General features: G+C 32.8%; 10 protein-coding genes across 12 annotated transcripts; 6 read left to right on the top strand and 4 right to left on the bottom strand.

The window, feature by feature from the left end:
- Positions 1-2,708: 2,708 nt before the first annotated feature.
- On the bottom strand, positions 2,709-3,665 carry LOC123922094 (zinc finger MYM-type protein 1-like). The gene is made up of 3 exons (XM_045974839.1): positions 3,569-3,665; positions 3,145-3,505; positions 2,709-3,102 (listed from the first exon to the last, which is right to left on the bottom strand). Exons 1-3 carry the CDS (start codon positions 3,663-3,665, stop codon positions 2,709-2,711), a joined length of 852 nt encoding a protein of 283 aa, XP_045830795.1.
- Positions 3,666-13,203: 9,538 nt separating this feature from the next.
- On the top strand, positions 13,204-15,476 carry LOC123922093 (peroxidase 17-like). The gene is made up of 3 exons (XM_045974838.1): positions 13,204-13,416; positions 14,070-14,261; positions 14,874-15,476. Exons 1-3 carry the CDS (start codon positions 13,204-13,206, stop codon positions 15,474-15,476), a joined length of 1,008 nt encoding a protein of 335 aa, XP_045830794.1.
- A 1,501-nt stretch (positions 15,477-16,977) lies between these two features.
- Positions 16,978-18,668, top strand: LOC123923788 (peroxidase 17-like). The gene is made up of 3 exons (XM_045976522.1): positions 16,978-17,255; positions 17,618-17,809; positions 17,908-18,668. Exons 1-3 carry the CDS (start codon positions 17,043-17,045, stop codon positions 18,496-18,498), a joined length of 996 nt encoding a protein of 331 aa, XP_045832478.1. The 5' UTR covers positions 16,978-17,042; the 3' UTR covers positions 18,499-18,668.
- A 3,710-nt stretch (positions 18,669-22,378) lies between these two features.
- On the top strand, positions 22,379-25,139 carry LOC123924084 (peroxidase 17-like). Its single transcript, XM_045976847.1, has 3 exons — positions 22,379-22,779; positions 23,266-23,457; positions 24,290-25,139. The coding sequence occupies exons 1-3, from the start codon at positions 22,540-22,542 to the stop codon at positions 24,908-24,910; spliced, it is 1,053 nt and encodes a 350-aa protein (XP_045832803.1). The 5' UTR covers positions 22,379-22,539; the 3' UTR covers positions 24,911-25,139.
- Positions 25,140-26,782: 1,643 nt separating this feature from the next.
- LOC123924083 (probable anion transporter 5) lies at positions 26,783-28,701 on the bottom strand. The gene has a single exon (XM_045976845.1). It carries the CDS (start codon positions 28,440-28,442, stop codon positions 27,093-27,095), a length of 1,350 nt encoding a protein of 449 aa, XP_045832801.1. The 5' UTR covers positions 28,443-28,701; the 3' UTR covers positions 26,783-27,092.
- Positions 28,702-32,509: 3,808 nt separating this feature from the next.
- LOC123924082 (SCY1-like protein 2) lies at positions 32,510-44,397 on the bottom strand. Its single transcript, XM_045976844.1, has 14 exons — positions 43,655-44,397; positions 42,666-42,770; positions 42,267-42,377; positions 39,956-40,138; positions 39,224-39,350; positions 37,609-37,670; positions 37,425-37,511; positions 36,494-36,580; positions 35,989-36,102; positions 35,763-35,891; positions 34,704-34,766; positions 34,220-34,381; positions 33,988-34,106; positions 32,510-33,872 (listed from the first exon to the last, which is right to left on the bottom strand). Exons 1-14 carry the CDS (start codon positions 44,144-44,146, stop codon positions 32,900-32,902), a joined length of 2,814 nt encoding a protein of 937 aa, XP_045832800.1. The 5' UTR covers positions 44,147-44,397; the 3' UTR covers positions 32,510-32,899.
- Positions 44,398-48,534: 4,137 nt separating this feature from the next.
- On the top strand, positions 48,535-57,823 carry LOC123921137 (molybdenum cofactor sulfurase). Of its 3 annotated transcripts, XM_045973551.1 has the most exons (22): positions 48,541-48,749; positions 48,851-48,949; positions 49,302-49,360; positions 49,717-49,877; positions 50,476-50,624; positions 50,702-50,825; positions 51,462-51,567; positions 51,649-51,694; positions 52,337-52,375; positions 52,448-52,604; positions 52,731-52,833; positions 53,038-53,154; positions 53,246-53,323; positions 53,428-53,529; positions 53,747-53,819; positions 53,974-54,081; positions 54,604-54,671; positions 55,559-55,710; positions 56,089-56,321; positions 56,726-56,862; positions 57,139-57,249; positions 57,364-57,823. In XM_045973551.1, exons 1-22 carry the CDS (start codon positions 48,638-48,640, stop codon positions 57,466-57,468), a joined length of 2,439 nt encoding a protein of 812 aa, XP_045829507.1. In that variant the 5' UTR covers positions 48,541-48,637; the 3' UTR covers positions 57,469-57,823. The 3 variants fall into 3 exon arrangements, 2 of the variants coding, with proteins under 2 accessions (XP_045829506.1, XP_045829507.1); XR_006813966.1 differs by lacking the exon at positions 57,364-57,823 and having other exon boundaries at positions 48,535-48,749; positions 56,710-56,862; positions 57,139-57,250; XM_045973550.1 differs by having other exon boundaries at positions 48,539-48,749; positions 52,337-52,604; positions 57,364-57,807.
- A 10,332-nt stretch (positions 57,824-68,155) lies between these two features.
- Positions 68,156-71,847, top strand: LOC123921044 (SUN domain-containing protein 4-like). The gene is made up of 5 exons (XM_045973443.1): positions 68,156-68,350; positions 68,485-68,662; positions 69,922-71,243; positions 71,354-71,439; positions 71,585-71,847. Exons 2-5 carry the CDS (start codon positions 68,500-68,502, stop codon positions 71,829-71,831), a joined length of 1,818 nt encoding a protein of 605 aa, XP_045829399.1. The 5' UTR covers positions 68,156-68,350; positions 68,485-68,499; the 3' UTR covers positions 71,832-71,847.
- A 3,054-nt stretch (positions 71,848-74,901) lies between these two features.
- Positions 74,902-89,203, bottom strand: LOC123921043 (dynamin-2A-like). The gene is made up of 22 exons (XM_045973441.1): positions 88,644-89,203; positions 88,470-88,520; positions 88,246-88,366; positions 88,033-88,125; positions 87,439-87,500; positions 87,207-87,324; positions 86,721-87,063; positions 86,059-86,206; positions 83,573-83,674; positions 83,353-83,472; positions 82,055-82,138; positions 81,756-81,883; positions 79,979-80,063; positions 79,681-79,831; positions 79,041-79,117; positions 78,646-78,702; positions 78,136-78,280; positions 77,871-78,025; positions 76,806-76,919; positions 76,641-76,708; positions 75,760-75,929; positions 74,902-75,586 (listed from the first exon to the last, which is right to left on the bottom strand). The coding sequence occupies exons 1-22, from the start codon at positions 88,782-88,784 to the stop codon at positions 75,348-75,350; spliced, it is 2,772 nt and encodes a 923-aa protein (XP_045829397.1). The 5' UTR covers positions 88,785-89,203; the 3' UTR covers positions 74,902-75,347.
- A 4,576-nt stretch (positions 89,204-93,779) lies between these two features.
- On the top strand, positions 93,780-98,366 carry LOC123881761 (50S ribosomal protein L9). The gene is made up of 6 exons (XM_045930496.1): positions 93,780-93,907; positions 94,143-94,334; positions 95,103-95,237; positions 95,765-95,881; positions 96,516-96,620; positions 97,973-98,366. Exons 2-6 carry the CDS (start codon positions 94,188-94,190, stop codon positions 98,135-98,137), a joined length of 669 nt encoding a protein of 222 aa, XP_045786452.1. The 5' UTR covers positions 93,780-93,907; positions 94,143-94,187; the 3' UTR covers positions 98,138-98,366.
- Positions 98,367-105,377: the final 7,011 nt, after the last annotated feature.

Genomic DNA, 105,377 nt, shown 5'->3' with positions numbered 1-105,377 from the left:
TATCAGAAAAGGATTATTAAGTTGCTACCAATTCTACCGATAAGAACCAAAGAAATAAATTGACCAAATTGAAATGTAAAACACTTAAGAATTTAAATGTCGACAATGTAACAGTTCAACATCAACTAGTTAGATTAACTATGACTTAAGAAACGTAATTCATATGAAATGAATGTTAAGTCTCAACTAATTTTCTCAATTGTGACATAGGGAATCAATTCATCTCAGTTAATCTATTCAACTTGACCTAATTGAAATGATAAACACTTAAAAAGTTGAATTTCAACATTCTAGCTAACAGTTCAATCTCATATTGTTGGACGAACTATTACACCAAAAACCTAGTTATTATGAAAGGATTGTTAAGTCACAACCAATTAGACTGAAAGAAACTAAGGAGATCAAACATTCTCAATCTCTATTCAACTTGACCAAGTGGGAATGAGAAACACTTAAAAATTCAAATTCTAAAATCAAACAATTCAACCTCAACTAGTTAGATTAACTATGACTTAAAAAAACATAGTTCAAATGAAATGACTATTAAGTCTCGACTAATAATGTCAATTGTGTCAACAGAAATCAAAAATTTTAGATCAAACCCTTCAACTTGAAACATAGTTCATATGCCAACTTAACTAATTATATTTACTTTATTAAGGAATTCAATTTTTCTCAGTCAAGTCGTTCAATATCACTTAATTGACTAACAATAACTTATGAATTTAAATTTCGACAAATAAGCATGTCTAGAACAATATCAAAAGTTCATTTACAAAACTTTAGTATTTTTTAATATGAGACGAATTAAATATGAATTTTGTAAATCAAAATATCAAGATAAAAGTAACGAATATTTTGACCTAGAAATCAAATTTTGTGCTCCTTACTTTTAGACAAACTTTTTATAATGCGCTATACATGTTTGCAAAATCATCAAAAATATACATCAACTTTACAACATGACCAAAATTGCATGCATAAACATTTTGTGGGGATCAAAACATGACATTTTCTTATAAAGATGAAAAATTAAATTTAGTAATTTTGTATCGATAACAAACTTATTTAACCCTGTAAAATATAACGAATCACTAAAATTAACAATATTATAATAAATATATAAACATATTAAAAAAATTAAGTTTTTTTTACTAAAAAATAAATATTTTTTAATAATTATATGCACTAATGATTAGGTGGTAAATGAATATTAATCTTTATAAACTAATAATATTAAAAAAAATTGAAAGGTAATAATATTGAAATATTAAAATCGTAGTTGGATAAATCATATTAATAACTTTAAAAGTTTTTTTTTGTTTGAATAATTAAAAAAGTTATTAAAATCATATTTTAATTTTTAAGAAAATACAAAATACTAAAATAATATTATTTATAAGATATTAGAATAATATTAAAATATTTGAATTTGTTGAAAATCATATATAAGTTGAAAGATATGATGTATTGTTTGATTTATTGTGGAATGATACATTTGCCAATATTAAAAAGTAGTGTTTAATATAAAAAAACTTAATAAAGAAACAAAATCTGCATTAATATATTTTTTTTGACAAATCTGCATTAATTACTATATTACTTGTTAACCACATCAGCGGTGTACCGGTACACATCCACATAATATGTGTACCGAAGAATTCACCTTTTTATATTCACATATATTTGCAAGAGCGAGCTTATTACGAAGGGTCATGCTAAACAGTGTCCGGGACACTTGTTAAACATACCTAAAAATGAAATAAATTATAATTACACTAAATTATGTGATTTTTCCAAATTTTTATCGGTGTCGACGTGTCAGTATCCGTGTCGTATCCGGTATCCGATATCCGTGTATGTGTCCGTGCTTCATAGTTTATGCATAAGTTTACAAAAACTTTATAATTTTACAGCATTAGATAAAACTAAATTAATTTTATATATTCTATTTATTTTGATAAACTAATTTTAGAGAATTTATAAAAATAAATTCAAAAAAAGCTATAAAAAAATATCATAATTTTTTTTTATAAATTCTATCATTGAGTCTCAGAAAACTTATCTAATGAAGTGCATTTTTAGTGGTAAGAAAGTAAAGAATCAAAGTGATAGCAACTAAAGAGTTCCACCAAACCTAAGCAAGGACATCCATTCAATCTTTTATATCGACATTCATTGTTTGGGGGGCATAGCATAGCATAGCACGACTTGACGCAAAGCCAAAATAAGACAAAGCAATTATACTTTTCTGAAAAGCCCCAATCTTCCTACTATTATCGCTTCTCAGCTTGTACTTTGCTGACAGTAACCATCGTTGCAAAATGCATATTGTAAATGATCGGACTACATGATTAAACTAGATAAAATCGGATAACTCGGTTGAAAATAATTGCATTGTCTAATAAATTTAATTTCAAGGAGGGAGACTCTGTTATGGTAAAAAATTGCTGATCACTAATAAGCTAGTTTATAGTGGATGCGTTTATAGCGAATAGCTTTTAAGCTATGCTTTTAGTTTATAGCGAATAACAGGACCGTCTCCGAGTATTTAGAGGTCCAGGGCAAAAAATAAAAATGGACCCCTTATAAAAATATAATATATCTAAATTATAAACAATTTCAATAACATCAAAAATAATCATTCATTGTTATGACTAATAAAAAAAAAGTCATATTGTAATCAATATTATCAAAATACATTTTAGCTACTTAAAAAAAGCCCCCCTTCTAGCATTTTTTGAAGCAAATTCATCAACCAAATCTTCATATTGTATATTCTCCAACAAGTCATTCTCAATTGCTATCAATGCTAACCCATTAAGCCTTTCTTGTAACATGGTAGACCGCAAGTATGACTTCAACAACTTCAATTTTGAGAAACTTCTTTCTGCAGAGGCAACTGTCACAGGAATTGTCAATAAAATTCGATATGCAATAGTTGTATTAGGAAAACAATTCATGCCTTTCAAAAACTTTAATATACCAATAGGTCCGATTTCTTCCGCAGGCAACATCTCTCTTAGTAACCTTAACTCCATACATAACTCTTTCCCATCAATATCACATTGCTCATTATGTTTCAATGCTTCTTCAAAATGACTTCAACAAGACGCTAAAGTTGGATTGTCCAATGATTGAAACCTTCGAGAACTAAACAAGAAACCAAAAACACTTTCATATTGTTGGTATTGCTCAAATCTCTTATTAAGAGATACAATAGCTTGATCAACAAGGTTAAGAAAATAATTAACTCTAAAAGATTCCTCTTCAGATAGTTGAACTGTCGGAGTATTCAAATTCTCATCAAACTGTCTTTTTCTTTGAATTATACGCTTTTGAGGAAATACCGGGTCTATATTCAATTCAATAGCAATTTCCGTAGCACAATTCAAGGCATTTTTAAAACCAATTTCTCTATATTCCTTAAAATATGAAATCAACCCTGTTATTTGTTTCATAGCAACATCAATAACCATATCTCTTGATTGTAGGAACTTGCTAACTGCATTCATTGCAAATAATATTTCAAATCAAATAATTATCGACTTTAAAAACTTAAAATCACCAAGCTCATTTGTTGCTAAGGATTTAGCTTCACTACTTATTTTAGAATCACTATCATTTTCTGACACTTCAAGTAAAGCTTCTGTAAACTCTGACATTTGAGTTTTAATAGCTTTGACACTTTCTACATGACTCTCCCAACGAGTGGATGATAATGATTTTGGAGTCAAGCATTTTACATTATCTTTCAAAATTTGCCATCTCTTAGTAGAATTGGCAAAAATAGTATAGTAGAATAAAAACTCAAATGCTAGATCCCGGGATTTGTGAATAATAAAAATAAGGTTTAACTACACATTTGGTCCCTTACGTTTATTTTAGGTTTCAATTTGGTCCCTTACGTTTAAAAAGTATCAATTTGGTCCCTTACGTTTATTTTAAGTTTCAAGTTAGTCCTTTCCGTTAGTTTTGTCACTAACACCGTTTGAATAGTACACGTGTCAGCGTGTCCAAGTGCCACGTGTCAGTCCACGTATGCAAATTGACTGCCACATGTGACAAAATTGACGGAAAGGACCAACTTGAAACCTAAAATAAACGTAAGGGACCAAATTGATACTTTTTAAACGTAAGGGACCAAATTGAAACCTAAAATAAACGTAAGGGACCAAATGTATAGTTAAGCCTAAAAATAAATGCAGAACCTGAAATTTCTCACTGTTCCTTCTTGATCAAGTCAGTAGCGTTGAAATTGAACCTAGTAGACCTGAAATTTTCAACAAGTAACAACATCCTTATTTAGTAATAGACTATTAGCACAAAAAAACTTCATGTTCAACAACAATAACATCATCATCAACAACAACTATGATATGAACTATCCTTTCCTAATAATGAACAAAGAAGAAATTAACAATTTAAAAACAAAAACAATTGATCAATTAAATACTAACCTTGAATTTTGATTTTTTTCTTAGGGTTATGATTTTCCCCTTTAGTTTCACTGAGAGAGATCGAGAAAGAGAGGAGAAGGGAGGACGAAAAATTTCCCTTTAGTTTCACGGTGCGGTGACGAAATTGGTGATTCGGTGAAGGGAGGAATCGGAGGATGAGGAAGTGAAATCGCTGAAGTTGATCAAGGGAGAAGAAGGGGTGAAAGAGAAAGTGTTTAGACGCAATATACCACTTTTCTAATTATGTTTTTTTTTTTAAAATATATATATATATATATTTTTTATCTAATTATGAAATATATTTTTGTTTTTTTTTTTATCTAATTATGATTTTTTTTTGTCTAATTATGTTTTGTTGGGCCATAAATGTTGCTGGGCCACTATTGTTGCTATTTAAACCCCCCAATATTACTACCTATTACCTTTTTTTTTTGTGGGCCCCTTTTTTTGTGGCAATGGGCTGGAGGCCTGGAAGCCCAGGCCCAAAACCGGCCCTGGCGAATAAGCTAGTTGATTGAAATTGCAAATACCTCGTGAAATTTTAGAATTCATTAAAAACCCCTTTGAAATTTAAAAATTGTGAAATACACCGTTGAATTTGCAAGACGTCTATCAAATAACCTCTGCTTCTCGGTCTGTTTTATCAAAATACCTACCATTCCATGATTGACCTGTCGCAACCATAATCAAGTTCTTAATTGACACAAAACTTTCCTCCAAAGATACTGTAGCGCAGCTAAACCCTTCCTCAGTTTTTTTTTTGCTGAATATTGTGTTTAGGTTTTAGTTCTCATGAGTGGCGGCTGAGCATATAAGAAAAGAGTATTTTTTTTTAGTGTAGCCATCGATTAAATTTTTTTTTGTTATTACTGTTAAGAATATAGATAGTTAGTTAATCAACTAGAGTTAGTTGATAGGTTACCAAGTTAGTTAGGAGGTTAGAAAGTTAGTTAGTGAGTTAGTTACTCCAAATAGTCCTATAAATAAGCTACTCCATTGTACATTTTAATCATTCTTTTATCAATCTATATTCATTCAATATGAATTTCTATGAGTAACTTCCTCATGAATACTCTTATGCACTCTATCTTGCCGACATCTATGATCTTTATCCCTTCGATTCCATGATTCATAACATGGTATCAGAGCGATACCCAAGGAATGAAGACGAAGATTCCGCTGCCGATTTCGATTCAGCCATTGAGAAAGACGAAGATCTTTCTCGTGATGCAGCTATGGAGGTTTCTGCATCAGAAATTCAACCTTCAACCCTCTGCAATCACATCATTTTCGGCAATTTCGGGAATTCTGATTTTACTACCATTCAATCTCCTTTGATCACTCCAATCAAGCCAACAATTGATGGATTTTCCATCAAGATTGGCAAGATAACATGTATTCTTGCGGATTCATGTTGCAGCATTGTCGAGGAATCTGCGTTCCAAGAATCTGAGTTTTCCGCTTCGGAAGACGACGAGAAATCGAAGAATCTTGATTCTGAAGTTGTGGCTTCTGAAGCAATCAAGGGATTGAACCACAACGAATCTGAATTTCGCGTTTCTGCAGAAATCAAGCAATCAGAGAATCAGGTCAAAGGTAGAGTTCCGTTACGATCTGTTTACGGCGTTGCCGCCATAAGGCTTTTCGCTTCTTGGTTCTATGTCGGAAAACAGAAACAACAAATCAGTAGCACCGTAATCAATAACCAGGTTTGGCTTTTCGAACTCCATGATGAGTGCATCGTCGATTTTGATCCCGGTGGAATTATGTTAGTGATTTCCAGTTCTGCTACTATGCTCTCTATTATGTCAATTTTCGATTCAATTTCACTCTTTCCCTTCGATCCCGGTGGAACTTTCCTATGTCAAATTGGTCTTTGTTTTCTGTTTGGTTTCTGTTTTCCAAACTCATACTAAGTATTCCCTTACTATGAGTTTGAGGGAGGCTATCACAATATAGGGGTCAGCTCTGTAAGATGGTTCAAGTTTTGGTTATGCAACATTGTTCAAGATTGATTGATGGTAGTTATGCTTCAATACCTTTGGAAGCATACTTGTGTGTTTGTGATGATTAGTTGTTATTTGCCTCAATTGTGAAATTGAATGAATTCTTAGAATCAATGAATAAGTGTAGACTTTGTTGTAAATGAAGTAAAGTCACAATTTCTTGTGGATTTCTTTTACCTAGTTCTGTTATGTGCAAGACTGGTTTATGGGTTCAAGTCTTATGTGATTTATTCTCTCAATTCGATTAGAATGTTGTGAGTATGGATATAACCTCTTGAGTAGCAGATTGGTTATAATGCTCATGGTTTTTGTTGCTTACTAGTAATTTGTTTGTGTCACTGCTACTATAATTTTGGCTGCTCAATTTGGTAAAGACTTTTTGGAAGTCAACATGTTACCTTCTCCTGATTTGCCTGTGTTGATATCCTGGTTTGGTTTCACACTGTTAGATGTCTATAATTGGGTTATTTGAATCAAGCTATGGATTGAGTCTGAGATTGGAATGTCATCTATGCAATTTTATGATTCTTGCTTGCTCAAAGTAAATGTGGAGATGGTTAAAGTGGATTGTTGCTTAAAGTGGAATGTCATCTATGGAAGCTTTGGATGTAGTAATTGGTTCTCTGGATGTTCATATGTGGGAGTTCCTTTTGCTGTTTTGGAGTTGGTAATCTATCATCATGATTAGTTTACTGCTACAGTTTGGATTTGGTTTGGTGGAGCATTGCTTAAACCTATACTATATGGAGGAATTACTTGGATTTTAGTAGCACAAGGCACTGTCAGTGTTGTTGGCCTTTGTAGTTTATGAGTGGTTTATTGGAGTTGCATACCATTGATAATTCCCTGTTTTGGAATGGTTGCTGATACTATCCTTCTGCAAGTTTGATTTGCTCACATCAGAATTTGTGAAGGTTTGACTTTTGAGGCTATTGGTGCAAATTCAAACAAAACACTTTCATTGGAGATTATCATAACATAATGTTTTTTTGTTACACGAAAGTTTGAGAACTACATGTAATTCAAACTCAAATTGGAAAACTTTCCAATGTTGAGTTTGAGGGAGGCTGTTAAGAATATAGATAGTTAGTTAATCAACTAGAGTTAGTTGATAGGTTACCAAGTTAGTTAGGAGGTTAGAAAGTTAGTTAGTGAGTTAGTTACTCCAAATAGTCCTATAAATAAGCTACTCCATTGTACATTTTAATCATTCTTTTATCAATCTATATTCATTCAATATGAATTTCTATGAGTATCTTTCTCATGAATACTCTTATGCACTCTATCTTGCCGACATCTATGATCTTTATCCCTTCGATTCCATGATTCATAACAATTACTAACAAACAACAATTTTATTCATTCAAATCACAAGTACATGGATCAAAAAATCAGTACAAGTTCGCTAAAAACTAAATAGTTTGAATCTGCGAACAAACTCATGAGTTAATAGTATAAAACGGCCTAATACTAAATAGTTTGAATCTGCGAACAAACTCACGAGTTAATAGCATAAAGCGGCCTAATGTACAAAGCCTACAATTGATATGATAAGATTCAAGTGTCCGGAATAGTCATGTCTCTGGATTTGCAACGTTGACGACGCTAAAATTATTGAACCTGCAACACCGTACCAAGACGGGACTCAAACAAACAAATTTGCACTAAAACGATATATATTAGAACAACACCTGACAAAAAAATCACAACAAAGAAAACTCAAACAAAATATAAATGTGTAAAATCACTTATTTAAATAAAAAAATATAAAATGATCAAAAGGGTGTGATTTTGGATCAAAAACGACCCTAAATCACTCCTCTTTAGGGTTATTCTCCCATAAACTTAACGGTTACAAATTGATGGAAAATAAATCACAATAAATTAGATAAATAAAGAAAGTGTACAATCTTATCGATGTGGAACTTAATTTATTTATGCTTTGCTTGGGCCTTGTATAGTTTCTTTTGGTTTTGTTTTTGACTCTGGTTGTAACCTTCTTTAATCTCTCTTGGCACGTCTTGTGCTGAAAAGACTTATTGTTATTATATATATATATATATATATATATATATATATATATATATATATATATATATATATATATATATATTCGATTATGGTGTAATTTCAACTTTTGATATTTAATTTGAGATTGCCTATCATCTCTACCGGTTATTTGATTGAATTAAGACATGTTTAAATTTTGTGTTAATGTTAGTCTTATTTCGCCACATTTCGTCATTAAAGGGTCTTTTACATTGGATTCAACGTCTCTATGTAACTATGTTTTAATAACACGATATATCTATTATATGCTTCTTTTGGTACTGTCAAGAAAAAAATGTCTTCTTTTAGATTTACTTTTATCAGCAAACTTACATAATTCATGTTGTATGATTTTTTTTTCTTCAACGTTACTTTACCTATGGTGCGGACTAATACACGTATATTACAATTTTTATTTTGAGGGAACCTGAAAATGCACAAATTAGTTTAAATAAAAATCAAACTTATAATAAACCATTGTTTACAATTTATTTACATTAATAGAATAGAAAACGCGAATCACACAAACAGGCGCGTTCAGCGCCTGTTTGGCCGCTAGTTATTATAATTTATTTAGATTTAGAATTTGGTTTCCAGTTTTGGTTAAAAAAATAAAAAATATTTTGGTTTCCAGTGAACGTTTTGAATATATATGGTCAACAATTGATATATATATATATATATATATATATATATATATATATATATATATATATATATATATATATATATATATATATATATAATATATATATATATATATATATTTAGTTATGTGTTTTAATTTTGTATTTTAATTTTGTAAATTTATTTATTTCCTATTCATTCTAAAGAAATATTCATGCCATGGAAGATTGCAAAAGAGATTGTTATTATATCATAAATACTTAGTTCCTGAAGAACTAATAAATATCTATGAATTCTCAAAGAATGAATAATCTTAGTTACTCAAGAACTTAGAAATTTAATTTATGAATTCTCTTAGAATTCAACAAATTTAGTTCCCGAAGAACTTATAAATTTCATCATGAATTCCAGAATAATTCACTATTTTAGTTCCTGAAGAACTTACGAAGTCTCGCCATTTATTATGATCTTAGTTCCTGAAGAACTTAGAAAATTCAATTTTTATTCTCAATGAATTCCAGAAGAATTCAATAGACTAGTTCTGAAAGAACTTAAAAATCTCAATTTAATTATGAATTCCGAAAGAATTCAATATACATGTATCCCTGAAGGATAACCTTGTATTTTTAGAGTTTTGAATATTTTGAATAATGAATAAAATAAATGTAATGAAAAAGTTATAAACCAGAAGTTTATACTACAAAAGTTTATACTACACTTATATATTAATGCAATCGAAGAATAAATTATTGTAAACCAGAAGTTTACACATCATATAAAATTTATTGTTGGTAATACCGGTTGGGTATCCCGGATGTATTATGATGCGAAAAAAATAAAAAATTTATAGATATGTATTGAAGGGCCTGAAGTTCCTTCATTCCAATAATTTTTATGTGTTACTAGCTCCCAAAAGAAATTGATAATATGAGAATATGGATCATTTAGACAATTTGTGACTTGAATTGATGCATCAACTAAATTAGTCACATGCATATTTACTCAAAACCAGAAGTTTGTGAGATTATTTTCTCAAATAGTTTTGCTAAGATCTCATTTTCTAAATTCTTAGGAAATATTTGATAAGTATCGTATGTCAGTTGAAATTGATATCAAATAGAATATGGTCATACAAAAAAAAAATGGACTTGAAGATCCATTCTTTAGACGTCTAAAGTTAATTACATGACTGATACTTATGAGATCATAACTTCTAATTTATATTTTGGGAACATTCAAACATGTATACTGAGATACTAATTCGCATCAAGCCAACTAGTTATTATAAGTTCTCCCCTAATTTACAATTTGAACTTTGTTTATAAACATGATTCCCATATAAGCATTTTTGGATGTGTTGTGTATGTGCAATTGCTCCAATAGAATGCATTTAAACGGTTCTTAAAGAATATTGGGAAAATGTATTTGATATGAATCTCCATCTATTATAAATCATCTTGAGCCAAAAATTGGAGAATTATTTACAGCCCTGTAGGCTGATTTTCAAGTGATGAATTAATTTTCCCAATATTAGGGGGGAGAATAAGCAGCTGAAAAATATGAACTAGAAGTTCAAATGAATCACTTGAAATAAATTAATGTTATTATCTCACATTGATCCTCATAGTTTGAATCAAATGTTCAAAAGATAAATCATTTGCAAAATTTATGAAATCAACTATTAGCTGCTAATGCTCCAAACAAAATGGATGTCCCTGTTGGACAATCTTATATTGCAAATCAGTATTAACCACCCTGAAGTGTGGTAGATCAGTCGGTTCTAACGATAAAAATCCTCAAATAAGAAAAGGAGCTAAAAAGAAAGATGACCCAAGTGAGGATATGAAAACTTCAAAAGAGTATTTGACATAATTGAGTTTTAAGTTCCAGAAGAACTTCTCAGGTACCTGAAATTTATGATAATAAAGAGATCTTGACGAATTATGTCATGAATGAAAATTATGTCATTAATGGAATATGATGGAACCGAAAAGAAGTCAACGTTGATGATATTTTTATATATAATATAGCGCTATATGTGAAAAGAGTTAATGAGGATCATGAACTAAATTCTATTGAGAATTATAGACAATGATTGTCTAAATGAAAACACAATTGCTATGTAACTTTGCAAAGTGAAGATTTTTGGATCAGCAGTCCATACATCTGAAGATGTAAAACATGATGAGATACGAATTAATTTTCTTGTGAATAGAAAATGTTGAAATACAAACATTAAAAGCTTGATTTTTTTATTCAAGCATATTGGTAAATGTTTGCCATTGATTGTGAAGAGAAATATTCACATGAAGTGAAATCAAAATCCTTCTCTTACTTGATTAAGTTTGTTAACACATGGAAGATTCAATTTATTTGAAAAATGTGTTACGCTATATTTATATGTCACTTGTTAGCATGGATTATATAAAACTCCATGAAGGATTTAATTTCCACGAGACATACATTTCAAACTATCGAAGAGATGACTTAATGAAATGAATAAGTCACTTTGGAAATGAATTTGTTATATGATGACATAAACTCCTGAAGAGTTCTTGAAATCTATTGATTAAAGAAAAGTTTGAAATGAAATATATTTGATATTAACAAATATAATTTATTGTCACTTGAAGTGAACAAAAATCATTTCATGTCTCAAGAAAATGATCACTTACTTGAATTGATCTTGAAGGACCACATTTTAGTTCAATTGAGAACACTATTGCATTTTGCTAATTATGTATGTGATGGTATCAATAAACTCAAAGATATTGGAACAAAGTCAAGTATATAATTTGTATCTTAGAGATACAACAATATCATCCGATTATGTGGAAGTTTTAACACTACATTCAGAAAGTTCAGAGTGTGGTTTTGTTGAAGTTTGTGATTCTACACATACAAGAAATTTGAAGAAGATAATACTGCATCAACAGCTAATTCAGAGAAGATTATATTAAAGAAGAAGAATCAAATCTTTCTACAAAGTCATCATCAAGTAAAGCTTCTGATCAACTATATTGAAGATTAATTGCTCTTATTCGTCTCAGATATAATTGTCTTCATGAGGGGGAGATATAATTGTGTTCTGAACTCTTTTTCCCTTAACCATGGTTTTGTCCCATTGGGTTTTCCTGGTAAGGTTTTTAATGAGGCAGTTCAAACACAAAGGATGTTGTACTCTTTTTCCTTCACTAGAATTTTTTTCCACCGGGTTTTTTCTAGTAAAAGTTTTAATGAGGCATATCCTCGATGGACATCCAAGGGAGAGTGTTATGAATATTATTAGTGGATGTCCTGCCCCATGTAATTGGCCCATTATATTTACCTATATATAGATACTATGTATCACTATATTGTAACCCTAATTCTATTGGTGAATATCATACACTATTTTTTCTCTCTTCTCCATCTATACTATTGTTCTTATTTACATTAGTTTATAACGGTTACAAATTTGTTACTATTGTCTAAACATCTTTTGTTTGCTTATTTGCAGGAAAATTAATAAAAAGCTTTTGTTTCTAAAGATGAGTGATAGTAACACCGTAACACTCTTTTTGTTTCTTACTTCAAAAAGAATCCAGCCAAAACTTCTTCTACAAAAACGTTATATTCTACTCAGTAATAAACAAAATTATTGCATACAAGTTTTCTCAAAATGGATGTTCTAATATTCTATCCAAAACTAAACAATTTTATGCAACAAGTCAAAAAGAAATTATAAGTCACATGCATCATATCCTTATCTCATTAATAAATTACATAAATACTAATCTCCTTATACAAAAAAAAAAGACATGCTCTCGTTCAAAAAATTGACATACTAATTTCCTACAGGCAGGTATAGTTCTCAAATTTTCAAATTGTTTAATTCATTTACCTTTGAGAAAACGTTAAATTAGTCACACAATATAGATAACACATACAACGTAAAACATTATTAATTACTCATTCTCTGTTTCTTCTTCTACCATTAATCAAAGTGAAAGTCACAACAAAACCTACATATATACATACACCTTCCACACACACAAACATAGTTCAAAACAAAAGCTACCATGTTTTTCAAACATATCACAATGTTTATGTTTCTGATCTTTATCATAAACACAGTCTTAGTAACATCAGCGGATCTAAAACCTGAATATTACTCAAAAACATGTCCACAAGCTGAAGCCATTGTCCGAAATATTATGAAAAAATCTTTTTTGAAAGAACCAAGAAGCGTTGCCTCTATTATGCGCTTTCAATTTCATGATTGCTTTGTTAATGTATGTTATCTTAATTACTATTTCTTACCATCAAAAAGTTTTTTTTACCAGCCAAATTTAAAATTTTTATTTTTAATTTCGATATCTATTTTTTTTCGTTCTTACAAATTTCAAAACTGCTTACTTTTAGTTCTTATTAAAAGATTAAAATCATTCAGTTTTAAAATTTGTAGAGGCCGAAAAAGTGGATATGAGATTAAAAATAAAATTAAGATAATTATAGGATTGAAAATGTATTTAATTTTGTTCAAACAAATTATATATATTTAATTACTCTCTTCATTTCAAATTACTTGACCTTTTAGAAAAAAAATTAGAAATTAAGAAACTGTATTTTTGCACCTTATTTTTCTATTATACCCTTATTTTAGTTCACCAATATTTTTTTTTTTTGCACACACTTTCTCTTCTCAATAAATTTAATATGTTATGTATCAATTTTTTTTTTAAATTATACAAAGAAGATTAGTAAAAAAAAAGATGCAATAAAAAGATTTAAAATAAGAATGGTATGATAGACAAAATATAACATAAATTATCAAAAAGGCAAGTAATTTGAAAAAAATAAAATTTTCTAAAAAGTCAAGTAATTTGGGAGTACTTTTCTATTTTTTAAAAATAGCTTGTTTGAATAAGTTGTTTAATTTGTGAAGGGGTGTGATGGTTCTTTGTTGCTTGATGATACACCAACAATGCTTGGAGAGAAATTGTCCCTTTCAAATATAAATTCAGTTAGATCATTTGAAGTTGTTGATGAGATTAAAGAAGCTTTAGAGAAAGCTTGCCCTGGAATTGTTTCTTGTGCTGATATCATAATCATGGCTTCTAGAGATGCTATAGCACTGGTTTGTATTTTTCTTTTATCTTTCATTTTTTTTGTCAAGTAGTTTAAAGGCTAGAAATTTCACCCTTAAAGTAGATAAATGAAATGATTGCGGTTCGAACCACAGCCCCCTCCCTGCCTACATATATAATGCAATGTCCCTGCCACTGATTTAAGCTCACGGGACACTTTTTTACTTATAATGAATTTGACTTTTTTATTGTTAATTTATTTTACTGAGTATAAAAAATGAATATGACTCTTATACAAAATCAATAATTGGGTATTTTAATTTGTTAGTATTATATGTGCACGTAAAATTAACAATTGAGATTAATTTAAGTTATTATTTAATTTGAATTGATTTGTGAAAAGCTAAGTAATTAACTTGTATATGCAGCTTTCAATCTCAACCAAATATTTTAAATTCAACCGTCTAATCACAAATCAACAGTTGAGATCGTTTTGAATTAATTTTATTATTATGTAATTAGAGTCATTTAATTAATATGAGATTAACGGTCTATAATTGTTTACTTCATATAAAAATGTGCTCTTTTGACGACAGAGAATCCATATCAGAATTAGGACCGCATATGAAAATGTAATGATAAATTTCACTTTGTTTTTGCAGACAGGAGGACCAGATTGGCAGGTGAAGCTAGGAAGATTAGACAGTTTATCAGCAAGTCAAGATAACTCAAGCGATATCATGCCAAGTCCAACATCCAATGCAACAACTCTTATCGATCTATTTCAAAAATACAACCTCAATGTGAAGGACCTTGTAGCACTCTCAGGATCACACTCTATCGGAAAAGCTCGTTGTTTTTCGATCATGACTAGGCTATACAATCAATCGGGCAGCGGAAAGGCCGACCCTGCATTCAATCCTAGTTTTAGAGCAGAGCTTTTCAAGCAATGTCCATTAGATGTTGATCAAAATAAGACATTGAACCTTGATGCAACTCCAGTGATTTTCGATAATCAATATTTCAAGGATTTGGTTGATGGAAGAGGATTCCTTAACTCTGATCAAACACTTTTCACATTCCCTCAAACTCAAGGGTTGGTGAGGTTATTTAGTATTGATCAAAATGAGTTTTTCAAAGCATTTGTTGAAGGAATGTTGAAATTAGGTGATTTGCAGTCCGATCAACCTGGCGAGATTAGGAAGAATTGCAGAGTCGTCAATTCTCACCCTGCACCACATGTTATGTATGAACACATGACGTGAAATAATGACCGATCTGTATTTGTCCACAAATAGTGATAAATGGATTGGTAAAATTGAAAATAATAAAATTGTATATCAAAAATTGTATTTGTCCACAAATCTCATCTCAACTTATACAGAAATATCGAAATTACTAGGTCGGATGCCATGACCGGAGTTCGAACCCCTACCACTTCAGTTTGTTGTGAGTTTCCAATATCTTTACCATTTCGTCTATCTACCAAAAAAAAAATTTATTATTTTAATTTGTCTGCTGAGGTGAGAAAACTTTAAAATATAACCGCTCTTTTTCCACATATATAGTTCAATATGGAATGAGACACCAAATTTCTTTTAAGAAGGCTCACGATCGAGTTCAATCATTGCTCCTAACAATTTTCTCCACACCTTAATATATTGACCACTAATATTTCTCTATATATAAAAGATCTTATAAACAAAAATTGGAAAATTTACATTAAAACCAGTGATATTTAGATTTTTAAAATAATTAAATGTACGATATTTTATGGAAATATTTTTATATTAAGTTTTTTAATATGTATCCTAAGGATACACGGTGTAGCTTTCTCCTATAAAAAAAATAAAGTCATTAGTTTTTTTATTTTTTTTCTCTATCTCTTCCCTCCTTATTTTCCCTTCACCATCTTTAGATGAGATTATGTAATCTTTTACAAATAGTCAAGAGTTGATGGGACCAATGTCTATTTTAGGTCTTGATATTTATAAGCTAGTTCAATGTCCTTTTTTCCAATTTTATTCCTATCATTTTATTGAGAAAAAAATTAAATATTAATTAAACATATTTTTTTATGTCATTTCATACTTATAAGCTAGTTCAACCGCTAATTTGACCAAGTCCAACATCCAATCAGTTAGCTTATTCGCTATAAGTTAAAAACTATCTTATAAGTTATCCGCTATAAGCTACCTAACTTATCAGTTATCCGCTATTTTTTACTTCCTCGAGTTCTCTATATAAGAATAAAGTTGTTTTTTAGATTCATTAAAAAATTGATGTATTTAGACTCTATTTTGATAATGTTTTTTGTTAATGTGTATTTAGAATATAATATATCAACTTCGTGCATCTTAGTTGGACAATGAGATAGCTCGATCTTCCTTTTCCTCACTTGATCTCTCATAGGAAATGAAATATTATCTCTATGTGTCTTTAGTTCCTACCATTAAAATACATACATTGTCTTGACAAAAAAAAAAACATACATTGTACTTGTGATCTATATTTATCGATCTTTTAAAACTTGCATGTATTAATTAATAACACAATAGTTTTTTTTTTTTTTGGTTACAACCACAATAGTTAAATGACAACGTATATGAATAAAAAATTTGATGTAAAATATTCATCTATCTTTGACCAAATATTAAATTAGTCAAACATTTTTTTAGGTTTAAAATGTTTAGTCAAAGTAAAACATAATTGCTATATGCTACACTCATTCTCTGTATATAAATATCCATAGAATCAAAGAAAGTTACAACAAAAACCTACATACCTTTCCTCACACACAAACACAAACATAGTTCAAAACAAAAGGTACCATGTTGTTCAAACCTATCACCATGTTTATGTTTCTCATTTTCATCATAAACATAGTCTTAGTAACCTCAGCAGATCTAAAACCTGGGTATTACTCAAAAACATGTCCACAAGCTGAAACCATTGTCAGAGATGTTATGAAAAAATCTCTTGCAAGAGAACCAAGAAGTGTTGCCTCTATTATGCGCTTTCAATTTCATGATTGCTTTGTTAATGTATGTTATCTTTACTCTTTCTTACCATCAAAAAGTATTTTTTATTTTTAAATATATTTTCATTGTTATAATTTTTATTCGATGCATAAACGCAACTAAATTTTATTTTTAATCTCTATAGCTTTTTTTTCGTTCTTACAACTTATAAAACTGCGTACTTTTGGTTCTTATCAAGAGACTAAAATAATTCAATTTTAAAATTTAGAGACAATGAAAAATCGATGAGATTAAAAATAAAATTAAGATAATTATAGGATTAAAAATGTATTTAATTTTTTGTCAAACAAATTATATATATTTAATTACTTTTATATTTAAAAAAATAACTTTTTTGAATGAGTTATTTAATTTAATTTGTGAAGGGGTGTGATGGTTCTTTGTTGCTTGATGATACACCAACCATGCTTGGAGAGAAATTGGCCCTTTCAAATATAAATTCACTTAGATCATTTGAAGTTGTTGATGAGATTAAGGAGGCATTAGAGAAAGCTTGCCCTGGAATTGTTTCTTGTGCTGATATCATAATCATGGCTTCAAGAGATGCTGTAGCACTGGTTGGTATCATAATCATTTATTTTACGGCAGAAAATTCATATTCGAATTAGGATCGCATATGCAAATGTACTCATAAATTTCCCTTGATGTTTTGCAGACAGGAGGACCAGATTGGCAGGTGAAGCTAGGAAGATTGGACAGCTTATCAGCAAGTCAAGATAACTCAAGCGATATCATGCCAAGTCCAAGATCCAATGCAACCACTCTCATCAATCTCTTCCAAAAATACAACCTCAATGTGAAGGACCTTGTAGCGCTCTCAGGATCACACTCTATCGGAAAAGCTCGTTGTTTTTCGATTATGTTTAGGCTATACAATCAATCCGGAAGCGGAAAGCCTGACCCTGCAATCGATCCCGGTTTTAGAGCAGAGCTTGACAAGCTATGTCCACTAGATGTTGATCAAAATAAGACAGGGAACCTTGATGCAACTCCTGTGGTTTTTGATAATCAATATTTCAAGGATTTGGTTGGTGGAAGAGGATTTCTCAATTCTGATCAAACACTTTTCACATTCCCTCAAACACAAGGGTTTGTGAGGTCATTTAGTATTGATCAAAATGAGTTTTTCAAAGCATTTGTTGAAGGAATGTTGAAATTGGGTGATTTGCAATCCGATCAGCCTGGCGAGATTAGGAAAAATTGCAGAGTTGTCAATCCTCGCCCTGCGCCACACGTCCTGTATTAACACATGACACATATTCTCATATAACTTTTGTCATTCTCATAATATACACCATATATATATATAACCGAGTGTCATTCATGACAATCATATACTTCTTAAATAGTAGAATAAAAACCAACCAGCATGTGTGTCCATATTTCCATTTCTTCACATAGTTGTAACAGAATTTGCATCCACATCTAGAAAGATAAATTAATTGAATGTTAAACTTTCTATTAACAACAACAACTTTCTACTTTCGCTTCCTTAACATGTGTCTTTAGTGCACATGTTAACATTTTCCTAAAACATATGCTACAACGATTAAGGATTAGAGGACAGAATATAAATAAGTCATAATTAATTCGAGTTATGCATAAAGCACTTTGGACATCTTTGAGTTTTCATTATCTACCTTTTTATAATTGGTTTTTTTTTTTTGGTAAGCACCTTTTTATAATTGGTTTAACTCGAGTTATTGTTCTAAATGAATTTAATCAACACTTTTTACAGTGGCATTTATCATGCTTAGTTTGAATGTGACAACAAAATGGGAGACAAGAAAATGAGTTGAAAGAAAGATAATATTGTTTTCGATCTGTTGTTTATTTGGTTGAAGTAAAAAGTAGGAAGAAAGAAAATGATTATGTGATTTTTTTTTTGGACCCTTGGTAAAATAAGATTTATTGACAGGTTGGCGGACCAGCCCGCCAAATACCTTTTTTTTTTTACAATTTAATTTACTACAAAATTAATAATCATTATCCAAGAGACCAATAAAGATATTTTTTAATAATGTATAATAGAACTTCAACAAATGTACGTTAATGTCATATTCTTCAACAACATAAACAAAACAACTTTAACTATAACAAAAAAATTGATTACAGCTTGTCAAAAAAAAAACTGAATACAAACCCACATTAAAACACCAAAATAATTCACTTAGTTCAAAAGCAAGAAAACATCATCCTTAGAAGTAGATGAAATAGTACATTTATATAAGAAAGAGGGAAATTTCAGTTTTTTAACAATAAAGAGAAGAAAAAAATAATGGATTGGACTCCTCAAGCCCATGGGCAAAATCCGTCCCGCCCTACCAATGTCCGTTTTTTAAGCGGGCTAGGTGGAACAGACTAACTTAAGGTATCGAGCTGAAAACCTCAGTCTAGCCTGTAAAAAATGGTGGGTCGGCTCGACCCGTTTTGCCACCCGTAGGATTGGTAAAATTGAAAAGAGTAAAATTGTATTTTGTCTCCGGTTGATGTGAGAAAACTTTGAGATAGCCGTGTTCTTCCAACATTGCAATTGAGATATCAGAGGTATTTTAAGAAAGTTTACAGGTTTAACCACCGTTAATAATTTTTCTCTCTTCTGAATAAACTAACCACTATCATTTAACTATAAATTTTTTTTTTTCAGCCAACTCTCCTCCTTATTTCCTCTTGACTATCTTTATCTTTAGATTATGTAATTTTTTCCTAATAGTCAGGAATTGATGAAATCAATATTCATTTTAACCTATAGCCCAATGCCATTCATGACAATCATATACTACTCTTCTTAAACAGTAGAATAAAAACTAGTACCATGTATGTCCATATTTCCTTTCCTTCCCACAGTTGTAACTTGTAACAGAATTATTATAATAAATTACATAAATAGATTGAATGTTAAGACATGTGTTAAAATTATTAAGGATTAGCAATAGATGACAGAATACACAATAAACATGCATTTCATTTTATGATAACTTCCATAACTTCTCTTGAGATGATATACATATACATATAGTACTTTTGACATCTTTGCCACTTTTCTCTTTTGACTAACTCCAAAAATAAGGTATCCTTTGTTGAATTGTTGGAATTCCGAGAATCCATAAGTGAGAGTTAAGGGCACTTAGAATTTGTTTAAAGTCTCACATCAAAAGACATATTTACATATATGAGTTTATAAGTGAGAGTTAAGGTGACAATTTTTTTCATATATATATATATATGATCTAACCTGTTGATCAGAAAGGTTGAGGCCGGTCCGTTGAGCAAGCTTCCACACCAAAGGGGGGGTTTGTACCTGCAGGTGCTCCGATGCCTAAGTCAGCAAAGAGAACAAGAGAGATACCATAGAAGAGAGAGAAAGTATAGTGAGAATGATTCAGAATACCTGGCTCTCCTGTCTAGGAGAGCTTATATAGTGCCCCCAGCGCTGGGCCAAAGGTTGGTCTATTGGGCCGGGATAACCGGCCCAATAGACTCAACTGCCAAGATAGTCCCCGTATCGTAGGGGAGGGCCGTTATTGGCCTCTATCTTGGTTGGAGCCGCTCCGCTATTCGCGGGTAAGGGATAGGCTCCGTGACAGCTGTGGCTGGATAGAGGAGCACGTGCTAAACGTGCTGCTTAGTTGTTAAGCTAAGGCGGAATGAGTCAACATGCATGGATAGACGAGCACGTGTTTAACGTGCTGCTTACCCATTATGTCGAGCATGACACGTCATTGGCTGACGTGTCGGGCAAGTCTCCCCTTATTGGGTTGTGCCCCAAATGTCGGGCAGAAGGGATTGGGCCAGCTCTTGGCCCAGTCCAGAACAATATATATATATATATATATATATATACGAAATGGTAAAGTTACCATAAACTAACACACAAATAAGGGAATTGGTGTTCAAATTCCGGTCACAGCCTAATTTCGAACAATTTTAACAATTTTTTGACAATTGAGCTAGAATTTGTGGACTAAAGTGGAAAAAAAAATTGGGTCAAATAGTTTAGTGGCTAGAAATTCCATATTAAATTAAATGTGAATAAGTGGTATGTACCCCTATATATATAATGTGATGTCCGTATCAGTTGAGTTAAGTAAGATAACAAATTTTATTACCTTATTTTTGGAGCATTTAAATGTGCGAAAAGTGTATTTGAAACAAAAGGCACTTATTTTTTTGACAAAAGAAACAAAAGGCACTTAGAATTTGATTTTACAAATATTTTTTAAAAAATTGACTTTGGCAAATCTTACTCATATTAGTCAGTCTGAATATGTTAAGAATTAAATTGATAGTAAATGGATAGTTTATATACTAAATTGATATTGTTATGAATAATTAAGTTAGTGTCTCGGTAAATGATCATCGTTAATCTTTCACAAAATCACCAAATGAAGTTCGGTAATCCAGAATTTAGCCGCGAAGTAAATAAAGTCTAGCGAAAAATTATTCACACTAGGAATCAAACTCAAATTCTCTAAAACGATTCGTCTTAGAGAAACTTATTAACCACTTTAACTTATTACAACGAAATTAAACGAACAAAGAGAATCCCCAAAACATCTCTAGGCCACAAAGTGACTAGTAGCACTCGTACACGCTTCAAAGAACAAACAACTAGACACCATCGAACCATCCGAGTTTAACCCACCCACCCCATAGGAGGAGGTTTCATATGCAACATTAATTGCTCTTTCTTTAATTATACCCTTAATTTCAATTTATTATTTTTCATGACAATTAAAATACACTAATAATAAGATAAATAATAATTGAATAAAATCACCATTCTTTTTTATGGGTCTTGTTAACATGTGCCCTTAGGGCACATGTTAAGATATACCAAAATAGAAATTCAACATTTAATGATACAAGAAATTTAATGCTTCAAAAGTCAAAATGCACAAATTAGCATTTAATAATTTCTATTTTTGCTTTCTTAACATATACCTTAATGGCACAAGTTAACATTCTCCCTTTTTTATATTTTTATCATATTTTTTAATTCGTGTAAAATAATCAAATAAGACGATTATCATCAAACTTCCCAGAAGTATAAGATATAGCTTTTTGGAAAAGGTGGTAAAAAAAAAAAATCTAAACAAATAATTGTATGCCACACATAGTAACATAGTCAACCAATGAGTCTCTACTTCTTCTTCTACCATTAAATATCCATTCAATCTTTAAGGAAAGTTACAAAACCTACATACTCTCACCCTTGTACTAATTTATTAATTCTGTCTCCTCTTTTCACACACAAAACACACTTCAAAACAAACAACATAGGACCATGTTGTTTAAGATACCAAACAACCGACCCATAATCACCATGTTTCTGTTTCTAATCTTCATCATAAACATAATCTTAGTAACATCATCATCATCATCTGATCTAAAACCTGGGTATTACTCAAAAACATGTCCACAAGCTGAAATCATTGTCAGAGATGCTATGAAAAAAGCTCTTGCAAGAGAACCAAGAAGTGTTGCCTCTGTTATGCGCTTTCAATTTCATGATTGCTTTGTTAATGTATTGTTCTCTTTACTCTTTCTTACTATCAAAATTCAATCTTTTTCATTCAACTTTTTGGGTTAATTATCTTTTTAATTGCTATAAAATTTACATTTTTTTTCTTTGTTTTTAATTCATATAACCACTTTTTGTTACACCTAGTTTCAAAATTGCATCTTTTGCAAATTTCAATGTTTTCATTAGTACTAAAAGCTTACAATTTTATAATTTGTAAACACAAAAATTTGAAATAATTAGTTTTTTCTTTTTGGTTTTTAATCCTCTGATCCCGACTAAGAGGCTCTGATAATCTGAAATTCGATCGAAGGTAAGTTAAGTTTAGCCAAAGATTGTTTGAGGATTTAAATTTGAGTTCCTTAACTTAGTTCACTTACCATTTGAGTCTAATGTTTCGATCAGTGCGGTAGCACGGGTCTATTACTAGGGAACTAAAAATATATATATATTTTTTATTTGTTTGAATGTGTTGTTCAATTTGTGAAGGGGTGTGATGCTTCTATGTTGCTTGATGATACACCAACTATGCTTGGAGAAAAATTGGCCCTTTCAAATATAAATTCACTTAGATCATTTGAAGTTGTTGATGAGGTGAAAGAAGCTGTAGAGAAGGCTTGCCCTGGAATTGTTTCTTGTGCTGATATCATAATCATGGCTTCTAGAGATGCTGTAGCACTGGTTTGTATTTTTCTTTTATCTTTTCATTTTCAATTATTTTAATGATTTATGAATATATGACTTTTGTAGAAGTGAAAAAATTTATTAATTAAAATGACACTAACGGTCTCTAACGGTCATTTTACGACTGATTTTGAGAGAATTTGAACTCTGTACCTTAAGGTTACAATGTTAAGCTCTTAGCATAAGATAACAATTCAAGTGTTACTTATTGACTATTGAGAATATTTACTTTAATTTACAATTTAAAGTGAATTGATTTTTCAGAAGCTATCTGATTTATGCAGCTTCATAAGGGTGAATTGTTATGTATATTTATTTGCATTCAAAATTTGTTGATATTTTAGAGCTGAGCCAGCTGTAAGAACTTAGAGACAGTGATTTCTGTCTTTGTTCATGTCATGAGTTATGGCATAAACTTTACTCACATCATAATATATTTGTGAATTTGTCTTTGTTCACATTGTAAATGAATGTGGTTGTTAAGAAATAGTATATCTATTTTATAACTTCAAAAGTATCAACAACCTTTTCTGAGTTTCTCTAATGACAGTTGGTGATTAAGGAAGAAAATCTATGACATGTAACTATACCATTAGATGACTTAAATGGATTTGATGGAGTAATTGTGCCACACGGTTTTCAATCTCAACCGTCTGATCTAAAATTAACGGCCATGATCATTTTAAACCAATTTTGTTATTGTGTAAAGTGTAAACTGAGTAGTCGAATCTCAGATTAACGGCTGAGATCATTTACTATATGGCGGGAATCCGGATCCTTATTGAGACTGCATATGCAAACATACTAATTTTTTTCAGTTTTATTGCAGACAGGAGGACCTGATTGGGAGGTGAAGTTAGGAAGATTGGACAGCTTGACAGCTAGTCAAGAAGACTCTGATAACATCATGCCAAGTCCAAGAGCCAATGCGAGCTCTCTCATCGATCTCTTTCAACGATTCAACCTCACTGTCAAAGACCTTGTAGCACTCTCAGGATCACACTCTATCGGCAAAGGTCGATGTTTTTCGATCATGTTTAGGCTATACAATCAATCCGGTAGTGGAAAACCGGACCCTGCGATTGATCCCAGTTTTAGACTAGAGCTTGACAAGCTATGTCCACTAGATGTTGATCAAAATAAGACAGGGAACCTTGATTCAACTCCTGTGATTTTCGATAACCAATATTTCAAGGACTTGGTTGGTGGAAGAGGATTTCTCAACTCTGATCAAACACTTTTCACTTACCCTCGAACAAAAGGGTTTGTTAGGTTCTATAGCAGAGATCAAAATGAATTTTTCAAAGCATTTGTTGAAGGAATGTTGAAAATGGGTGATTTACAGTCCGGTCGGCCTGGCGAGGTTAGGAGCAATTGCAGAGTTGCCAATGCTCGCCCTGCTAATATCCTGGTTCAACACAAGATGCAGAAAAATGTTAAATCAATATGAATTACATGTACCAGAAGACTCGTAGATTAATAAGACGATATATTAACTTTCAAGTAAACTGTATAACATCATGACTGGTTTTAGTATATGAAGCATCTCATTCTCATCCCAATTCACAAGATATGCAAGTCTCACAAAACATGTTATGTTGTCATGTTTCACAATAGCAGTTGTAATGTCTCCACATTTGGAATTGGTTTGGGTTACACTAGTCAATATTACAGAAAAATCCACTCTCATTAATCTTGTGTTTGAATGTTCTCTGCAATAGGTATGATATTTAAGGGGAAACTTTCTTACCTCTCCAAATGACTATGAATGTGCACGTCTGGAGGAAAAAAACGGAAATTTTTTGTCTTCGAAAGTACACTTACAGACAAATTATGCCATTCGAAAGTATACTTCCAAAATTATGTTTTGTTTTTCAGAAACGGGATGGGAGGGCTTCGAAAGTATAGCTCCAAAACTAACCAATTTCAAGGCTAAATGTTACCTGTACATATAATCTCTTAATCACAGGACAGTAACACCAAACTTGTTTCAAAAGACTGAATAAAGCAAAATGCAAACCATGGAAGGTTATGTTGATAGTAAACAAACCCAAACTTCTGAAAATCAACTGACAAAAAGTAAAACCAAGTAACCATAAACTTTGTCTATAGAAAGAAAGTGAAAAGGGTGAGTTTTGTATATTGTTTGGATGGAAAAAAATTGTTCTCTTTGCCTGTTTGCTTGAATTAAAAAGTAGGAAGAAAGAAAAATGAATGATTATGTGATATTTCTTTCACCTTTAGTAAAATAAGATTAATTGAAAACCCTCCACTAGTAGAGATGAATGAATGGATTGGTAAAATTGAAGAGTACAATTGTATCTCAAAATATGTATTTTCTCTCCTATTGATGTTAGAAAACTGTCTGACATAGCCCCCCTCTCTCCCCACCAGTGATGTATATTCGGACACAGGAGGAGTTTTAAGAAGATTCCGGTTTGATCCATGTAACGGTCGTGGTTGTGTTGCCTAATTAAAGATAAAAGGCAATAATAAATGTGTTCATCCACAAGAGAAACTCTGTTAGCTGAATTTCTTGTACTCATTGCTCCCAGAATCAGTATAGCTTAGTATTAGCATAGTTTGTTCTCTTAGATTCACTTGGTTGCTGATTTTAGGTTTCCTTTTGCTATGGTCTTGATTATAATGTCTAGGTATAGGATTCTTAAAAATGAAGTACTAATTTCCAAAGATCTGAAATTTTGACTGTAAACTAAAAATATGATGGGAAGCAGCACAAATGCATTCTAAAAATTCTGAAACAATAGTTAGATAACGTTAACAATATATATTTAAATTTATAAAGCAGTGGTTAAAAGTCAGAAGAATAAAACAGCACAAATAAAATGAAGACAAATGCATTGAAGTTGTCATCATCATCATCATCATCATATTTCAAGGATAAGAGAAATAATCATTATTCTAACTTTTCAGATCTTGTACATCAACAAATAAAGAGTTAGGACAATGGAGTTGAGGAAAAAGAAAAAACAGTACCATTTCTACATACAGTTTGAAGATAAGAACAGAGAAACCATAGTTAAACATAGAAATCTGATAATTGCTCATTCTGGGTTTGCATTACACTTTAACTATAATATTTCTTTCTTGGTGATCATTTTGTCTCGCCTAGTGTGTTCCATAGAATAGCCCCGATCAATATCATTATTTTATGAATGAATGAAAAGTGCTGGCAACACTCACTGTAACACTCACTAGAAAAAGAAAAGCAAATGCAGAAAAGCAAATGCTTGAAACATCACCTTACCAATTTATTCCACTAATAACAAAGTACATGGGTCAAAATGTGAAATGCACAATATTTTAATCATACTAAAGTATGAGTTTCATCCAAGGCATAGATTAACACCTAAGAATCATTGTTTGATACAACAGTATTGTAACCTTTACTAACTAGAAATCGTACATGTTGGAAAAATCATAATGTATAACAATAGCAAATTCATATCCGTTGGTGATACAATCTGGCCGTCGAGCTTTGTACATCACCTCTCTCCTATCCAAGAATGAATAACATAACATGGAGATATAATAAAAATTAAAATCTCCACAATATAAGAGCACGTGATCAAATCAATGATTTAACAATCAAAGAATGTTACAAGGCTAACTCAATCAAAAATCCTCTCCCCGGTAGAAAACAACAAGAATACCACAGAACTAAAAACACACAAAAGTCCCGGGATGAAAAATACCATCCTCCAACTTTCCGGGCTCGAAAGATCCAAATCAGAGGACTTAGCAGCTTCAAGTAGTTTCCCAGTAAGGTCAACACCAACAATACCAGCCAAAGTACCGGCGGTATTTGAAACCCCCATCACAATTCCAGCATACCTCGGAGCAATATCCATATGATTCACCGCAAACCCAGCTCTACCAAGGGCCAAAAAACCAAGAGCAACCGAAGAACAAAACACAGCACCACCAGAAGTTCTAAAACTCGGAATCACAATCAAAGCAAACGAAGCAACTAAAAACCCAATTGTATTCAAAAACTTCCTTGTCATAGTCACCGACAGTATCCTCCTCGTAATCAAATAATCAGCAACAACACCACCAATATTCGAAAACACAAACATATTAAGATAAGGCAACATCTTCGACGAACCCATTTCATGAAGACTTAACTTAAGCCCTAATTCAAAATACGTCGGTAACCAATTCATCAACACATACAAAGCATAATGAAAAGTGAAATTATTAACCACAATAGCCCAAACAGGAAAACTAGTCATAATCTTCACCCAAGGAATCCCAATTCCACTTTTCTTCCCTCCATTTTTCTCAACACTACTCTTCTCAATTCCAACCGAAACTCGACCATCAACCTTCTTATTAACCGGCAAAATCGATTCGCCAGCACCCGAAGCTGAACTTTTAGGATCAGAACTATATCTAAACCAAATGAAAGACCAAACAAATCCTAAAAAAGCTTCAGCAATAAAAACAGATTGAGGACCTTTATACTTAACCAAACTAGGAAGAAACAACATTCCAAGAGCAGCACCAAGATACATACCACTAGTAGTCAACGAAACCGATCTAGATCTTTCATGTGGAGGTACCCATTGAGCTAAAACAGTATGAATTGAAGGAAAAATGAAACCTTGAGAAACCCCAACAAGTAAACGAGCAGTTACAAGAATTAGGGTTTTGTTCGGATCTAATGGAAGAATTGCACATGTTAAAGACCATAACAGAAATGATAAAAGGAGAATTTTTCTACCACCGATTTTCTGAGCAAAGTAACCACCGGGAACTTGAGAACAAGCGTAACCGTAGTAGAAAGTTGAGAGAATTGTTCCTTTTGTTGATTGTTTAACTCCAGCAGCGTCGGCGGCGACGGTGTAAGCGATTGAAAATCCGACGCGTTCTATGTAACAGACTGATGTGCAGATGAAGGTTAGGAGTACAATTAGGTAACGAACTGGAAGATTCTTGATCTTCATCGTCACCATCATCAATTTTGAATGGTTTTGAATATATGAAGAATTATTAGTGTTGTAATTGGGAACATGAGTGTGATTGATGAAGAAAATGAAAGGGTTTTTGTGATGTGATTGGTGAATTTGAAAATTTGATTTGGGGGTTTAGGTCAACTGAAGAGTGTGAAAACTCAACGGTGTGTTGCAGAGATTGAATCAGAGAAGAAGAAAGAGACAGGTTGAATTCACGTGAGGTGAGGTAAAACGGTGTAGTTTTGTTACCATTTTGTGCTAATAAGACAAAGAAGGATAAATAATTTGATTTGATAATAAATTAAATAAAAATCGAGAATAATAAAAATAATAACAAAAGACAAATCTAAATCTCACATTATAAATAAATTATTAGAAAGTTGATGGATCTGGATTCTTGCATTTAATAACACACGACATTTTTTATTTTATTTTTTAGTCATAAAATTCATTTAAGTCACTTGTTAAGAAGTGGAAATTTTTATTTTTGTTACAAGAAGTGGAAATTTTATATTGAGAAGATATTATTTTTTTTGACGCAGAGAAGATATTATTTTGATTTTTAAAAAGTTGAAAATTTTTAAGATTTAAAAAATAAAAAAAACATGTGCGGTTTTTTTCAATTCATTTTATTTTATTAAAAGGAGAATATTAATATGTGTCCTAAGAGTACTTCTCCGCTCATTATTATAAGTAAAAAATTACTTTTTAGGTTTATTGAAAAATTGATGTATTTGATCCATAATAGAGGTCAAATACATCAATTTTTCAATAAATCTAAAAAGTTATTTTTTGTTTATAACAGTGACTTAAAGAGAATATATGTTAAGATAATAAATGTAAAAGCATGATCACATTACTTAGATCTCCTCTCTTGAAGGCACCATAAAAAAAGTTAATGTAGATGGTGGTCTTTCAATAATTCAGAAGACCGGGCTCCGGCGGTATCTTACATGACAACAATGACAATTAGTTATTTAGATTCTCTGACTTTATTTGAATATCTACTTCTTTATGTGTTGAACTCCATGCAATTTAAAATTGTCTCAAGATTGCTTAAGCCGAAGGATTCATAATATTATCACTGAATCAAATTTCATTCTAGTAGTTAATTTTGCTTCTCATGGAGCTTCTCAACTTTATCCTTACGCACTGCTTATCAACAAAGTCGATATCTCCACTAGGGAAATCAGAATTTTTCTTTTCAGCATACTCTCAGAGAAGGTACGTAATGAATGTGTTGATTGGCTTGCGAAGGATAGAGCTTCCTCCAACGATACTTTAAATATTTGAAATTGTTGTTAGATGTTGTAGGTGTTGCTCGTCCGCAAGTCTAATTTATTTTCTTGTTCCCGTCATGTATATGTCAAAAAGAAGAAGTAGATAGTTCGTCCACGAAAAACAGATAGATAATAGGGAGACATTTTTAATGGAAACCCTATGTGTCTTCTCATGAGTCTCTATCCTTGATTTTTCAGTTTTGCTAAAGACCTTCTTAATGTAGGAGGTAGGGTATCAAAATAAGGAGTGTCACACACCATATGTTATTTCCATTTATGAGATACATGATAGGCTAGTAACAAACTTTATATTTCTCTATTCTGTAGTACGAAGGAAACAATTCTTTATAATTTTGTTTTAGGATTTGATTACTACATGGCAATAGTCATACCAGTCTTCTATATGCTCCATAAATTTTCCTACAAATTATGTATGCTTTCATCATATTTACTCCACAAATTCAATTTCGCATGAAACTTGTTTGGATTCTCTTTTTGAACTATCTATTATAAATGGATGTGGTTTCTCTCCCGACCCCCCTCATTTCTTTTCTACCCCCTGAATTTCCGTTTTTGCCCTTGGCGGGTACTTCGGTTTATACGAACCGAATTTTTTTGTCATGCTAAAAAAATTCGGTTTATATAAACCGAAATATTGTGTTCCAATTTTTTTTCCAGCTTTCCTGCATAAATTCTGCATGAGACCCTCAACTTCCACAATTTATTTGAAATACTAAACGATGTCCGATTTGAGTAAACGACCACTCGTTGGAAAGCTTAGGGTGTCAAGAATACAAATATAATTTTTGTTTTCAGGGTTAACTATCCAATTGGTTCAGTTTAACCAAATAATGAGTATTGGTACAAAAACAGAGCATAAACTTTTCTCAAACTTGTAGGTTGATTTTCTCATACTATACTTAATGAAATTTAACAATTCCGGTGTCAATCTTGTAGTAAATTTTGTCTTCTTTACACTGGATCAAAAATCATTAGCATACGACTTATATTCAGAGAGCTATGATAAATTTACCACAGGTATCTCTACAACATTTTATAGAAACTTTTCTCAAACTTGTAGGTAGATTTTCTCATACTATACTTAATGAAATTTAATAATTCCGGTGTCAATCTTGTAGTAAATTTTGTCTTCTTTACACTGGATTAAAAATCATTAGAATACGACCTATATTCAGAGAGATATGCTAAATTTACCACAGGTAGCTCTACACGAATTTTCACATAAATTTTCCTTCTTTTTGGGGGGTATATGTTATTTCGGTTTATATAAACCGAATTTTTTTTTCATGTTTAAAAACTTCGGTTAATATAAACCGAAGTTTGTTGACAAAAAAATTTCATACCGCAAGGGGCAAAATGAGATTTTTGGGGGGTAGAAAAGAAATGAGGGGGGTCGGGAGAGAAAACTTCTTATAAATGTGCATCAATCAACTTTCTTAATTTTCATGTATCTTCGTCAAGCAACTCGGCACAATAAGCGAGTCACTCACAGTCATACATTTGCTTGCATCCTAAGTTGTGACTGTCTCTTTAAACTCCACCCTTGATGTGAACAAACATGTTGGACCCTAATTCATATCGGGCAACAAATTCAGGTTGTGACAATGGATGGACCAGAAACAAGTGCACCTTCCATTAGACTTTGTCTAATCTATCATTTTCATAGCTCCATTGTCATTCTCCAATAATTCTTCAAACCATTAAACATCTTACTGCATGCTAGGGTAGCAACAATTTCTTACCAATGTCCAAAAGTAACTTCACCTATCAACATCACACTCTAAACCCTAAACCCCACAAATGGAAAATGAGTTAAGTATAGGTGTGGACCACACCCTAAACACATACCACCAATTACGGAGTACCTAACAACTATGATGGAGCCCGGAAATGTGTGTGTATAATAATGTGTTTACCCACTGGAAATTGAGCAAAAGCTCTTACAATAGCAAAATGAAAGATAAAATGTAGAAAGAAAATGATTCCAGATTACTCTAGAGCTAAGCTCTTCAAAGAAAGATAACGCTCATTCATTATCTAACCATAATGGTTCCAACTATATAATTTTCCATGTCCACTGCAATTCACTCACCTTACTAACTATACTTAAAACTAATAGCTTATCACTTTTTCATGCCCACCCTAACCCACTCATTATGTACCATATATATATATATATATATATGTACCATATATATATATATATATATATATATATATATATATATATATATATTCTTAACACAAAATTTCCCTTCAATCAACCTCACAATTCACCTTTGTCAACCTCCACTCATCCCTTCACAGCCTTCTTTGACCTCACCAGGGAACCCTAAAAAAAACTTTCATGCTTCATATTTATGCATGGGAGATTTTCACATCATCAATATTATGGCCACACCATGGATTTTCTGCAACAATATTTCATTTCACAACTGTAAATGTTATGTAGACTTTCATTTCACATCATCACTATTATGGCCAAACAGGCCATTTTTTAACAGGGTGCAACTGATTCTGAAAGAATGTTAACCATGTTAACATTTTGTAACTTAAATGACTGAATTGAGAAAGGAAAAAAATAAATAAAGAACTAATCGAAAATTTAAAATTAATGCGGTGCATGAATCATTTTACTATTAAGTTTATGAATGCAGCTCATCACTTTCAGTTTAAAAAAATATATTATATATTAAAAATAAAACTGAATGCAAACTTACAACTGCTGATTCCACACACGTTTGAAAAATGATAGCATAAAAGCAGTTATAAGTTACAACTATCACTAGTATTACCACCAACAGCCAAATCATACATAATGGAATGACAAACATTTTCGTTTAAGAAGCTTAATCACTGCTTCGATTATTTTCAACCCAGTGGCAGTAATCAGGACTTTTCTGAATACAATTTGCCTGACACCCTAAGAATAAAGCAAGACATATATGGATACCAAAAAATTAAAAAAATAATCCTTTTTTTTTGCAAAATCACTATAAACTAAGCAACATACAACAAAACCTTTACATATAGTCTCTTACAGCAGATGTCGCGTGGCAAGATTTTCCGCAATCTCTTCCTTCACAGCAAATGTCTCCGAGTATTCAACATTGAATGTTGCATAAATATACAATCTAAAAGAACAACAATAGAAGCAAACTACCCCAGCAAATCCAAAAGGGGTGGCTGATCACTGTTTGACTTGGTATGAGAGGGTTGTTTGGTTGAAGTCGCTCCTCTCCCTCTTCCCCGTCCTCTACCCACTGTGGTTGAAGGGGGTGGCGCAAGTCTAGGTGCAATTTGTTCATTCTTGTTGGAAGAAAATATTGATCCAAGATCAGTTGATTTAACGTTATTATTATATGATGATGATGATGAAGCAACATTCGGTGCTGGAAACGCTTGACTTTGTTTTAGGAACCCAAGCGAACTCTGAGGTTCAAAGCCATTATTCGGGTTACCCATAGATGAACTAGAATTCCTTGGGTTCATACCGATAGACTCCACAGAATTCTGGGAGTTGACATTCTGGGAGTTGACAGACCAATTGTTGCTGGATTGGAGACCAAGATTGCTTGAATTGCTTGTCATTGAATTGTGCCCCATCTTGTTTAGTGCCATTCCTATAGTACCATTGTTGGAATTTCCAGATCCACCAGCTAATGAGCCACTAGGGCGCGGAGGCCAATCAGCAAAAGGATCGTCATCTTCAAGATTAGATGTAGATGAGGTTCCCGCTGCAACTGTTTGTCTTTCAGTATCCCCAAATTGTGAGGTAACACCAGAAGATGCACGAGGCGGCCACTCGAAATCTACTGAAGGACTTGACTTGGCTGTCTGCTGATTAGATACACCAGATAAGGACAGATTATTTTGTAAAGATGCTACTGGACCCACAGGGTTGCTTGTCGCAGATTGACTGGATGTATTAATAGAATTCTCGACAGAATTGGCGGTTCCCGTTATTTTGGGACCCCAATCTGCATCCCAGGAGCTGCTTTTTGTTGAAGCAGCAACAGTGCTGTTGCTTGTCCTTGGAGCTTCCACCTGAAGGCCATTAACCACAGAAGATAGTCTTACGTCTGGGATTCCAGAATCAGTCACAGCAACTCCTCGCTTCTCTTCTATCTTCCTGCATGAAACACAAAAAGTTCAGAAAGAAATTAAAAGAGGAGCTTGTCAGAGATTAAGGAGAAAGGAAGACAGAAAAAATGAAAAAATAGAGGATGTTAAAAAAAATAGATTACTGGAGCATATTCTTGACAAAGAGCATATATTTGGCAAACTGTTGAACATTCAATTGTTGAGCAGTCAGGAGTGGCACAAGCAATGGAAGAACATGCTCAGCAACAAATTCTACTCCATACTGAACATAAGAAATCAAATAAGATTTAGGTAAAACTCCAACTATTGTTGATCACAGCAGTCAATAATACAGAAACTGCAGTTGATAATTCAGGCCCATCATTTGTGATTTACCTGCTTAAAAATAGAATTTGCAACCCCGAGGGTACACATAAGGGTTGGAGGGGAACGGTCAACAGCAGTACAGCGCTGAATAGTTTGCAAGATTTCCACGACAGCATGTTTATCAAGTCGGTTAACCATGTCTCCAAGGCACAACAAAGCATTGACTCTAACCTGTGAAACCAAAGAGACAATTACAGACCAGACGTTTACGCTCTACATATAAATACAAATATGTCCAATATTTCAAAATAGGTTTAAACAAAAAAAACATAATAACTATTGACAATGGAAACCTAAATGTTTGAAAGATGATACTTTAGAAACGAAACCGATAATACTGTCTTTCAATTAAATAACTAACATGGTAATATAAAGATATAATCATTTTAGCAAAGTTGGAGTTTATGCGCTAAAAAGACACCAAATATACGTCTGCATGAGACATTCCAACCAAAAGGTAAAAGTGCAAACTTCAACCAAATTATGAACATACCGCAGCAACTGTTGTTTTGAGTGCTAGTCCATGAACACGGGGCAAAATCACTTGTTTCACCAGCTGAAGAACAAAAAAAGTATTAGAAACATCGTAGAAGTTGATGCTTTAGTATCAAAATACCAGACATTTAATGTGAACGCGGTGAAAAAAAGAGGGCCAGGGTTATCTGATATTAGGCTGAACAGTAGTAGGGTTGTATGATAATATAAGCCTCAAGGGGATGATAAGACAAGGTAACATATAAACCGCAAGGACATGTTGACCTGCCTCTATTTTGTTTTCTCTTTTCTGAAGTAATGTTGTGTGGTATGTGTGGAGATTATTGCTCTAGGCTTCTGTATTTTGTTGAGGGTTTGTGGATTGAAGACTGTCGATAGTAGTAAAGGACCCTATTTATTTTACTGGGTGGTATGAGACCTGACTTGGTATTTTGAATGCCTTTGGTAATTACTGGGTCATTAATAGATGGCATTATGCTCAACTCGATGTTTTGGAAATTATTTTGGAGGTTAAGGTAAGGGGGTCATTGCAAAGAAATGTCAAAGATTCCATAAAACTATGGCATACGCTAGAGTAATGTGCCAAAAGTACTTAAGGACCCTTTAAGGAGTTATCTACCAAAGGCATTACCAAGATTGGTGATTCAGGAGGAGTACTGATTGCCTATTTTCTTTGCTTTTTGTTTATGGTTTTACTAAATGTAGCAAGCTTAAGGTTTGAAAGTTTAAGCTTGACAGAAGTGTTAGACAATTCTAGGGAATTCAATTTCACTAGTATTGGGATTAGATTTGTGCTTGTACTCGTAGTACCAGCACTTGGCCTAATTAGTGGTATTGATAGGTGCATTAACTTATTGTAGTTGAATAACATCTTAATTTCAATCCTATAATACACTGTTAGTGTTGGCATTTAATTTTTTTTTCCTTTTTGTCTAAACCATATAGTTTCAACAGGCCCCAAAAAACTTTAAGCATTGAAACAATAAAACTTATAAAACGTGTAAACCAAATGAAAAGGTACTCAGCAGAAAATATGTAACATTTCAAAACAACTCACCTGGGCATCAAGTTGCTTGGAAAGGGATACTGATTTTTTCAGGACCTCTTCTTGTAAACGTGCATCATTATCATCATAGGCCCGAACAATCATTGGAAGAACATGTGAAATTAAATGATCTTGACTAGTCTAAATGAACAAAGAATGGCATAAGTTAAAACATAGTCATTAGATACAAATATTTTCAATCTTCAAATAAAGAAACCGTATTTTAACTCAAAAATACCTTGTTTATTATTAGCTCGGCATGCTTTAGAAGTAGTAACATTGTATCACCAGAAGCAGTGCTTAAGACAGGGAAAAGAGCTGGGAGTGTTGATTGCTCAAAATCATTCTTGTCCTGAAAAGTAGTTTAATTTTTGTTTTATTTCCTTCATATTAATGAATTTCTTTTTATTAAAAAACAATATGGATCCATTATATTCTCATGCTAATTGGTGGAATGTGTGTAAATAGTGTCTAGGTTTATTGTTTATAGGCTAAGGCTAACCATAATCTTGTAATTACGATAATTAGGCAAATAATTTCAAGGATCTGTACCTTTGAATTATTTGTAATCAAATAGTTAATATTTAGCCTCGGTTTATAAAGCACACTATGCCTTTGATTTAAACATTCACTTACAAAGAATATTTCTTGAAGCATTGGTTTTTGATTTACAATGTTGTCAACACTACCATTATGACTAACCTAGGAACTTAATGAAAGTGTTGAGAAAGAGATAACAGTACCTGAGACTCTGCAATGGTTAGAACCATTGGTAGAATCATCGGCTGTATAACTACATTCCTTAGTTCTGCACAAAGTGGTGGAAGGACCTACATGGAATTTAATTTGCCGTACGTTCAGAGTAAAGAAGCAAAGGTAATTTAATCACATATTAAGGAAAAATAAGATGACTACAACATATTTGACATAATTTCAAAAAGCAATCTGGAAACCATATTGACATACTCAAGTCAAACCGAAAATCATTGAAGTCATAGGGCAGCACAGTACCAACTACAAAATGATTGACAGAGCAAGAGTCTACTGAATTATATACCAGGAAAGAGAACTGACATAAAATTAATTGACAGTTGTAAATGGAAAAAACATATATTCACACTCAAAAGGGAATTGGGGCAATTGACTCCACAGTTTGATTTTTCTTTGCATGTTCTAACAATTTTTTTTTTTCATCTTCATATACAAAATAGTCTCCACTCTTTCTCTGGTTTTCTTAATTTCCTCTCTCACTCAATTTCTCTCTCTTAAATCTTTACCTTTTTCCTTCTCTTTAATTCTGTTATAAACTATTTACTCATTCGATAGCAAAATCTTACTATAGTTTATTGTATAAACTATAAAGACTCAAATTAGTCTTTTAAATAAATATGAAGACTTCTTAGAAATAAAAAATATCAATGTTATCCTCACAAATTTGAAATAGCGGTCAAAATAGTTCTTCATGAGGACTAAAATGTTCGTAAGATATTTTAGATCAAAATTAGTACTTTTATTTATCATAGAGCAAAGAAGTCTTCATGTTTTTTCTCAAGATCTATTAGAGATTTTACTCTAATATGTTCCTTCTTGAAAATATGATAACTATTTTCTTGCCCCAGCAACTAAATATTTTTGAATCCGCCGCTGCATATATTACATAACAAAACCACATACCTTGTATCGCAATACACGGGAATCAAAATCTTTCCACATATCTGACAATGCTTTTAAGAACTCTGACTTCTGCATGTTATCTCTTTCCTGAAGGAAAAGAAGACACGTCATTGAGAAATTCACCTCTAAATATTCTGCATGTTATTGAATTTGTGATACTAACAAGCTAAATTAAAATTCTTACAAGCATGTGGTCCAGGAAGCGCAAAGCACGCAACCTAGTGTCATTCCGAAAAAATTGTGAGCCTGCAAAATGAGGGGAATATATCCTGTAAAGATAATCATAATAAATGTTGTAAATAATGTAAATAGCACTATCTTAGGACTACTTTGGGGCAAGTATGTTCCTTCTGTATTATTTCCCCTGCATATCAATGACGACCTTGAAGACAATGGTTTGGATAAAGATATGATGATATCTAATACAGCATTATGGCGTCATTTGATCTACTTAACTAACCACACTTAGTGGGATTAGGTTTGGTTGTTGATCATCTTGTGAGTGGAATCAGACTACATACTCCTTTATCCACCCACCATGTAGAGGATGTAAAAAAAAAGGGAGACAGGGTTGTGGGGTATTAGTGGAGATGTATATGATCCATTTGATGGTCGTGGTGGTGACCGACTTATTGAATTGTCATAGTTGTCTATAGGTGAACTAGACTTGGAAGCTATGTTTTTATGAATGATGAGAATAGGGAGATAAAATGATACAATTAGGGTATGTTTGGTCCAACTCTTTTTGCTTAACAAAATATATTCAAAAGTACAGTTAAGTTGCTTGGTAATTCTCGGATATTTTAATTTGAAGTTACTGTAGGAGATATCTAATAGTAAACGTCCATATAGTATTAATGAATGAAATACATTTTACAAAACCCCATAACTTCAACATCTAATAGTTTTTAATCTTTTTGAATCATCAAATCATCAATCAAAATCATCTGGCTTTATTCTTCCTCTCCTCTATCGAAAACCCCATAACTTCATCAACATCTCTAAATTATTGTTGAAGTAAAAGGTTGTATCACAACTTTAGATTTTAAGAATCTATGTACCCATACCATGTTGTACCCGCACCGCATCAATTATATCAGCTATATAAGACCCCACAGATGAGTTGTGGAGAAATGAAATCAGCACAATGAGGGGCTAGACAGGGCTGAGTTTGCACCGAATGCAAACATGATCTAGTAACCTGGTGAAAATTTGACCAGATATATTATTGCTTCACAAAAAGCAACCAGGAACCATAGTAGAGTGAAAACAGAGGAATGGTGGCAGGATTCTGTCATTGAAGATGGTACTAATTTGATGCCATGTTGACATGACTGAGTTAAAGTTTAGTTAGAAAAGGAAGAAAAGAGAGAATGGCAACAATATTCTGTATGGATGACATTAGATTGCTATTGGATGTGATATGATCCAAAGTTACACCTATTTATACTCGTTTGTTACTGTATAATTATTAGCACCAGCCTACACCAATTAAGCAAATAACATAACAATGATCCTGATATTTCAAAGTTATAGCTCCTAACAATTTCCTGTCAATGTAATCAACTCGCAGGTAATAAATTGTGATGTATATATCTATCACTCGTCATATCACATCTGACATAATTGAGACCTTCCTCTTCAGATCAGACACCACAAATTTAATTTATTAACACCCACTAAAAAAAATTGGAGTGAAACTCCCCAAGATACCCCGTCAACTGTTTTGTGCCAAGACTGTGTTTTCCTTTTCATTCAAGGAATGAAGAAAATGTATTGTTCTGACAAGCTATACTTACCAGTAAAATCCATTGCAGTTGGCCTGAAAGATTCATTTGAAGAGAGCATCCTTTGCAGGTCAGGAACCAGATCCGATGGGATAGATGAGAAAGCATCACTGGATAAGTAAGTCAAGGTATTCATGTACTGCATGAGTACAAAATCACAATTTCTTATTAATTTATAATTAATAATTAATGAAATAATAATGAAGCCTGTTGTTATCAAGTAATAAAGTTTTAGACATTTTTTTCTGTCAATCTAAATACATATAGAGTAATAACCTATTTATATAGTGAAATGTATTCGACCATTGAGAAAAAAATATACTCTCTCATCTAGAGAGTAGACATAATCAACCATAGCCACAAGTCCACAACTGCATACTTAAAAAACTAAGTTACAGTAACTTATTTTCAGTATTGTTAGTATTGACTTTGATTATTACATTAGTGGTATGTTAGTACTTCTGCATATTGAAAATGATAAACCTTGAATATATTCTACTAGAAAATCTTGTGAAGTAGCTACCATGAAAACCTAATTTGAAAGTAACAAGCTGAAAAAAGGAACTCAGATGGAAAATATCTTCACGGAAATTAAACTCATGTATATAAAAACACAAGATTCAATCTGGACCAAATAAATCTCTTTCCATGAGTTTTACCTTGTTCAAGTTTCTTATGCAATATCAAGTTCATTTATTTCAGATGACCAGTATATGAAAAAGGAAGACAGGGATTTGTATTTACCATCTTGACATTGTTGTGGCAGTCAAACAACGGCTTGCGAGCAATTAAATGGTAGGCAAGACATCCAAAACTGAAAATATCAGAATAGCACCCAGCTGAAGAAGCAGTGCTCCTCACCATCTCTGGAGCAGTGTAATTAATAGATGGCTGAAGTGGCAAAACTGAGTCTTCGACGTCATATTCCTGTATAACAGCCATAGTGAAATAAGATGCAGACCAATTAAGCAAAATTTATTCATAATTAGAAATAAAAGTTGCAAGTCTTAACAAAAACATACTTGTAAATACAAACAAAATTCAAGGAAACAAACAAGTTAAGCCTCTAAAGCTTAAAGAAACTAAACATAAACTCAAATAAAAGTTCTTATCAATAACCAAAACAGAAACAAAAAGGTCAAAACCAAAAACAGAGCCAGAGCCAAAACAAAAAATGAAAACGAAACAGAAAGTAAGGTGGGTGCAGCCACCCACCGTGACACGATGCTCAGGCGCAATAGCGACGATATTTGCCATTATTGACAACATAGATTCTAAATCACTATTTTAAAAGACAAACAAAGAAAGTAAATTTTCTCATGTCCTGTTTCTCAATTTTAACCAAATGAAATGCACCCTTACATTACATATCATTCGGGTATAAAATAGAATATGTATCTAATACTTTTGGATACTTCATTGATGACCAAATCAAGCTCTTCTTTTCTCAAAAGAGAAAAAACATTATTAATTCTGATATGGCCGACAGTCTTTATGATACAGCTAATGAGGTTCTGATAAGGCTCTGACCCTTTCATTCGAAGAAAAGTAGTCTACAATTTCTTTGGCACAAGATGCCAATATCAACACCGTATTTTGTTTTTTTTCTGCGAGAGCAAACACATTTTTTCATCTTCAGCTTGTTCAATATTTTGTAGCTAGATAATGTGATGCATAGCTTTCTTTTTCATAACTAGGTTTGCAACATAATTGTTATCTCCATTAGTTAAACTTCGATTTGGAAACTCAAACAGAACATCCAAACAAAATCTAAGGAGTAAGACCATATACTAGTAACAACTATGTCTAAGAAGTACTACTGTGTCCCTAATATAAGCCTCATTAGGAAAGAAAAAGTAAATTATTGTCTCTAACTAAAAGTTCTATTTCCAAGTTACTAGATGCATTTATTATTATTTTCAAATATACCCCTTATTCATACTACTAATAGATGAAAAGTCGGGATTAGACACATCAATACACAGAAGCAAATTAAGTGATACACAAAATGTCCCCATTAATTATACAACCAATTTTTCGTAATATATGTGAAAAGGGTCAAAAGGGCTTATAAAAAGTGACAAAGGAAGTATGTTCTTAATTTGTAATTGTATTTCAATGTATATTACTCCCTCCGGTCCTATATATAAGAATCATATCACTTTTTAGATTCATTGTAGAATTGATGTATCTAGACAATAATATAGCCTAAATACATAAATTTTACAATGAACCTAGAAAATGAAATGTTTCTTATATATAGGACCGGAGGGAGTACATTTTATGAATTTTTTTACGTTATATATATATATATATATATATATATATATATATATATATATCCTAGACATACTAGATAGCAAGGTTGTCAGAATCGGGATTTTGCTTTAGATCCATAGAGGATAGTAAGATCGAAAAATCGTAAATCGCAACCAAAATCCAAGGATTCTACTCAATCAATTTTGTGGAATCGAAAGGGGAAATCAAGATCGCATAATCGAAAATCGCAACCAAAATCGATGGATTCAACACATAATAGTACTCAAAGTTTGAAATCATAAAACAATCAAGTCTCAAAAAGCATAAAACAAACATAAAACAACCAAGTCTCAAGTCTTAAATATAAAACAAAATACTTAAAGCCTAGATGCTAAAATAGATCACTAATGCGCCATCTATGTCAAGATTGTCATCCTTACCCATTCCAAAATTACCCAAATTAAAAAGCCCATAATCTGTGGAATCCATACGAAATCGCGGATTTTGCTGCGATTTTGCGATTTTCTGCGATTTTGCAAGGATTTTACTATGGTTTTGGATTTTACTTAGGATCCAGATCCTTGAGGGTAAGCAAAGTCGCAAAATCCATGGATTTTACGACTTTGGTCGCGATTCTGCTAACAATGCTAGATAGTATATTGCATCCTATATTTTTCAAGAATATCCATATCTTCTTCTTTGTCATAGTATAATGGCATTTTAGAGGTCAAATATGTAAGTCAATTAAATAATGTCAATACAGAAAATTCTAATCTTATCAGATCTTCCCACTCACAGCATAATGGAAGGCATGCAGATTAGACGAATCACCAGGGTTCTGAGAAGAAGAAATTGCAAAACCAAATCCACCAAGTTTCCAGGCTCCACTCAATGTGATAAAAACATTCTGCAAAGCATAAAGTTTATATTCAATGAACCAATCTGAAATTCATAGATGTTTCTAGCCATTACAGAAAATCTCCAAATTTAGAAACACGATATACATGCTATATTATATCGTTTCTAACTACAATTGGACTCACTTTCACTGGTATCATTACTTGACAAAAAAATTCTTTTGCCAAAAGAAAAATTACTTGTCACATACAAAAAGATGAAGGCAAATCGCAAAAATAACTAAATCAAAGTAATTAAAATGATTATTATAAAGGACAAAAATGAAAAGAGCTGTAACCTCAGGTGATATAGCCCGATGAATAAGATGAGCATGGTTGTGGAGAAAATCCAATGATTCTGCTATCTGAAGTAAACCATGTTTTACCTCCAACAGACCCATTTCCTGCAAATTAATGAATTACAACAATAACATAGCATTCCACCAACAAAAAAATACAGAAATTAGAAATGCAATAAGTACAACACAACACATATACACATGGTTTAAAAAAAAGGGTAAGCAACTTTAATAGTCTACAATAACAAGGTTTCCGATATTTTCCATCTATCTGTCTATTTATCTATCTATTCTAAGAAAAAACTTCTCCCTAATCCCGCATGGCAAAATTTCACAACTCTATTGTGTAGTCGTTTTTTCCTCATATACGTAAAAATTACAATCTTACACAAGATCTTTACTCGTTACAACCACAAGACTGTAATTGAGGCAATCTCATTCCACATTTGACTGCAATTCTCCATAACATCAACAACGACTCTCCATCTATCTGTCTATTTATCTATCTATTCTAAGAAAAAAACTTCTCCCTAATCACGCAAGGCAAAATTTCACAACTCTATTGTGTGTCAATTTTTTCCTCATATCCGTACAATCTAACACAAGATCTTTACTCGTTACAACCACAAGACTGTAATTGAGGCAATATCACACCACATTTGACTGCAACTCTCCATAACATCAACAACGATTCTCCATATCAACTATGTTTCCTATCGATCTATTCTAAGAATAATCTTATGCGGAGAATTGCACACCTCTCTAATATTCGTTCAATCTCACACAACTTCTTTACTACTTACAAGTGCAACCGCAACGAGACTACAATTAAGGCAACATCATACCACATTTGACCAAAATCCCCCATAATATCAACGATCACAACACAGCCTTGATTTAAAATCATGCTTAAACTTATACATAGTAAAATTAAATCAATTAAGCATTAGCATTTGCATGTAATAATTAAATTGGATCAAAAAACTAACCATTCCCTTAAGATCTTTAGGAACATTAGCAACATTATCAAAACAACCAAGAGTATTAGCGACAGAAGCAAACAAAGGTTCGGTAACCATCGCCATGGCATTCTTATTCTCATCCAATCCCTGAACAACATGAACAATCCCTGGATGTCTTAACCTAACAAGCTTCCCAGCATCAGTCCGAATCAAATCCAAAAACGAATCCTCAGCCGCTTTCGTCAATCCAGCTCGCAATCTAGCCTCAGACAAAGCCCGTTTATCCAAAACCCAAACACAAACAACAGGATACTGATGTTGCCGAGAAGGATCACGAGCCCGGGCCGAATAAAGTCGCCAGGCTAAACCCGGACCTGCGGAACCGATCTGATCGAGAAGCTCGTAGTCTTGGAGTGGTTTTGGACCGGTGACTTCTTGAACCGTTGTTTGAACCGTTTTTTCTATTACTGCTGCGGTTTTTGCTAGTGCTTGGGTTAGGGTTTTCATGTTTATCGACATTGTTGTTGTGAATTGTGATTGATTGATTGATGATAATTGAGAAAGGGAATTGAATTGAGAAGAGTTTCGAGATTCGAGATTAATTGAATAATCGATTATGGATTCACGATTTCAAAATAAGAAGAACAGTGTGGTTGGGATCTTTGTCTTCTTCTTCTTTCTCTGTTTCTCCGTGTTTCAAGTCATCTTTTCTATACCCCAAAGCTTACTTCGCCATTTTTGTCTTTTTTATCTTATTTTATTTTATTGTTAGTTTTGTTTTACAATATTATTTTTATATTTATATATTTATTTTTTTTTTTGGATTTTTCACCACCAGGTGAATCTGGCTCGGGGGTCAGTTCCGACATCAAGTGATTTCAGCCTCTTCCGATCGTAGTTGCGGGGATCGAACCGCGGTCCTCCCTATCAAGTTCAGCGTCAATCACCACTAAACCAATTAACGATTGGTTATATTTTTACTATCTACTACTTCTAATCTTAATATAATAAAATTTACTAATTTTTCCTAATCAGTTTTAATAATATTTCAGTTTTTTTTATCCTTATTGTAATTTTGCATGAATCTATGTATAAAAATAAGAACAAAAAAAAATATGAATCTATTCATAAAAGTAGGAATATAAAAGATTATAGAAAGAATAGTCTATAAAAAAAATTACATTATGTCAAAAACAAAGTTATAGAAAGAATAAGATGAATATTAATATGCATAAAAATAAGAACATCTACTACTAACTATATAGATTAAAGGGTAAATGTTCATTTACCCCCTACAAAATAAGTGAATTTTCGTTTATCCCCTACTCAGATTTTTTTTTTTGCTTACCCCCTACAAAAAAGAAATTCCCTCATTTACCCCCTAGGTGTACAGCAGGACATCTGACTGTGCAAATTTGCTGACGTGACTTGCACACCTGGAAAAAAAATCATTTATATTAAATTTTAAAATTCCATGTCATCTATTTAAAACAAATTAAAAAAATAATTAAACTTTTTTTAATTAAAAATTCATAAAATTTATAATTTTTGCTTCTTAAAAATTCATAATAAGTTTGCTGCATAATTTTGTTTACAGTGTAGACCCAAAACTATTCATAATTTGTTGCATAATATAGTTGAAATTTTGCTGTATAATTTCATAAGAATATAGTGCAGAATGATTTGGTAGAAGAGACAAATACGATTAAACTTATACGACTGATTCTGTTTTCTTTTTTATAAAGTTTTAAAATAACAAATAAAGTTTTGCTTGTAACAAAAAAATAAATAAATAAAGTTTTGTTTTAAAAAAAATTTTAATTAAGATTTAATAAAGATTTATAAATGTTTAAGATTTTAAAAAAATAAAGATTTATAAATGTTTAATAAACTTCTGGGAGTAAAGTTTTTAGAATAAAAAACAATTAAGTTTTATTTTTAAAATAATTTTTTTTCAATTTTTTAATAGATGATGTGGAATTTAAAAATTAAATTTAAATAAAAAAATTTCACGTGTACACGCAACGTCAGCAGATTTGCACAGTTAGATATCCTACTATTCGGATCCTGAGTTGGAGTTGGAGTAGGAGTTTTATTTGATTGTTTAATTTATAGAGGGTCATAAGAGACTTGTCAATTTTATCTAGCCTCCCTAGCCTAGTAGAAGCAAGCTTGTAGCACGTGATTCTAGCATATGCTCGAAGGCTCGTTCCTATCGAGCATCATAGGGTAGCAATAAATTTACGGATATTAAGAAAAGTAGTTGTAGCAATAAATTTGTCAAAAAGGGTGTTAATTTCTTGAAGAAAAAAAAAAGAAATTGTTAATTTTACATACTCCTACAATGTTGATATCATAAAAGAGAAAAACATTTTAATTTACGTTTGCAAACTGTACTTTGAATTAATAGGGGTAGTTTTATAAGCAAATTATTAATGCATGTTGAATTTTGAAAATGATCGTATATTATGCGGCATAGAAAAAGTGGAAAATTGTCTTATAATTAGGAATGAAGGATGTAATGTTTCTTTTGATCTTAACCATTTGATTGTTAAAAGAAAGTGACCTAGTAATCCAAAATTTGGATTAGAAGTAAGTAAAATTTGTTTAAGAAATTTTCGGATTAGGATTAGAGCATGGATTCTTCCGGATGATTCGTTCTTAACCGAAATTCATTAACTACTTATACTCAATCATTTAGTTTAACTAGTCCCGCACCCGTGCGATCCACGGGTGTTATGCGGTATTTTATATTATAATGTTGAAAAATCATTCGTATAAATTGAAACAATAAGTATTATGAAAATTATAATAATAACATCAACAACAACAAAATAGTAATAATAATAATAATAATAATTACATTTAGTACCCCACATTAAATGGATGTAAGTGGATGATGTGGCTAAATGAAAAATTTTCATTGGTTTGTGGATTAGGGTTTAGATAGGCAATTCCACAACTATCTAGGATTTATATATATAGATATCAAATTATTTAATTAGAGAGCTTATTTTATTAGGGTGACAAAAGTAAATCTCAAGGTTTAAAGGGTCAACTTTGTTACCAATTCATTTAATATATAGTCTTTCATTTAAATTAAATTACACCAACATACATATTTTTGCCTAAATTTCATCATAAATTCATAATCTGAAGTCTTTCTTTATTAAGGATGAATTAGTCTTTCCCTTTGTTACCCAACCCAGTCCAATAAGCCCTTAAGGATGACAAACAAACAAAATATGGTCGAAACTAAAGAAAAGAAGCGAGTGTCCCTTTCATTCCGCCTTTCACGTATTGCAGAGCTAGAAATTTCAAATTCTCCCTTTCTTCTTTTCAATATCATAACTCACAAATTAGGGTTTGATTGTCTCTCCATCACAATTTAATTCCACACCGTGTGGGTTGGAAAATATCCCTTCGTCCACACATGGTATTGACTTGTTTTACTGGTGTAGAAAGTTTGGTGCAACACATGGTAACATTATCTTTATTGTCATGTGGGTTGTTTGGTGTGATCGGAACGACCTCATTTTCAATAATAATAGAGCTAGTGTGCAGTCGAGTGTTGCTAAAATTCATATTATGTTGCACTCCTACTCGGTGGCTTTTGATAATCATTTACAGGACACCGCTCAAGTGTCGTCCCAGAACCTTGTGGCATGGTCCCCTCCGTCTGAGGGTAATGTTTGTCTGAATGTGGATGGAAGTCTGTTGGGATCACCGCAATCTGCTGGCTTCAGGGGGCTTATCCGCAACAACGATGAGACTTTCCTCGGCGGCTTTTATGGTGTTGCAATACATGCAAGTATTCTGTATGCAGAGATAACGGCCTTGCTACATGGCTTAGAATTATGTTGGGATAAGGGGTTTAGGAATGTCATTTGCTTCTCTGACTCCTTGCACACTGTTGCTCTTGTTAAATCTGGTGTTTCTCCTTACCATCAGTTTGCGAATGAAATTATTAGCATCCGTCAGTTGCTAGATAGAGATTGGAATATTGTTGTTGATCATACGCTCCGAGAGGGCAATGCGTGCGCTGATATTTTGGCCAAGATGGGAGCTATCTCTGTTTGCCCTCTTGTGAAGTTTGAAGTTCCTCCTGCCGAGCTATCTAGTCTCCTCCTTGGTGATGCAATGGGAGTTGCTTTTGTTAGGAGGTAGCTTTTCTTTTGATTTTTGTTTTGTTAGCTTTTCTCTATTGTAAAAAAAAAAAAAACTACCAAATCAAACATATATTTGTTATGTTGATTTCTCTACAAATCAAATATTTAATAATTTTTAATCATGCAAATACTCATCTTGTCTTTCTGAAAGGTGTCTTGTCGTCGCTTCTGGTTTATTTTATTTTTTTAATTTTTTCAACGCTTCGACATGTATCTTTCTCAAATGAATTTTTTATTTTGGGAGTAACAATGAATTTTATAAGATTCATTAAGATAAGGTGTGTATAGATTATAGGAGGGGGTCTTGAAGTTAGGCGTATCAAAGAGTTAATGCAGTGTTGTTAGACAAATGATGTTAAAGGTTGAGAACGGTAGAATGTTTTGTGGCGGAGGGTGCTTTTGCATAAATATGGATAAATCAATTTATTTGGAGAGTTTTTTAATGGTACATCAAATTAGTTTGACCGGTTATCATGAAAAGTGACCCCGATACAAAAATGATTTTCACTAAAGTTCAAAGATTTTTTAATGGTACATAAATGATTTCCATTAAAGATCAAAATCAAATTCTTCTAAATAATATCTTCGAATATTTCATTATCCATTTAAGTTTAATGTCTCACACATCAAAAAGAAATTCATAAAACAAAAAAAAAAAATTGTTTTTTCATCAAAGTATCGGGCAAATTCAAAACGTGGTCAAGTTTGAACTACTTTGCTAGTAGTGATAGTAGTAACAACTTTTCCGCATGTGTTATTTACTTGCTTCAATTTTACCTTTTTGAAATCTCATTTTTATTTTATTTGTTTTATTCCTCTTTCCAATCAATCTTCTTTCTCTATGGCCACCGCCAAGGAACAATTTCTGCAACAATTCGGTGAACACTACGGTTATCCTAACGCCCCCAAAACTATTGATCAAATTCGTGCTACTGAATTCAATAGATTACAAGGTTCTTTCTACTTCATTTTTTATATATTTCACAAGTTAGGAAAATCAGAAGAAGAAAATTCCTTATGTTTTTATTTTCATTGTCTTATTTTTTATATACAGATCTTGTTTACTTGGATCATGCCGGTGCTACTTTATACTCTGAGCTGCAAATGGAATCAGTTTTCAAGGATCTTACCAATAACGTTTATGGAAATCCTCGTATCCTTTGTTTACATCATTTATTGATCGATAAGAAGTCCCACATCGGCTTGGACATGGCCTAAATATATGTTTATATAGTAGATGTACAAACTATGATAAAGATAACGAGGTAGGGTTCCAATGATATCAAATTAGCATTATTATTGGAATTCTACTTCTCATCTTTTTGCTATACATCTTCAAAGTAGTGGTGGTAGTGCCGAAACAGCTAATCCAATCAGAACCACAGTGTTTCTGGATTCAGTATAAGAAGTTAAAGAATTTTTTTAATACTTAATGCAGGGTGAGTTTGTTTAATTGGTAGTTGACACTGATTTTATGAAGTGAAATTCCTTAATCATAATACTAGATAGCCAGAGTGATTCCAGTTCTGCAACTCTCGAGATTGTGAGGGATGCCCGCCAGCAGGTACATGCTTAATGTAATTATTTAAACATGTCAATTGCCTTGATAATGATACTTGAAATTAGATATTTTTGTTGAGATCTTTAGCTAGAAAAATGTTTCTATCAATTTTTTTGTGAACATTTGTTATTCCATGTCCATGCTATGGTATTGGAAGGAGTACTAAATTTCCATGGGTGATTTGTCTAGTTTGTTGGATGCCATACCTTGTATGGGGTTTACCTTGTTTTGATTTGATAACATGGGTGGGTCAATAGGAAAATGCTGTCGGTGCTCCTCTTCGAGTCTTTTGTACTTTTTGGTACGTTTTCTAGAAAAGTCTACAAGTTGCACAGATTATGACACTATCAGTCCTACAGGTCCTTGACTACTGCAATGCTTCTCCCAAAGACTACAAATGTATATTTACCTCGGGGGCAACAGCAGCGTTGAAACTGGTTGGAGAGTCTTTTCCATGGAGTTGTAACAGTAATTTTATGTATACAATGGAGAATCATAACAGTGTTCTTGGTATAAGAGAGTATCCTCCCCAAGAAATGAGATGCCATACTAGTTTTATTCAATATATTACTGTGATGATACAATGCCGTTATATTAAGTGAATTGGGATGAGTCTTGGCATCGGGTAAAGAGATATCATTGACAGATATTTTTCGCTCTGATGTGACTCTAATTCAATTTTCTTTCCTTTTGATACCATTTTTCTGCTCAGCTGGACTCTAGAACCCAACTATTTTTATGTTATTTTTTATAGTGATTTATTACAATCTCATGTTTCGGCTTATCTCCTTTGTTTATTTATTGAATATAATTTCTCTTTCTAGAAAGCATTACTTTATTAAAACGTTCTTGTCACTTTCTGATAAATCTGAATGTGTTACCATCTGTTGTGATTACTTTGCTTTGTTAGTTGGTTACTAAGAAAGCGTCTGGTGGACAGTTTAATTGAATACTAACTCAATAAAAGCTTATCATATGAGAGCGTATGTATAATCTGTTTCTATAGTCGAACAGGAAATGAATTTAAACGCTGTGTATACCCAAATAAGCTGATTCAAATAAGCTCTTCCATGTGCCCCCCCCCACTCTAGTCTTTGCACCTCCCTAACTAGTATTAGATATGCTCTTGATCAAGGAGCTGCAGCCATTGCAGTAGATATTGAAGATGTAAATCCTAGAATAGAAGGTGAAAACTTTTCTACGAAGATATCACCGCACCAAGTACAAAGGAGAAAAGCGGCTGGATTGCTGGAGGGAGAGACAATGGGTAATGTTTAGAGTCAGGGTATGCTCCTGCCTCCTGGGCTTTAGATTTACTGTCTTATATCTGTTTGTTCCATGCAGGTGATGTGTATAATTTGTTTGCCTTTCCCTCAGAGTGCAATTTCTCTGGGTTGAGGTTCGACCTTGACTTGGCGACGATTATCAAGGAGGACCCGAGCAGGATTTTGGGAACTTCAGTTTGCAAGTAATTTACTAAACCATTTGTCTTATTAACTCTTTATGTGTATCCATTTTGTCCAAGTAACCTAAAAATGTCACAACTTAGGCACGTTCGACTATTTGCTACTAGAGCCCATCATATCGCAGACATTAATTATTAAATAAGCAGAGCTTTTTGTTACATTGATTTTAACATATACACCGTGGCTAATCAGATTTGTCTTGGGGTACACAAGTTCCGCATGATCCTTTGATATTGAGCTCTCTACATTGGGACTATTACTATTATTTCCCATTTTATGGTTTCGTTCAATGGGTATCCCAATAGCTTTACAATGTAACTTTACAATCTCTTAACCTATATCTAGTACATCTGCTTGTGGTGATTACTAGAAGAGGGATGATAAGTCGCAGAATTAGATTCTTGTTGGTTGGGTGATATGACATTAACTTAGAAGAATAATTTATAATTTATAATTCCAAATATTTTTTATTGAATAAATATTGTGTCAAGTGATTTAGATCATCTAGACTAATTTTAATGAATGCTAGCGCACGCGCACACACACACACACACACACACATGTAGAGACAGAGAGAGAGAGAGCTTCAGTTATCTAAAGCATCAATGATTGCTTATTTGCATTTTTTTATTCATAAGAAATGGGCGATGGTTAGTCTTGATTGATGCTGCAAAAGGATCTGCTACCATGCCACCTGATTTGTCGAAGTATCCTGTAGATTTTGTCGCACTCTCATTTTACAAGGTATATAAGGTTTATGTGTAGATTTTGTTTTGATCAAGGATTACTTCAAAATTTGATGTTTTGTCGTTTGCATTTTCTTAGCTGTTTGGATATCCAACTGGGCTTGGAGCTCTCATTGTTCGAAATGGTAAGCTACTGGTTTGTGAGAAACAGATCCTGATTTTGTACTGTACTCATGATTTAATATTTTTCTTCCTAAAAGTGTTTGATTTTCATTTGTTATCTTATTATCATTTTCTATGACATTTAAGTACAAGAATGTCGTCTATGTTTCTTTAATGTCACGTGATGAATATGTGTGGCTAATAGACTATAAGTAACCCTGTCATGCGAAATATGTTTGTACATCATATCTTGTGGTCTTGATTTTATAGTGGAACTTGTATCTCGTGGATACACACATTGTGAGGATGCCTTATCTTTTGTTTTTATGCTTTGCTTTTCTTGCTTATTGAAATGTTTTTTTCAACTAAAAAATGAAGCGATTTTATATGAACACATTCGTAGGCAAGCAATATCTCGCAGGAACATTGTTACTGATCAGGAAAATTTTCATATTTTGTTCTCTGTTCATATTAGAATAATTCTATATTTCCTAGTAATTTGAAAATTACATGCAGTTTTACCAAAATTCTGCCTAACAAAATCCTTATCGCCTTAGTTTTGAATTCAAATGAAGTTTAGTTATCATCCTATACATTTGGTATTAATTTGACTTGTTTTAAAGTTTGTCTCTTATTGATTATCCTCTTGATTCTTTACATTGCAGATGCTGCCAAGTTACTGAAGAAGTCTTATTTTAGTGGAGGTTTGTGGCTTAGTGGTTACTTTCCTTTTTGTGGTTTACACTTTTTGTTTGATTGGTCGGTCCCTATGTCAGGAACGGTTGCTGCATCAATTGCCGACATTGATTTCATTAAAAGAAGGGAAGGTATTGAGGAACTCTTTGAAGATGGAACTGCTTCATTCTTGAGCATAGCATCTCTCCACCGTGGCTTCAAAATACTGAATTCTCTAACTGTATCAGCAATATCAAGGTATGCAGAATTTAACATAGTTCCACTAAAAGCGGATGTAACTTGTATGTTTTACTTAAAATTGTTTCACCGTTATTGTCTCTGAATTTTTATGTTTTAAAGCTTGCAAAAATTGTTGCCTTGTAGACATACAACATCTCTTGCCCTGTATACGAGGAAAACACTTTTGGCCCTAAGGCATGGCAATGGATCTAGTGTCTGCATCCTCTACGGACCTCATAATTCAATGGTTAGTCTGTGCACAGTGCAAGATCTGGTTGATGTCTAATTTAAGGTTTAATATGAACTAGTTATTGTTCCTGTACAAACTGTGCCTTCTGCCTCGACACATAAAAACCAAGATCACTCTCGCAGTTTCATATATTTCCGAAGTTTATTTATCATCCTCTTTAAGAAATTGGAACCCGATTAATATTGTTTTATATTCATCCAGGAAACGTATCACGAAATGGGTCCGATAGTTTCATTCAACTTGAAAAGGTCAGATGGTTCTTGGTATGGATACCGTGAAATGGAAAAGCTGGCATCTCTTTCAGGAATTCAGCTAAGGGTATATAAATGTTCATTTGTACCTTTTCTATGCTTTTGCATTAGTTATTGATTGAATGCTGTTTATATAACTTCACTTACCATCGGTTTAGACAGGATGCTTCTGCAATCCAGGTGCATGTGCTAAATATCTTGGCTTGTCTCATACGGATCTCATTTCAAATACCGAGGTGTTGCTACTGTCTTCGTTTGTTTGCTAAAATTGACTATGATTGGTTTATCTTAGTATCTACATGCTAGTATTAAAAAATTCTAACAATTTTTCTTTATTCAGGCTGGCCACGTTTGTTGGGATGACCGTGATATCATTAACGGAAAACCTGTTGGTGCTGTAAGAGTATCCTTTGGCTACATGTCAACATATGAAGATGCCAAGGTTTATATTCTTCAAATCATTTGCATTTTTGCTAAACTTTTTAACCATCAATATGGAAAATGCACAACATATTGAGTTAAAACAAAGTACCAGAGACTATGTTATTGCCAATTGCTAATTATATTTTGGTTATTGCTTGGTGTGTCAATGTTGGATTACGTTTCATTTCTCCAGATTTTGGTTATCCTTTTCCCATTTTTTTTTTTTTTTTTTGCAGAAATTGGTTGATTTTGTAACGAGTTCCTTCGTGTCACCTCAAAATCACGTTGACAACGGGAAACAATTGAAAGGTTCACTCCCTTTTTCAAACATTAATATATCTTTCATACTTAATGAATTGAAATCCAGATTGCTTATATAATATGCATGTTTTTAACTCAAACTACATAGTAGGCTTGCTTTACATTTTTCAGTCTGGAACATTAACCAGTTATTTACATGCAGGCGTGAGTGGTTTCCTAGATACCTGTTATTATCTCAAATCAATTACTCTATATCCAATAAAATCCTGTGGAGGTTTCAGTGCAAGAAGTTGGCCTCTTAGCATCAATGGTAATAATATAATTTCTGCTTTTTGTTCTGATTTTCTATTTTCTGTACATTACATCCACCCGCTGTAACAAACTTAAAGCTTATTAAGATTTAGCTTGACAAGTAGTGTTACTATCAAATCCTAATATTTTTTTTTTTATTAGAATTAACAATGATATCAATTAACATTTATTGTATTTATTCTATGTGTTATTATTAGTTAAAGTTCGCAAACATCCAAAAGAAACTTTTTTCCTCTAGTTTTTCAGTAAAGGATTGTCGATGTTCCCTATGTTCTGAATTTCGTTCTTCAAAATAACTGCAATGAAATGCTTTGAATTGGGATCCTGTTTACATTACTGATTGTTTGGTAAAATATTTTATTTATACTATTAGCGTTGATAGTCCTAATTCATTTGGACTGGGCTTTTATCCTATAATTCACTTTTTATTATTTTTATTTTTCACAAAAATGAAACTCGTCCTTTTCTCTGTAGTTTTATCTTTGAGATTTTAATGAAAATTGGTTCTTTAAATTTTTAGGAAGCCTGAAACATGATCGTGAATGGATTCTCAAAAGCCTGAGTGGTGAAATTCTTACACTGAAAAGGGTAATCCATTTTATGATGCATGAGTTCTTTATTTAGACCATCTGCTGATAGGTCCAGATTTCAGGAACTGTACTTCTTTTATGGTCAGCTGTAGTGTACAGTTTGGTTTAATTTATGTGAAGAGTCATTTTTATTTTCTTTTATTTATTTTTGATTAAGTGGAGATGAATTTGTATCTATTGAAATTATAGGATTTTAGATAACGAAGAATGAGAAAGAATAAATATTTTAAAATGGTTTGTGTTCTTCTAATGATGGTAAAAAGACCAAATACCAACTCTTATAGTTGTACATACCGCAACCATTTAATTTGGACCCAATTCCGACCATCTACATCTTCGGTTTGTTCGGGTGTCGGGCCGTACTAGTAGTCATGATAATTACTAGATTCATTATGTTCGAATATCTTAGTTTATCTTCTAGGACCAGTTTTTGATATATTATAGTTTCTCAGATTAATCTTTTCACTGAACCATACTTCAGAATAATTAATTTATATTAGGGAACAAACTCGAGGTTTTTTGATAAGTCTCATTTTCTCATACCTCCTCGCGTTTTAGTGGGGCATTTAGTATTTGTCAGATTGAGTGCAATTCTCCGAATGTTGTCATGCTGACTGTAGCTGTTAGCTCAGTTCAGTTTTGTACAGTTAGATCAGTTTTATACAAATAAGTAAATCAGAATATTCAGTTCCAAGTCTTGCTTCTCTCGGATTTCTTTTAGGCGTTACACTAATATTCTTACCTTTGCTTCCTTCACTTGTCTTCAATGATCAGATTCCAGACGAGCTTATCTATCATTCATTCTGTATTTTTTTTTTCATCTTTCACTTTTCAGAAATGATGCTTGATTGTAAAGTTTGGATTTATTTGATCTTAATTTTGTAGGTTCCTGAAATGGGTTTGATAAGCTCCTTTATTGACCTCAGTCAGGGAATGTTGTTCATAGAGTCTCCACATTGTAAAGAAAAATTGCAAATCAGGCTTCAGCTAGATTCTTATGATAGTGCTATACAGGACATTGAACTGCAGGGCCAGAGGTATATCATATTTTGCACCTTAAACATACACTTCCAATAAAGTTCAATAATTAAATTTACAAAATTTACCACAAACGTTTATATCAAGGAATCCGCACAACATTTGGGTTGAATGTCTATTTTTGCATTATTAATTTATATTTTTTGTTATAAATATGTTCTTATGTATTAAGGGTGATTTTCATTAATTTGGTACATACACAGGGTACACTAATGAAATCTGACTAAATAAATTACATGCAGATCAATAGTTTATTTTTTTATTTGCTAATGCTAAACTTTAAGAAGATTCGGTATTGTTTTACACACCCTGTTTTAGTTTGATATTTATTACATGGATTTATTTATGTAGATTATTATCTATTTTTTGTTGCTTAGGTACAAGGTATATAGTTACAGCAATGAGACGAATGTGTGGTTTAGTGAAGCCATCGGAAGACCTTGCACTTTGTTACGATATTCTGGTTCCAATCATGAGTTTATGTTGGATAGGACCAATGATGTAGTTGCATGTAAAGATACAAATAGTGCAGTCAGTTTTGCCAACGAAGGTCAATTTTTACTTGTATCGGAGGAAAGTGTTTCTGACCTAAACAAAAGATTATGTTCAGGTATCTTCTTGTACCCTTTAGAAATTAACTAAAGGCCAAAGCTTGATTTGTAGTATGGCTCAAATGATCAATCCCCTATAATTTGCGTAATTTTGTTTGTCATGTTTGTTCTTAAAGATACGGAAAATGTGTTTGACAAATTTTACATATCTAGCTCATAATGCATAATGGATCGCATGGCTAATTGATTTGATCAAATTGTATTTACCCCATGGGGATTTTCGTGTATGAAGCAAAAATAGAATGTCATGAAATTCTTTTTAAGAAACTTAACTTTCATTTTCAACCGTACCCTTGATGAGCACTTGTGTATCACAAACTTTATTAGTTACATTGCGCTTAGTCTTCAACCCCAAATTTCAGAATATTGAATATTTGACAACTCTAGTTGATGTTATTCCTAGATGTTCAGAAGGGCATATGTGGAACAGAAACACAAGTCAACGCAAATAGATTTCGTCCCAACCTTGTTGTATCTGGAGGAAGGCCTTATGATGAAGATGGATGGAGAGATATTAGGATTGGAAATCAGTATTTCAGAGTAAGTTCTAATAATCTTCTAAATATTTGACAGAACACGTTTTTTGGAATCTTGCCATTTGATGTGGACACAATTGTAGTTTAACGGAACTTTTGACTAATATTTACTTGAACTCTACTATTTGTGTTGAATAATGGCATAACTTGGAGTGAATTCATGGATGCTGATTTTTATTATATTTACAACCCTATAATTTATCGTAGCAATCGGTAGTTCTATTATCATCCTTTAATGCTTACACCTACTAAGTCAGTCTATTCTATGTTTATACGCCAGTCACTAGGAGGATGTAATCGATGCCAGGTAATCAACCGTTCACTAAATGCCGGGCAAGTGCAAAAATCAAAGGAGCCATTGGCAACTTTAGCATCATACAGGAGAGTAAAGGTTGGACAAATTGTCTTATAGTTAGATTTATTTATATATATATATATATATCTATATCTGATTAATAATTTATCTTAGGCATCAAGAGTCTAATATAATTATACAATGAATCAGGGAAAGATTTTGTTTGGCATACTGCTGAAATATGCATCTGTTAATGGAGAGCAGCAACAATGTGATTCCTGGCTTCATGTGGGGCAGGAAGTGCATCCAGATTGATGTTTGCAGTTTGCAATAATTCATTCATTCATTCATTCTGAAAAGCTCCCAAATTCATGTCCTGTCCTCCAAGACTACTGGCAGCATTTATGTTGTACAATTCTATAGGAATAGGAGCATACTATATATGCTTTAAATAATGTGGGATGGATTCAGTATCTCAAAATGTATATCAGTCATAATTTTTTTGTTGTTATATAAGTGTTGACCACAGAAAAATAAAGAATGAATAAGATATAAGTGTTTATTACGCGGTCTGATTCGACCATGGGATGGAAACAAGTTAGACTAGTTTTGAGCAGAAACTGTTTTATAAAATAGAAATACATATAATTAACCTTAATTGTGTTCTATAAGTAAGGTGGTTTTGTTTCGAGGTCATATACAGTTTTTTGCGCTCTCCAAAAAAAATATTCTTTTAATTTTATAGTCAGACCTCTAACAACAAAAAAAAAAAAACACTTACGTAGTATTTTTTTGAAACATATTAGGTGAACTTTTGTATATATATAAAAAAAAAGACTAAAATTGAAAACATAGAATTAGAGAATCAAAGTTAGAAGCAATTTTTACACAAATAAAAGTTGGTATATTTTGAGAGACTAAAAACATATTTAATTCAAAAAGATATAATAATAGTAACTATATAAAATTTACTACATTAAATTAAATTAAGATTATGAATCAAATAGATTAAATAAAATAATTTTCCTAATTAAACACAATTTCAATGGAAGAAGATGTGTAAACCAATTTTACAAAGTTAACTAATAGCAACTTTGTATTAGGTCACATGACTCCAATTCAACATGGGAAAGAATTGTGTGGAGACAAAACTGTAGGAAATAATGTGGGCTAATTTCAACTCTTCATTCTAATGACAGATCAATGAATAAGAATAAAAACACCTAAAATAAATGTTCTTTTGATCTTCTTCATTTTTTTCTCAAATCCATCTCAACCCGGAAGAAAATTCACATATGCCTGCAACACTGAAACTCAAATTTGCACACCTCAGTTGTTTCGAAATGGTGGCAGACTGTCAGTAGCAACCCTTGCTAGATTGTGCGACGACTGGTAGGAGAAGTGTAAGAGAGGAAGAGTTATTAGATTGTATTAGTGTTTGTACATAAATATGTAAAATTATAGTGTAGGAGATTGGCAGTGGCGACGACGACGTCCTCAACAAATAAACTACAGGGGGCACCCAATTATGATCAATTAAGTCGACGACACCATGAAGCAACGAGTTTATGACAACAATGTCAACGTGTAGCACGACAAGTCAACAAGCAGCATGTAGGGAAGATGATGTTCACTAGGTTAGTTGCTATTGAAGATGAAGTAGAAGACATGAAAAAGGAGGGTTAAGAAATAGAAAAATAAAATAAAAGACAACGTTTTTATTCTTATTCATTCAATTTGTCACTAAGATTAGCCCATACGATTTCCTACGGTTTTGTCTACACTGAAGACAATCCGTGGATGTCAATGTAAAATTAATTTTACGATGATAGTACTAATCCATATCCATATTAAAGATGAATCAAGACGAAAGGCAAGAAAAATTAAAACGCTGAAGCAGCCTACGGCCACACGTAGCCCTGTGCTACAACACCGTAGGCCTATTCCAAAGCGTAAGGGATCAAAATTTCAACACAATGTCGTCCCTATAATGTTGTGCTATATGACCATAGCAATCTCAGGCCTAACCAAAACCCAATTTTTCAAACTTCCATGAACGTAAGTCACCTCAAACACACAAAACACCACCCTACCAAACTCCAACTCCAAACATCTTACACCTACAACCCAACACTAAACCCTACCTAAACCAACGACCCTACCCAAACCCTCAATCACACAAACAACCATCCATCCAAACAGGGCCAATCCCGAGTATGGGCAACACGACACTTTGCCCAGTGCCTAAAAAATAAGAGGCCTCAAAATTAATTGGTTAGATATTTCTAAAACATTTGCTAGCTATGTTTAAGAGTTTGTTTGGCCCAGCTTTTTTTAGAGCTTATGCAAACAACTTATGCAATTTTTATATATTATTATAAGTTTGTCAAGCTAGTTTATGATAAAATAGCTTATAAAATTACAATTTTCACTAGTGTGAACTTATAAAATAGCATAAAACCTAATTTATATTACACAAATTGTTTGCATAAGCTCTAAAAAAAAACTGGGTCAAACAAGCCATAAGTATCAGTTAATTGTATAAACATATTAAATTTATTAAATGTTTTAGTTTGCATTAGGCCTCGAACCGGTCATGCATCCAAAAACTTAGACCTAACACAAACAAATCCTCACCCTTACCCCACCCTTAACCTAAACCTCAACCCAACTATCCAAGCTTCAACAATCCATCAATGTAGAACCTTGTACAAAAGTTGCTAATGGCTATATACCTATCAAATGTACGTGACTTCTTATTAAAAGCAATTCAATAAGTTTACCTAACTCTCTCACAATTCAAGTATGTGAAATCTCATAAAATAACCTAGCAGGAACACATATAAATATACTACACTAACAAATGCCCTAAAGAAATATAAAAATCAACTACAACCCCATCAAAATTAATCTCTTGATTTATAAAGAACCATGGATTATGGAGATATCAACAAAAAGATACGATTGTAGAACACCATTAAAAATAACAAAGATTTGACCTCATGCATATGATATTAAAACACAATCTAGACACGTGATTGTACATGGATATCATTATTTGATTTCTCAATACGGTCACAATTAATTGATTAATTCACCATCATACATCAATTGTTCCGTTAATACAAAGATCTATATTTTTCACTTCATGAAAATATATAGGTAACAAGAAATTCAACAAAACTGAAAATAACAAGCAACTTCAAAACCTTAAACCGATACACCGTAGACCTAAAACAGGTATGTGTCTGTTTGAGGAGTAAAAGAAGGCGTGACTGCGAAGAGTTTCTTCCTGGCAAGACAGTGAGGACGGTTGGTGAAACTGACGTGTGAATCAAAGGAAGGAACCATATTCTCCTGATCATTTTGGTTAGGAGAATTATTTGGTGTTATAGGTGTTATTGGTGAGAGTTGAGAGAAAGATATGTCTTCATGAAATCTTCTTGAAGAAGTGTTTCTTGCTGTGATCTTTGAGTCTCTTAGTTTTGCTAGGGCTCCTGGTTTTAGATACCGATGAGGTGTTTTGATTGGGGATGAGGATTTGCTTGAGTTTGGTTTAGGGCTTTGTTTCATTGTCATTGTTTTGAATGTTACTAGAGGAAGGAGGAGAGAGAGAGAGAGAGAGAGAGAGAGAGAGAGAGAGAGAGAGAGAGAGAGAGAGAGAGAGAGAGAGAGAGAGAGAGAGAGAGAGAGAGAGAGAGAGAGAGATGAAAATGAATAGGTGTGTGTGTGGAAAAGGGTGAGACTTTGAGAGGTATTTAAAGTGTGGATTTGGTTATTGGCGGGAAACAACGGTCTCATTCCGTGTGAAAGCAGAGTAATAAAACTAGGGCTCACCATTTTCATTAAACTGATCCATTAATGCCGTTTGAAGCATCACATCTCTTGGACTGCATAATTATCATACAGAGACTAATATTGGAATTCCTTGTCGGCTTTCTGTAAAATACTCGTTTGGACGAGGGCTTCCAAATACATCGTAAGCTAAACCCGTGCTGACAAATAACCAACCCGCAATGAATAGGGAGGGTATAGTAATGCTTTTATATAGTATTAATTAAACCCCATCAAAATTAATGCCTTATGCAGACTAATATTGATTTATATAGTATTTTATTTTTGGTAAGATTTATATAGTATATATCAACACTAAAGAAGAAAAACTTTTATTATTTTTCCAAAAAATATATTATTTAAGGTATACAATTAAATTTTTTGATGATCAAATTTGTCTTATTATGATTTATCTTTTTGTATCAAATGTAATTTTTATATTTAATTTATATATTATAAAATTTTAGCTGCCCCAGCCCAAATTGTTTTTCAGTTCCGCCACTATTTGTGTGTGTTTGTGAAAATACAGTTGACATGTTATTAGGGTTTCATCCATTTAAAAAAGTTCTTTAAAAAAAAAAATCCATTAAAAAAAATCATTTTTGATACCTATGGTTTTAATCCGCATCTTTGGAGAACAAAACATTGTATCAAACCACTAATTAAAGTGAAAAAGAAAATAGAATTAGAAAATATTAATTTATATAGTTGTTGGGCATAAATTTGGTGCTTATTAATTAAAAAAGTTAAGTAGTAGGTCCATTATTTATTTGAATGTTATATTAGTAAAATGTGGCTTTCAAGTATCGCGTCGAAGTTCTCGCGAGTTTAAACACTCAAACTAGCGGTTGTTTACCAAATTCCCACGTAAACAATAGTATATATATATATATATATATATATATATATATATATATATATATATATATTTTGGTAAGATTTATATAGTATGTATCAACACTAATTTTTTTGGCGAGGTATACAATTAAATTTTTTGATGATCAAATTTGTCCTATGACTTAATTTTTTGTATGAAGTTTAATCATGTAGTCACACAGTCATATATCGGTAGCCATCTTATCAAGATCGGACGATACCTATTTAAGTACCTATTTTTAAAACTATTAAACAAAAATTAAATATGTTTTTCTTGGTCTATCTCGTGTTAATCAGATGGCTACAAAATATTGTGACGGCATGATTGAATCAAACCATTGATTGTTGGTTCCATTTCCTACTCCTTGAACATTAGTTAGGAATAAAAAAAAGGAAAATTTTGCAAGGAAAATATTACTTTTTATATTTTAAAAATGTTAATTAGTACACAAGCTAACTCCAAGATAACTTTTCTATTTTTAGTTTTCTTAAGTGGTGACTCGAGAGTCCTGTTAGCATTTTCCTTATTTAATTTGTAATTTGTAAAGAATTAGTTGATTTCAATAGTAGGTTAACTTTATAATGTAAGTGTTTTTTAGTGTCTTTTTATCTCAAGAGGAAGTGTTTTTTATGTAAAAGTATAAAATGTGGCATGATTCAGGGACAAATTTAGTGTGGGGGTAGTGGGGTCAGCCGACCCCACTTGCCTATTATATTTTTAGTTAATACTAATATTATTTATGCAATATGATCTCATATATTTGATATTATCATTTTTTATATAGTCAATTTATTACACTATAACAAATATAAAATTAATAAGACTAATTTATAATATTAATGAGTATCATAAGAGTATTGACTAATAAACCAAAATAAGTAATTTTGTATAAGAAAATGTTAAAATTATATAAATAACAATTTATATTTTTTTACGTTATAATTTTGACCCCACTTACTAAAATTTTTGGATCCATCCCTGGCATGGGTCTCACTTGAAATAAAATTTTGTTGTGTATTTATGCACTTATAGCCATTGTACTTTACTATATATGTAAGGCAAATTTTCATATTTTTTAAGAGCTATCATATTTTATTTTATTTATCAAGTAGTTTAATGGCAAGACTCACACATATAAATATGAAAAAACGTGAAATTCAGGATTCGAACCCCGATCATTCCAATAATATCACATGTACCATTTGAGCTACCGATAGGGATGAATAGAGATATGGGTAATATAATAACTCTTGGAAACATGCCAAAATGGTAACAACCGTAAACATTATAAAATAAAGAACACACAAGATTTGATCATGCATGGGATTCAACCAATATGCCTAGGTCTGTGACTACAAAGCGGCTGCACGCCTACACTACCTTTCATAAATTTCAGTTTTATATGTAGTTTTTTCCGCTTTTGTACTACAATGGTTCTAAATTGTGGTTAGATTATGTTGTGAACTTTGATATTGGGACAAAATGTAGGAAAATGCAGCAGCAATTGCAATTGTGATTATGTTACGGAGACCTCAAAAAATATTATATTGTGATGCAATTGTTGTTGCCGACCGCAATTTAAAACTACACATCTATGGATGCACACACGAATTAAGAGATTGCTACATATCAGAAGAATTACGAACTTGTATTTCTAGAAGCATTGCATCACCAAATGAAAATGCAATGGTTCCAAGGGCATTGAAGGCTTTGAAAGACTTAGATGCAAAACTACCCTACAAACTATAGTTTACTGATGTTCTATCAATAGTCTTCCCTAAAAGTTGTTGCAAACAAAAAGTTTAATGTTATTGTCAACATGAAATGAAGAAGAGGAATATTCAATCATGTCTTAAGATATTTATAGATCACTACTCACGAGCATACCATTGTAACCGGTGCTCTCAACGGGCGGAACGGATAGAAATTATATAAATAGGAGATAAAAATACACCAAAGAGAAGTCCATAAAAGGAAGTACAAAAAGTACCAAGTCCAAAAAAAAAAAGAAAAATACAATGAACTTGTAAAGTTCCTAAGGCATCTTTGGACTAGACCGAGAGCCACTAACCTCAAACACCAGATGCCTAAAAGAGAAGAAAACAAGAGAACCCGCCAAGACCACCATGTCCCAATATCACCACAACACATGACTCTAACGGCTACAACACAAAGGGAGCGGGGGTTAGCAGAGTTTTTGGCCAAATACCATTTTCAAGAAAAAAGTTTCACCCTATCATTCAGATATTCACCCGATGAAGTTCCCCTAGTAAAAATTAAGTCATTTCAGAAAATCCGGATAGACCAAATAACACCGTTCCAAATTAATAACCACCCCATTAATATATGTAATCAACTAAAACCCCATCAAAATTAATCCCTTAATTAAGAAAGAAGGCACAATTTTCAGTGTGTAATAATTAGTCAGTTTTTACTCCCAACAGCATATAAATACGCAGATAGAGATTTCACAGCCTCTCCAATGTTTCTATCCCCAACAGAAAAACAAATGATTGAACAAAATAAAAAGAACCATGGATTATGGATATCGACAAAAAGATACGAATGTGGAACACCATTAAAAATAACAAAGATTTCACCCCATGCATATACTATTAAATCGCAAATCTTACATGGATATCATTATTGATTTCTCAATATAAGGTCACAATTAATTAATTAATTCACCATCATACATCAATTGTTACGTAAATACAAAGATCTATATTTTGCATTTCATCAAATATATAGGTCAAAGAAATTCAACAAAACTGAAAATAACAACAAACTTCAAAACCGATACACCGTAGACCTAAAACGGGTATGTGTCTGTTTGAGGAGTAAAAGAAGGCGTGACTGCAAAGAGTTTCTTTCTGGCAAGACAGCGAGGACGGTTGGTGAAACTGGCGTGTGAATCAAAGGAAGGAACCATATTCTCCTGATCATTTTGGTTAGGAGAATTATTTGGTGTTATAGGTGTTATTGGAGAGAAAGATATGTCTTCATGAAATCTTCTTGAAGAAGTGTTTCTTGCTGTGATCTTTGAGTCTCTTAGTTTTGCTAGGGCTCCTGGTTTTAGATACCGATGAGGTGTTTTGATTGGGGATGAGGATTTGCTTGAGTTTGGTTTAGGGCTTTGTTTCATTGTCATTGTTTTGTACTATGTTACTATAGAGGAGAGAGAGAGAGAGAGAGAGAGAGAGAGAGAGAGAGAGAGAGAGAGAGATATGATAGCTGTGGTGTGTGTGGGAAAGGGTGAGACTTGAGAGGTTTTTAAAGTGTGGATTTGGTTAATGGCGGGAAACAACGGTCTCATTCCGTGTGAAAGCAGAGTAATAAAACTAGGGCAACATTATTTGTTGTGATCATTAATTACATATATTTTCATTAATTAATTCATTAAACTCTATTAACTTCTGTTTAATTATCATGTGAACATTCTCCCTTGGAATGTTGGAGAAGTAAACCATTCCAACTTCCAAGACCAAAAAGTATGGTTTCAACTTCAATCATCATATGATATGTTTATCGTTCTAAATGGATCCAGGACTCTGAATCAGTTGCAAATTTTACTGTGGAATATTTTATGTTAAATTATTTAGTGGCCAAAAATTTAAACCTTAAAGTTTGAGGTAAATAGGTGCAAAAATTCTAGATTCAAATTCAGCCTCTACAAATTGCAATACCGATTAAATTGTGCTTATTATTAGATTTTTATATTGGGTCTAACACATCCTTATAAAACTGGTTATACAGAGTATTTCTCTCACTTTATAAAAACATATATTCAGGTCACCTCGCAACTGATGTGAGACTTCTTAATACAATCACTCACACTCGGTCTTGGGGCGTGCGCGAATATAAATGGTAGATGACCCGGTCAGAAACTTTATAGCAGGTAGCCTAGCCGATCGTGAAAGAGGATTTCCATATTAGAATTGAGAGTTGGGTCTTGTTCAAAAAAGAATTGAAAGTTGGGTCTAACTCGTGCTTAAAAAATCAGCTTATCAAGTGCGGATTTCCCTTACTTTATAAACATGTATTCAGACCATCTCACAGCCGCAACTAGTCATGTGCTGGAGCCGATAGAGATTGGTGGGGGCTGGGTGCTGGCTTCTGATGACTTTGCTTGGGGGCTGGGTTCATCCCTTTTCTTCTTCTTTTGTCATTTTTCTTTTTCTCTTCTGGTTTTGTCCGGGTTGCTAGATTTGGGCGGGCTGGTGTCTACTGGCGTCACTTTGTTTGTTTTTTGGTTTTTGTGCTTGTATCCTTTTTATGTTTTCTTCTTTTGTGAGTACTTCCGGTACTCATATTTGTTTGTGATATCCCCTTGTATTGGTAACTTCTTATTTTTATATATATATGGGGAGGGATCAAATTACACCGGTGTAACATTTGAGTAATATTACACCGCTCAATAATGCTTTAACGAATACAAATTTTATAAAACTCACCGTTTGATTGAAAGTTTAAATCGTATAGATCATCTATGTTAAATTTTATAAAAATCTAAAATCGTTTTATATGTTATTGTGATAGATCAAGATTAATTGTATTCAATAAAAAGACATAAACTATTAATTTTGATCGGTGTCAATAACATATCAAACGATTTTAAATTTTTATAAAATTTAACATGGATGATTTATATGTTATAAGATTTCAATCCAACGCTGGATTATGTAAAATGTATTCGTTAAAGCGTTATTGAGTGGTGTAACATTAATCAAATGTTACGCTGGACTATATATATATTTGCCATTCAAAAAAAAAAATCATCTCACAGCCAATGTGGAATTTCTTAACACTTAAAAAAAATCATTAATATTTTTTATCACACAAAAAATATATATGGCTTTATGATATATCAATGCATATATGAATGACGTGGCGCAGAGTTTTAATTATCCCTTTCCTCCAAACTCTTTTGGTGACCCCCTTTTAGCCCAAATTTACAAATCAAAGTTTAGTTGCCTAAGCGATTGACATAGGGACCAAGATTTCTTCCTTTGTAATATTTCAGGCTCATTTTCTACGTATTTAGTAGACAATCTCGGCGTTGTATCTTACGATCTTTTTGACCCTCCTCTTTCGTAGAGTTTTTGTGTTCCGTGATAATCGAACCATGTACTCTATGGTCCAAGTACATGTATGAAACCAATTAAAATACTAATATATGTTTATGCTTAAATCCACTACATGAAAAACAAAATTTTCTTGTAGTCAAGATCCCCATAAAATTAAAGAAAAGAAATTTTGTACAATATTTTTGTTTTAGACCCAAGCAACAAACAAAATCTTAACTAGTAAGATAACGTAATAACGAGGCTTTTAACATGGGTTGCACGTCGGCCATATAGTCCTAATTCGCAACTGATGGAGAGGGGAAGGTGCCCTACCTTAGTATACAATTATTAAGCTCTTATGATCATTTGTGCAAATTCAATTTTTAAGAAGAATTATTTATCCGATTTTATTTATCTCACCACGGCCGAATTCCAAATTACTATCATCACAAAATAATAGGATTACGATATTTTTTGTTTTATTTTTTTTTATTTTACCGGATAAATAAGCGAGAGTAAAGTAAGGACAAGTGGTTAGAGTAAAACAAATATGTTAGCGTACAATTGATGGCTTAGATTCATTCATGTTTTTTGTTTCGTACACACCAGTATTACTCATAAACATGAATTATCAACTTTTGAATTTACTTGGAGTCCATTTGGATTGATGTACAATGAAGTTGAGATCAAGCCTCATACCTCATAAATACTATTTAAATTTATCACCACTAGAATCTGACACCAAACTTAGTGGCTTGAATTGACGTATTTTGAATTTATGTAAAATAACTTATGCAAATAAATAATTTTTTATTTATTATTTATAATTTTGTTTCATTGGTGAGAACTTATTAAAATAAAAAAATTATTTATTTATCCAACCTATTTTTTATAAGTTCAATAATAAGTTAATTTTAACAGCCCAATGTGGTTTACATTTTTTTTATAAGAGTTTTACATCTAATTAGATGGTGAATTTTTTAGTACATATTTTTTTTAGATATGTACGGTAAATTGTTGAGGTATACGCATTTTAATAGATCCATAAATAATGTTTATTAAGATGCACCAATAATTTGGTTAAAATACTGTTAAAAAAATAAAATACTTTCGTAAAAAAAAAACAAGATTCACCAATAACGTGTCAAAAAAATACACCGATATATATCCAAATAAGTTGTTCAGATTATATTAGATGAGAGATAATCACTCTCTCTATTAAATTCATGAGAATGATAGCTAGGTCGGCAACCCTTGATGAGTAAGTAACCATCACGCGCTGTGTTCCGCGACTCAACTTTCCATCCATAATCTATTTTCTTTCATTCTCAATTTCCTTTCAAAAGCAACAAACAAAGAACACAATACACACACACAGATCCAATTCGTCAACGCCAATTCAAAAAAACACAACAAAAAGGTTAGAAATTTTTCTTTTTTTCTGTTACAATTCCTTGTTTTTATTATTACCCATTAATCAATTTTTGTTCTTTGATTTTTTTTAAGATCGATCTTTGAATAAGAGAAAAAAGTGTGATGTTGTGTAATTTGCAGGTAAATTAATGTGCAATGCAGAGATCACGTAAAGCTCTTCTGGAAAGAAGAGCTTCTCTTCTTCATAACCATATTAAAAGCTCTTCTTCTTCCTCAAATAATCATTTTTATGAAGTTTCTTTGGTTTTTGTTTTGTGGGGTTTACTTATTCTTTTCAGCTTATGGATCAGTTACACAGGTAAATTCTATTCTTTTTTTTTTTTTTTTTGTGTGTTTCTATAAGGTGTTATTATGTTCTCCTTATGAGACAATCTATACGAAGCACGAATGCAGACAGACACACTGACATGTTGACATCGATAAATAATAATTTGAGAAAATGACATAATTCAATGTAATCATTTGTGTCCGTGCCAACCTGTGTTTGACACAGGGACACATTTAATCCAAGGAGTGTCAGACACGGTGGGACAGACACTTTTTTATAGGTAAATGTTAGTGGTTAATTTGTCTGGGGAGGAGGAAATTGTTGGTAGCAGGGATTGAATCATGGACCTCATACATACTACTCGTTTATTATCCCAATCCAAACTACTGGGGATACTCCATCGGGGATGTAGGATAGACACTTTTTTTTATTGGCAAATGTTAGTGGTTAATTTGTCCGTGGAGGGGGAATTTTTTGGTAGTAGGGATCAAATCATGGACCTCCTACTCCTTTAAGGTTCCAATCCAGACTACTGGGTTACTCCTTTGGGATGTAGGATAGACACTCGATGCCGACATCTCTTGTGATGGAAATTTAGATAGTGGTTTGCCACATTGAGGGCCGAGTCTCAAGTCTGATTATATTTTTTCATATCGATAAATTGAAATTGTTTTGATTAATTTGGATGGATAATATGCTCCTTTGTAATAATGAACTAGTAAAGATCTCGTGCAAGATTGCTTAAGTGTGGGGAACAAGGTGGGAAATAGAAGTGAGATTTTTCCATGTGTCGTTTGGAGTAGAATTTTTGTAAGATAGATGAGCACAGGCCATAGCCTAATAGTAAGAATGTAAGATTGCTTTCTTGTGACCTAGAGATTGCGGGTTCAATTTCTGGAAACAACATCTCTTCTTGTGCAGTTAAGACTGTATACATCTATGCTCCCCAAACTCCACCTAGTGGGAGCTCGGTGCATTGTGCTCGGTGTTGTACAATAGCAGCTATTGCAGCACTAAAGAGGAGTTTGAACAAATTGCTGGTGTATTCCAATATGCCATGTAGTACAAAGTATTATCAAATAGCGGTAATAGAAGTGCTATAACGCTGTACTATAGGAAATTTAACAAATGGATATTTTCTGTAATCCACAATTGGCAACACTGATTGTGCCTCGAGTCTAGTTAGGCCTTAATGTGATCATGCTTTTGTAAAATGAAAACAATATTATTTTTTTTTACTTCATTGCAGACACGTGTGTCTTAGTCTAATTGATTACTTTCGTATGTAGATGGATCTGAGGATCGTTCAGTTGGAATATCAAATTGGAATGAAGTTAACCACGGATTTTGTAAAATCTCTGATACTGCTGATATATATTTTATTAAAGAAAGGGATGCTTGCTTTCCGTCAGAGGCTATATTATATTCTAAAGGTGGAGGTGCTGAGGTTAAAGGTTTAGTTGGTGAGTCACGCACTGGTAGAGGAAATGGTGCCTATACGGTACCTGGTGATTTTAATAAAGAAAAACCTGGTTTTGCCAATAGAGAGGAGCATGTAGTTGAGAGTTCTGAGTCTTCTATCAAACATGAAAATGATGTCAAAAAATCTGATCTCTTATCTCGGACTGCGCCGCTTGGTCTTGATGAATTCAAGACTAGGGCGATCAGTTCTAAAGTTAAGTCAGGGACTGGTCAATCTGGAAATGTAATACATAGATTGGAGCCTAGTGGTGCAGAATACAATTATGCTTCAGTAACAAAGGGAGCTAAAGTTTTAGGTTCTAATAAAGAAGGCAAAGGTGCCTCTAATATCTTAAGCAGGGACAAAGACAAGTATCTTCGAAATCCATGTTCTGTGGAGGAGAAATTTGTCATCATAGAACTTTCAGAAGAAACCTTAGTAGATACTGTAGAAATAGCAAATTTTGAGCACCACTCTTCCAATTTGAAAGACTTTGAAATCTATGGAAGTCTGAACTTTCCGACCGATGTTTGGGTTTTCCTTGGGAATTTTACTGCTTCAAATGTTAGACATGCTCAAAGGTTTGTTCTTAAAGAGCCAAAATGGGTGAGATACCTAAAGTTGAAACTTCAAAGCCACTATGGTTCAGAATTTTATTGCACACTAAGTGTTGTTGAAGTTTTTGGTGTGGATGCCGTTGAGAGGATGCTGGAGGATTTAATAAATACTCAAGACAATCTATTGCCATCTGGAGAAGGTAACGGTGATAAGAAGACAGTACCACCCCATCCTGATTCTGCTGATAGTGAACATGTTCATCAAAATCCTCTTGATGGGATCAGTTCCGGCCCTGCTTCAGATATCCCTTCTTCCAATCATGGGACGGCAAACAGTAATGTTCCTGATCCAGTTGAAGAAATCCGTCAACAAGTTGGCAGGATGCCTGGGGATACTGTTCTCAAGATTCTAATGCAGAAAGTCCGTACTCTAGACTTAAATTTATTTGTTTTGGAGCGGTATATGGAAGACCTAAACTCAAGATATGTTAATATTTTCAAAGAGTACAACAAAGACATAGGAGAAAAAGATATAGTTCTTCAGAAGATCAAAGAAGACATTAAGAATCTCGTTGACCAGCAGGATGTTATGGTATGTCAATTCTATCATATATTGTCCGCAATATTTGTATTTGCACTTAAATAAAATTCATTACTATTCTACTGTCTATTCATTTTCTAAATGATTTGTTGCTCGTGCAGGCAAAAGATGCTAATGATCTCAATTCTTGGAAGTCTCAAGTTTCTAAGCAGTTGGATTATCTACGCCGGGACAATGCTGTTTTGAGGTGAGAATTTACAATACAAGCTTTTTCATAATTTCCCACCATATGAACTCAGGAGCTAATTCTGATTCAGTATCTGCTAGTTTTTAATGGATGATTATGAGTTATTTTGTTCTTTGGAATCTGAAATTTTTTCTTAATAATTCAGGTCCGAGGTTGAAAAGGTTCGGGAGAAGCAGGTCTCTTTGGAAAACAAGGGTGTGATTGTGTTTTTATTATGCTGTATTTTTTCATTGATTGCTATGTTATGGCTATCTTTGGATATGGCTAAGAATATCTTTAGAGCATTAAGTGTTGATAGAACAGCTGACTCCAGGAATTTTTGTGCGGGTAGCTCTTCCTGGTTTTTTCTATTATTGAGTTGTATCATTATTATTTTCATATTAATTTTATGATAGTCCATTTTTGAGATATCTTGTGTCAGATGCATAGTGATAAAGTTTCGTTTTTTTTTTTATATTGATCTTAAAACATCCTTCAAGTTCAGTTAGACTTCACTCATAGTGCATGCAATGACTTAGGTGGCTTTGCTATTCATGGTAACTTTAATTTTTAAATATTCATGGAGAAGTTTCCCTTTTAAACTTGTTACATATGTGAAGGTTTGAAAGATAGAATCTGTTTTGATGCATAAATCTGCTTGCTTAAGATATATCACCTTGTAATTATGAGACGCAAACAATATCGCCAAGTGAAAAAAGATCCTTGAGTTTTTGCATCTCGTTTATAGGCACCACACGAGTCCTTAGAAGGAAGTTTTGTTTTTTTTATGGAGTCATCGACGCATTCATACTTGTTCTTCATTCACAAGGCATGAGCATATTTTCGAGTTAACTGTAACAGTTGGGACCCTTGAGAATGAGAGACACAAGTATTAAGGAATTGAACTTGTTGCTTTTCATTGATGATGTTGAGTTCTTACCTATAAGCTTTAACAGAAATAGCAGACAAATCTAAAAATAACATAACTCAACTTACCATCACATATTAAAAAGTTGCCAAAACTCTCCTAAAACACACTGACATTTGTGGAAATTGTTCCTTAAAATCAATGTTTTTTCAGCTTCAGCAACAAGTAATTTGAATCAAGGTCCCTGACAATTCGAACTATGCTGTCAAAATTGCATCATGGCCAAGTATTGGCACAAGTAATTCAAATTACAGTTGTTTGTAATTCGAATTGCCCCGATTTGTATATAAAAATCACATTTGCAAAATCATTTGTAACAAGTCATAACACAACACCAAAAGAGGAAACTGTAAGAAAACTTAAGGGCTACGGTTTAATGGCTTTTTGGGTGAGTGATTTGAGTACAAGAACATGAAACAAGAAGAGGGAACAAAAAGAGAAGATGATTAATTAAGGGTTCATGTGTTGAGTGTTTCTTATGAGATTCTTGAGTGAAAGAAAACCAACAAAGATGAAACTCAAAGTAGATTAGGGTTTTTGGATTGAGAGCTTATTGGTCAGATTCCATTGTTGGAAAACACATCTTAAACCCTTTGGTAGGTAGGAATCATTAGGAAAATGATTCAAGTTTTTCTAGTGAGTTCTTGAGTGAATATCTTTGAGTCGGTTGAAGATAGGAAAGAGAGAAATTAAGCATTGCTCTTGGCGAACAATAGAGCTAATTTCTTAGTCATTTACTCATTTTTATAACTCTCTTGTTGTTAATAGAAAGGAAAAGGGTAGAAATTATGATTTCTCTTGTTGAGCTTGATGTTGATTTCTTGCAACTTTTTTTATATCTTGTAAAGACTTATTAATAGTGGAAAGAAAATTTGCTCTCTTTCATGGACACGGGTCAATATAGGCCGAACCGGGTAAATAATTTTGGTGTTTTTGCTGCTATTTATCATTGTCTTCGGATTAATTGTGTGAACATGTGCACATAAGTTCTAGATTTGTTCTACGTTGAATCTCTCTTTGTTTGAACTATTTAGTTTGGATGTCATTGTTATTTGTTTCACTTTGCCTTGTTGGATTTTGAGTCGTGGAAAGTGAAGGTGGAATTAATATTGATTCAATAGAAGTGTGTAGAGCTTTGAAGGGTGAGGCATTGTCAACCACGCAAACATAATCATGAAAGACTGAGATGATAGATAGTGAAGAACAATTCCTTGATAAATACAATTGACTCTGGTGCAACATTTTCTACTATAATTAATTCTGATGCAACATTTTTCCTGATATACCAGCAGCTAGTGCTACTCTCAAGTTAAGATCCTTGGTCAATGAAGTAGCCCTTTGCTCCACCAAAATCTAAGGTATTTCCATTTTGGGATTATTTATCATCATTTTCTTAGAAGAAAACTCATTGTTGCACTTAGATTTTTTTCCAATCAACGGTAACTTCTGATGCATCCATTTGAGAAGGATGAGGATGTTTTTTTTCCAATCAATGTTTGTGTTCTCCTTTCTTCATATGTTTGCAATCACGACTATGATCTTTTTCCACACTTCTTTACGCTTGACATCATTTGAACTTGGCTTCCATGAATTCAATGTGAAGGGAATCCAATTTCGGAACTTAGGTTCCAATCTTGTTTAATTTCAGAATTCATAATCCGAAACCCTTCCCAAGGGCATTTTCGTCAGAACCGAGGGCCTGGTGAGCAATGAAGGGGGAGTAAAGAGCAATTTTCAAAGCCAAAGATATCTAAAATTCAAATGAATCTTCAAGAGTGCAGAAGGGAAGGCCTTTTAAAAGTTGAAGAGTTAATGGCCATTGTAATTCCGAAAATTTCTCATCCCACCTACTCACTTTCTCACACACTCCCTGGAAATTCCATTTTTGCCCTTGGTCAAAAAATTCGGAACGCATTTTCCGAATTTTTAGTTCAAATTTGGAAAAAATTCGGAAAACACATTCCGAAGTTATTTTTAAAGGCAGAAAAAATTCGGAAAACGCGTTCCAAATTTTTTGACCAAGGGCAAAAATGGAAAAACAGGGAGTGTGTGAGAAAGTGGGTAGGTGGGATGAGAAATTTTCTGTAATTCCGAGCACCAAGTCCATTATACTTCAGCAATCCATTATTATAAAAACTTCTAAAAATACATTAGTCGAAGATTATTATCTACACTTACACGCAATTCAAAAATATATGCAACACATGACAACAAAATTTTGTATCCTAACATCATTTTTGTTTATTAAAATAGTTAAATCTTCATAGTTTCCACCAAGGCATTAAATCACTTGTAAGAAAACAGAAGTAAATCATTGGAACACAACAAATTTCGTCATAAACATTGAAGTACTCTACAGAAAGCAGTCAATAGAGATATAAAAAAATATCTCCATTGTCAGATACTCCAATTGTTAAGCATTCATACTGTACAATGTCGATTCAATCATTATTAAGCACAATATACCCGTTTCATCCAAAAACAACACACGAATGGCATAATCTAGCGTTTAAAAATAATATTCAAAAAACATTAATAAAGTTGAAAAAACATTCTACAGAAAGAAGGCAACAGAGATTTAACACATCCCCATTATTAAAATACTCCAATTGTCAGTCTTATAAACCCATCAGAAATGGTGTGCTATTCAATCATTATAAAGCAAATTACATCAGCTACATCAAAAATTGAGTGCAAAATCCCAAAGCCGAAGAAAAAAAGGAGAAACATTAAAAGGTATGAAAGTAAAAAGAATATTGAATAGAGAAACATGATCAATCTTTAGAGGTCCAACTTGATACCATACTCCCGGAAAATGGGACAAGCCCTGAAAACATATATACTAACAAACTAGTCTTCTATATACAAAAACCTTTTTCATCAGCTAAATATCAAGGCAGGAACAAAGAATTGTGACGACTTTATCCTCAAAGGTATGAAATGGAGCGTGAGGAATGGCACGCTCCAAAAATGTAACAAAACATAAAGCATCAGCCATTTGTTAATATTTGTAACCCGAAGAACCTGGTGGAGCAGGCGGTAATCGGTTAGGAGTACTACGACGGCTGCCAGAGTTTGAGCCAGAGTATAGGTCACCATTTTGTGGAGGATCACTATTATTTCGACTATGACCATTTGAACCAGATCTCGATGAACCACTACGGCTTACTGGACCATTGCTAGCTGCATCAAAGGCAGATCTCCAGTCATCACCTGGTCCGCTGCTTCTTGGGCTACTCTCTGCAAAACAAGCTCGTAATCTCAGTACACAAAGTGGAATTAAAAATAGTAAGAGATAAAACCAAAAGGCAAACTGACGTATTAAATGAAAGAACCCGGGTATGAATCTGTAAATGAGTATAAAAGCGGCTTAAATGCACCTTCCCACTTATAAAACTAAATAAAAAACACACCTGCAGTCCCATTTGACCAATTTGAGGCAGCAGCTGCACGGTTGTCATGTATACTCAGTTGGCGTGTCAGTTTGGAGAGAAGCGAGGACTGCTTCTGGTAGCGCTCTCTCCTGCGCTTTACATTTTGATCTTCTAGAAGCAGCTCCTCAATCTTAGCCGTGCTATGACCACTGATAATGGAAGATATAAAAATGTTCACACAACTTAAATTGAAGCGATATCTCATATCATACAAAAGTATAGCACCCAGATGAATAGGTAATTAGCCATGCAACTTAAACATGAATACTTTAATCAATCATCAGTATCAAGTTCAAATACTATCCGAGGATATCCGCTTCTCCCTATTCATAAATACATCAAAATAATTGCACCTTAAACACACGAGTGACATGACACTGCATGATGCTTGTTGGTGTAAAAGAAACCCATGACTTTTGCACTAATATTTAGTTGCAAATTTGAAAATAAATTTTTTTGTTTTCTATCTCTTCCACTTTTTCTCTCCTCCCACATAACACATTTTTGTGCAAATTCAACATGTAATAAACAGTAAAACTCTTCATTGAAAGGGTATGTCCTGTGAAAATATGCAATGATGAAGAGTAAATGTTGACCATACAGCATAAATGAACAGTCGATAATTATATCGTCAAGATTAAAAATAAAAATTTAGAGGTAACAACAATTGATATGTAAATGACATCCGCAAAAGAGGTTAATCTGGTTTCAAGACAGAAATCAAACATTTTCAGAAACTTATGAACAATCCACATTCCCCAGAAAAATTCGGGAATAACCGAAAAAATGAAAGGAAAAGAATCTAGTGCACAGACACAGAGAACTAAAATAAATGCAAATGCATAAACAGATTTCTGAACCTGACAGAGCTATATAATTGATTCAGCATGTCTTCCTTAGCTTTTTCAACTTGGCAAAGGACAACTGCCTGTCATCCAAACAACCAGAAAGGAAATGCATTAAAACTTAACATTGTCAAAATGGAAAAATTTATAACAAAGGATATGTTAAAAACCAAAGCTTACCTTTGGTACATTAGCAGCTAAACTGTTTAAAACTGCTTCAACATAACCACGGACTTCTTGGGACATCCATCGGAGTTCTTCCTCAGGATCAGCAGGTCTTCGAGCCATTGTATCCTGAGATAGGACAAGTTAATGAGTAATAACCATCAGTAAATAACCACAACTTCAAGATTACTAATTATTTATCAATTATTTTTATAATCAATTCCTTGCTTTATTCCATACAGTCCCTCTAAGAAACTTCAGGAATGGACCTATAAAATTAGACAGAACATCTGCCAATTGATGAGTGAGCTCAATCAGCAACCTTGATTTTTATATGCATACAAATACATTCCACATTTACAAAAAGAGTGGCAAAAATAATATATTGAAGTATTTCCCATTATACTAATCATTATCACTGTCTCTGATGCATTCCTTTCATTTCCTGTATTCAGCAAGTTTCTGGATATTTTGTCAAAATGAAAATACTAGTATAGTAGTCACAGAAATTGAGGAATATAAAAATATTATCAACCATATATAAGTAATTTTTTTCACAGTAGTCATGAAAGTCAAAATGACCAATCATGATTCATGATAGGAGAGACAACAATGTGTGCCAAAACTAACAATAAAAGGGAGTTAAAAAATTGATACACTATGTTTAAAAAAAAATGATACACAGCGGTCATAACTGTGCTCCATTTGTATCAACTATATTGATACCAAAAATTATTTCTCTTCACTGAATTGATTGAGTCAAATGACCCGGGCTTACAAGATTGATATATACATTACAATCTGCTATTTACATGAATAATAATAACTGAGCTGAAAATAATAACAAACTCCTTATTTAAAAATACATAATGGCCCTAAAGAAGATCCATAAAAAAAAAGTCTACTCTAGAATATCATTACAGTGCAAAAAAAACTAAATAAATAAATGAAATCCTATTAATGAACTTGTGATAATTGTGGCTTGTTCGGAGGAATAACTTTAATTATAACATATAAGACTAACAGCAATACCATAAAAACAGTCAAACATGGAACAATGGTTTTAAGTCAGCAACTCACCAAGGAACCGTCAGAGAGGCTATGCCTCATGCCAGAGCCACCCTCAGATGAAATCCTTATTTGCCCTCCTTTTGCTTGTATAACACTACTTATCTTATTAATCCATTCAGTCTTATCAGTTGCACTCTCAGCCTTCAAAACAACAGCACTGTGTGCTGCAAAAGAAAAAGATATTGTAATTAAAAAATGAAAAATCAGAATTTTTTAAGAAATAAAATTGAGCATGTACCATTCAATGATTCACAGTTACCAAAGGAGAACTTACCTTTCAAAACAGTTTTATAAGGGACTCTACTAGTAATTTTAAATACAAGGTTGACTTTGCTAGAATCCGGCCCATTAGACTTCTTGTCCTTTGAGCTCTTTGGTGGAGGATCGTTTTCTTCTGGAACCTCTTCAATGTTACATTCCTGCATTATAATTTAATTTGTATTCATATCAAGACAGCTATGCTTAAGCATAACAAAAACTCTGGAAAACATTCCAGCCCTTCTAGTGTGTTTTAAATATGTAAAATTAAAAATAAAACATGTAAAAACAATGAACTAGGCAAAAAAAAAAAAATCACAATGAAAGATGACAGAAATAACTAAATTATTCCAGTCAAACAAGCACATTAGGAGTAAGGAAACCTGCAAAATTTATTTAAGCAATAACATCATTTGCTGTATCATCAATTCCATCATAATTTATGCCGTCAAAATATACACAAGACACACAGTAAACTGTAAAGTTCATAAATGAGCAATACATGAGTGATGAGAGTCCTTCATACCTCTAATGTAATAACACCACGAAAATGCCTTTCTTCTTGTTTTTTTGTGTACCCAAGCTGTGAAGTGAAAGGTCAAAGTCAACACTACATATAGCAAAGATGCAATCCAAAATAACAATTGGAAAGAATGGGAATTAAAATAACCCATACTATAAACATCTATGAATATGACACGCTTTGGAAAGAAAAAAATAGGTTGTAATATTGAAGTTTATTCTGATATGGGTGTCATTTGGCTGGCATATACAAGCAACACCATATTACTTGTCCCAATTATAATGAATATTTGGATATATTAAAATTATCATCCGATATCTTCAACAGTATAGATAAGAGTTAGTGCTTTGCATTAATACAAAGATCCTTATTCTGATTAACCAACAATAGTTACCAACCTTTCCTGTCTTTCCATTTAGCACAAACCATCGCCTGCTCCAACCATTAGTTTTTGCACTTTTCTTTAACAAAAATCCTGCAAGTAATAAAGAACACCAGATTTAGTTCATTAATAATTTTGAGATATATATTTTGGCTAATACCAACTTCCAAACCCAAATTGATGCACCATTAGTACAATACTGCAATGCAAATTAGGAATTGCTCCCGCCCATCCTACATTAGATAACCAGAAACTGAACAAGCACTGCTTTTAGAATTATAATCCTTCAAGGTCATTTAGAGCCTTACTTCAGCAATGTTGTTTAGAAAGAACAGTTTATTGGAATGCAAGTGATAAAGACTCTAGTGGGGGTAGTTGGAATTAATAGCAGTCTATTTTAGGATATTCTGTTTTGTTGGTGGCAATCTTGGATATTGGAAAAAAATAAAACATGTACATATGCCTGAAGGGTTCGGCTACATGGATCAAAAGATTCAATTTGCCACCGGATGGGTTCGGCTATACATGGATCAAATGATGCTATAACATCCTTTGTAAACCAATTCTAGGATGTCTTTATTGCAAACTAAAGTAGGGATTGAGAATGCATGAAACATTGACTAACAAATCGTGGTAGCATACAGCACAGAACAAACCTGCTGTAATTTCTCCTTCAGGACCAGCAGTCTTTAAACCAGAGCCTTCTTGCCCTTCTTTATCTGCCTGCCCGGATTTGTCCTTATCCTTATCCTTCTCCTTATCCTCCTTCAGTGATTTCATGCTTCCGCCAGTTTGGGGACTAGTGGCCTAAATAGTTTAACAATATGCAGTTTAAATTCAACAAATAACTAAAGAAGATATTAGAAAGGAAAAAAAAAATAGGTGGTATACAAACACAACAAAATATTCTTTTTTACCGCCTCAATCTTTTTGTTACAGGAAGAAAACACCTACCCGGTTAAGTATAGATTGCTCTGCCTCGTGCCCTTTTTTCGAAGATCGGCCCTTCAATTCATCTTCTCGGCGTTGCCTTTCCATCCTAAGGTAAATAATATCGTCACCAGATCAAATAACAGCATCACAAATATACATTAGGGGTACATTTATAAAATGTATTGTATAAGCACGGACTAGAAAAAATTTGATGGTTAATAATTATGTAGACTAACAATTATTCTTAGTAAGCATGTCAAAGCAAATAAATACAGCTAGAAAACTTTCCAACTAAGATTTCATGGTGTCAAGACAAGCTAAATGGGACCTCATTAAAAGATTTCATGATAGTATGCATTAGGATTTAGGGATCATTAAGAGATTTTTGGTAATGAAGTTCTAATTTTGCAAAACAATCTTTAAATTGACAAATTTATCAGCAAAGTTCAGCTTCAAGCATAACTAGTTTATAGTGCATCAAAAAAAGGGACCTCGGTTTAAGTATTTATGTTTCAAGTATAACTTCTTCAATATGTTTCAAGCATTGGGACCATCATTGAATTTCTATTCACATTAGTCGCAAGATCCTGAATCACTCCTTCCTCGAGGGCAATGTGTTTTTGAAGCAGTTTTGATTGACCACTATATTGAGATATACTCTACTACAAGGAAAACGATGAGAACAAAATAGGACACTGTTATGACCCATATTCTTGGAGAGGATACTGTACAGAGTCAGCAGAGGGAGAAGCCTAGAGTGTGAAAGGTATATTCGAGAAAGAAGAAAGTGCAACGGAAAATGAGTTAGATAGAGGAAGGTAGTGCAGCATGAGCTGGTATGCAATTAACATTTTGTTGGGAGGGAAATATTCATGTGAGTTGGCATGCCTTACACATTTTGTTAGGTGGGGAAGGAGAAGGGGCGAACTTATTTTGTATTTGTATGACAGAGGACAATCTTCACCTGAGGAGTCATGTCTCTGAACCCTGAGTGATTTTTTTATTAAAAACCATTGCATTCTGTTTTTTAAGGTGCCATTTAAGGCAATTGCTTTCATTCAGTAACGGAGTCCTATCCTAACAGAAAGAAAAGGAATATTCAAGTTATAAAGTCTGGAGCATAACTGCATTTTGAGCTGCCAAAGTAACAGTGGGAAGTGGGAACTCAGTTGAAGAAATAAATGTGAAGAGGGATATTAAAGAAATGGAAGGTAAAAATGAAATAAAAGCTTGTTATTTTAATATTAAAGAGGGAAAAATTAAGGTGTAGAAGTAATCTATTTTTTACAAACTTTTCCATAATGTAAAAGATGTTTATTGTTTAATTATTCAATTATGCAAAGATAAAAAAATTTACTTTGAAAGAAAGAATTAATTAATTACAGCCTTATTCATAGCTAATAAAAGTAGCTTCTCCAAATGAGCAGAAATCTGAAGGAAAAAAATCACATTCTGAAGCTTTAGGAATTTCTATAGAAGTGAAAAAAATCACATTTTGAAAGAAAAAAATAAATAAATGAATTTCTATAGAAGTGATTTTGTGCATCTAAAGTGATTTGTAACCCCAAAAAAAAAAAAAAACAACACAAACTGCACTAAGCAGAAAAAAGGAATGTATTTAGGCGGAGGTCCAGTGCATCTGCAAAGCTTTAGGAACTCTCGTTTTCTGATATTTTTTAGCTAGTCTAAAAACATAGTTCCTATCAGAGAGACAGATAAGTAGAGAACAAATAATTGACCAAAGAGGAGAGGATCTAAAATTCTAAATCTATTCAAAAAATGAACAAATTCAATTTACCTCCTTTGTACCAAGCGAATGAAGTGTTGGGGTGGCACAAAAGCACGCTCCATATCAACTAATGCAACCACCATTTTCTTTGATTCATTCTTAAACCCTTCTAGTGCAGCAGTTGCAAGAGCCACAAGCTTTAAAAAATTATACACGAGGTTATTTGAAAGATAAAGTCCACTTTCCACTCATCGTTAAACTTGAGAAGAAAAAAACTAAAGAAACATAGGCAATTAAAACATAGGCCAACATAGCATATTGAATTAGGTAGCAAGCAGAACCTGGAAATCAACAACTAAGTTTCATACCTCTCTTTTGAAAGGTGGGTATCTTCCTAAACCAGGTGTAGCATTGGCAGCAGCCGACACAATATCCATCAGGACACGGTGTACCTAGAGCATAAAGCAATAAGAATCTTCATCAATAATAAGAGAAAGAGATGGAACAAACAAGGAATATTGCATAAAATGATCAATTACCAACATTAACTAAATGATATAATTATAGTGTACAAGTGTAGTATTTTCAATATAATAAGAATATTCTACTTTATTATGTCTTAGTTGGCATGTACAAAAGTCTTTTTAATCGGCAGAAAAATTAAGTCTAGAGTTCGGCAGCTGGACAAAACTTCTACCCCAAACCCGTTTTTCTCCCAATTAATAGCTGTCATTCACTACTACGATCCTTCCCTCTTGTATTCTCATGCCTAGCAAACCAAATTCTATCAGCATTCAGTCATGCTTCAGATTTAACTAAATGATCATTCCCATTATTTGCAATTTTGTCTTCCTCATCTTTGGTGTGTATGTCCTTTCGTATCCAATTCCTCTGGCTGTTGATATGCGTCGGTACTAAGAGCCTGTCAACTTTCTTCAAAATGTGGTTGATTGAATTAGGATCGTTTATTTACATATAATGCTTTCAGAAGAATCTCAAATACCCAAAGGATTCTATGGGAAGTACTATCTCTAAAAAAACATGTTTACAGATAGGACCCAAACTGAAATGGGAAACAAGTGAACTAGAAGATACAACTTCAAACAACCGGTGGAGATAGCCTTTGTCAATGGAATATACTAGACGGTAATGGTATGGAGCTGTGCTCCTTGGAAGATGATGATCAATTGACAGAACAGATAAAGATAAGGGCAATTCTGCGAGACAACCAACTTCTCTACTCAGCCACAAACCAATTGCTAACTATTACAAGGCTCTCCAAGTCTGTTATGCCCCCCCTCTTAAACTCCCTTTGATTCTTGAATCAATTACAACCTGCTTCCCGTATGCCATGCGTCCCATTCTGTTATATCATGGTCCATTTGAGTGAATATTTTCAATTTTCCCATCCTATCCTCCTAACATATGTGAGTCTAACATTTACACAGTATTGACAATAGGTAGAATGAATACATGCAGCCAAATTAAAGGATCGAGAATCAGGACAAAGTACATGGATACTAAATTCAAATGTTATACTAAATTAATTGACAAACCAAATGAAAAGATAAAAGTGAATACTACAAGGCATTAGGAAGAAGCTACAAACACTTGAAACATGTGTAAATAAATATATAATTCAAACTCTTCTACAGAACAAATATACCTCCTCGACACAAAGACGTGATGGCTCTTTCGCAAGCTCTAGAACACCTTTGATTAGTGATCTTAATCCTTTTTCAGGAGAAATGAGATATGGCTGATAACCATCAGCTTCTAACACAATCTGTTAATAAACAAAACAGTCAGTGAGATTGACAAGACGCCACAAAAAACCAACAAGCCAATGTATAATGCTATCAGCAAATCAGTGGCTCAAAACTTACCCTCTTTACATTGTTGATATCAAAATGCCTATCTAATGGCAGTTGCTTCATTCTATCAGGAAATCTCCCCTCAAAGCAGGCAACAATTTTCCAACCAGTTCCCTGCCAGATAAAAAAAATAGTCATTCAGGGTAGGAAAGAAAGGCTCAAGAACCAAACGTAAAATCAATTAATCATTAACACAATGTGAAAACCAATTTGCCAGTAACTGCTGAAATTTCAAAATACGTCACCAAATCAATTACTCATAAATAAGACTAATCCTCGTTGATTCCTCCATTGTCCGGCTGTGAGCTATATTTGGAATGATATTTGTGTAGTAATTGTTAAAAGGACTGGATTTATACTAGATCATTGGATTATTTTCTATGTTAAGTGTTTGTTTTTTGCTAAGAGAGCTGTGTTTGTACTAGTTCATTATATTGGATTATTTCATCTTCCGTTACAACAAAACATGGTAGTCAAAAACCGGTGGGACCATAAAACTCATGCCACCTCGAGTGATCTAGTGAAGAAGCTAACTTCAGGTCAGATTTTATGACCCAGGTCCCCTGACCCACGATTTTGCCTCACCAATCAACAATCGCCGAACAGTTGCTCATCTTTTTTTATTTTTATTTTTGACTAGTGGACCGTTGCTCATCTGTTCAGAAGTTAACATCTTTGAGGACCCTCTATGTTCATATTTGAGCATCTACAGTCTGCATATCTGTGCTGTCCTTGTTCTATGCATAATTGTCAATCACAGATAGCGGAGTGGAGTGGCTGAGCCCAAAACTAAGATAGCGTAAAGTGGGATGGCCACTACTTAAATATTTATAGCAAGATAATTTATACTATATATATCTACAATAATTTTGACTATATACATATCTAAATAATTTATATAATTTATCCTATATATATATATATATATATATATATATATATATATATATATATATATATATATATAAATATTTTTTTGCTAATGTTAAGTATATATCCGTAACTATTTTATTATTAGCTTATATTACTATTATCATTTCACTATAAAATTATTGGTCATTTATTACTAAGTAATAATATTTTTACTTAATATTACTTTGTTATTTGTTTATCTTTATTATTACTAACTTTTTTTAAGCCTTGGTACCATGTATTGAAAGTGCCGTGGTTTTTTTAAGTCCCGCGTCTTTTATGTTCCTTTGTTTATTAAATTTATATTTATTTATTCATTTATGTGGATTGGGCCTGAAGGGCCCAGATAGCCTTTTCATTTAACCTAACTTAAACCTAGTCTTCTAATCTTCTCCTTCAATACTGAAGCACCGCAGCAGCAGAAACCGTAAACCTTAAGAGATGGACTTCAACCTAGATATGTTGATCTAGCAGGACAAGCATATCTTTATTGACGGAAACTACAGATCCGATCATTAAAAGAGACGAAATCCAATCTATCATCTTCATAAACACTTTGTGCTGCCAAAGCAATGCGACAGGCATGACCCACGACCTGCGACCTCACCTGGAGCAGCCGCGATCATGAAAAATGGTTTCAGTGCAAGGTTAATGTGGGGCTGGACATGGTGGGGCAGGCAAAATCTTATGATAAGTATAATGTATGTGTCTAGTTTTGGAACGCATCCGTATACAAGTTCAGTGGTAAGTTTGCATTTATGTAGTCATTTATAGTTTCTTCATGTTCCATATGCACACACGCACCTTTTTCATGTGATTTTTCATTTTGGTTGGTAGGATTGTATGATCCTATGTTTTACAATCTTGAATCCCTCTATCAATCCTAGGTAGGATATCTCAATATTGAACTTGAGAATTTCAGGAAGATCAGTACAATCATAGTGCTCGATCAACTATTAGTTTTGTTGGCCGGCAATTGTGTCCTTGCTGCTAAGTGGAAACCCTAATTGTGCATCTCCCCATGTTGTCTCCCTTCTCATTTGTGCATTTCTCTCGCACGATTTTAAGCCCGCACCTCTCCTCCACGCATAACCTCTCTTTTAGCGCATCTCTGCAGCACATCACGCCCTCTTAACTCTTCACATCTCCGCCCATTTTTCATAAAAACATGCGCGTTTAGTATTTGACTATTTGAAGTTGTTAAGTTGTACTTGTTAATGATTTAGCTTAAGCTGTTACAATCTAACTTAATTTTGACTTCAAGTTGTTTATCACCTTATGGATTTTGACTTTAAGTTTGCGTGTTTGCAGTGATTGAAAGTTTTTTACCTTTCTCTGCTACATTTTAACCAGAGCACCAGGACAAGAATTGTGAACATCTTAAATATAAATTATTCAAATTCAAATAAGCTCCTTCTCATTTCCAAAGCCTCTAATACTTCAACTCCTTAAAATTAAATAGCACGATGATTATTTCTAATGAATAGCAGCCAACAAATGCTAGGACATACAAAAAAAAAAATATTTAAAAAAATAAAAAAAAAATAAAAAAATAAAAAACTAAATTATAAGATTGAGCAACATACCTCGCCGGTGGTGATGTGCTGTAGGAACTTATCTTCAAACTCACGGCAGAGTTCCAAGGCTATGGCACGAGTACCCTCAGCAGTGGTGACCATTGACTCACCAAGCCTTGCCAATTCATCCTGAACTACCTGAGACTTCCCTTGTAACCTGAACAATATATCAGTGAAGATTTACATAATCCACTTTCTTTCAAATTATCACTAAAAAGCTCTATGTGAATATATATATATTACTACTATATCGATGCTTTATTTTGACATTATCTATACTTGCTTGACTTCCCTATGGACTTCTGAGTTCCAACATTTATGATTAAATCTTCTAAAAGTTAACCAAAATATATGAGGTAAAACAAAAAGCAATATGAAATGCAGGCCACATACTGAAATGAACAACCTATAAAAAAGTGAACATTAACAAAGAGGCTTCTGTAACAAAATGAAAACAAACAAATCATTTCTCCTTTCAAAGCAACCATATCTTAACAGTAAACAATTGTCTATATCTTAAATCATTTAGTCTTAAGCCAAAATGTTACAGATAACAACAACAATGACTAGACATAATTCAAGAAAAATAACTGTTGATACCCAGTCCAAAAGAGAATCAAGAACAATTATACAGGAAATCCATATGTTGTATTGCGCAACATCAAAATTACCCAGAAAGAAGGTTAGGCACCCGCAGCCTCATGCGATTCTGAATCTGCTGTGCCAGAGCATCCACAAAAGCTATCCTTCCAAGCTTGCTTTGAGGAGCTCCTGTCAGTATGGACTTGAGACTTTCGCTCTCTGCTTTCCATGCAGTTTCTAAAGAATTTTCAGATCCAGCAGATCCAGACTGTGCCGTAGCTATTGAAACTGATTGACCGATTAATGCAACCCAAGGGATATCTGATGCTCTAGCAGGTCCCTTATTCTGTAGAAGTGCTTGAACTGCAGCTATTGCTTTTTGGTCTGATGCAGCTTGATCTATTTTACTGATAACACCAACAGTTCTGGTACCTGTGAAAAGTTGTTTTTGCCATTGTAGTTCATTAATTCACAATGACAAAACTAAGAGAGAAAGGAACCGAGCAAGTTCTCGGGAGAAAATTTTCACATTTTATATAAAAGAATTAATAAAAAAGAAAAATGAGAATATCTACCTTCTGCATCGTATTCCTTTGCTATTCTTAGGGCTCGAGAGGAAGCAATGTCAGGTGCTTGAGCTGCAGGTACAATAACAACCAAGATGGCATCATTGTGCTCCGCATAATCACTAACCTATGCAAAGACCAAAGGAAATATTATAACATCAAAAAAAGTGGTTCTATAAAAATAAAATTAAAAAGTTGGAATAACAAAAAGGATGAGTATATGAAGGCCAACGACACTTACTGTTGATCCATCTATGGTGCGCGAATCCAACCCGGGTAAATCAACCAACTTCAGAGGTGGAGCTGGGAGGATAAGATGTTAGGTATAATGGTAGAAGGAAAAAAAAAAATCTGGTACCGCAGTACCGCAAACACTACTAGATCTGTCTAATCAATGAAATGATTCAATGTTTATATAGAGAAAATATATATATGACAGGGTTCAAATACAGGGAACTGTCAGATATTATATGGCGTCATAATCATTGTTATCAGAATCGCGATTCGGATCATGTGTAGAATCGAGAATGAAGTAAAATCGCATGAAATTGTTGTGAAATCGTGCAGTTTTCGATGATTCTAATTTCTACAGGACCGTAATTAAAAATAACTGAGCCATTTTGCTTGGGTTAATTTCGACCCGGGTATATAGAAACGACAAAAAAATTCACCAGACTACTATTTTGTCAAGAAAGACAGCAACCTTTGGACGGGAAATGGTAATAATCCATAAATTTATTACCTTTTCAAATCTGTATAGTTCTATTATATCTAATACTCTAAATAAAACACATTAAGGTAACCAAGATCAATTATGACTCATTCATATACAGACCTGTACTCGTGCGTAGCTTCAAAGTTATTTGATCACGAGCCTTGGATGAGGTAGCCTTACTCAACCTATCCTGCAAGGAATGTCTTAAAGCACCTGCAGAAAACAAAACAAAACATATGAATACATACGCTATTAATCAATAATAAAGAAAATCACAAAATGCACAGATCAGCCACTTTGATTTGTGCGATTTCAAGAAGAGTAACAACTTACTCGCTGAAACTTGCTGATTTTTATTATCAATCTGCAATATTATAGATTTGCTGCTCAAAGAAGTATCCCGTTGCAGATCAATGCAAATTGGAGCTCTAGTAGCTCCATTTTCACCAGTAGGCTGAAGAAAAACAAAATTTCACTGTCACTTCGAGTTTCAATTTCACTTCATCTTCAAAATTGAGATCAAAATTGAGATTAAAGAGTTTCAAAACCTAACTTACCAGAACTGGATGTCCAATTAAACTGTTCAACACCGCTGATTTACCAGCACCCTACGAAATTGAAATTGAAATCAAAATCAAAATCAAAATCGCGAAATAGAAATATAACAAAATTGAAACTACGATTATGATTATGATTCGATTATGATGAGAATTGAAATGGTGGAGAGTTACCATGTTTCCGAGAGCAACAACGTTGAGGAAAGTTGAAGGTCTTTTAGAATTGGAAGTTTCGTCGATATCTTCGTCTGCGAGTAACGCAGAAGCTTGACGCATAGAATCAGCGAGCTCCGATAATTCTTCGATCGCCGCCATAGATGATGAAATGAACGGATCGAAAAGCGAAATTGGGAGATGAAAATGAAAGTGTTTGTTTGTTTGTTTGTTTGTGCCTGAAAAATAGGGATCGATCGAAACCGAAACCCTAAACCACAGAATATAAGCTACGATCTGAAAGAAAAAATCAGATCTCTGAGTTTCTCTCTCTAAAAATGGTGGACTTGGTTGGAGTTTTCTTCTTCTTCTAACTAATTTCAATATTCTCAAAATTCAAAAAGGTAAGTAAGTAAGTAACCTCTCTCTTTCTCTCTCTATTTTTCTTCTCTCTCTCTCTCTCTCTCTCTCTCTCTCTCTCTCCCAGTTCTCAGCGTTTTCGAAACGTTTATCTCACTGTTCAGTGTTGTGTCTTTGTCTTTTTTTTATTTTGAATGAATGAATCTACTTTTGTTTTTCTCAACTTAATTTTCTTAGAAAAAATAATTATCGCAACTGAAATTTACACACAATTACGGAGCTTTTAAGTTTATATTTGGGTTAAAATACATGATAAACATATTCAATTTAATAATATTGATACTTTGAGTTGAGTTAAGATTTATAAATATTTAAATTTTACTTGATTTGATTTATATAGAAGCCTTTTGGGTTCGACAAACAATACAGGTTAACGCGGTTTATTATAGAATAATAATGGCGAGTTCATTTGGAGTTTTTATGAAGTGTCGATTGTCCAAAATATTTTTTTGTATAAATTGTGGTTATATTGCATGGTTTACAACTCTGTTGGATAACGGTTATCGGAAAGTGATTTGTTTCTCTCACTCGCTGCAGTTAGTGAATTTAATTTGTGATGGAGTCTCGGTCCACAACCGTTTTGCCAATGGGATTCGTAGCATATGTAGTTTGCTTGCTAATGAATGGTATGTGGTGATTAGTCATATCCTCTAATAAGGTATGTGTGCTGATGTTATGGAGACTACAGGTGCTCTTTCTGCATCTCGTATGGTGAAGATTCACACACTTTCCCGCGAGTTGTTCAAGCTACTCTTCGTTGATGCCCGGGGTGTAGTGTTTTCTAGAGAGTAATTTTTTTTTGTTGCTCTTTTTTCTGTTTTATTTTCTCTCGTGTGACCAAAAAAAAAACTAGAATAATTTCTTGTTTTGTATGATGTTTGATGAACATAAGTTATTTAAGTATAACTTATATTTGAGACAAAATTTTATATCGTCTTTTTCCTTTCATTTGTATTGTTTTTTCCCTTCAAAGTTTCGGCGAAAGAATAAGAATTTCAAATTTTGTATCATCTTTTTCCCTCTAATTTATCTAGTATCGGTATTAGTTTTAAAATCAAATATACAAACAAATGATCTTTTAACTACCAATCGTTACTTAGTTCAAAAAAAAAAAACTATCAATCGTTACTTGGTTCAATGGTGATTAACACTGAACTTGGTAGGGAGGACCGCGGTTCGATCCCCGCAACTGCGATCGGGAGGGGGTTGGAACCACTTGATTCCAAAACTGACCCCCGAATCAGATTAAACTGTCGGTGAAAGCCAACAAAAATATAGTTTTAACTTTAAATTTAATATTTGGCCATTTTTAGTTTTTTCCTAGAATTGTGAAAATTAAATTCACCGTCTAATGTATGGTGGTGTTACTCGTGAATATAAGTGCACCCCAACAACAATGATGTTAAGTTATGAAGTCTTTCATGGTGTACAAGTTGTCAAGATTAATGTAACGATTACGAATTTTATAAAATCGATTGTTGGAATGAAAGTTTATATAGTATAGATCATCCATATTTTTTATAAAAAAAATTGAAAATAATTTGATATGTTATTGAGACCCATCAAAATCAATGGTTTATGAGTTTTATTAATATCGTTAATTTTGATTAGTCTCAATAACATATCAACTGATTTTCATTTTTTTTTAAAAAAAAAATTATGAATGATCTAAACGATATAAACATTCGGTCTAACGGTAGATTTTGTAAAATTCATACTCGTTATAATAATTTTGACAACTTATGTACCATGAAAGACTTGATATCAGCCAAAGCCAAGTTATAACGCGTATTATTAATTTTCAAATTGAAGCCAGCCACCTTTCAAATTTGCAAGGCTTCAAAGTGACCCTACTTTTTTGGAAGTTGTTATTTATTTTGCTAAAACTAAACTATAAGATGTATCATAGTTTAAAGGAAAATGTTAAAAAGTACTCCTGATGCACTAGTTTAGAATATGAATATAAAAAATTTATCTCATCAATTGTGCATTCATTCTTTTAACAATGTAAAAAGTTATTTTTTCTCATCATTAATTTTACCATTTGTTTCATTTTTTAGTATGATTAATTAGTGCTCCAAAGACACTGTTTAGCATGACCCTAGTTTAAAAGTTAATAATCTATGGATGATCACTTGAATGGATCAAAAGTTAATTGATTGAATTTAACATGGTTATTAATTTCAACAGTAATAAAAAAAAAAACTTCAAAAATAAAAGTCAAATATCGAACTAAGTAATGAATGCTTCAAATTCAGTTTTTGTGTCCCATCAACGGGACCGACGGTATGCTTCAAATTAATATTATACTATATCTATAAAAAAAATTATTTATTTGAGTCCGGGTGGGTCACGACTCACCCGAACTCAAATAAATAACTTTTTTTATAGGTATAATATAATATTAATTCATGTATATTATTATTGATTCGAGTTATCTTACATGTTAATTTAACAATGATATATCTTCGACGTAAATAATCAATGATTTTATGTGATTGAATATATTTATTAGTACCAATTAAATGTTAGTATAAATATTAGATCCAAGTTTATTATTGATAATTGTAAATTATTTGATATACATATTAGTTCGAGTATTAGTTCATGATCTATTACTGATGATTCCAAGTCACTCGGTATATGTGGAGTATTATTTTAAGGTATGCAGCTTAACTTTATAATAATCAATTTTAACTTATTTGACAAAAAATAGCATATAAATATGAATTACATAAAAAAAATTGTTTAACTAAAATATTTAAGATAATAGTTGTAAAATTGAAATAAAAAGTAATAAGTTATAAGCTAATTGAACTAGCTTATCAAAATAAATTATATGCTAATATAAATTAATAAGCCATAAGTTCACGAAAAAAAATTATCAAATAGTTTTTTTTTTTCAATACGAGCTTATAAATCATAAGTCATAAGTCAAAATTTTGGTATTGTCAAATAGAGTATACGTGCTTTTTACGACTTATATTTTTGCATGGGATATAACTTTCGTATTTAATTTATTTATATATATTATAATTTCATGAGTGACCCATCCAAATTAACTTTTCTGGTTCTGCCACTATGTCCCGTTTAATCACCCAAAAAAAAATGAACACTTTGTTTTATATGCAAAAATTATCTGTTTAAACAATGTATTAAGAACAAATATTGGCATTCTCTAAAACTTAATATGGTATCAAAGTCCGATTTAAGGTGTCATACCATTTATATTCACGCATTCAACTTAATAGTGTTTGGACTTTTGAAGGAGTAGTCATTTGATCATTATTGCCTATTTGCCAAGTACCTTCCATTTTTCTTCAACACTTAGAATATTTTTAAAATACAACTTCTTATGAGACGGATGTGAAAGATTAAAGACATATGGATCATTATTATCACCCGCTCTTACCGTTTGCCTCGAACACTATATAATGTATCACTTTGCACCACTATTACAGAATTTCGTTGTACGATTTGTTAGTATCTTGTTTTACTCTATTTGATTTTGTTTATAGAAGAAAAGTTTACATTGGTCATTGTATATAATTTATTGGAAATTTTATTTTGGTATTCACTTCGTAATTTAAAGTTCGGTTGTAAAATAACAAAGTCGAAGAAAAAATTATTTTTATTAAGAATTGAACTCAAATTCTCTCGAACGATTTGTGTTAGTGACAATATTTTACATAACTCGTAAATTAATTAATGAATTACTCTAATAGTAGAAGTTAGTAACTATTGTTAATCGATGTTGTTTGGCATGTGTTGTCTTTTTCTACCACCTCGATTATTTTTTTCTGGTTCCGTCCTTGTGCCACTACACTAATAATTAAATAACTAAAATTTTATCTTTAAAATGAATAAGGAGAATGTCTTGTATTATCGTACACGGATTAGGGTCATGAATTTTTAATAGTATCAAGGACAATTAATAAATTTTTTTATAACTTTTTGACATTATCTATATATATAAATCCTAGATAGTTGTCCAATTGTCTATCTAAACCCTAATCCAAAAACCAATCAAAACCTTTCATTTAGCCACATCACTTACATCCATTTAATGTGTGGTACTAATTATAATTATAATTATAATTGTTTTGGGTTATTATCCATTTTAATTTTATTATTTTGTGTATTTTATTGTTTTTTGTTCAAAATAGTTAATGTTTTTGCTAATAATCTTTTATCCATTATTTGTGTATATAAGGAGTTGGTCGATTGTTAGGACTACTTCCTAATGTTAGTAAAAAACAAAATACTAATGGTTGGTATGCCCGGCCTGATTTTTATCATATTCGATTTTGAGTATGAGTTAAGTTGGTTTATCTTTGCTCCAATGAGTTTCAGATTAATATAAATGACAAATTCGATAATGAAGTAGTTTATCCAACTCAGAATCATGCATTATTCAACGCCAATTGTTTTTCATGGTCAATTATATGTTGTCATTTTCAAAGTTATTTTAAAGAATGAGTTAAAAATATTGATAACCAATGTTAAGGAAGAAAATACCAAAGTAACTTCAAATGTGGTGTATAAATAAATAAGTTTTTAAAATGTATAAATACATATTTAACATCTATATCACATTTAGATAACTTTTATTGTTATTATTATTTTGATAATACCTATTATTTCAATTTTAAATTACTACTTATACAAATAAATTTTTGACGTTATAATATAAAATAGAGCATAAGACCTGTGCATCGCACGGGCAAGCGTCTAGTTGGAACTGAAAATAAAAAATAAACCCTAAAGCAACAAAAACTCAGTTACTATCAGAACAAGCAAGCGTCACACTGAACTCAACTCGCCGGGAAACGCAACCGGAGTAGGTCATCGGCCGCCACAAAAAGGTGAAAAATTCCGTCCGAATTTTCCTTTTCCCTTTTCCAATTCTCATTCCCCTATCTCATTGCGCGCACGTAGATCCGATTCAAGCGCGAATTGAGAATCGAATGATTCTGTATACACATTTCATCATTTCTATTACACCTTTCCTTTTCTTCAATATGTTCTGTTCAATTTACTTCAGAAGAAATGAAATTGTTGATTTTGATATTGATGATGATTATTTTTGTGTTTTTGCAGAGATAAAAGTGGTGAATTTGTATTTGAATCTGAATTTGAATCCGAATGGGTTATCTTCAATTTGGAAGACACAGTGTTAAGCAGATTATTAGATTTAAAGATGCGGTTAATGACAGTGTTGTGGTGAATCCACTTTTGTATGCTTCTCAAGGATTGAGATACAACAGGAAGCTTCAAGTCATCCTTACTACTGTAATCATCTATCTTAGGGTTTTAAATAGTGGCGATAATGTCGACAATCGCAGTCAAATGTGGCCGCGTTGTGTTGTGATTTTCGGCAATGTTGAAAACTATTATTTAATATATCAGGGTTTTAAAATAGTGGTCAAGATAATGGTTGCGGTTGGGATCCTTGATATTGTGGAGAATTGAGATTAATTGCGGCTGCGTCGTGGTTTTGGCAACATTGTAAACTATTGTTGCCTATGTTAGGGTTTTAATTAGTGGTTGCGCTAATGGCTGTAATTGTGTCGGGATCTTTGATATTGTGGAAAATTGCGGTTAAATGCTGCTGATGCGGCTTCAATCGCTGTCACGTTGTGGTTTCCGTTATTATTTATACCAGGGTTTTAAACAGTGGCCTGGTAATGTCGCAATCTTTGATATTGTGCAGAGTCGTGGTCAAGTGCGGCTGATGTAACTCCAACTGTAGTTGCATTGTGGTTTTGGCTGCTTCGAAAACCATTATTATCTATCTTAGGGTTTTAAATAGAGGTTGCAGTTATGGTTGAGGTTGTGTAATGATCTTTGATATTGTGGAAAGTCGCGGTTTAATATTGCCGATGCAACTTTAATCACGGCCGTATTGCGGTTTCGGCAATATTGAAAACCATTATGTTGTGATTTAGATTTCCGTTGCAGACCTTTATTTATTTAAAACCCTGCTCTATCTTGTATTTGTTATTTTCTGAGATTGGATTTGAAATAAATTTATGATATTATATAATTTTCAATTTATAGGACATAGATAAGCTGGGAAAGGCTGGTGAAACTGTCAAAGTTGCCCCTGGATATTTTCGCAACCATCTAATGCCCAAGCTCCTTGCTGTTCCTAACATTGATAAGTTTGCTTATCTCCTCACCGAGCAGCGCAAGGTTTTCTTTTGCTCCTTCATGTTTGTTTTCCGTTCAGATTTATACTATTCATTGGTCAATGTCTGTCATTGTTATGTAAATTTATCTCTATGCATTTTACAATCTTCTTGAGCAGTGTTGTTAAATAGTGGAAAATATAGCGGAGTTTGAGCAAACCACTATTGTTTATAGCGATACACTATTTAGTGCAAATGTTGTCAAATAGCGTCTATAGGCTATAGCAGTGTTATAAATTTTGTGTTTAGTGTAATTTGAACAAACTGCTATTCTGCGATTGAAAACACTGTTCTGGAGTAACTTTTTAAATTCTTGATATGATAATGCTGTTAGATATCTGATCTGAAGACACCATCATGATTTCCCTGTCTTCTTTGTTTTTGTGAATGTCTGTGCAGCAAACACTGTGAACATTATTTTTCTAAGCTTGTATGATTGGCACATAATCATTTGCTTACTCACATAGCTTATCTTTATAACAAGTTACTCTGCATTCATTAATTGCTAGTATAATATTTTAAATGCTTCAGATTTATCAACCTATTGAAGAAGTGAAACAAGAAGATGTTGTTATTGTTACTGAGTCAAAAGAAGATATGATGAAAGAGTTTGAAAAGGCAGCACTGCGTCTTGATAAAGCTAAGCTGGTTAGTAGTTTACTCTTCAAAGCCTTCCAAGTCTGTTTGATTTTAGACCATTTCTGTGGTCCTTTTTTGGGAATTGTTTTCCTTTCTTGGTTAGATGATTGCTTCGCATTTATTGCCATTTGTTGAGGAATTTGCCATAGCTAAAATGCAAATGAACTTTTCTGAAACTGGACCTGTCATTGAACTGGTGAATGTATTAGTTCAGTTGTTCAATTGTGGTTGAATTGGGGAGAATAAATATATTTTGAATATTATATAATACATTACATATTAAGCTAACATAAAATTGTAAGAAAGATTTTTTAATTAACATAATATAGCCAAATTATATTTGTCTTGTAAGATATAAAATTAATAAGGCTAAATTAATAACTCATTGTTGAATCTTACGGGCCAGCTTTTATCAAACCAGGTCTTCATAATTGGTTTTGGATATGTTCAACTGAGACAGCCTACTTAACTTATTTATGGGTTTTCTTGTTGACTCAGCTGGTTTGGTTTTTTAAAAACTTCATAATTGGTTGTGATGATACTCAAAGATTGTAACTGTTGAAGTTATACAATAAAGAACACACTTGATAATGTGATAGTCTTTCATGTTAAAAACTCACTAGTTAATGTGATACTCTAATAGGTATTGCGGAGGTTAATTGATGTTCAAAAAGCGAAGGCTCGTGAATCAAAAGGCGACCCCTTGGAGTTACGTATACCAGTGTCAAAAAAAGCTCTTGTGGCCGAGGTAATATTTGTTCTTCATTATTTTAATGTTTGCCTGATAGCAACTAAGTAACACATTAAGAATTAATAGTGTTAAAAAAAAATGCAACTAATATGAATTCCCCAAGAGAGACTTTCTTGGCCCGTTGACCCTCTTTGATTTTTTGATACACTCAGACCAACAAATTCCCAACCTCTTGGAAACCCTACTTTTATTTTGGCACAAACTTCAATCCGTCAGTCACAGTATTTGAGCTCATTGGAAAGAATTACAAGTTTGTGAAAGTAACAAGAAACCAGATAAGAAATCACTCAATCCTAGAACTGAAAGCCAAGCCGAAGTGGCTGAATACACTCCTTGTCTAATCCTAATATTTTTTTCTGCACTCCCTCTCTCCTTTCTGTAATAATTAACTCTTCCTTTCATGTTCTCCATCATGTATCTCCTTGTCCTTTCTGCAGTGAACCTGGCAAATTAATAGTCCATAACTATCATTTGTTAATGCATCTCTCTTGCTGTTGTTAGTCAAAACTTGGAAGTTTAAAAATTATTTCATAATATTATTATGTATCTTACAATTTTAAATGATCACTGTGTCTTTTGTGATATGTGAGTGGTTTTCTTATTTCATGATTAGTTCCTTGTTCAATCAGAATTAGGATTTTGAATAGTATTTTTTTAACGGAAGGGTTTTAAATATTATTATAAAATTATAAATAGGAGTTGGTGTTTTTTCTTCTATATCCCCAGTTTCAGATTCTTCAATCTCTCATAATTTTCAATAATTTATTTGACACACTTTGTATCTAGGATCAACTGCAATATTCTTGTTAAAAATAAGACGAAATTCTTCCATTTAATAAATCCTGGAAGAACTTGGTTCGATTTTTATCAGATTGAAAGAGGGTTGCTTATATATATAGAAAAGGATTGTTCAAGAGAAAAGAAAGGAAATACCTTGTGATATGACTGTGTCAGTAATATATTATACATAATTTCTATGAAAATAAATAATCCTTGCTCTGTATTACATTTACAGATGATTGTTCTAGCTTTTGCTTTCTCTTTACAACACATTATCATATTAAAGAAAAATATATCTGATTTGAGATGTTAGTTTACGTTGCATCTGATTTGAAAATCGGTTTCCTATTAAAGAAAGTTAGGATTTGTTTTTTAAAAACCATTGTAGAAGGGAAAATTATTATTTATAACGGTGACACTAATGAGTAATGACCATTTTACAACTGTCTCGGTTACCTCTTGAACAAGAAATTAGGATTCGTTTTCATCTTACTAATAGTGTTATTTCTCTTCTTTTATCTCTTATTATTTTTCTAGCAGTGACTTATACAGTGTTATGCCATTTTTAGGTGGCAAGACAACTCTGTGTGAACATCACACCTGATAATCTGCATCTTCCATCTCCTTTATCGACCATCGGAGAATATGAGGTGCCACTACGTTTACCAAGGTCCATTCCTTTGCCTGAGGGCAAGCTTAATTGGACTTTGAAAGTTAAAATCCGAAGTAAATAAATTAGTTATCTTGTTTAATCCAAGCTCACAAGGGTATTGGTTTATACTGATAAGTTCAACCAGAGGATTGTAGAAGTGTAACTCCTTTTTTTGTGTGAAGGAAGTGTAACCCTTTTATAAACATATTCTTTGTCGTTAGCTGAAATCTCGCATTGTGTTGTTAGCATTCCTCTTTTATAAAATATTTCTACCGGTCAAATATTTGTTTTGATATGATTTTGATCATGTATCATTATCTAGTCATGTCTTACACATAACTATCTTCCTATATTTATTCCAATTGAGATTTTGGTAGACCAATTAGCAATTTACCCTTTGGAGAGATTAATACACTTCTCACTCTCACTTCAATTGGATGTAACATTCTTAGTAGATCAGGACCTGATCATCAGGTCACAACTTATTGTTATATAGCTTAGACAATGATATTTTATGTGATGATGATAGCGACGACAACAATGATGATGATAGGAGTCTTTACAATAGATATGGAGACACTTACCATGTAAAGAGCAATTTATTTTAAATAGTAATTTTAATCATTGATCAATGTATAATTCTAAAAATTCAAGGCCAAAATTTTACTACTTGTTACTTGCCATAAAAATTCAAGGCCAACATGCTGCTATATTGGCACATTTGGTTTGTGTTCAACATGATATGTTGTTTCATTTTCACTCCGTTGATTTCACATGATCGTCTATCTTCACTTCAAATGACACAAGCCTTTGAGAGCAGCAAAAATGAAATTGCCGCTGCAAAATCGATTTTTTACAAAATCAATGTTTTATCTCAACAAAGTCAATGTTTTATACAAAATTGATTTTTTTTTATTTTTTTTTAATTATTACTATAATAGAAAGAGAACTGGACAAAAGAATGAATAAAAAAATGAGATATGATTGGAGAAGTTTGCACAATGAGACTTTTTGGAATGATGAGCTAACACACTGAACACAAAGATTAAGAGATCAAGCTCCAGCCCAATTCCTGTGATCTCATCTTGTACTTGGCCTTCCCCCTCTCTTTCTCTTCCTCCCGGGATAGAGCCTTTCACACACACACACACACACAGACACACACACACACACAAAAGGGAAGGTTCCAAGAGACTATAAGATTGTAATGAGACTGAAGTGGAGAAGTTGTAACAACGGTTGCAAGAGACTTCGTTGAGAGAAGAAAAGGCTCAAAAGAGGGCGACAAAGCTTGAAACAGAAAATATCTCCTTGAGTGCTGAGATGAAAGCTTATAAGGGCAATTATTTTGGTGATCCTCAGTCCCTCCTTGAGAGAATTTGTGAACTGAAATTTGAAAATGCTTCTCTGAGGGTTGACTTGAAAGCTTTTCATGACTACAAGTATACTGATTTTCAATGGTATCGTCAAAGAACTTATGAACTTGAATCCGAGAACGCTTCTCTAAAGACTAAGATGGCGGCTTATGAGGAAGCTCGTGTTGAGTTTGGTGATCCTCAAACTCTTTTTGAGCAATTGGATGCTTGTATAGATCATTCTCTGGGCATGATCCCTGAGTCGTTTGATAACGCTCTAGAGCAAGTTGAGCTTTTGTACAAGAAATCTCTGTCGAGAGAGAAGTTTAACTATAAATATTGTGTGGAAAATGGGAGAGAGAAGTTTAGCGAATATTCTTTTATTTCTCAAATATATTTTTATGCTAAAAAATAAATTTAGTTAATTTAAATTAAGATTTAATGACAATTAGCAAAAATCTATATATGAGTTTGTTTAAGGGATATAGAAGGAACACATATCATATTTAGAAATACCTTGTTTATAAGATATGAATGTAATTCTCCTTCTTTTTTGTTGCTAAAATGTAAATTCTGCTTAACTATGTTTAACATATTCGCTATATATAGAATACAACAACCCTCTAATTAACAATCATCTTATTAGCAAATAAAACCTCTTTTAAAAAATAACAAAATGTAACAAAACGTAAAACAAACATTTCCTCTGGTTTGTATACAACTTCAATCAGATTCAAGTTTGTTTTGTTACCAACAAATAACATTAAATCTTCCTCATTTCTCCACCCTAGCTAAACCCCAAAACTATAATAAAACCCCAAATTAACATTCAAACCAAGTTGCCATAGTTTTTATAGAAGAACCAAGTTGCTATAGTTATATACATCATATCACAAATTGTGTTTTCCACATTCTCTTCATATGTCCTTTCATACCACCTCCTATCCATCATCACTAGAGATGAACACCGGCTTAGAATTAGACCTATTTACAAGGTTGTTTCTCTTATTCATCTTTTTTACCCTCTTCGTCCGAGTTTGTTACGTTTTTTTTTCCATGCAAAGTGATGATCATATTCATCTCATTTCTAATCACAATGTGACACCAATACAACATCAAGAAGAAAAAAAACCCGTGATCGGGCTCCCTAGAAACATCATCAACTCTTACGACACATTCACTTTCGACAAAAACAAAATTGCCACAATTAATAATGATTATGATACCACTTGTTCCATATGCATTTCGGATTATAAGGAATTGGAAATTTTGAAGATTATGCCGCAATGTCGCCACTTTTTTCATCAAAGTTGTGTTGATACATGGTTGGAGGTTAATGCTTCGTGCCCAATCTGTAGGAATTCGCTATTACAAGCTAGTAATGATGAACCAAACTTAGAATCCGTCTAAATTAATCATCCCAATATTGAAGCAGGAAAATAATATTTTCTTTTTCTTTTGTGGTGCAACTTCTTTTGGTTTCTCTTTTGTAATTTAGCTAGTATTATTGTTAATTATTGAGTAGAGGGATTTGAAAGAACTATGAAAGTTGGCTGTTAGGGTTGAAGATATAATTGGTCTGTTTTTAGCAAAAGCAAAGAAGAGCATTTGAAATTTATCCTCCTGAATAAACAGGTGGTCATTTGTTTTTATGTTGTGTTCTTTGTTATTGTTTTATATATATATTTTTTTTTTGTTTCGGCAATGTCAATTGTAACCATGCATTTAAAATTACTTTTCTACGTCTAGGGTGATCAAATATAAGTTGTTGCGCCTAATGGCTTGTTTGAGCATTGGAAATGTATTAGAGGGATTCTCATATTCAGATTGGTGTGGTGATCTTGTGGATAAAAGGAGCACAACTGGTTATGTGTTCAAATTTCTCAATGCACCAATCTCATTGTGTTCCAAAAAGCAACTAGTAATAGCCCTCTCATCCCGAGGCCGAATACATTGCTTGTGCCTATGCTGCTTGCCGAGGAATTTGGCTAGAATCATTACTGAAGGATATCAAAATGGAGATGATTGAGCCTATACAGCTTTATGTAGACAACATATCTGTAATTAATCTAGCAAGGAATCATGTCTCTCATGGTAGAAGTAAACACATAGAGGCAAGATTTCACTTCATCAGAGACCAAGTGAACAAAAGGAAGATCGAGCTATCTCACCGTCCAACTGAGATGCAAGAAGCTGATATATTGACCAAGGCTTTGAAGCATGACAGGTTCAAGGAGCTAGTTCAGTATGTTGAAGCCAACTGTGGTTACTTGTTAATGAAGCAACTTCTATATAAGTGTTGTACGCAATTTTGATTTTCTTAATGCAATCACACAATTTACCTTTTTCTTAATGCAATCACACAATATTTTTAAAAGTGAGATTATTTTTTATAAAGAAAATTATTTTTTTTCCTAAAAAAAGCTACAACAAACTCCCTCAGAATTGCTATGTCTTGATGAACTTTATTTGATATGTAAAAATTGCCATAATAGCAAATGGCTTGTGAAATGTGAAATAAAAGTGTCAACGAATTTTTATGCTTGATTTCTTTGTATGAACGATTAATTGTGCGCCTTAGATCTTAAATAATTTTTTAAACTGAAATTTAATTGTGAGTAGAAATGTTTAAATTGATTAGTTGAATTTTAGTATGTGAAGAATTGTATGTGTTAAGAATTCTACATACTTCCGCATTTTGTTCCGATTTTCATGCCTCTGAGACATTTCCCATGCACAAAGCCCCAAGCTGCAAACACGAGATAGCAGTTCTCAATTAACCCTTTCACGCGACCTTGCACGTGCTATGTGCAAGGAAAGATTCATGTGCGCACGAAGATAGCAGTTCCCGATTAACTCCAAATTTCCTGAGTGATAGAGGTCTCGTGTGTGAGAGCTTTCTCGTTGCTTGCGCGAAGCTACAATTGTTTTAAGAAACCATGTCTTTCTTAGATTCTACTTCACCCTCATGTGTACCCTCTTGAGCAATTCTAGTTAATCGACCTTAGTAAACCTAACGTGTTATGTTATAATAAGTGTAAGATAAGTGACCACAAGCCTTCGAGAGTTTTCCATAATTCTAGTTTAGTTTAGTGATCGTAGTAAACCTTGGGGGTATTAATTAATAATAAGTCTGTGGCTAAAAATATAAATATCATGAAAAGTAATATTTCTGAGTAATAAGTCAATGCCTAATTTGATTAGGGGTCAAATTAGAATATTGAAAACTTGATATAAAAAAAAATATATATTGAAAACTAAGAAATAACCCTAAGGTTATTTATAGGGCTAGACTCTTGTATCGTGTGTTTCGTTCCCGTACAAAATAGCACCGCTCTTTGTTTTATACTATTTAGACTCTTGTATTGAATTTGTTTTGTGGCAATTCCCTTTCGGTTTATGATATATGCTGGTATTCTTGCATTTGTTTTCGGTTTAAATTTCTCTTTCCATTATTGTTTTTCAGTATCAATATATGGTTTAGGTTTTGGTTATCTTTGTGCATCGTTTTAATATTGCTCATATTTTTGGTTGATGTATGTGATCCGCTGCCGTCACTTTACACTGCAGCATCGATAATCAGTTTTTTGCGTGATTAAACCAAATTGACGTAGTTTTTTATCCTTATTATGTCTATGTCTTAAGATTTATTTATCATATACTAAATGAGTTTTGTTGAATTGTGCAACGTAAACCTATATTGAGACCTGGTTAACTGCCATTACGTGAGACAAATTGCTATTTGTTGTCATGCTTCAGTTTCTTATATTTTCATATTCACGGTAGTTTGATTATGATTCATCCATAATGAATTATGGTTTTTGATTGGAATGAAGTTTTATATTAGTTTGTTATGCTAGAGTAATCTTTAACTTATAGGGAACTTAGTTTCAACTTCAGCCTTATAATTTTTTTTTTTTCAATTAGCCTAATGGTGTGTGATAATTATAAGGTTCCACATATGGATAGTAAATCAATCCAAAGAGGGTTTATTATTCGACATGTTTTTTATTTTGATGGTGCCCTAGGTATCTTGAGATGGGTTATGTCTTTATTTGAACAAATTGATAATTCGGTTTTCTTTTATGCGAGTATATTTAAATGTATAATTAGTTTTTTTTGTTTTTTTCCAGCTACAATTGCTTCAATATATGCTAATGTAAATTCAGTTCCGGTCCTTAATGGGGCAAATTTCAATGACCGAGAAGAGAACATAGAAATTGTTCTTGGCAGCATGGATCTTGACCTTGCATTAAGAAAGGAGCAACCTGCTTCTCCTACGGAATCTACTACCTTTGAACAGAGGAAAGATTATGAGAAGTGGAATCGCTCCAATCGCATGTGTCTCATGATCATTCATGAGGTCTTTAGAGGTACTATATCAGAAGAAAGAACTAATGTCCAAGATTTACTTGCTGAGATTGAAAAGCGCTATAAGAAAAGCGATAAGGCGGAAACAAGTACTCGCTTCAGAACTTGATTTCCATGAAGTATCAAGGCAAAAGGAAATATAAGGGAATACATTATGAGCATGTCAAACATTGTTTCAAAATTTAAGGCACACAAAATGAAATGGTCACATTAAGAGACTGTTTCTCCTTCGGACAGTTATAAGAGCTAATTTCATGTTGTGTGCCTTAAGTTTTGAAACAATGTTTGACATGTGCTCATAATATATTCCTTATATTTCCTTTGCCTTGATACTTCATGGAAATCAAGTTCTGAAGAAGAGTACTTGTTTTTGCCTTATCGCTTTTCTATCTCAGCAAGGAAATCTTTGACATTAGTTTTCTTCCGATACAGTGCCTCTAAAGACTTCAGGAATGCTGCGCTTAATGATCATGAGACACATGCGATTTTGGAGCGGTCCCACTTCTCATAATCTTTCCTCTGTTCAGAGGTAGTAGATTCTGTAGATTCTGTAGGAGAAGCATGTTGCTCCTTTCTTAATGCAAGGTCAAGATCCATGCAGCCAAGAACAATTTCTATCTTCTCTTTCCAGTCGTTGAAATTTGCCCTAAGGACCGGAACCGAATTTAGATTAGCATATATTGAAGCAATTGTAGCTGAAAAGAACAAAACGAAATTAAACATTTAAATACACTTGCATAAAAGAAAATTGAATTATCAATTTGTTCAAATAAAGACAAGATACGTAGCGCACTAGGATAAACTTTCTTAATTCTTTTGTTGAGTTGATTCTCAACTTCAGGATAATTCTTTTCTTAAATTCTAACACATGTGTATAATTACATATGTGACTAGTGGGAGATTGTTAGAATTTTTGGGTTACAATTGTAATATTACATGTGTTAGGATCATTATATAATTAGCCAAAGCTGTAGTGGTCTAATTAATAATAAGTCTGTGGCTAAAAACATAAATATTTTGAAAGGTAATATTACTGTGTAGATGCTACAAGTCAATATCTAATTTGATGAGGGACCAAATTAGAATATTAAAAACTAAGAAATAACCCTAAGGTTATTTATAGGGGTTATGTTCCCCATTTGTAGACACGTCAAAATGGCTCATCAAAAAAATTCTCTCTTCATCCCCATCAAAGGAGATTCAAGGAGCCAGACCCGGTAACCTTCAACCATTTCCAATGGCAAATTCAGGTACGCTTCTGTTTTTTATTATAATATTTCTTAATGATTAACATGATATGAATCAACTTTATTTTTTAACAAGATTTGAGAAACTCTGAGGATGTAGTAAGGATTAGAAGGTGATGAACAATACTATGAAGTGGAGACTAAGCAGAAGCAGACATGCGGGTGCGACCCTTGCTTGATAAATATTACGCCATTGTTTTTAGTGAGCCTAAGGATGTTGGAGTAATTTGTGAATGGACCAAGTTTAATGTTGTGGCTTAAGTGTAGACAAAATGTATAAAGAACCAAATTAGTGTGTTATATGTGGTAAGAATGTATCATATGATTGTGTTAGATTATGTTAGTGACA

Source organism: Trifolium pratense, linkage group LG4, assembly GCF_020283565.1.
Source record: "Trifolium pratense cultivar HEN17-A07 linkage group LG4, ARS_RC_1.1, whole genome shotgun sequence".
Lineage (NCBI taxonomy): Eukaryota > Viridiplantae > Streptophyta > Magnoliopsida > Fabales > Fabaceae > Trifolium > Trifolium pratense.
This window is presented reverse-complemented; position numbering and strand designations above follow the sequence as displayed.

Bases quoted from the DNA above. Each gene is read 5' to 3' on its own strand.
- LOC123922094 (XM_045974839.1), bottom strand. From the start codon at position 3,665: ATGTCAGAGTTTACAGAAGCTTTACTTGAAGTGTCAGAAAATGATAGT. The intron at 3,506-3,568 runs GTGATTTTAAGT...CAATGAATGCAG, and splicing joins CTTAGCAACAAATGAGCTTG to TTAGCAAGTTCCTACAATCA. The intron at 3,103-3,144 runs GTTTCAATCATT...GTCTTGTTGAAG, and splicing joins TTCTTGTTTAGTTCTCGAAG to TCATTTTGAAGAAGCATTGA.
- LOC123922093 (XM_045974838.1), top strand. From the start codon at position 13,204: ATGTTTTTCAAACATATCACAATGTTTATGTTTCTGATCTTTATCATA. The intron at 13,417-14,069 runs GTATGTTATCTT...TAATTTGTGAAG, and splicing joins TTCATGATTGCTTTGTTAAT to GGGTGTGATGGTTCTTTGTT. The intron at 14,262-14,873 runs GTTTGTATTTTT...TTGTTTTTGCAG, and splicing joins CTAGAGATGCTATAGCACTG to ACAGGAGGACCAGATTGGCA.
- LOC123923788 (XM_045976522.1), top strand. From the start codon at position 17,043: ATGTTGTTCAAACCTATCACCATGTTTATGTTTCTCATTTTCATCATA. The intron at 17,256-17,617 runs GTATGTTATCTT...TAATTTGTGAAG, and splicing joins TTCATGATTGCTTTGTTAAT to GGGTGTGATGGTTCTTTGTT. The intron at 17,810-17,907 runs GTTGGTATCATA...GATGTTTTGCAG, and splicing joins CAAGAGATGCTGTAGCACTG to ACAGGAGGACCAGATTGGCA.
- LOC123924084 (XM_045976847.1), top strand. From the start codon at position 22,540: ATGTTGTTTAAGATACCAAACAACCGACCCATAATCACCATGTTTCTG. The intron at 22,780-23,265 runs GTATTGTTCTCT...CAATTTGTGAAG, and splicing joins TTCATGATTGCTTTGTTAAT to GGGTGTGATGCTTCTATGTT. The intron at 23,458-24,289 runs GTTTGTATTTTT...GTTTTATTGCAG, and splicing joins CTAGAGATGCTGTAGCACTG to ACAGGAGGACCTGATTGGGA.
- LOC123924083 (XM_045976845.1), bottom strand. From the start codon at position 28,442: ATGATGGTGACGATGAAGATCAAGAATCTTCCAGTTCGTTACCTAATT.
- LOC123924082 (XM_045976844.1), bottom strand. From the start codon at position 44,146: ATGTCGATAAACATGAAAACCCTAACCCAAGCACTAGCAAAAACCGCA. The intron at 39,351-39,955 runs GTAAATACAAAT...GTACTCATGCAG, and splicing joins GCCACAACAATGTCAAGATG to TACATGAATACCTTGACTTA. The intron at 36,581-37,424 runs GTATGTGGTTTT...AATTCCATGTAG, and splicing joins CCCGTGTATTGCGATACAAG to GTCCTTCCACCACTTTGTGC.
- LOC123921137 (XM_045973550.1), top strand. From the start codon at position 48,638: ATGGCCACCGCCAAGGAACAATTTCTGCAACAATTCGGTGAACACTAC. The intron at 49,361-49,716 runs GTACATGCTTAA...TCAGTCCTACAG, and splicing joins TGAGGGATGCCCGCCAGCAG to GTCCTTGACTACTGCAATGC. The intron at 51,695-52,336 runs GTAAGCTACTGG...TTTACATTGCAG, and splicing joins AGCTCTCATTGTTCGAAATG to ATGCTGCCAAGTTACTGAAG.
- LOC123921044 (XM_045973443.1), top strand. From the start codon at position 68,500: ATGCAGAGATCACGTAAAGCTCTTCTGGAAAGAAGAGCTTCTCTTCTT. The intron at 68,663-69,921 runs GTAAATTCTATT...TTTCGTATGTAG, and splicing joins CTTATGGATCAGTTACACAG to ATGGATCTGAGGATCGTTCA. The intron at 71,440-71,584 runs GTGAGAATTTAC...TTAATAATTCAG, and splicing joins CGGGACAATGCTGTTTTGAG to GTCCGAGGTTGAAAAGGTTC.
- LOC123921043 (XM_045973441.1), bottom strand. From the start codon at position 88,784: ATGGCGGCGATCGAAGAATTATCGGAGCTCGCTGATTCTATGCGTCAA. The intron at 82,139-83,352 runs GTATATTTGTTC...TTTATGCTCTAG, and splicing joins CACGTCTTTGTGTCGAGGAG to GTACACCGTGTCCTGATGGA. The intron at 78,281-78,645 runs GTATGAAGGACT...ATTATAATGCAG, and splicing joins GTGGTGTTATTACATTAGAG to GAATGTAACATTGAAGAGGT.
- LOC123881761 (XM_045930496.1), top strand. From the start codon at position 94,188: ATGGGTTATCTTCAATTTGGAAGACACAGTGTTAAGCAGATTATTAGA. The intron at 95,882-96,515 runs GTTAGTAGTTTA...ATACTCTAATAG, and splicing joins GTCTTGATAAAGCTAAGCTG to GTATTGCGGAGGTTAATTGA. The intron at 96,621-97,972 runs GTAATATTTGTT...TGCCATTTTTAG, and splicing joins AAAAAGCTCTTGTGGCCGAG to GTGGCAAGACAACTCTGTGT.